The sequence below is a fragment of the Aotus nancymaae genome, unplaced genomic scaffold, assembly GCF_030222135.1.
Source record: "Aotus nancymaae isolate 86718 unplaced genomic scaffold, 86718_ANA_hifiasm-v0.15.2.pri h1tg000131l, whole genome shotgun sequence".
Taxonomy (NCBI): domain Eukaryota; kingdom Metazoa; phylum Chordata; class Mammalia; order Primates; family Aotidae; genus Aotus; species Aotus nancymaae.
Window position 1 is genome coordinate 8,873,598 of NW_026988546.1, and position 144,179 is coordinate 9,017,776.

The window sequence follows — 144,179 nt, forward strand, 5'->3', positions numbered from 1 at the left end:
ACATCGGGGAGGTATCCTTCTGGGACAAAGATAGCAGAAGAAACTGGCAGTAACACTTACTGTTCTGCAGCCGCTGCAGGTGATCCCCCGGCAAGCAGGGCCTGGAGTGGACCTCAGCAGTCCTACAGCAGAGAGACCTGAATGTTAGAAGGAAAACTAAGAAACAGAAAGAAATAACTTCATCATCAACAAACTGGACGTCCACTCAGAGACCCAATCTGAAAGCCAACAACTACAAAGACGACAGGTAGATAAATGCACAAAAATGGGAAGAAACCAGGGCAAAAAGGATGAAAACGTCCAAAACCAGAATGCCTCTCCTCCTACAAGGGATCACAACTCCTCACCAGCAATGGAACAAGGCTGGATGGAGAATGAATGTGATGAATTGACAGAAACAGGCTTCAGAAGGTGGGTAATAAGAAACTTCGCTGAGCTAAAAGAACATGTTCTAACCCAATGCAAAGAAACTAAGAACCTTGAAAAAAGATCTGAAGAAATGCTAACTAGAATAAACTTAGAGAGGAATATAAGTGAATTGATGGAGCTGAAAAACACAACACAAGAACTTTGCAAAGCATACACAAGTTTCAACAGCCGAATTGACCAAGCAGAAGAAAGGATATCAGAGGTCGAAGACCAACTCAATGAAATAAAACGAGAAGGCAAGATTAGAGAAAAAAGGGTAAAAAGGAATGAACAAAGTCTCCAAGAAATATGGGACTATGTGAAAAGACCTAATCTATGTTTGATAGGTGTACCTGAATGTGACAGAGAGAATGAATCCAAGCTGGAAAATACTCTTCAGGGTATTATCCAGGAAACCTTCCCCAACGTAGCAAGGCAGGCCAATATCCAAGTCCAGGAAATACAGAGAACACCATAAAGATATTCCTCAAGAAGAGCAGCCCCAAGGCAGATAATCATCAGATTCACCAGGGTTGAAATGAAGGAGAAAATGCTAAGGGCAGCCAGAGAGAAAGGTCGAGTTACCCACAAAGGGAAGCCCATCAGACTCACAGTAGATCTCTCAGCAGAAACCCTACAAGCCAGAAGAGTGGGGTCCAATATTCAACATCCTTAAAATAAATAACTTTCAACCCAGAATTTCATATCCAGCCAAACTAAGCTTCATAAGTGAAGGGAAAATAAAATTTTTTGTGAACAAGCAAGTACTCAGAGATTTCTTCATTACCAGGCCTGCTTTACAATAGCTCCTGAAAGAAGCACTAAACATAGAAAGGAACAACCAGTACCAGCTGCTCCAAAAACATACCAAATGATAAAGAGCATCGACACAATGAAGAAACTGCATCAAAAAATGGTCAAAACAGCCAGCTAGCATCAAAATAGTAGGATCAAATTCAAACATAACAATATTAACGCTAAATGTAAATGTGCTAAATGCCCCAATCAAAAGACACAGACTGGCAAATTGGATAAAAAGCCAAAACCCATCGGTATGCTGTGTCCAGGAAACCCATCTCACATGCAAGGATACACAAAGGCTCAAAATAAAGGGATGAAGGAAGATTTACCAAGCAAATGGAGAGCAAAAAAAAGCAGGAGTTGCAATTCTCATCTCTCATAAAATAGACTTTAAACCAACAAAGATCAAAAGAGACAAAGAAAGACATTACATGATGGTAAAAGGATCAATGCAACAAGAAAAGCTAACGATCCTAAATATATATGCACCCAATACAGGAGCACCCAGATACATAAAGCAAGTTCTTAATGACTTACAAAGAGACTTAGACTCCCACACAATAATAGTGGGAGACTTTAACACCCCATTGTCAATATTAGACAGATCAACAAGACAGAAAATTAACAAGGATATCCAGGACTTGAACTCAAGCCTGGACCAAGGAAATCTAATAGGCATTTACAGAACTCTCCACCCCAAATCCACAGAATATACATTCCTCTCAGCACCACATCACACCTACTCTATAATTGACCACATAATTGAAAGTAAATCACTCCTCAGCAAATGCAAAAGAACGGAAATCATAACAAATAGTCTCTCAGACCACAGTGCAATCAAGTTAGAACTCAGAATTCAGAAACGAACTCAGAACTGCACAGCTTCATGAAAACTGAACAACTGGCTATTGAATGTTGACTGGATAAACAATGAAATGAAAGCAGAAATAAAGATGTTCTTCGAAACCAATGAGAATGAAGACACAACATACCAGAATCTCTGGGACACATTTAAAGCGGTCTCTAGGGGAAAATATATAGCAATAAATGCCCACATGAGAAGCAAGAAAAGATCTAAAATCAACACCTTATCATCAAAATTGAAAGAGCTAGAGGAGCAAGATCAAAAAAACTCAAAACCTAGCAGAAGATAAGAAATAACTAAGATCAGAGCAGAACTGAAGGAGATAGAGGCACAAAAACCCCTTCAAAAAAATCGATAAATCCAGGAGCTGGTTTTTCGAAAAGATCAACCAAATAGACAGACTACTAGCCAGATTAATAAAAAAGAAAAGAGAGAATCATCAAATAGATGCAATAAAAAACAGTAAAGGGGTTATCACCAAAGATTCCACAGAAATACAAACCATCATCAGAGATTATTACAAACAACTCTATGCACATAAACTAGTAAACCTGGAAGAAACGGATAAATGCCTGGACACTTGCATCCTCCCAAGCCTAAACCAGGAAGATGTCAAAACCCTGAATAGACCAATAACAAGGGCAGAAGTTGAGGCAGCAATTCAGAGCCTACCACCCAAAAAAAGCCCAGGTCCAGATGGCTTCACAGCCGAATTCTACCAGACATACAAAGAGGAGCTGGTATCATTCCTTTTGAAACCATTTCAAACAATCCAAAAAGAGGGAATCCATCCCAAATCATTTTATGAGACCAACATCATCCTGATACCAAAACGGCAGAGACTCAGCAAGAAAAGAAAACTTCAGGCCAATATCATGATAAACATAGATGCAAAAATCTTCAATAAAATACTGGCAAACTGATTGCAACAACACATCAAAAAGCTTATCCACCATGATCAAGTAGGCTTCATCCCAGGGATGCAAGGTTGGTTCAACATACACAAGTCTGTAAACGTAATTCACCACATAAACAGAACCAAAGACAAAAACCACATGATTATCTCCATTGATGCGGAGAAGGCCTTTGACAAAATTCAACAGCCCATTATGCTAAAAACCCTCAATAAACTAGGTATTGATGGAACGTATCTCAAAATAATAAAAGCTATTTATGACAAACCAACAGCCAATATCATACTGAAGGCCTTTGACAAAATTCAACAGCCCTTTATGCTAAAAACCCTCAATAAACTAGGTATTGATGGAACGTATCTCAAAATAATAAAAGCTATTTATGACAAACCAACAGCCAATATCATACTGAATGAGCAAAAACTAGAAGCATTCCCTTTGAAATCTGGCACTAGACAAGGATGCCCTGTCTCACCACTCCTATTCAATATAATATTGGAAGTTCTAGCCAGAGCAATCAGGCAAGAAAAAGAAATAAAGGGAATTCAAATAGGAAAGGAGGAAGTCAAATTGTCTCTATTTGCAGATGACATGATTGTATATTTAGAAGACCCCATCGTCTCAGCTGAAAATCTCCTGAAACTAATAAGCAACTTCGGCAAAGTCTCAGATACAAAATCAATGTGCAAAAATCACAAGCATTCCTATACACCAATAACAGACTTAGAACCAAATCAAGAACGAACTGCCATTCACAGTTGCTACAAAGAGAATAAAATACCTAGGAATACAACTAACAAGGAACGTAAAGGACCTCTTCAAGGAGAACTACAAGCCACTGCTCAATGAAATCAGAGAGGGCACAAACAGATGGAGAAACATTCCATGCTCATGGTTAGGAAGAATCAATATTGTGAAAATGGCCATACTGCCCAAAGTAATTTACAGATTCAATGCTATTTCCATCAAGCTACCAAAGACCTTCTTCACAGAACTGGAAAAAACCACCTTAAACTTCATATGGAACCAAAAGAGAGCCTGCATAGCCAAGTCAATTCTAAGCAAAAAGAACAAAGCTGGAGACATCACACTACCAGACTCCAAACTATACTACAAGACTACAGTAATCAAAACAGCCTGGTACTGCTACCAAAACAGAGATATAGACCTATGGAACAGAACAGAGGCCTCAGAGGCAACACCACACGTCTACAACCATCTGATTTTTGACAAACCTGACAAAAACAAGTAATGGGGAAAGGATTCCCTGTTCAATAAATGGTGTTGGGAAAACTGGCTAGCCATGTGCAGAAAGCAGAAACTGGACCCCTTCCTGACACCTTACACTAAAATTAACCCCAGATGGATTAAAGACTTAAACATAAGACCTAACACTATAAAAACCCTAGAAGAAAATCTAGGCAAAACCATTCAGGACATAGGCATAGGCAAAGACTTTCTGATGAAAACACCAAAAGCACTGGCAACAAAAGCCAAAATAGACAAATGGGACCTAATCAAACTCCACGGCTTCTGCACAGCAAAAGAAACAGTCATTAGAGTGAATTGGCAACCAACAGAATGAGCAAAAATTTTTGCAATCTACCCATCTGACAAAGGGCTGATATCCAGAATCTACAAAGAACTAAAACAGATTTACAAGAAAAAAACAAACAAGCCCATTCAAAAGTGGGTGAAGGATATGAACAGACACTTTACAAAAGAAGACATACATGAGGCTAACAAACATATGAAAAAATGCTTATCATCACTGGTCATTAGAGAAATGCAAATCAAAACTACCATCTCACTCCAGTTAGAATGGCGATCATTAAAAAATTTGGAGACAATGGATGCTGGAGAGGATGTGGAGAAATAGGAACACTTTTACACTGTTGGTGGGAGTGTAAATTAGTTCAACCATTGTGGAAGACAGTGTGGCGATTCTTCAAGGACCTAGAAATAGAAATTCCATTTGACCCAGCAATCCCATTACTGGGTATATATCCAAAGGATTATAAATCGTTCTACTATAAGGACACAGGCACACAAATGTTCATTGCAGCACTGTTTACAATAGCAAAGACCTGGAACCAACCAAAATGCCCATCGATGATAGACTGGACAGGGAAAATGTGGCACATATACATCATGGAATACTATGCAGCCATAAAAAATGATGAGTTCATGTCCTTTATAGGGACATGAATGAACTTGGAAACCATCATTCTCAGCAAACTGACACAAGAACAGAAAATCAAACACTGCATGTTCTCACTCATAAGTGGGTGTTGAACAATGAGAACATATGGACACAGGGAGGGTAGAATCACACACTGGGGTCTGTTGGGGGGAAATAGGGGAGGGACAGTGGGGGGTGGGAAGGTGGGGAGAGAGAGCATGGGGAGAAATGCCAGATATAGGTAATGGGGAGGAAGGCAGCAAATCACACTGCCACGTGTGTACATATGCAACAATCTTGCATATTCTTCACATGTACCCCAAAACCTAAAATGCAATAAAAAAAAATGCTGACCAGCTGATATTTTGGCTGAGAACAAGTGATATATAAAATAGGTGGCTCATGCCTGTAATTCCAGCACTTTGGGAGGCTGAGGAGGGCAGATCACAAGGTCAGGAGTTAGAGACCAGCCTGACCAACATGGTGAAACCCTGTCTGTACTGAAATTCAAAAAATTAGCGGGGCATGGGTGGTCATGTCTGTAGTCCCAGCTACATGGGAGGTTGAGGCAGGGGAGTAGCTTGAACTCGGGAAGTGGAGGTTAGTGTAAGCCAACATTGCACCACTGCACTCCAGCCTGGCAGCAGAGCAAGACTCTGTCTCAAAACAAAACACAAAAACCAGAGAGAGATCCAAGATGGCTGATCACTAGCAGCTCGGGCTCCTAGCTCCCAGTGAAAGCGCAGAGAACGAGAAGATGCCACACTTTCAGACGAATATTTGTTGCTCATGGACCAGGAGATTCCCAGCAGAGGAGCCCCACGTGTTGCCAGGGCGACTCTTGTGGCTGGCGCGGCAGTTTTGCTGGTGCCTTAGCGCGCCAGTTTTTGGTGCAGAGTCCAGAGATTCCCGGGCAGAAAAGCACCATCAATCTTAACACCGCTATTTTGGCCGGCGCAGTGGACTGCTCAGATTTCGGCGCTGGGAATCAACAAGTTGGACGTCTGCTCAGAGACCTAGTTAGAAAGTCGGTAATTACAAAGACAACAGATGGATAAATATATAATGAAGGGAAGAAATCAGCGTAAAAAGGCAGAGAATACTCAAAATCAGAATGCCTCTCCCTCTACAGGGGATCGCAATTCCTCATCAGTAACGGAACAAGGCTTAATAGATTATGAGTGTGTTCCAATAACAGAAGCAGGCTTCAAAACGTGGGTGATAAGAAACTTCTGTGAATTAAAAGAACTTGTTCTAACCCAATGCAAAGAAACTAAGAACCTTGAAAAAAGGTTTGACGAAATGTTAATGAGAATGAACAATTTAGAGAGGAATATAAGTGAATTGATGGAGCTGAAAAACACAACACGAGAACTTCGCGAAGCATGCACAAGTTTAAACAGTCGAATTGATCAAGTAGAAGAAAGGACATCAGAAGTCGAGAACCAGCTCAGTGAAATGAAACAAGAAGACAAGATTGGAGAAAAAAGGATGAAAAGGAATGAGCAAAGCCTCCAGGAAATATGGGCCTATGTGAAAAGACCTAATTTACGTTTGATAGGTGTACCTGAATGTGATGAAGAGAATGAATCCAAGTTGGAAAATACTCTTCAGGATATCATTCAGGAAAATTTTCCCAACCTGGCAAGGCAGGGTAATATTCAACTCCAGGTAATACAGAGAACACGACAAAGATATTCTTCAAGAAGACCAACCCCAAGGCACATAATTGCCAGATTTATTAGGGTTGAAATGAAGGAGAAAATACTAAGGGCAGCTAGAGAGAAAGGTCAGGTTACCCATAAAGGGAAACCTATCAGACTTACAGCAGATCTCTCAGCAGAAACCCTACAAGCCAGAAAAGAGTGGGGACCAATATTTAACATCCTTAAAGAAAAGAACTTTCAACCCAGAATTTCCTATCCAGCCAAACTAAGCTTTATAATCAAAGGAAAAATTAAATCCTTTGCAAACAAACAAGTACTTAGAGAGTTCACCACCACCAGGCCTGCTTTACAAGAGCTTCTGAAAGAAGCACTTATACATATAAAGGAACAACCAATATCAGCCTTTCCAAAAATATATCAAAAAGAGAAGAACATTAACACAACGAAAAATTTACACTAACTAATGGGCAAAACAGCCAGCTAGCATCAACTGCCAGTATTAAACTTATATGTATTCTAATTGGATAAAAAGCCAAAACCCATTGGTATGCTGCATCCAGACCCATCTCACACAAAGACTCAAAACAAAGAGAAGGAGGAAGATTTATCAACCAATCAGAGAGTAAAAATAAACAAATAAAAAGCAGGAGATGCAATTCTCGCCTCTGATAAAGTAGACTTTAAAGTAACAAAGAGCAAAAGAGGCAAAGAAGGACATTACATAATGGCAAAAGGATCAATGTAACAAGAAGAGCTAACGATTTTATAGATCAACGAGACAGAAAATTAACAAGGACATCCAGGACTTGAACTCAGACCCGGAACAAGTAAACTTAGTAAACATTTATAGAACTCTCCACTTCAAATACATAAAACATACATTACCACCTCACACCTATTCCAAAAGTGACTACATAATTGGAAGTAAATCACTCCTCAGTAATTGCATAGCATTTCATAGGTTTAAATGAAATATTGGTTGACTGCTCGTTTGTTATTTTCTTCCCTTATTCCTTCCTGTTTACATCAAGTATAATTATTGGTATAAAAGAGGTTTTCAATACCCATTACTAAACTGCATTCTAGCCTGAGCAAGAAAGCAATACTCCCATTCTCTCTCTCTCTCTCTTTCTCTTCCTTTTTCCTCCTCTTCTTTATTCTTTTTCTTTCTTTCTTTCAAAAAAAAGAAAAAAAAAAAACCATAGAGGACTTCTGGTGTCCGTTTGAACATATGGAGAGCTTGGGAAGTTGCCACTCCCATTAGTAAAACAAACACAGAAAGATGGATAAACTGAAAACCCATAACTTTTAATAGATACCTAAGAGAATTGGGGGTCACAGGGCAAGCCACTGCCTGGAAATCTGGAGAGACAGATTAGCATATAGAATTGCAGTCAAGATCAGCTTACTGAGAGCAGAAGCTACTGGGACTAGTAACTAGTAGTTTGACTTTTGTGGTAATTTTGATGAACTACTTGACCTAAATGTGGCATATACACAATGGAATACTATGCAGCCATAAAAAGTATGAGTTCATGTCCTATGCAGGGATATGGATAAAGCTGGAACAATCATTCTCAGCAAACTGATATATGAACAAAAAAAACAAACACTGTATGTTCTCACTCATAAGTGGGTGTTGAGCAATGAGAACACATGGATACAGGGAGGGGAACATCACACACCAGGGCCTGTCATGGGGTAGGGGGCTAGGGAGGGATAGTAGGAGGTGGGGGGATAGAGGAGGGATAGCACTAGGAGAAATACCTAATGTAGATGATGGGGTGATGGATGCAGCAAACCACCATGGCATGTGTATACCTATAACAAACCTGCACGTTCTGCTCATGTACCCCAGAACTTAAAGTATAATAAAATAGATAAACTCTTGGAGGGTTAGTTTTAGGGACACTCCCAAAATTTAATGAGCTTTACCTACAGAAAATCCACCAGGTTCTTATGGTGAAGATATGAGAAAAATTCCCTCAGGTCCCCAGCAGAAGGAAAAGAAAAGCAAGTATTTCTTTCCTTTCTTTCCATTTCAATATGGAAAAGTAACCATATTGAAATACATTAAGAGCATTTTCTATCACAAAGATTAACCATGTAAGGGAAACTGCTAGGCAGAATCTTACCTGACCTGGAAAAGGGAAATTTGATAACTCGTGTCTACTCTGTCTTTGTCTCATATGAAGGAAGAAATAAAGCTAAAAATGTTTTAAATGTTGAACTCCAGACACTTAAGCCCACTAAAACACTAAAATTTAATGATAAGATTATGGAACCTTTCCCCTCCCCAACACCTCGCAAAAATATTAATAAGTTTCCAGTATAATAACAGTGAATTACAATCGAGATGCAAGACACAGACTCTAATTAGGAAGTTTCTAGGGAAACCCAAAGGCAAGAGGGGAGAAAACACAAAACAAGGAACTAGAAGAAATTGAAGCCTCCGGAACCTCCAGCTGTGAAAATACTAAACACAGCCTAGTTCCTAGCCAGATTAACCTGAAACCTTATACAAAAAGCCTGGTTACCTGAGATCCTATGACTCAAGATACCAGGTCTGGCTTTCCACAACAAAACATTCACAATGTCTGCTAAAAGAAAAGAGAAAGCATAATCTGACCAGACAAAGCAACCATTAGAGCTAGACTCAGATATAACACAGGTCTTCAAATTAGTAGGCATGGAATTTAAAATAACTATGCTTAATATATTAAGGGCTTTAATGGAAAAGTAAGCAATATGCAGGGACAGAGAGATAATGTAAGCAGAGAGAAGAGAACTTTAAGAAAAAATCAAAAGGAAATTATAGAAATCAAGAACACTATAACAGAAATGAAAGTTGCTTTTGATGGACTCATCAGTAGATTGGATTCAGCCAGGGAAGCAATCATTGAGCTTGAAGCTGGGTCAATAGAAAATTCCTACACTGAAAAGCAAAGGAAAAAAATAATAAAAATTCAAAAGAACAGAATATTAATGAATTGTGAGAAAATTTCAAAGGGTGTGAGATACCTTTTGATATCCCATACCAATTTTGGCATGTCAAAAGGATAAAAAAGACAGAACAATTACTTGAAATAAATAATGGAGTAGAATTTTCCAAATTTAATAATGGACACCAAACCACATGTATAGTAGCTTAGAGAACACCAAAGAGTATAAATATTAAAGTCTACTCTGAGGTATAGCATATCTACAGCTCAGGAAACTGAAAACAGAAAATCTTGAAATAAACCAGAGAATACAAACGTCTTACTTATAGAGGAGCCAAGATTTTAAAAAATGCAACTGTTTTTTCATCAGCAAACATAAAAGCAAGCAGTGAGATACTTAAAGTGTTAATAGAAAAAATCCACCAACCTATAATAATTTGGTATCCAGAAAAGTTATCCTGCAAGAGTGAAGAAAAAATAAAAATTTTCTTAGGTTAAAAACAGCTGACGAAATTCATTTTCATTAGATATGCCTTTCAAGAACTGTTAAAAGAAGTTTTTCAGAGAGAAGGAAAATAAGGTCAGAAACTTGAATCTACATAAATTAGTTAATGGAATCCGTGTCAGAAAAGGAATCCATGAAAACAAGATCTTTTATTTTTCTTATTATTAATTGATCTAAAAGATAATGGTTTGTTCAAAGTAATAATAGTAACAATGTACCAAGTGATTATAGTATGAGGATAAATGTAATGAATGGTAGCAATATGATCAGGGAACGAGGGAGCATTGGAAATACAAAGTTATAAGGTATCTGCAGTAGCTGCAAGTCAGTATGTTATTTGAAACTGGTCTTAAATTAGTTGTAAATGTATATTGCAAATTCTAGGGCAACCACAAAATGTTTTGAAAAATAAATATAATTTACATGGTAAGAAGAGAGAGAAAGAAAAATTATGAAATGCTGCCACCAAAGAAGAGCCAGGCATGGTGGCACATGCCTATAGTCCCAGCTACCGGGGAGGCTGAGGTGGGAGGATCATTCAAGCTCAGGAATGCGAGGCACAGGGGAGCTATAATTGCCCACTGCACTTCAGCCTGGGCAACAGAGTGAGACCTTGTCTCAAAACAAAGCAAAACAAAATGAACGGAAACAAAAACTGAGAAGGCTGGATAAGAGCAGAAGATTAAAGAAACAAGGAACAATGCAACAAGTAGAAAACGTAACAAACACGGTAGATATTCATTCTACTATGTCAATAGTCACTTAAATGTGATTGGTCTAAATATGCCAATTAAAAGAGAGACTGTCAGAGTGGATTAGAAAACACGACATAACTATAACGATGAAAAGGTCAGTTCTCCAGGAAGACTTAACAACCTTATTGTGTATGAACCTAACAGCAAAGCATCCAAGTACTTGAGGCAAAAACTAATACGATTTCGAAGAGATGTGGACAAATCCACAATTACGGTTGAAGACTGACACCTATCTATCAGTAATTTATAGATACAGCAGGTAGAAAATAAACCATTCTACAACTGGGTTTAATTTATATTTGTGAAATACTTTAACATCAACAGAATGCCCCTTTGTCTCAAGCTCAAACTGATATTCACAAAGAAAGACCACATTCTGGGCTTGAATATATATTTTAACAAGTTTCAAATGAATAGAAACAGTAAAAAGTATACTCTCAGATCACAATGAAATTAGACTAGAAATCAGTAACAGAAAATAGCTTGAAACCCCTCAAATATATGGATATTAAACAACATGCTTATAAATCACACATAGTTTAAAGAAGTCTCAAGAATGATTTGAAAATATATGAAACAAACTGCAAATGAAAATGTAACTTACCAAATTTGTGAGATGCAACAAAAGTACTGCTTAGGGGGAAATTTATGGTATTAAATGCATATATTAGAAAGAAGATCTAAAATTGATAATTTGTACTTCCGTCTTAAGAACTAAGAGGAAGGACAATTTTAATTACTTTATTTAGAATCAAATCTCTGACCTATGTCACAGTTTTTTCTTCCTGAAGAAATTCTTTTAATGTTTCTTATAGAGCAGATCTGATGACAATAAACTCCCCCGGGTTGTGTTATATAACTGGGCTTCATTTCTCCTTCACTTTTGAAGTGTACAGAATTCTAGATTGACGAATGTTTTAGTTTTTCCTGTTAGCCCTTAAAATATTTCACTTATTGTCTTCATTCTTGTATGTTTTCTGATGAGAAATCTGCTATAATTGTTGTTCTTATTCTGAAAGCAATTTGTCTTTTTTTTGTCTTTGACTGCCTTTAAGGTTTTATTTTTGTCTTTGACTTTCAGCATTTTGCATATGAGATGCTTACATGTGTTCGTTGCCTATTTGGGCATTAATCCTACTTGCTATTCTCTGCCTTTCCTGGCTCTGTCATTTGATGTCTGTCTATAATTCAGGAACATTCTCAGCCATTGTATCTTCAAATATTTCTTCTTTCCCATTTTCTCCATCTTCTAATTCTAGAACTCCAGCGACACGTTGGTTAGACCATCTGCTGTTGCTCAACAGATGTTGGAAAGTGTGTTCTGTTTTTTCCTTTGTCCCCTCACTCTTTTTTCTTTATGCTTTTTTGTTTAGATAATTTCTATTGATCTGTGTTCAAGTTCACCAATTCTTTCCTTGGTTGTATTTAGTCTGGTTATAAAACTGTCAACGACAATCTTGATCTCTGTTACTTTGATTTAATGTCTAGAATTGCATTTGAATCTTTCTTAGAGTTTTTATCTCTCTGCTCAAGATACCTATCTGGTCTTGCATGCTGTTTAAGTTTTCCATTATAGTTTTTAACATATTAATTTTTAGTTATTTTAAGGTGATTCTGTGATAGCTTCAACATAGGAGTCATATCTGGGTTTGTTTGTAATGATTCCTTTGTCTCTCAGACCATTCTCTCTCTCTCTTTCCAACATTATTAAGATATAATTCATATACCATGCAATTCACCTACTTAACACATACAATTTAATGGCTTTTGATATGTTTATGAAGTTGTTCAACTATCACCACAATTTTAGAATGTTTTAATCACTGCCCCCAAATACCTATATATTTTAGGCATTACCCTCCAAATCTTCAATCCCTCTCAACCCTAGATAACAACTAATAAACTTTCTGTTTCTATATATTTACCTATCTTCTATATTTCATATAACTAGAATTATACAATAGATATTACCTTGTAACTGGGTCCTTTCCTTCAGCATGGTATCAGGGTTCATCCATGTTGTAGCATGGATTCCACATAACATTCCACTATATGGGTATACCACGTTTTATTTATACGTTAATCAGTTGATGGGCATTGGGATTGGTTCCAATTTTGGGATATTATGAATAATGCTGCTATGAACATTTGTGTACAAATTTTGATGGTAACATATGTTTTTATTTCTCTTGTCATAGAATTACTGGGTTGATGGTACCTCTATGTTTAAACTTTGGAGAAACTCAAACTGTTTTCCATAGTGACTACACCAATTTACACTCCTACCAGCAGCGTATGAAAGTCCTAATTTCTCCACATTTCACCAATACTTTTCACTTCCTGTAATTGGATTATAGCACATTCTAGTGGATGTGAAGTAGTATCTCACTATGGTTTTGATTTACATTTCTCTGATGGCTAATGATATTAAGCATTTCTCATGTGTTTATTGGCCATTTGTATATCTTGTTGGGAGAAATACCAGTGTAGTTAGCTTGCCTGTTTTTTAATTGTCATTTTTAAAATAACTGAGCTGTCAGTGTTCTTTATATGGTCTAAATACAAGTCCCTTATCAGATACGTAATTTGCAAATATTTTCTTCAATTTTGTCAGTTATCTTTTTTTTGATATCAATGTCCTTTGATGCACAAATGTTTTTAATTTTGATAATGTCCAATTTATCTGTATTTTGTTACTTATGCTTTGCTGTGTTATCTAAGGAAATATTGCCTAACCCATGACAATGAAGATTTGTTCCTATTTCTTCCTAAGAGTTTTTTACTTTTAGCACTTAAATTTAGGTCTCTGATCCCCTCTGAATTAATTTTTCTTTTTTTTTTTTTTTTTCTGAGACAGAGTCTTGCTCTGTTACCCAGGCTGGAGTGCAGTGGCACGATCTTGACTCACTGTAACCTCTGCCTCCCGAGTTCAAGCAATTCTCCTGTCTCAGCCTCTCCAGTAGCTGGGATTACAGGCGTCCAAAGCCACAACCAGCTAATTTTCGTATTTTTAGTAGAGATGGGGTTTCGCCTTGTTGGCCAGGCTGGTCTCAAACTCCTGACCTCATTATCTGCCCTCCTTGGTTTTCCAAAGTGCTGGGATTACAGGTCTGAGCCACTGTGCCTGGAGTTAATTTTCGTATATTTTTTGATAGAGGGAGGGAGGAAGGGATTGGGGCTTAGGTCAAATGTCACAAACTCTTGCTGTTCTTACTGAATTTTAAAATATTTTCTTTAATACATGTTTTATAATTTTCTCTATCCCTTTAGGACACATTACTTGGACTTTAAATGGTTGGATATCTTAAATGGTTTTCATCAGTTATACTTGTTCTACTGAAGAGTGAGTCATGGAGCTCCTCACACTGTGTTATTCTGGAAGTGGAACTCGGACTCGTTTTATTTTTACTGTTTTGGGGGGTGTATTCTGTAGTATTTTGTTGAAAGCTTAACATGATACATAGGACAGTACATAGTAAGATGTATGTATATTTTTGGTTGGAGACGAGTCCTTTCCTTTCTGCTGGTCCTTCAATGTAAGGGTGTGTTTATCCAGTCTCCTTGGACATTGTCTTTGCCAGGGAAATTGCCATAATCTGTATTGTTTCAGTTATGACAGGTGTAAGAGATAATACATATCCAACTAATTCTATGCCTTTGAGTACTGTTTTAAATATAGGGATGATCACTGTCTAAATATTAATGAGCAAGGACCATGCATATTAAACTCCTGTCTAATCCAGGATGATACTGATAGCCAAATTGTTGAATATGGTGGCAGAGGTCACAACAGGAGCCTCTGCACAGTAATTAGTCAGATAGAAATATAGTAGGTGAAAAGTGGTCTTCCCATGTTTAGTTGAGATGCCATGTAACTAAGAAATGTAGAGCCTATGGGGAAATTAAAAAACAGGATCCTTGAAAGAAAAAAATGAGAGAGAGAGAGAACTGGATAGCCTGCTAAGTGAGTCCAGAGGGTCTTGTATAGACAGATTTGGCTGTGACAGAGTTCCTGTGGTTCTAAACATCTTAAATATCTGACACTGCCATTCTTAGGAATTTCAGTAACTATTCTTTGTTCAAATAATATGAATCTTAAGAGCTTTTGAGATGGAGAATGTATTTGTCAGAATAGGCTAGCTCTTTTGCTGTCTTTACAAATCAACCTCTAAACTCAGTGATTTAAGACAAAGTTTTTTTTGTTTTCTTCCTTGCTCATATAACACTATGAAGGTCAGGCAACTCTCCCAGGTAGGATTTTTCTCTATGGTGACTCAGAGACCCATGCCTATTCCATTTCATAGCTCTCCTATCTTGATATTTAGTCTTCAAGGTTGCCTTCAGAGGCAAAGTGAGAGATGAATAAGCCCCATTCATTTTTAAAATCCTTGGATTAAAAGTAACTTTCTGTGTGTGCACAAGCAACCAAAATCCAGAAGTGCAGCTCCAATCTAATGTCAAGGAAAATGTGAAATCCATGGACACTGATAGTCTGCCATAGACATTTCATCTGCCCCTCAATGAAATGCCCTTGATCAGCTGTTTCTCTTGACCCTGAGTCTATCTAGTCCTGTGAGTGGCCCTCTCACTACTGCTGTCATTGGTCCCACAGCTCCTAACTTGTTGCTCTGTCCTATGTATAATTCTAAGTCAATTTGATAAACCACGTGTTGATCTAAAGAGAATTTAGACATACTCAGGTTAGAATGAGAAAGGGCACAAAATAAGTTTTTAATAGATTGTCTGCAATGCGGTAGGTCCTATGCTAGACACTTTACTAAAGTTATCTTTTGTTAATTGTTTGAATTCTATTTGTTTGTCTAGGCTGGATTTAACTATGACTAAAACAAACAAAACAAAATCCTTAATTGCATTTTGCCTCAGTTTTCCCAATGTAATTAATTAGCAATGTAAAGAAAGAAGCATTATTATTATAGTGCTGTGACCTCCTAAATTAAAAGGGTATTTTCTTCATATCTTTTTCTCATTTTTCTTTTCCTTTTTATTCTGAGTTCTTAAATTAAGCTGACAACATAAAAATGACATTATCTGAGAAAAATTTATATTAATTCTAACCCAGGTTTCTTTTTGCTCTTTCATTAAGATTGGTCTTAAATTATTCCCCCAGTTATCAAAGCTTTGATTCTCCACCACTCTTAGAGCTCTGGAAAGGAAGAATATAATTTCAATCTACATGTTCAAGGATAACCTTAAAATAAATAATGTATGACACAGATCCAAGATTACTGGAGGAATTTATCACAATAAGTGGATCAGATTCTTGGATTTATGCATTTTAAAGAGTTAAATTTAGTACCTTAAAATTGGACATATTTCCAACAATTAAAACTTTATATTCTTTCTTATTTCACTTTGGCTTACAATGTAAGATCCTGAACCTATTTTCTAAAAAGTAGAAGAAGAACACTTTAGCTTTAGAAATATATTATTTCTAATAATATTAATAGTATATAAAACAGTAAAATGTTACTAACAAGAAATGAAGTATTGAAATATTCTACAACATGAATGAACTGGAAAACATGCTAACTGAAAGAAGCTCATCATAAAAGACCACATTGTCCTCTATACATTTCATTTATGTGAAATACATGGAATAGGCAAATAAATAGAAACAGAAGGGAGATTAGTGGTTACTGGGGGCTGAGGGTGAAGTGGGAATGAGGAGTGACTGCAAATAGGCAATTTCTTACTGGGAAAGATGAAGACATTCTAAAATTAGATTATGGTGATGGCCAAACAACTCTGTAAGTATACTAAAAATCATTGACTTCTATACTTTGATCAGGATAATTTTATGGCATATTAATTATATCTTAATAAAGGTGCTTTGGAGAAAACCTTGAACCAATCATCTGTTATAAAACAATTTGGAAACATAAAATTACATAATTATGTAGAAAAGAACATTTATAATATATATACCTGTGCATATTTCACATGGAATTAATTTTATCCTGTTTAAGAAAATATCATTTTCCCTTTGCATGATGGTATAAGGTTGCAAACACAAGGCGCCTCTGTAAAATTTCAAAATTAATTCCAATTTTTATGTAAAAAATAAAAATATTTGCCTCCATCCTATACACAAAAACTTAGATGTATGTTTATATGAATAGTACAAGGAATGAGAAACATACTTAAAAGTGTTTCCAGTGATGACATATAGGTGGTAGGATTACCCTTTGTTTTCTTTCTTTGCATATTTTTCAGTTTTCTATCTGGAGGTCATGTTAATTAATTTATAATAAATAAATGTTTTTTTTTTAAATGAAGCAGGAAAAGATAGCTGCCTAATACCTCAATAATGGAAAAACTCATTTTTTCACTTAATTAGTACACTACTTGCACAGATTCACTTTCACTTTTAAAATGTTTCATTTTCTGGTTTGAACTCTGATGCAATTGCTTTCTGCCTATTGGTCTGCTAGTGAAAGCAGATTAAGCATTTCTGCTATCAAATTTTAAAACTTCAGTGTTTAAAATAAAGTGGTGCAATAGAAGTTTTGCTAGACCTTCCCAGAATTTTATTACTGTATAATGTACAATATTCGAAAGCTGAAATAGACCAACTTGTATTTGTCTCCCATGGTTGTTAAGTAGGACCATTATTCCTATACCTGTTTTTTGTCAATGTTCCTTTTGTCCTAAGGAAATTCTACCATCTGAGTCTTCCTTGAAGCAAATATACACCTTCCCAGAATCATCTTTTATTCCCTTCTTTTGTCCATCTCCCTGATTTGCCATAATAGGGCATTCTGCCAAATGTCAGACAGTCAAAACCTTATGAAAATGATGACTAGTGGGGATTCTTAGACGTCTTTCCAGGTATTCACTGGGTGAATGAATAAGAACTTGAACACATTTGGAGTCTGCTACTGGGATGAGTGAGTGTCACTTCAGCTCTTTTTCTTTCAGACTCTGGAGAAATCAGGTTTGTGAAGATTCCATAGAACAGTGGTTTCCAAAGGGACATTTGGCAACCTCTGTGTATATATTTTTTATTATCCCAACCTGCGTGAGGTGTGATTGGCCTTTTACTCAACCACTGTGTTCATAGTGCTGTCTTTACTGCCACAACAAAATACCACAGACTGGATGGCTTAAAAACAGACATTCTCTCATAGTTCTGAAAGCTGGAAGTCCAGATCAAGCTGCAAGCAGGGTTGGCTTCTGATGAGGTCTCCTCTCCTGGCTTGCATGTGGCCACCTTCTTGCTGTGGCCTCATTTAGCTGCTTCTCTGTGCACGCTCAAAGAAAGATTTCTCTGGTATTGAAGCTGCATTGTTGTCTGGGGAAATACCTAAGGTTTATTGCCTCATGCCAAGAAAATTAAGGACACAGACACACACAAGGAGTGAATTTAAGAGCAGAGGTTTAATAGGTGCAAGAAAGAGAAAGGAGAATAGCTCTTTCTTGTGAAAGAGTGGGTCACCTGAGTGGATCTTCTGGCCCATGGTGGAATGCTCCAGATTTTATAGACAGGCTTGAGGAGGTGGTGTCTGATTTACATAGGAGCCACAGATTGATCGGGCCAAGTGTGACATTTACTTAGTGCATGGGGAAGCTGGCCACCCCACCCTCATCTAATTATGCAAATAGGCTTACCACTTGGCCCAGGGCGGTGTTATCTGCTCCCTACTGCAAATGTGGTTGGAAAGGAAAAGGAAAGATGGAGCCACCATTTTGAACATGAGTAGTCCCAGGTGGCCTTCACCTTTGCAAACTTCTAGCCTGCCTTTCTATGTTGGCAGCTCGATTTTATAGGCTGCTCCATGTTGGCAAAGAAAATGATTTTGGGGCTGCTTTTCATTAAAAGGAAAATTTTACCAAGGACTTCCTTACTCTCACTATCTGCCTAAATAATTTCTTCTTGACTCCTATATCATTACTTCGTTTTTCTTTGTTTTTAGAGGCAGGGTCTTGCTCTGTTGCCCAGGCTGGAACTCACTGTCACCTTGAACCCCTGAAGGCTGAAGTGATACTCATGTCTTAGCCTCCCAAGTATCTAGGGCTAGAGGTGCATGCCACCATGCCTGACTAATGTTTTAAGTTTTTGTACAGATGGGGGTTTCGTTGTGTTGCTCAAGCTGGTCTTGAACTCCTGGCCTCAAGAGATCCTTCCACCCTGGCTTCACAAAGTGCTTGGATGAATTGCCCTCTTATAGGTTCTATCTCCAAATATAGTCACATGGGGATTTGGACAACATATGAATATTAGAGGGACAGGATTTAGTCCATAGACAGTGCTTAGGCCAAAAAGCCCTGCCATAAGGAGATTCAGATTTGTCTCAATTTCCTCATCAACAAAATGAGGGCAATCCTGATGCTTATTGCGGTGGATGATTGTGGAAAGCAAATGAGCTGACAAGCATCAAGCACTTAGAACAGAGCTTGGGACAGGGTGAGAACTCTCTAAGTGTTGGACATTGTCACTTTGTTACTTTTGACATTTTTGTTACTTAGCTGTTGTGTCATTTGGGTATCCTGATATGTTCTAATTCTTAAGTGCTTACCCCATACCACATATGTATAATAATTAAACAGAACTTGAAGAACCTGGCCGAGCAGAACATGAGGAGAAGGCTATGCAGCCATTTATGTAGAAACTGTGGCAGCACCTTCAGCAGGCCTGGGACAATGGCCTCTGCCTGTCTGCCTGGACCACTTCTGACTATTTCGTAGTGATGTAATACGAATGATTGTTTCCTCTTGCAGACAAGGTGGCACTCTGGTTACACCAAGGTGTCTCCCTGCATTTCACTCTCTTTCTCACTGATCAGATTGTCTTTCCTTTGGGCCATATGACCTGAACTTGCTGGGCTCATTGGAGCCTCTTACCAGTACTTCCTTTGGAAAGTCAGTGGAGAGGAGTTTACAAGTCCATTACATCTTTCCTGATAAAGAAGGAACTAGTAATATACCCAGAGATAAGGATAAATCAGAATTTCTTTCTCTAAATTAAGACTCAAGTCATTGCACGTAAGAAATATGCAGAGCACTTTTATAACTGAGGGACAGAAGAGGAGAACCTTTTCATTCATGCAGCTTCTAGCATATGCAGTGTAATATGCAACCTTAGAATTATTTTAACTCTATCTAAACAAATGGATGAGGAGATTCAATTGAAATTACAATAGTTTAAAATGTATTTTTTAAATAAAATAGATCTATTCCTATAAGTCACAGCATTTTGGTTTCTAAAATCCCCCAAATTCTATACTAAATGATTTCACTCTTTGGTCCCCAGTTTTGTTTGTGAAATGTTTTACTGTGTCCTAATTGCATTTGAAGGCAGGATTTTAACAAATGAATTTTAAGGTTTTTTTTTCCTCTTTCAAGAGTAACTATACTTAAATGCACTGATAGAGTTCTGCATGAAATAGAGCCTGGAGCTAGGTAGCAAACCCTTTTGCAGAGGGAAGGATATTTTTGACATATAACTTCCTTGGTACGAATTACTTGTGTAGGTAACTCTCAGTTTAAATGAGCATAAACTGCCTAAATTAATGAGGCGAATGAGCTTATGGATATTGCTGTAGTCATTGTCAGTGTAAACTATTCATTGGGATCTAGGTGCTTAGATGAAACTATCTTAGTTAAGGCTATTCAGCATCAAATAATATGAAACTAGTAAGTCATTGTTCTACTGTATATACATTTATTTTTAAAATAATTTGAGATGGGGTCTTGCTATGTTGCCCAGACTGGTCCAGAACCCCTGGGCTCAAAAGATCCTCCTTCCTCAGCCTCCCAAACTGCTTAGATTACAGACATAAGCCACCACGCTCAGCCAGTTCTACATTTTTGATAGATAAAAATCCCAACTACCTATGATGAAGTATCATGAAATGGAAATTTTACCTGTGGCCAGCAGGTGGCAGTGTTCAAACCAATTTAATTCAGCTCAGTAAGGAATAGCTAAATTTTTACTGAGCACCTACCTTACAGAATTGTGCTAGGTGTAAGGGATGCCACACTAAACAAACACCCAACCACTTATTGCCCTATGTAGTTTATTTGTTGTTCTTGTACTATGTGTAAGACTAGAAAACCTGTGAATAATCCCTCAAAATGCTTACAATATGGCCGTGTTTTATACTGATGGGTAGTGGAGAGGATGTCACATGAGAATCACAAACTATAATACAAAACTAAGATTAAAGGTTCCTTAGAGTCACAGAGACATGTGGCTTATAGGCAGTAAAAATCTGTTTCAATAAGGATCATACGGAAGCAATTGTTCTTTAGGTCATCTCTCAGTTTAATGTCCTGGGCCTAGGATGATGGGCCACAATCCCTTATGTGTAATCCTTTGGGTCAGATATGTTTAGAACTCAGAATTTGGGGGATTTTAGAAAAATACACAATGCATATGTTGTGCATTACCTAACACCCACTTGTGGAACCTGGAAACCTGTAAATAAATCAAACACATTCATATTTATGCCATAAAATATATGAGGACCCACTCTATAGTTTATATGGCCTCATGTTGATCAGATCTGCTTTGCCAAAAGCTTTGGGTTTTCAGAGACTTTGGATATTAGGGTGGCAGATGAGGTATTGTAGACTTATACTATCCTGTGAAAGAAGAATCTACCCTAAAATCTCCAAAAAAGATGTCAGAACTTTCTTTGATAATCCATGGACGTAAGCCACCATGCTCAGATGTCCATGGATTACCAAAGATATATGGATTAACAGTCTGTAGAGCATGAATTTTAGAGCGTGGATTTTCTAGAACATGGATTTGCAGTCTGTAGAAGCCATGGGAGTTTGATTTCTACATTTGTTTAAAAATTTGTTCAGCATTGTTGGGTGCTGAGCAATGCCATGCTTGTGTTTTTAAACTAAAGCAGACTAGAATTAATTTTGTTTTGGGAATGTTTAAATAATTTCATTAGATATTTTGAGCTAATTAAGAATATCGCAACATTAGGATTAGCAATTTTGACTATAGAAAAAAGAATGTTTTGCTCATGATCACTTACAAATGTGACTTGAGATTTGTGCTGAGTTTCAGTCTACCTACTGATAATAAAAACAAGTTAACTAAAAAGTTGAGTAAAAAGAATTGAATCAAAACAGGCAAAACCGTCTATGGCTTATGGTCATCTAGCTGTTGCTTACCAAGTCTTATTTAACTTGTGAAAACCAAGGGTAGAATTTATCATAACATCTTGGAATGTTATTGATCTTAGTGGACTCTAGATTTTAACAGATTGCTTTTTTAATTTTGTAATTTAGGAAACAAACTTAGAACATTTTCACTGCAATCTCTAACTGAATAGAGACTCTAAAAGAAATATGATTCCCAGGAAACCAGAAGAATCTCCAAATGAAGTTATGACTGAAATAAACAGAGTAAGAGGGAAAAAAGGAAAGGATAACCAATGAGGTTACAGAGCTTTTCACATAGAAGAACCTTACCAGTGTTCTTAGCCAGGCACGTTACTCCTTCTGATGCCTGATTTTACAAATTGTCTTTGTTGGTTTTTTTTATTGTTGAGTGTTTTCCTTGTTCTCAAAAGTATTTCAAGCATTGTATACAAACACATACAAAAAATGTGAGGAGCACAGAAAGGGAATTAAGGAAGGCAGGGTGAAAGCTGGCACATCACCGTTTGTACTTAGCCTCTGATCTTACCAGGTACCAAAGTGAAGAGAGAAGCACTCTCAGTTACATGAGAATATTACCTCACTGAGGCTAGAGAGCACATTCTAATCACTGTATCCACCCGGGGCACAGCATGGTATGTCCTGGAGCAGGCAAGTGATATATGCTTGATATTACAAATATTTGTCAAACGAATCAAGATTGATAGAGTCTTTAAGAAGAAAAATGACAGCAGTGCTCTATAGAAATTCAACTCGTATTTAGCACTCAGACATTTCCTCCTGGCTTTCATAAGCGGATGCTGTTTGTAGGAGCCAGTGTCCCCAGTAACATCATTAAGAATAAGGGGGTAAATTGTATGTGAACTTTTCTTCATTTGCTCATCATTATTAAACTGATTTGATTGTTGAAAAACCATTTTTTGACTCAATTTCTTCCACAACATATGGATTCTAAAAACTGTCTAGGAAAGGGAGAGTGTAATTAAACACATATGAAAAATTGTCATGTGAATAATGTAAGTCTCCTTGCAGAGTGTTGTTGTTAACACCTGAGGGAACATGTAGTTCATAGTAGGCACGTGGTAAATATTTGTTGAAGGAACTAATGGAGAGGGCATCAGGTAGATGAAAGAGAAAGGCCTTCTAATCAGGGAGAAGAAGCAAAGATTTGAGGAGCTACTGGTGGTCCAGGAGGAAGGGTGATGTGTTATGTATTGATGTGGGAGTACTGGGAACACCTGGTGAGAAATCAATCTGGTGAAATAGATTTAAGTCAGATTTGCAGTGCTAGCAAAGGGAGTTTTATTTTATTGTTTTTTGCTTTTAAATTTTGTTTCATTATTTGTTTTTTAGTTTCTTTGTCAGAAATGTGACCTCCAGTTAAAGTGATTGACACACATCATCTTACCGAGTACCCCCAATCATCCTCTGAAGTAATGTTCCCATTTTTCATATTAAAAAACAGAAACCTGCTGGGCAAGGTGGCTCACACCTATAATCCCTTTGGGAGGCCAAAGTTGGCAGATCACCTGAGGTCAGGAGTTGGAGACCAGTCTGGCCAACATGGTGAAGCCCTGTCTTTACTAAAACCCCCCAAAAATTAGCTGGATGTGGTAGTACGTGCCTGTAGTGTCAGCTACTTGGGAGGCTAAGGTGGGAGAATCAGCCTGAACCTGGGAGAGGGAGGTTGCAGTGAGCTGAGATGGTGCTTCTGCACTACAGTCTGGGCAACAGAGCAAGACACCATCTCAAGAAAAAACAAACAAATAAACAGAAACTCAGAGAGTTGAGCCATTGGCTCAATATCACTCATTAGTGAAAGGAAACTTCAACTTTTCTCAATTAAGCAAAATCCCATTCTAAGACTGGCAAAGAGGGAGAGTAGAGTGTCTAGATGGGGAGCAGACCTGGTACTAGCAGGTCCTATTATTTTTCCCCAGGCTCATCTTCTCTTGGATGATCACTTTGCAGTCCCCACTCAGCCACATTCCCTCCTCATTTAGACTTGGGAGCACAGGGAGGACAAGCTGAAAGTCTTAAACAAAGTGAAGGGGTAACATTGAGGAAATAAACATAAAGTCGTTACCCATAAATTATTGTGAGTTGCCTTTAGTAGTGGGACCCCATGGAGATCCCTCCTTGCTTACCTCTTGCCCTTCTTCGTGTCACTGAGAAGATCCTTTACTCCTACCACCATGAAGAACTTCAGGTGGTAAAATTCCTGCCCAAGAGAGTGGATGCCCAAAGAGACACTGGTTGTTTCATATTCTGCTTACTAAAGACTGATGTGTATTCAAGGTACTGGAGCACTCATCATGGTGCCTGCCACATGGTAGAGGCTCATGCATGTTAGCTACTATTAGGCACCTCAGTTTACATTTTTGACAATCAACTTCTCCCACAGGATTGATGTTGAGACACCATGTATATTCTTGTGGCCTTAGTGACTCATTGTATTAGTCTGTTCTCACACTGCTGTAAAGAACTACCTGAGACGGGGTAATTTATGAAGAAAAAAGGTTTGGTTGACTCACAGTTCAGCATGTTTAACAGAAAACATGACTGTGAGGCCTCAGGAAACTTACGATCATGACGGAAGGTGAGGAGGAAGCAAGCATCTTCTTCACAAGGTGGCAGGAAAAATGGGAAGTGCTACACAAACTATCAGATCTCATGAGAACACACAATTATGAGAGCAGCAAGGGGAAAAGCCATCCCCATAATCCAGTCACCTCCCACCATGTCCCTCCTCCAGTTTGACAAGAGATTTGGGTGGGGACACAAATCCAAAGCACATCACTCAGTGTGATAACCTTATCATTGTAAAGATATTAATATTCCCATAAGGGATAGGTACATAGACTAGCAATGGAGCTGCTTTATTATAGGATTATTAGGAGTTGAGGTTGGAGCTCAGCCAGGCCTGTCTCCCCTCATTTCCTGGACTTTCATTAGAAGAAGAGAAAGGGAAGAGAGAACCTGTGTCTCAATTTGTAAATTTGTAAAGAACACCACAGCTGCTTAACAGCCTTCCTTCCCAGTGCATGGACATTTTCTTAGGCTGCTAACATAACTTGGGGAAGCAACACTGAATGGCTATTAAAATTCCTTAGGAATCATGGAAAATTAGAAGACTTTCAAGTGACAGGCAAATGTCCAATTTTCTGAAGAAGAAAGACACGTTTTGCCCCCTTGATGGTAAGCTCCATTTCATTTCTTCATTAGCAGAAGTCTAATAAGTATTTTTTAAAAGATGATTTGCAAACATCTGTACAGGAAACATGCACCCTGCTAAAATCCAGCACTCCAGAGCTTAACAAGGACCAAGCTGGGCCAGATTAGCACTGTTTCTTTTGAGGGTAGATTGTCAGTTGGATTGCTTAGGAGGTCATGTATTTGCATCTCAGCCAAGACTCCTAACACAAATTGATTTCTATTTTATTTCAGTGCCTGTTCTGTGCCAAGCCCTATGCTAAGCATTGAGAATTATCAAGCCAAAATGGCTCAGTTTTATGATAGCAAAAGTATTCTGTGATATTTTTCTCAATAGATGCACACATATGAATGACTGGAAATTCTGATGTCAATTAAATTAATGACTGATTTAATATATTGAAAAAGCATACCTACTTCCTGATGCAATGCTCCCCAGGAGAGTGGTCTTTCATGGCATTTATCTGGACTCTGCCCTGTCCTACAATCCCACTAGCAACATTTTTATGATGATGCTTACGTATTTTTGGATAAACCAAAAATGGTAAGAAAATGTTATTCATTGATGAAACTAGTTCAGAAAGATGATCCTTTTCTCTGACAAAGACAAAAATTGTGATAAATAGTGACAACAAAGTCTTATACTCTTTTCTACTAATTAAAAAAAAATCTGCTTTTGTGTATGTGTGTGTGTTAAAGATTTAATATTAATGAATGGAATTTTAACCATAAACCATTGAAATATAAGTAAAATAAATAAAATCTTCCTATCCAACAGATTTCCCCTTCATTCCAGACAACAACACTGTCACCTACAACCACAACTGTACAACCACAGCAACCACAACCACACTGGTCCAGATGGGGGGGGCACGTGGGAGAGCAGTAAAACGTGTACAGGATGACCAGAACTCGTTATTAAACCCCCGTGTATTTTGTTCTAAGAAATCTCTTCTTTTTCCCACTAGCTCATGAACTCCTCAAAGTCAAGGCCTATATGTCGTAATCTTAATATCTGATAAAAATGCCTGGACCCTCAAACGTTCACAATAAGCGCTTCCTGAAGATGTATTCTCCTCCCCTGCAGAAAATTTACTTTGCTCTAATATTGCTCTAATTATAGAATAGCATCTGTATTTAGTTTATATTGCTACTGTAACAAATTGCCCCAAAATTAGTGGTTTAAAGCAACACAGATTTGCTATCCTACAGTTCCAGAAGTCATAAATTCCACAGGGATCTCACTGAGCTCAAATTTGTGGACAGGGCTGCGTTCCTTCCTGAAGGCTCAAGGGGAAAATGTTCAAGGGGCTTGTGGTCTCCTTCCTCCGTCTTCAAACCAGCAACTGTCTGCCCCTTTTGCTGTGGTCATAGTTCTCTCTCTGGCCACTCTGTCAGGACAGGTTCCCTGCTTTCCATGTAAGGTTTCATGTAATAAAATTGGGACCACTTTTGTAATCCAGAACATTTCTGTGTAAAGTAACATATTCACGGATTAGGATTAGGGCATGAATAAACATCATTGTGAGGCCATTATTACTTTTGGCATAGCATCCAGATAAGAACTGTGGTTGTATTAAACTGTTAAAATATACCCAGAATATTTTACTATGGCTCACTTCAATCGAGCACTTGAAAATTGTAGGAAAGAACCACAGCAGAGAGGAGAAGGTTTGGAGTTGTACCAATCTAAAGGGCTTTTAAAGGAATAGAGTGTTTAGCTTAGAAAAAAGAAGACTTCGATATAGGGTTGGGTGAGGACTGTGATTGATGAGGCATGAGATGAGGGCTGTCTTCAAAATATCAGAATGTTCTGTCACACAACAGAGGATTGAAACTTGTGCTGCACAATCTCAGAGGACAGAATAGAATAAGTAACTGCAAACTCCTAGGATGCAACTTTTGGCAGAAAATCAGGCAGAGCTGTTATGGCAGTTACTGATGTCCTTAAATGCCACAGGCTAGAAATGTCATAGCTTGATGGTGTGGGAAGTCTTATAAAAAATATTTAAGCATCAGATGAGGGATCAGCTCAGATGAACCCTCAACTTAAATCCTCATAGTTAGTGATTGTGTAACATTCTATATGGCTTATATGGCTTAGAATCCTATTCATGATTTTTCTTTTTTTTGAAAGACTTTTGCTTTTGTTGCCTAAGTGCAGTGGTGCAGTCTCGGCTCACTGCAGCCTCCACCTCCAGTGTTCAAATGTTTCCCCAGTCTCAGCCTCCTGAGTAGCTGAGATTACAGGGGTCTGCCACCATGCCTGGCTTTTTTTTTTTTTTTTAAGTACTTTTAGTTAAGATAGGGTTTCACCACATTGGCCAGTCTGGTCTCAAACTCCTGAACTCCACTCACCTCGGCCTCCCAAAGTACTGGGATTACAGGCATGAGCCACCGACCCAGCCTTATTCATAGCTTTTGAATTCCTTCGATTGCCTATAGCTACAGCCTACCAGGGACCTTCATCTTTATTGAGGATCTTTTTCTCCTCACAGTATCTATTGTAAAGATCTATCCCATGCCACACAAAAGAAGGGGTGAAGGAAGCTGGTAGAGTTGAGATACCTCCTTGGAAGATTAAGTGGTCCAGATTATTGTTGAGAATATAAAAACAATTACCAAAGGAAAGGTGCAAGATTTTAAATGGACACAAATACTTAGAAAAATGCTCTGCTTTGGTGTATCAGACATAAAAGCAAAACAAACAAATAAGCTGTAAAGAGTCAAGACTTGAAGAAAGTGTAGATTCATTGCTATTAGGTGGTCTGTAGAGTATTAAGTATGATTCATATTTTAAGGAAGTTAGATAATTTAAAATGAAGGAAAAAGAATTAGATCAGATTCTTTCATCTTTATTCAGGAAGTAATATATTTTTGAGACTTTCTGCATCAGTCCACTCTGGGGATAATTATTTGGAATAACTTGCATAAGACTCAGGAGGCTGCTGCAGAAAGTGTTGTTTTTATGTCACCAGTGTATGCTGCATAAAAGCTCTTCCTTATACTTTCAAGAATTATGTTACCATGAACATTCTTGACCTTTTAAGTATACATCTGAATGTTTAGATTATAAACCTGTTGTACTGTGTTATGTTAGAGTATTTGACCAAAACCTTATTTTCTACCACAAAAAAAAAAAATGTCCAAAAAGAATTAAGTTAATTACAACTTCAATTGTATTCAAGATTGGTCTTTGTGGTTCTTTATATCTGTGATTTGTATATCTTCAAAGAGAGTCCTAAGTGTCTTTGGAATTGTAATGGACATTCTAGACTAACAGGAGCTTGTTCAGACACTTGAGATTTGGGACTAGTCCTTTCAATGACTTCATAGCCATTCCATCTTCTTTCTACTTCTGTGGATTACCCAAACACAATAATGATAATCTGAGCCAGCTCCTGATACTTCTCACTATAGTCAGTGGAAGGTCAGCTATTTTTTGATCCCCAGGGGAGAACGACAGCTCCTCAATCACTTTCTTAAAATAGCCAGCAATTCTCAGCTGCTGGGCTGGAGTCCCTCCAGAGGAGAGCAAAGGGAATAGAAATCTACCAGCAAGGCGTGAGCGACAAGCCACCAAAACATGAGCTAGGACAGCCTTCTCAATTCTCTAGACTCAAAATTATTATTATTATTTTGCTGTTGTTTCTGAGAAACTAGGTGTCTTACCATTTTAAAATTTTGTATTTAATTTAAAGGAAACCAGTGAATTGAAAATGAGACTAAATATTGCCATCTTCTTTGGGGCTCTCTTTGGTGCTTTGGGGGTTTTACTCTTTTTGGTGGCTTTTGGATCGGATTATTGGCTTCTTGCAACTGAAGTGGGGAGATGTTCAGGTGAACAGAATGTGAGTCTTTTCTTCAAAATAGTGATGCACATGGTAGTTATGAAGATAGACTTTTGTATCCTCTTGAAATCAGAGAATAGTAGTGGAGTGTCTATTTCCTCATAGAAGAGATATGTAGAAAGCTACTAAGCATCGTTATTTGGGATAAAATACATGTCTTTAAAAATTTACTGGATGTAATGATTTTGATTATATTTCTTGTATTGATGGTAAGTTACTTCATTTTGTTCTGTGCAGATAGAGAACGTCACTTTTCACCATGAAGGGTTCTTCTGGAGGTGTTGGTTTAATGGGATTGTGGAAGAGAATGACTCCAATATGTGGAAATTCTGGTATAGTAAGTACAATTTAGCTTTGTTTTCTCTCTTGTCTCTAAAATAAAAATGAATAGTTTCTTACATAGCATATATCACTTCTAAAGGACTGGATTGTGAGTTATAAAATCTCAATTAGATGTCTTTAAAAGGTTCATGTAGAGATTCCTTTTCAGTAAGTAGACATGGCTATAGGAATAATTATTTTATCTTTTAGCTTAAAACAGGAGTCCAAATATTTATGGCAAAACTGAATTATCCACTGTTTCTCTGCTCCTATTTAGAATACACTAACTCTAACAAATAGAATAGATATTGTCTATAGCATTTTTTCAAGTGTCTGTGAATACTGTGTTGCAAATAAATGAGATTTTTTGCTATCAGCCCTTGAAATCTCAAATGTAAAAATCCATAAATAGAGATGTATTATTTCATATTCATAGCTTCATAGCTTCAAAGTTAACAGTATCTTTTTTTAAGTAATGAAACTTAATTACCAGCAATGGCAGATGAAAGCTTATATTATTTGGGCTTTAACCAAGTTTGTCGGCACTGTCAAGAAATGCCTTGCTTTTGATGTTTGTGTTCTCATTGAAACTTTAAAGTTCTTTTTTAAAGTAACATAACTTTAAAAAACTATAATGCATTCCTTCAACTGTATTTTTATATTGAATTAATCTTTGAAAATCAATTTATTGAAAATAGCTAGCACTTATTTCATTGTAGTCAACAACGAAAGAACTGCTTATTAGCCTAAAGCTTATTGAAAATAGAAATTATTAGTCTTCTTATCAAAAATCAAAGTGTGGTATTTACACAATAGTCAGTATTATGGAATATTTAATAAAAACAGAAGGTCCCTGAAGACTTAAACAAGCTGGTGTTTAAGTTGGCTTATATAAGGAACAAAGTAGTGATGAAGGAGCCTTTTGAGGCAAGTACCTGATAGACTATCTTACAGTGGGTTTTGGGGCAGGAGAATAAGCATACAACTTGTCAGTGGAAATGATTTAGACTTTGGTAAAGGGAAGTAAGTCAAACTGTGCAAGAGGAAGATTTTGCCAAAGACTTAGAGAAAGAAAGAATATTTCAATATTTCAGTCCACCTTAAAGTGTACATATAAAATTTTTAAGTTTTCAGACAACATAAAAGTTCCATCTTGTGATGTTTTCAAATACTAAAAGTTATTTGAATTATTATCACTTGTATGACCTATCATTTGCATTCTTTCCCTAAAATAAAATGGATATAGAAGAAATTTTTTTATTAATTTGAACTTATCAAGGTTAAACTTAAGTGTATTAGATTTTTAAAACAATTATTTTTAATCCCTACTGTGTGCTAGACACTGTTAGGCATCAGAGAGTATGTGAAAATATATAGAATGTGGTATTTTAAATTGTAAGGTGATATAAAGGGCATTTTCATTTATTCCATTGAATTATGTCATGTAGCTAGATGTTCTGGATCAATCCACCTTCCAAGTCTCATGTGCATCTTGATATGAGTTTCCTAGAAGGCTTTCCTCCTCAGAGCAAATCTCCGAATTTGTTGATGGAACCAGTAGTTCTATTTTGCTTGTGTAACCTTTGTGCTCTGTATTTCTGTTCCATTAGGGATGAGTCATCACTGAGCTTTTCAATAACGAGTGCCATTGTTTTGCTATCCTTCCTAGCCAATCAGCCACCATCCAAGAACTGCACACACGCTTACCTGTCTCCGTACCCCTTCATGAGAGGCGAGCACAACTCGACCTCCTATGACTCTGCAGTTAGTAAGTACCCTCTGTTCTCAGCCTATCAGTGGAAGGGTATTATCTTTCTGAAGGATGCCCATTTCAAAATTGTTGTGTGTAATTAAAAAACAATTTAAGACCTGTAATTTCAATATTTTTTAATATCTATGTTAGATTAAAAATGTTATTTTCAATGTGCCATTTATGATTCTAAAGAACATAACTTTGATCTAAAAACGAAGTCATTAAAATTTACTAGCTGCCTATAAAAGTATTTTTAAATATGTTTTCCCGCATGAAGATGATAATATTTATTAAGAAGAACTGTTTCTTAAGGTTTTAATGGATCTAAAATGAGTCCTACAATTGAAAATATTGTAATATACAGTGTACTTCTAAAAGTTTTTGTCATCATGACACATGAGAGTATAATATGTAAATACATATAATATGTATACAATATAAATATATACTTATGCTACTATATTCATACAAAACGACTGGACTCTGTGTGTATAATATTCCATAGGATGGGAGACAGAGAGATATCATTAACTTAAAATCACATTAAAAGCATGAAATTTGTAATAACTTGCTAAGGGTTGGTACAGACTATCAATGTCATATATAGAACAAAAAAGTGTTTTTTCAAAAAGAATAGCTATTAATGTTCTGAATAAATTAATACTAGGGTTCTCCAGAAAAAAAGAGAAACAATAGAACACATACATAAATATATACTATACACACAAACATGTATATACATATACATGTACACAAACACACACATACAGTGAGAGAGAGAGTGATTGTGAGGCCTGGTAAGTCTGAAATCTACAGAGCAATTGGCAGGCTGGAGATTCAGGTCAGAGTTGCTGTTGCAGTCTCCAGTCTGAAGCCTGGAAACTCTAGTAGAATTTTTCTGCTGCAGTCTTGTACACATACACACACACATGTAGATAGAGTGAGAGAGTGATTGTAAGGCCTGCTAAGTCTGAAATCTACGGGGCAATTGACAGGTTGCAGATTCAGGTCAGACCTGTTGTTGCAGGCTCCAGTTTGAAGGCTGGAAACTCCAGTAGAATTTTTCTGCTGCAGTCTGAAAGCTGACTTTCTTCTTCCTCAAGAAACCTGTTTTTTGCTCATTAGGTCTTCAGCTGATTGGGTGAGGCCTGCCTACAGTATAGGGTAGGGGGCAATCTGCTCTACTCAAAGTCAAGGGATTATAAATGCTAATTACATCTAAAAATACCTTCACAGCAATATTAAACTGGCATTTCACCCAACAACTTGGCACCATAGTCCAACCTAGTGGATATGTAACAATAACCATCACAGAACTCAACATATCTTGACATGTAACTATTTTTCATCTTTCTGTTAAATATGTAATTCCATACATTATAATTTTGTTTTAGTCTCGTCAAATAATGTAGCATTTCCTTGTATCACACCATTAATAGGACACTTATGAAGAGGGTATGCAGTCTGTATAGGGAAAGAGGTGAGCTGACCCACAGCTGTGCTTGTCCACCAGGGTTTTTGGGTTTGAAGGACTGGGGCCATTTTCCTTGAAAACATGTGTGGTATGGATGCTCCTTCCCATTAAAAACTGCAGGAGGTACCTCACTCACATTTGTCAAAACCGTTGCATCGTGTCAAATGGACTTAGAAGTATACAAGCCTACCCATCACTAGTCAGAGAAGAGATGGATGGCATAGGAGAAACTCTTTTGTTTTACAGAAAAGTTACAAAATGATCCGCCTTCCCTAACGTTCTTACTTTTATAAATTGAGCTGAAAAGTAATACAAGGTTGATTTCCAGAACATTAGGTATTAGCATAAATATTAGTATTGTTGTTATTCACATAATGAGTCCTGTGATAAGATAGGTATTGTAGGCACCATATATTTTTGAATGATCACATATTTGAAAAGCTTGCACTTCAGGGAGAGAGTGGAGAACTTAAAAAACAAAGTAACATAATCTGTGCATAATAATTATGATGGAGATGGATTGTAAATACATGTCAGAAAAATTATACCGCAATTACACTTAGAATTATTATGTAGCACTGCATTTAATTAGTGTGTCACTTTTTCGATCCAGTGACAAAACCAAATCCAATTTTTTAAAATTATCAGATTCCTCTTTGGCACACATATTGGAACTCATTTGCTTTCAGAAACCTTGTCAATCACTTTAGGTAAAAATGATTGAGGTTTCCAAAAATGTATTCTATAACAGAAACAGTGTACACAAGTTTCATTCATCCTTATAATAATGTATAAGGAAATTTGATACTATGTTTGTTAAATTTTTTGTTGTTGTTCTTGTTATTGTTTGTTTGTTTGTTTCCTGTATCTAAGAGAAAGGCATAGATTTCATTGGAAGTTTTGTACCTGACTTCTCAGTATGGTTTCCTAGTTAATGAGACTACGTATCCTTCACTGTGCTTTAGAGCCACTATTAAGTTTCATGTAGCTTCACAATTACCTGGAATTAGATCCTTGCCAAGTCACCTTTGATAAATTGAAAGTGTCATTTATAAAGTCTGATGTATTGTGGCCTGACAAATTATTGGTGAAATGGCTTTGTAGTCTCCTGAGTTTTTACAATTGCAGTTAGCCAATATTGAATTCAGTGAAAATAATATAGTGGTGTATGATTTTTCTGGAGTAACTATTGTAAAATTATAGTATACTACCAATGAAATTATTGTCTTTTATAATAAGGAGATTGGGAATTAGAGAAATCATGTGACTCTGTCTTAATACAGCTGCTTATTGGCAGAATTAGTGCAAAGAACCAAGTCCCTGGCTTTTATTTTATCTATAATCACTACAACGAATGAAAAGGCTAATTGTAGTGCTTACTATTAAAAAATATGTATTTATTTGTATCTTAACAAAAGAACAAATTAAACTTACATTCGCTCTTTCTACCTTTATATTCTACCCTGACTTGTGTGTATAATCAGGTTTAACTCAGTGTTTTCTTTCATTTAAAATAATCTTGGATACATGTTCTGAAACTCAATTACCCTCAAATCTAGTTATGTGAATGATTGCCCAAGCCTAGTGAGGGTGGTTTAATTCGCAGAGTTGCTTTTGAGATAGGCGTACTTTTAGGTCCATTAAACAATTTGTTACCTTTGGAGACTTGTCAGAGTCTAGATTTTCTGGTTTATGTTTATATTCAGTCACAGTTCACTTGTTTGGTATCATTTGGCAAATGATGTACTGGACATAAATGAATTTTCAAGATAATTCAACACCAAGTGAATTAATTTTTCACTTTCTCAGTGTCCCCATAGCCTTTGATGACCCCTCTATCAGAGTGCTCATTATGCTTAACTGGAATTGTTTGTTTACCTCAGTTCCTTCATTATTTATTTGAACTCTCCAAAGCATATTTCCTGGTAATTACTAGATGCTTAAAAATATGTCTAGAATGACTTTATGCAAAATTACAGTTACTATTTTCAGCCATAAACTAGTTTGAGTTTATTTTTCCAAGTGGAAATGTTTAGCAACTCAATTGCATACTTTTAGTTTCTTCTTAAGCAGAATGCAACGAACACTATTTCATCTTTTCTTGATAAGTTGGAGCAAATTTACACTTACAGGGGTGAGCTACCTGACCTTCTTTAAGGTACTCCAGCTCAATATCTGTCCCCTTGCCCCAGGACCTCTGTATTTGCCTTAACCTGCCCCAAATGCTGTTGCTGTCTTCCTTCCTCCTCCTCTGTTCCTTTTTCTAGCAGAGCAGGTTTATCTGTCCAGCATTTTCCCAAGGAAGACTTCCTTACCTGCCCCCTACCCCACTAGTACATGCACTGGGCCAGGCTCTCTTTTATAAAACGCAGCCTTTAATTGGATAATTCATAGCAAGGTTTCAATTACTTACTCATGTAATTATCTTGTTCATGTACTTTCTTTCCAGTTCAATTCTAAGCTCCATGAGAGTGGGGATCTTGTATGTTTGGCTCACCATTGTATCTACTGTAGACAAAAATCTGAATGCGTATTTTGGGGAGACTTCATTATTACACTATACTGTGGTATTAATAGTGATGCCCTAAGTCACTATTGATGTGCAGAACTTCTTTAGCCATTTACTAAATGGACCTACACAGCTCTTTAAACATTTTTTTTGACCAGGCATGGTGGCTCACGCCTGTAATCCCAGCACTTTGGAAGGCTGAGGTGGGCAGATCACTTGAGGTCAGTTAGAGACCAGCCTGGCCAACATGGTAAAGTCTATCTCTACTAAAAAAAAAAAATACAAAAATAGAATTAGCTGGGTGTGGTGGTACACACCTGCAATCTCAGCTACTTGGGAGGCTGAAGCATGAGAATTGCTTGAACTCAGGAGGCAGAGGTTGCAATGAGCTGAGATCTTGCTACTGCACTCCAGCCTGGGCAACAGAGCAAGCTCCATCTCAAAAACAATTTTTTTTACATGCTTTTTGTAATTTTTGAACTTCCACATTGTTTCTGCCTGCCAGCTGTTTTTTGCTTTTATTGTCAATGTTTATTTATCTAGTACTATTTGCTGGTCTTTTCTTCTTTTACCCTTATGAAAGTGTAAGCTGAAGTGAACAATGTGAGGCTATAAGCAGGGAGGCAGTGAGACAAGATGTTAATTGGCAATGCATTAGGCTGAAAGTAACACAACAAACTGTAGCTCAAAATGTTGTTTTTTCCTACAAAAAGAGGGTTGGAAGCAGCTTCCACAATGATGCTGCCAGGAAGCCAGGCTCTGTCAACTTTTTCTTCTACCACCCTTGGAGGTCGACAGTCACCTTCATGCTCTTTCATCCTCTGAAAAGTGGAGTGCTCCTAGAATTTAACAGTCAGTTTCTGCCAATATTTTATTCATCAGAACAATGCCACAGATCCCTCTGGTTGGAACACATTGTTTTGGACTGTCTAACAGCATAGGAAGGAAATGGAGAAAGCCTGGGAGTGAATGAAAATCAAAATCATTCGGTGAATCAATATCATCAGGGGTTGAACAAAGGTGGGACAGTAAAAATGAAAAGGAAATAAAGGATATAATTGATATGTGAGGAGTTAACATGTAAAATTAGCAGCCAACCAAAAAAGAGCTGGAGGGATCAAAGATGATGAAGAAGTTTCCCTTTTAAATAAGTGTAATTCAGTTTAAATAACATACAGTTAAAAAGTAATGTGGATACATACCTTTAAACTGTAAGTATTATTTTAGTGGGTTTTTAATCCCTTTATATGCATATTATATTCTGTTTTAATCATCATAAGCACAAACGTCTATCTTGCTTTTCTATTTCTATGTTAGCACACATTTCCCCATGTATTTACTTAGTGATGTCTCAAATTTTAAATGTTAGTTGCCACTTCTACATCAAAAATAATTCTATGTATGTAGCATTTTTTTATAATTTGTATTTACTCTTTGGGTTATATTTCCAGAAGTGTGAATAGTGAATCAAAACATAGGAATAGATTTTCTTTGATGTTGTTATTGTGGCATAGTATAAAATTGCTCACCAACTGGTAGGAAACTGTGAATGATTTTCAACTAAGATAATTTGGTAAGGTGGACAGAAATCTGAGAGTTAAGAGGAGGGGGAATGTTTTGAAGCAGAGCATGGTGATTTACTTTGGTTTGGACATATTCAGTTCAAGTTGATGGTGGAATACCAGTTTGTAATAATTCAGCAAGTAGCTTGATGTGCAAAACTGGTTTTCCTGAAAGTCATTAATTATCACAGCTGATATTGATGAGAAATTGCAGAGGTGATTTTGATATCAAATATAATCCTTAAGGAAAACAATCATAGGAAAGAAGACAGTAAAATATATATTATTCTTAAGGGAAGAAGGGAAGAAGAAAGCCCACAAACGAGGGAGAGAACTAAGCATTAAGAAACAAGTCAGTGAGCAGTCGGTGCATTTGGGAAGGAGGCAGTAGTCTTCAATCAAATGCAGAATGAATGGGCATGAGAAGCAGGCAGGAAGGAATTGGATTATAAGCCAATGATGCAAAAGTTCTCGTGGCCCAGTAGCTCCCTCCTCACCAAGGGTTCAGCTACAGACACCCATTAAGGCTCCTTGTTCCAGACACCTACTTCTATCCTAAATCTACCTAAGACTTCCAGATCATCTGCTGTGTATCCCATCCTGGTTCACTGCCCATTGTCTTAGATTGGACCTGAGGACTCTGTCCTCTTTACCCTGCAATGTCCTTCCTCCCTCAGGGATCCCATTCCGTTTTCCTGCACATTTTGTCTCCTGAGAGCCAAACCTTCCTCAGGCTTCCTCCTCCCTGCTTCTCTTCTTGCAGCAAGAGAGATCAGACAGCAGTGACTTCACAAAGGAGTGGAAACAGAATGATAGGAATGTGAAAGCACACTCTAGGATGCTTGGGGAGTGAGCAGTGCGGAAGTAGAGACCTTTTCAATCGGCCAACACTGTGGCTTGGAATACCAACAGAGCACAGCATGGCAGAGGGTACAGAGTCCTTAGAACAACAGCCACATCCACACACAACAACTTTCTTTACCATACAAGGCAAAATAAAAGACAAATATGAATGTCCTTACATTTGACATTTTGAAACAGCCCAGGAAAAATTAAGGTTTGAGTCTAGAGTTTCTATAAATATAAATACTTAAATAATTTAGGAGGCACATAAACGTGTTGTAGGAATCTGATCTCATTGGGATACCCCCACCTCAGTCCCCACCCTGGTTTGCAGATTGATTACTCTGGTGTAGCTGGGTCTTATTTATCAATGTTTTGGGTGTTCGTATATGGTGATTCTGGACATTGTCCTAAATATAGCAAATCACTCCAAATACTTCCTCTCTGTTTTAGTTAGCTAGAAAAATCTATGCACTGCAAAATTTAATGGAAAATGCAATTTAGTCTCTTTTTTCCCGTAAATGTCAAGTACTTAGATATTTGGAAATGCCTAACATCAACTTAATTTCCTGCTATTCGTTCAGACATTTGGGATCACACAGCCATGACCACAGACACAGTATTATATTACAGGAGTGGCTGCAGTTCCTGAACAACAGCTGACTTTCATCTGGGACCTTAGCCCAGGCTCCATTGCATACAGGTTTGGAGCCACTCCCACGGTGGCTCACTGGGCTTCCGCATGCTCTAGCTCTTGAGGGTAGAGTTGGCTTGAAATTCCTAGGGCACAACTTCAAGGCTGTACCTAAAAATCACTTTTTTTCAGAGGGTGCCATTTTGTGTTCCGTACAATTTATTTGTGGGCTTCTCAGAATTGGTTGGATATCCCTGCAATAATGGGAGGAAATTACTTTCTGAAAACAAGACCTATGATTATCCCAGCAGCATGGCCTGGATTCCCTTTGCAAAGGACAGGCTTCCACTTCCACAGAGGCTTCAAGTGATTCCTGAAAATGCCCACCACACTCAGAAGCAGAAATGTTCTCTCATGCTTGGAACTCCTGATGCAGACAGCAGGATTTCAGCCTTGGCACTATGGACATTGTGGGCCAGATAATTCTTTGTTGTGGGACTGTCCTGTGTATTGTGGGATATTTAATAGCACCCATTGACTCTACCCACTAGATCCCAGTTATGATAACTAAAAATACCTCCAGACATTGCCAGGCATCCTAGGTGTGGGTGGGCACAAAATCACCCTCTAATGAGAATCACTGGGGCTGTCTAGACATTTAGTCCCGAAACCTCCAACTCAGGCCCAGGATCTTCTTTGAAATTATCCTCACGCTGTTTACACTGTGTACCCAGCTCCAGGTCTGGGCCCGAATATACACAAGAATAGCTTCCTTCTACTGCCTTCTTTGATGCCAAGTCTTCAAATCCCAAAGAGCAAGGAGCTGCCTGGGCCTCTCTTATCTTGCAACGTCATTGCTTCTGCCTGAAATTTTGGACCTTTTCTTAGGAGAGAGCATCAACTAGAACCAGGGAAAAGCAATTATTGAGTGTCTGCTGTATACTGAGCACTGTCTGGATGCTTCAGAATCATCCCTAAATTCTTGCCCTCATGGGGCTTTCATTATAGTGGGCAGGCTAAAAATAAACAGAACAAGTCAGTAAAGCACTTGGAAGAAAGTAAAAGATGAGAGGTATGTGTGTGTGGAAGGGACTTCAGCACTAAGTAGGATGACCAGGGAGGAGTCACGAACAGGTGAGGTTTGTTTGGAGGTAGACATCCCTGGGTCGAATGTGGGTTCTGTCATCCCACGAGCTGTGTTGGAAACTTCTCTAGTCCTTCTTTTGGGGACTAGATAGATGCTGCAGAGTATTTAGCACAGGGACTGGCTCGTGGTAAATGTTCTGTGGGGGTTACAAGCTGGGCTTCTGGTCCGTGTTCATCACCTGGTGCCATCACTTTGGGTAAGAGCACTTGGGCAGGCTTCTTAATCGCCACAAACTGGTTTGTAAAAGGGAGATAAGAATAGTTTCAACCTCACACAGTTGTTTTCAAAATGAAAAGACATCATAATACCAATGCTTGGCAGAGTCGTTGCCACGTAGTTGGTATTCAGTAAATGTCAGCTATTCTTACGATGATATACCAATTTAGAGCACCAAAAATAAGACATCATTAGGGCACACAAATTCATCATAGCTTCTCCCTAGTGAAATGCTTTATGTTCTTTGAAGGGTGTGTTTGTGTGTGTGTGTGTGTGTGTGTGTGTGACCACACAAAGCATTTGGCAGACTTTCCAGCAAAGAGTTAGTGCTTCATAGACATGTGTTCATTATTATCATTATCACTGTCATCCTAGTACATGGTAGTTAATATTATGCTATCTGTGCTGACCAAGATATGCCACTCTTTAGCTGGTAATAGTGATTAAAATTTATTCAACAAATATTTTTTTAACACATGCTATATGCCAAACCCCTTTTTTAGGTTCTGGGGAACAGTAGTCAAAAAAGAAAAAGAAAAAAAAGATAAAAGTCCCTGCCCTCAGGGGGCTGACATTTGGGTGAGGGGAGTCAGATGAAGCAATGTAACTTGGCCGATTACACAGTAGTTAGAAGATGACAAGTGCTCTGGAGAAACCTAAGACATGGACAGGGATGGACACTCAGCGGATGGATATAAATAAGAACTCTGAATGTGGCCAGAGGAAAGCACGTCTCTGAGAAATTGACATTGGAGTGGAAACCAGAAGAAAGCGAGGGAGTGAGCTATGTGATGAGAAGAAGAATGTTCAAGGCAGAGGGAACATCAGATGCAAAGGCTTAGAGGCCAGGGCATACTTGATGGGTGACAACAGAAGGGAAGGTGGATGGCTGGCAAAGAGCAAGTGAGGGGAGCATAGAAGACACGGTCAGAGAGGCAACTGGGGAGGCTGGGCTATTGGAAAGATACTGTTTCATTCTCTGAATGAGATGAGAGGGGAAGCTAAGGAATGCTTCCCATCTGACATGTTATAAAATAACCTCTCCAGCTTGTTGTATCATTAGCAGCCTATGCAAAAGCAAGGGAGCAATCAGAGAGTCCAGTTAGGAGATTTGATGTATTCCAGATGAGTAGGACCAGGATATAAGGAGGCAAAAATGTGTTTCATTCTAACAGAGTCATATTCAAATTATTTAACTGCTATAAGAGAATCTGTCAAATAGACATCACCTGGAAAAAAAATAAAATAAAACACCAAAAAACTGTGTATGTATGGGCTGCTGTGTACTTTAAAATATCAGTCTTGGATTTTTTTGTTCTTCTTGTTAATTTTAGATTTTTTAAAAAACCATTTTATTTTAGAAATTTTCACATTTTCACAGAAGAGTATAAGGAACCCAAGGAACCCGTATGTTACCATCACACAAATTCATTAATTATCAACATATTTATACATCTATATAAATCTATGTAAATAATCCAGACTGAATTATTTTAAAGCAAATTCCAAGCATTATGTACTTTCTACCATAAATATGTCCATATGTATCTTTACAGATTTTACACTATCTGAGGTTTTATTATTATTATTTTTTGAGACAGAGACTTGCTCCATAGCCCAGGATGGAGTGCAATGGCGCAATTTTGGCTCACTGCAACCTCAGCCTCTTGGGTTCAAGCAATTCTCCTGCCTCAGTCTCCCAACTAGCTGGGATTACAGGCACATGGCACCACACCTGGCTAATTTTTTTTTTTTTTCGTATTTTTAGTAGAGACTGGGTTTCATCATATTCGCCAGCCTGGTCTCAAATTCCTGACCTCAGGTGATCCATCTACCTTGGCCTCCTAAAGTGCTAAGATTATGGGTGTGAGCCACCGCTCCCGGCCATTTTGAAATAATGCAGATTTACGGGTGGTTGCAAAGATAGTACAGACGTCCCCGTGCCCACTCTCCCAGTTTCCTTCATTGGTTACATGGCTGTAATGCAATATCGAAACCAGGAAACTGACATTGATACCATGCGTTTGTATTGTTCTGTGTCATTTATCACATGTGTAGATTCATGTGGTGTGAACACTACCCCTAAAATGATGTAGAACTATTTCATCCACACAAAGATATCCCTCATGTTACCTTTCATAGTCACTTCTCTGGCCATTTCTAACCAGCAACCACTAATCTGTTATCCATGTCTTTCATTTTGTCATTTGAGGATGTTATAGAGATGGAATCAAACAGTGTGTGACCTTTTGAAACTGGCTTTTTTCTAAGCGTATACCCTTGAGATCCATCCAAGTTGTGGCATGCATCAATAGTTATTTCTTTTTATTGCTGAGTAGTTTGTTTAACCATTCACCTGTTGTAGGGCATTTTGGTTATTTCCAGATGGGGGCTATTACAAAGATTGTGTACTGCTTCTGTATGGATGTAAATTTTCATTTACCCAGGATAAATGCCCGGAAGTACAACTGCTGAGTCATATGGTAAGTAAATGTATAGGTTTTTAAAAAACTGCCAAAGTATTTTCCAGAGTAACTGTACCATTTTACATTCCCACTGACAATACATGAGAGATTTAGGTTCTCTGTATCTTCACCAAGTTTTCTAATCATCACTAGTTTTTCACTTTATTTTCTTAAATTTAAATTTTTGTGTTTTTTTTGTCCCCAGATTTTTTACTTTAGCCATTCTTATAGCTATGTAGTAATATCTCAATTTGGTTTTAACTTAACGTTTCCATAATGTCTAGTGATGTAAAACCTTTTTTCATGTTCTTAGCTGCCATCTAGATATCATCAATAAATTTAGTTAGATATCATCATCAGTAAAATTTAGTATCTTTTGCTCATTTTCTCATTGGATTAGTTGACTTTTTACACAGAGTTTTGAGAGTGCTTTATGTATGATAGATATGAATCCTTTTCAGATATGGTGTTTTACAATTTTCTCTCATTATATAGCATGGCTTTTCATCAGGAACTTTTGCAGAATAAAGGTGGTGAATGTTGATAAAATTTAATTTAATTATTATTTTTTAAAATAGTGCATGCGTTCAGTGTCATGTTTAAGGGCTGTTCACCATTCCTTAGGTCTTAAAGATTTATCTCCCATATTTTCTTCTAAAAGTTTTATGAATTTCAGTTAAATCTCCAATAAGTTCTGAGCTAATTTTTGTATAAGGTGTTAGTCTCATTCTTTTTTGAAGATGTATGTCCACTTGTTCCAACACCGTTTGTTAAAAACTGTCCTTCCTACATTGAGTTGCTTTTGCATTTTTGTCAAAAAATAGTTGATCCTACTCATATGGGACTAATCTCTGGATTCTGGATTCTGTTTCATTGATCTATGTCTCTATTCTTCTGCTAGTACCACATTAACTTAATTATTTATCTATCTAATAAATGCTGAAATTGGATAGAGTGATTCCTCCTATTTTCTTCTGTTTTAAAAAATTGTTTTATCTAGTCTAGATTATTTGTTTTATCTAGTCTAGATTATTTGACTTTCTCTATAAATTTGAGTATAATCTTGTCTATATAGCTACAAAAAATCTTGCTGAGACTTGCTGAATTGTAGTAAACTGACTTGGGGAGAATTGGTATCCTCATTATGTTCAATCTTCTAATCCATGGACATGGTTTATCCTTCTGTTTATTTAGGTCTTCCTTGATTTTTTTCATCAGCATTTTTCAGGTTTTAGCACACAAGTACTATGTGTTTTGTTACATTTACAGCTAATGAATTCATTTTTGGAGCAATTGTAAATGATATTGTATTCTAAATTTTATTCTCCATGTGTTCATTGCTAGTATATAGAAATGAAATTCCGTTTTTTAAAAGAATAAGACTATTTTAACAGCAGTTTTATATTTACAGAAAATTTGAGTTGCAAGTATAGAGCATTCCCATCCCACCACCTGAACAGTTTCTCCTATTATTAACATGTTGCTTTGCCTTGGTACATTTGCTGTAATTGGTGAGCCAACATTGATCCATTATTATTGTCTAAAGTCAATAGTTCACATGAGGGGTCACTCTTTGTGTAAGCATTGAATGAGTTTTAACAACTGTATAATGGCATGTATCTACCATAGTATCATACAGAGTAGTTTCATTACCCTAAAAATCCTCTTTATACTGTTTATTTATCACTTTCTGCCCCCAAACCATGGCAACCACTGATCTTTTTGCCATCTTCATAGTTTTACCTTTTCCAGAATGTCATATAGTTAAAATCACACTGTATGTAGCCTTTTCAGATTGGCTTCTTTCACTTAGTAATATGTATTTAAGGTTCCTCCATGTCTTTTCGTGGCATGATAGCTCATTTCTTTATTGTGACAAATAATGTTTCATTTATGGGTGTATCATTGTTTATGCATTCGTCTATTGAAGCACATCTTGGTTGCCTGTGAGCTTTGGCAATTATTAATAAAGTCACTATAAACATTTGTATGCAGGTTTTTATGTGAACATAAGTTTTCACCTCTGGGATAAATACCAAGGAGTGCAACTTCTGGATCATATGGTAAGAGCATGCTTAAAGAAGCTGCCAAGCAGTCTTCCAAAGTGACCATAACATTTTGCATTCTCACCAGTAATGAATGAGAGTTACTGTTGTTTTATATCCTTGTCAGCATTTGGTGTTGTCAGTGCTTTTGGACTTAGCCATTTGAATAGGTGTGTAGTAGCATCTCATTGTTTTAATCTGCAATTCTCTAGTGACATATGATGTTGAACATCTTTTCTCATGCTTATTTGCTATCTGTATTTCTTCTTTTGTAGGCTTCTGTTCAAATTCTCCCAGTTTCAAATTGGATTGTTTGGTTTTTTATTCCTGAATTTTAAGGTATCTTTGCATATTTTCAATACCATTCCTTTATTGGATACATGTTTTACAAAAAAATTCTCCTAGTTTTTGGCTTTTCTTTACATTTTCTTAACAGTGTCTCACAGAGCAGAAATTTTCAATTTTAATAAAATCCAACTTGTCTTTGTTTTTCTTTCTTGGGTGATACTTTTCGTATTGTATCTAAAAAGTCATTACCCAATCCAAGATCACCTAGATTTTCCCTTATTTTCAAGGAGTTTTATGGTTTAGCATTTTACATTTAGATCTATGATTTAGTTTGAGTCAAATTTTGTGAAAGGTATAAGACCTGTGTCTAGGTTCATTAGATCACATATGAATTTTTAATTGCTTCAGCACCATTTATTGGAAAAGTTTTCTCCACTGAATTCCCTTTGCCTCTTTGTAAGATTAGTTGAATATATTTGTGTAGGTCTCTTTCTGGGCTCTCTTTTCTGTTCCATTGGTCTATTTATTCTTTCACCAATACTAAAGTTCCCTTGTTATTCTAGCTTGATAGTAAATTTTGAAGTTGGATTGTGTCAGCCTTCTGACTTTATTTTTCTATTGTGATAGATTTTTAAATATTTAGCTTGTTTTCTTGCAAATATGCTGAATTTACTTACCAGTTGTAGGAAATTTCTGGAGATTTTTGGAGATTTCCTACATAGACAATCATGTCGTTTGCAAATAGGGATAATTTTATTTCTTCCTTCTTATTTGAATGTCTTTTATTTCATTTTTTTTCTTCTTTTGCCTTATTGCACAGACTATGACTTCCAGTACTATTTTTCTGTCATTGATTTCTAGTTCATTCCACTGTGGGCAAAGAACACAATCCATATAATTTCAATTCTTTTAAAATGGTTGAGATTTATTTTACAGCCTGAGATATGATCAGTATTGGTATATGTTCCTTGGTACTTGAAAATATTGCATATTATGTTGTTTTATTGTGTTCTATAAATGTTGATTAGTTAGATCCTGTTGATTGATGGTGTTGTCTAGTTTTTCTACATATTTTCTAATTTTTTGTGTAATTGTTCTATCAACTAGTAATAGAGAGGTGTCAAAGTCTCTAATTAAAATTGTGCATTTGTCTATTTCCCTTTTCAGTTCCATCAGTTTTTGCTTCACGTATTTTACAACTCTTTTTTTTAATACGTACACATTCAGGGCTGCTATGTCTTCTTAGTAGATTGAACTTTTTATCAATATATAATATTTTTAGTAGTTTTCTCTGTGGTGAAGTCTACTTGTTCTTGTATGAACGTAGTAACTCCCACATTCTTTTGATTAATATCTGAATGATATAACACTTTTCATTCCTTACCTTCAACTTACCAATATCACTAAATTTGAAGCAAGTGTCTTATAGACAATGTATAGCTGAGTGATTTTTTTAAAAATAAAAATCCAGTCTGGGAAGCTGTGCTTTTAGTTCACGCATATAGACCATTTATATTTAGCATTATTGTTGATATGTGATGGCTTAGTTCTGTCATATTGATTTTTGTCTTCTGTATATCTCTGTTTTATTTTCCTGCCTTCCTAGGGGTTACTTGAAATATTTTTAGAATTCTATTTTGATTTATCTATAGTGGTTTTGAGTATAACTCCTTGTATAACTTCTATAATAATTGGTTTATCTATTACATCATAAATACATGTCATTATGGTCTATCAATGTTGACATTTACCAATGCAAGTGAAGTACAAAACATTACCTTCTTTACGTTCCTTTACGCTCCAGCAAATGTAATTCTCATGTATTTCTTTCACATATGTTGAAAACTGCATGCAAGAGTAACTACATGTTACTCTTTCTGCTTCAATCATCAAATATCATTTATAAAAGTTAAGAGGAGGAATGTATATTGTATTTACCCATATTTTCACTCTTTCTATCGTTGTTGCTTCTTTTCTGGTGTTTTCTATTATTTCGTTTTTGTTTAGAAAACTCCTTTTATCTTTTTAGTAATTATGTTGGTGACAAATCTTAGTTTCCATTCCTCTGAGAATGTCTTGATTTCTCTTGCATTCCTGAATTATATTTTTTGCTAGGTATAAAATTTGGGGTTAACATTTTTTTTTCACTTTAAATGTTATGCCACTTTTTCCTGACCTCCATGGTTTCTGATAAAATATCCACTGTCATTCAAGTTGTTTTTCCCTCTACGTAAGCTCTTGCTCCTCCATCCTGCTTTGAGGATTTTTCTTTGCCCTTAGTTTTCAGAAGTTTAATTATCACATGGTTTGATGTGTATTTCTTTGAGTTTATCCTGTTTGGACTTTGCTTAGCTCCCTCAATACTTTCGATTTATGTCTTCCGATGACTTTGGAAATTTTCAGTCATTATTTCTTTGAATACTTTTTCAACCCTGTCCTATTTCTTCTGCTTTTCTGAGACTTAGGAGACATGACTGTTAGACCTTTTGTTATAATTCTACAGATCTGTCAGTTCTTTTTTATTTTTTAAGTCTATTTTCCTTCTGCTTTTTAGATTGTATAATTTTCATTACTCAATCTTGAAGTTAACTTACTGTTTTCTGTCCCCTTCATTCTGCTGTAAAACACATATGCTAAGTGTTTCATTTTAGTATTTATATCTTCCATTTCTAAAATTTCCATTTGGTTCTTCATACTTTGTATTTTATTTTTTAAATTTGATTCAAGTGTTTTGACATTTGCCATTGAAGCCATTTTTTGTATCATGGCTATTTCAAAATCTTCATCAGATAATTTCATCATCTCTGACATCTCAGCATTCCTGTCTAATGATTATTCTTTTTCACTGAAATGGTGATTTTTCAGGTTCTTGGTATTACTAACAATTTTTTATTGAAGCCTGAACTTTCTGACTATTATAAGACTACGGATCTTATTTAAATCTTTTGTTTTATTTAAATATTTTGGCTTCCTTTGATACCACTCCTGTGAAGGAAGGAGTAGACATTGCCTTATTAATTCCAGGTACCCCCACCAAGCCTCTTCTGTCATCTGTGGTAGAGAGAGGCTCCCTGTTCCTGCTGAGTGCTAGTAAGGGTTCTGGCATCCCATGATGCTTCCTCTGATACCAACCTAGCTGGACAAGTCCTCATTACAGCTCTAATCATAGCCTCCGCTGACAAAGGAGTTGGCGGGGCATTATGCAGTGAGGGTGGAGAGGGTCCTGAGCCTCCACTAGGCCTCCTATGACACCACTCTAGTTGGAGGGGCTGCCTCATTCTACCTCTTCGGAGTGGAAGTCTTAGCACCCTATAGGGTCTCCACTGTCACGGTGGAGGGTGGCCTCATTGCCACCCCGTCGGGATGAAAGTCCAGGCTTCTTATTCAGCTCTGATATTACTTGGACTTGTGAGGGGTGGAGAGGATATGGTTGAGACCCCTTGTTACAAACTATGGAGGGGAGAGTGTGCACTCTCCTTTCAGTTTTTGCTTGTGGTGGTCGGAGGGCAGTGTTTTGTAGTGTTTGGTCAAAGTAGAGGGGTAATTTTCTAAAAGACTTTTGCCTTGGCATGCTATCCTTTACCTGGTTCGTTGAATGGGCATTTTGTTTGTGTTTTAATCCATGCCCATTGTTGATTCTGGCTTGCTTGCTTTTCCATCATGAATACATGGGCAATAAGAAAACCCAGGGAATTCACCAGGCACAGTGCTGTTCCTTGGGTCCCAAAGTCCCTCGCCGGCCTGTCTTCTGCTGTCCTCCTTCTAGAGACTCTTTATGCTTGTTTTATACATAATGTCCAGAGTTATTAGTTGTATTTACTAGGAGGAATAGAGACAAGTGTGTTACTTCATCTTCCTGGAAGCCGAGGTTAACTTTATCTGGTCAGATTCTGAAGGAACAGCTGACTGGATTAACTGATGGGCTGGGTGTGTGGTGTAAGGGAAAGAGTAGTCATTGATGATGCTTTTTTATCCTGAGCAACTGGAGGGATGGAGTTGCTATTAGTAGAGACAGAGAAGGAAGACTGAGGTTGAGCTGATTTTTAAGAGAATGAATTGCAATTTTTGAACATGTTACACTTAAGGTACATAGTGGAGTTATTTTGTAGGCTTTTGGATTGCAGAGTCTGGAGTTAAAGGTGGAGGTCTGGGCAGGAGCTGCGCATTTGAGGGTCATAACATGGAGGTTATAAAGCTGTAGGACAGGACAAAACCACCCGAGAGTGAGTACAGAGAGAAGGGAGATCAATCCAAGGACTGAGCCCTAGGATGCTCCATTGTTACTAGGTCAGGGATAAGAGTAGCGGCCAGCAAAGGAGACTAGGGATGGGCAGCTTGGGAGGCAGGAATCGTGATGAGCATGTTTCTCAGGGCAGGGAATGTTAAGATGGACCAAAGACTGCTGAGAAGTAGAAGAAGGCACAACTGAAGTCTGATCCTTGGATTTAATAAGTTGTCCAGAATAATGGAGAAAAATGTTTGACCTAAGGTTTTGCCTTCTGGGATTTTTACTTATGAAGCTCACTGTCAAATTTTATATCATTCATAAAAGGTAAATGTTAGTAGTGCTGAACTCCAGTGCTGGGATGAGGAATTTGACCCAGTGAAATTGTCAACAATTAAAATCATAAACTGCTCAAAGGCACATAGTAATTTCATTAAAGCTATGTATTTATTTCTTGTTTCTTCTGTCTACTTATTGAAACATGCTAACATATTGGCTGGGCACAGTGGCTCATGCCTGTAATCCCAACACTTTTGGAGGTTGAGGCAGCTGGATTACCCCTGATGTCAGGAGTTTGAGACTAGCCTGGCCAACATGGCGAAACCCCATCTCTACTAAAAATACAAAAATAAGCTGGGTGTGGTGGCTGGTGCCTGTAATCCCAGCCACACAGTAGACTGAGGCAGGAGAATCCCTTAAGAGGCAGGAGAATCGCTTGAACCCAGGAGGAAGAGATTACAGTTAGCCAAGATCTCACCATTGCACTCCAGCCTGGGTGACAAGAGCAAAACTCCGTCAAAACAAAAACAAAAAACAAAACAAAAACCTATTAACATATTTATAATTTATAAAATAGAAAAATAATTTTTATTTGCTATTTTATAAAAAATTATTAATACCAAAATAAATGACTTTATTCAATTTTTATTGCATATTAAATGGAATGATGGAAACATGTGGGGTTCATGTTATATGCAATCATACTTTACTTTTTATATATTATCCCCTTGAATCTTTATATACTACTTCACAGTACATGAAGATTCACCTGAAAGCCAAGGATTTCATCTGAAGTCAGGGAAACAAAGAATTTAGATCTCTCACCCAAAGATCAGTGAACTGCCTCTATTTCTATAACTTTCTTTGTAATCAACTTTAGTACCATTTACAAAATATTTATGTTTTGTGTTCCTCATGAGCAATCGTCACTTTAAAACGTGATCTATTTGTTAATTAGGGAAGATTTGGTAAGTTCTGTTATTTTACTTTTTAGTTTTGGTATACAGCATCAATATCAGGTTTTTGTTTCTTTGTTTTGTTTTCTATTTAGAAACAAGTTTGGCGGTATGGGGATAAAATTACACTGACTTTTTTTTTTTTTTTTTTTGAGATAGAGTTTTGCTGTTGTTGCCCAGGCTGGAATGCAATGGAGCTGTCCTGGCTCACCACAACCTCTGCCTCCCAGGTTCAAGTGATTCTCCTGGCTCAGCCTCCTGAGTAACTGGGATTACAGGCATGCACCACCACACCTGGCTAGTTTTGTATTTTTAGTAGAGATAGGGTTTCTCCATTTTGATCAGGCTGGTCTTGACCTCCCAACCTTAGATCATCTGCTCACCTCGGACTCCCAAAGTGCTGGGATTACAGGCACGAGCCACTACGCCCTGCCCACAGTGACTTTTAAATGTAAATATTTTTAAATATAACTGATTTCTATCAGATGCTTTTCCTATTACATAAATTCATTGCTTCAAGTCTGTATATAGCCAAGGCCAAGGCTGTTATTTACACCAACAAACCATAGATTTAATATTGTTAAGAAAAGTGAAATGTCTTACGGAAAGCAAAGTGTTAACTTGTTTCCAGAGCAACAGCTGTTGTTATGCACTATGGAGGGTATTTGCTGTAACAGCTTGCTATGTTGAGTAGCTAGAGAGGAAGTCTTCCAAAGATATATCCTATCACTGCAAATAAATAAGGAAAATGAAACCCCCTCCTAAACCACGTACAGAGTAACTATGGGAGCACTATGTTTGATTTTTGCAATGATTTCCTGTGTAAAATGGGCAATTTTAGAAGGCTGTTTTTTTCAAGTAGAAACTTGAAAGTTCAATGTATGCAGTTCATTCTCAAAAAGAAATATTGACAATCTGCATGCTGGGACTCTAAGTAGATGAGTCGGAAGTGACTTCTGATGCTGTTGATTCTCTTTTTATGGAGAAGCAAACTGAAAACGAAAGAGGCTGGTTAAGTGACTTGCTTCTAAAGAAGACACAGCAAATAGTTGTCAGGTCAGCGAGGACAACTCAAGGCTGCCAGCAGACATTTCCACCACATTCCTTTAGCTCCATCCCTAGAAGAGCCAAGCCCATAAAAGATGCCCAGGGAGGCACCGCACTCAGTGAATGCTGACGTTAAACACCATTTGTTGGGTGCAGAGGTGTGCTCTTGTAGTTTCAGTTAGGAGGCTGTGGTGGGAGGATCTCTTCAGCACAGGAGTTTGAGGCTATAGTGAGCTGTGATCATGTCTGTGAACAGCCCTGCACTCTAGCCTAAGCAACATAGTGAGAAGCTGTCTCTAAAAAAACAAACCAAAAAAACCCAGTGATCACGTTTCTTGATAAGTAAAGAAAACGCGACTCTCTGCCTGTGAATAAATAAACTGCACACATTCGTTCCGGGATAATGAGGTATGCTTGTCCTGCCAGAGATGCTAGCTATGTCTAAGCTCTCTTGTCTGACTCAACGAGACACTCATCTTACCCTGGCCGTGCTAGCATGCCCTGCGTATGTGATTCACACCCCAAACTACGCAGGTCTTGATTCTGAACTGGCCAAGTATGTTTCCAAGGCATCTGCTGGCAGGTATAGGCCACTACTTGGAGGCACAATCCTCTCAGCCTATCAGCTGATAGCTACTCTTCTCTCTGTATCTTTATTTTCTTCCTAGAACCTTTTTGGACCTCTCCCTTTTTATTCAAATTTCTCTAAAATCTCCCTTGATCACGTCAATTTCACCACTAGGTAGACTAGTTTCCAGAAAGTATTGTCAGAGTTTTCCATGCCTTTGTCCCATCGTATTTTACCGTTTAAGAAAAAAGCATCAGGAAAATATAAGGCTCTATAAGAAAGAAAAGAGAGTATGTGTTTTTCTACTTTTTTTTTTGGTCTATTTTTCTTACTGAAAACACTCCCATGCGAAACCAGACTGCGAACATTTTGTCAGTGGTTTTGACATTGATGGATTGAAGCTCCACGTGGACAAACAACCAATATTAAGTTAATCAGTGGTTTTTTTTTTTAATATTGTTGTAGGAAAGGTATCCAGATCCAGACCCCAAGAGAGGGTTCTTGGATCTTGCGCAAGAAAAACTTCAGGGTGAGTCCATAGAGTAAAGTGAAAGCAAGTTTATCAAGAAAGTTGAGGAATAAAAGAAGGACTACTCCATAGACAGGGTTGCAGATGTCCATTTTTATGGTTATTTCTTGATTATATGCTAAATAAGGGGTGGATTATTCATACCTCCCCTTTTTAGACCATATAGCGTAACTTCCTGGCATTGTCATGGCATTTGTAAACTGTCATGGCACTGTTGGGAGTGTAGCAGTGAGGATGACCAGAGGTTACTTTCTTTGTCAATTTGGTTTTGGTGGGTTTTAGCCGGCTTCTTTACTGCAAACTGTTTTATCCGCAAGGTCTTTATGACCTGTATCTTGTGCCGACCTTCTGTTTTACCCTGGACTTAGAATGCCTTAATCATCTAGGAATGCAGCCCAGTAGGTTTCAGACTCATTTTACCCAGCTAGAGAAGGAGTTGCTCTGGTTCAAATGCCTCTAACAATATCATTTGTATAAAAAGTTTATGTAACTTGGGCCAAAATGTTCCACTGAAAAATGAGCACATTATAAAAGGACTATTATTACGTATTCCTTACATTCTCCCTCCAGCTACTTCCCTAACGCCAAAGCTTTTCGCTGTTCTGCACCTGCAAGCTGAGCTCCTCCAAGCACCACTCCACATCCCTCCTCAGTCCCCTTTCTTCTTGCTGCCTGCTCTGCTGCTTGCATTTTCAGGCCAGTCTCACTCTCGCCTTTAAGAATCACCTCCCTCAAAGAGCCTTTATGCAATATACCAAGATTGCAGCAAGCACCCTTCTCTATTCTTGCATAATAAACCATCCATAGACTTTCCTTGCACTTGGCATAGCTGATAGCCATCTAATTGTGTATTTCTTTCCTCTTGGACTACTTGATGGTACATATTGTACTTTTTCATGGTATATCACCAATAAGTGCTCACTTAGCCTAGCACAGTACCTGATACAAGGTAGATTTTCAATCAGTGCCCAAGTGTGTGAAGGGAAGAGTGGAACTCAATTTAGTTGTTAACCACTCCTTTTGCTGGGTGTCTTATAATACAAATAGAGGGGAAAATACCAAATTATTTTAGTACTATGAAATTTCTGAACTAGCTTTTCTGATACAGAAATTGTAGAAACTACTTTTCATTCAGATCCCTAAGAGAAAGATTCCAAGATGTATAATAACAATATAATAAAAGACTGTAAGTTTCCCTGGGGAAATATGATTTCTTGGATGTTAGATGCTTGTAGAGGCAAATCACCGAAAAATTATGAAAATGAAAACTCGGGGTTCTTAGAATATTTAGAATATTTACAACTAAGTAAATAAGCCTTTGCTATAATTATTTTCTACTGTGTGTACAAAAGCCAAAGCAAGCAGATTCCAGTTTAATGGTTAAAAAAGTGTAATAAGGTGGTCCTAAAATGTTCCTATCATGGTTTAGTCTGAAAGATCACACGTCTTTTCAGGTATAAATCAAATTTTTTTTTTAATCAATGAATGAGGAAATTTGTCTCTTCTGGCAGTTTTAGAGTTGGGCAGGAACATTTACAGAAGTCCCTAATGTTCTTGATTCATTTGAAGCACTGGAATTAGGACAGATGGAGAGGAAGGTTACATAAAACTCAGTTCTCTTACTTAGTACTCAGGTGTTAACATATCCCTTGATGCCTCAGCTTTTCTTTTTCCAAGGCCTGCTTCTCTTTCATAGGGATTACATGATAAAGACTCTGCGAAGGTTGTGACAAAGAGGTCAAGATCCTGGATTCATTTTCATTTTGAATGAGTTTCCAACATTCTGTTTGATGGCCATTGAATATCTCATTAACCCTGGGATTACAGGGGGGACTGAGTGGTAAATTATGGATTCTCTACTTACTCATATTTTATTGAGTACCTATTACATGCCAGGCATAAAGCTTCCACTGGGTTTAGAGAGATGAATGAGCAAGACTGAGTTACAGACACTCACAATCAGGAAATGGAGGGGCATGTGTACAGGGAATGGCAGTACAGTGCTCAGTCCAGTGATTGGTGTTTGGTTAGCACTGACCTTCATCCCAATCATCCTAACTATAAAATAGGTATTATCATCACATTTTGGGGAAGGAAACTGAGGCATGAAGAAGCCAAGTAATTTGGCCAAGGTTGCACACTCGGTGAAAGGTATTTCAACTCTTGAATGTACCTCTATTCCGACTGATTCTACCCTCTCCTGCCTTTAGTGGAGGTAAGGAAGTAACTCTCCAGGATGTCCCTTTAAGGAGAGAAAGATGCTTTCTCAGATGAAAGAGGAAACGTGTTTTCATCAGCTTGGGCTACTGTAACAAAATTACCACAGTCTGGCAGCTTAAACAAGACATTTATTTCTCATCACTCTAGAGGCGTGAAGTCCAAGATCAGGGTGTCAGCATGGCTTGGTTTGAGGTGGGCTCTCTTCAGGGTTACAGATGACTGTCTTTGTATTTTGTACCCTTGTGGCAGAAAGAGAATGAGCTCTCTCTTCCTCTTCTCATAAAGTCACTAATCCCATCATGGGGGACCCTACTCTCATGACCTCATCTAAATGTATTTACTTCCCCAAGTCTCCATCTTCAAATTCTCTCACACTTTAGGGGTTAGGGACTCAACATATGAATTTGGGTGAGTGAGTACATTCAGTTCATGTTAAGTAGGAAGGCTATTTATTCTAGTTAGAAGAAACAGTATTGCAAAGAAAGGCCTTGAGGGATGGTAATAACCTTTTCCCTTAGAAGACTTCAGTGCATTTTCAAAATCTCTAGGGAATGTCCTAGGAGGAGTCAGAATGGGAAGCTTTGAACCTAGAAGATACAGAGGGATAAGTGCCATCCAACTTTGAAAAACACAACAAACGTAACACTAATGATAGTGGACTCTCCAGACAGCCCTGAATTAAAATCTTGACTCTATCCTTTACTGGCTGTTTAATTTGTGGAATGTGCCTTAACCTCTCTGAGCCTCATCTGTAAAATGTAACCTAGAGATTGCTGGGAAGACAGAGGAAAAAACATGTGTGAGAGCTAAGCCATTGCCTGACATGCAGAACCTTCCCATTAAAAGTAACCGCTCAGAGGGACCAGGAGTCTTACCTTTCTTAATATGGCTGCGTATCACAGTGTCTCAGTGGACTTTATTTTTTAAAATTTATTATTTTAAAAAATTGTTTATTTTTGAGAGACAAGGGTGGCGGTGGAGGATGTCTTGCTATGTCGCCCAGGCTGGATTTGAACTCCTGGGCTCAAGCTGTGTAACAGGGATTACACAGTGTGCCACTGCACCCAGCTTTACTGGGCTTTAGAAAAGACTGATGCCTGTGCCCGCCCTTAGAGATCCTCATTCAGCTGGTCTGGTTTGGAATCCTAGCATGGGTGTTATGTTTTGGCTCTCCAAGTTGTTCTAAAGTGTGGCAGCAATGGGGGCCACTGACCTGCCTCCCCTCCCTACTGAGGGAGTCGCAGGCAGGGAGGACCTTGGAGCTGGAGATTAGGCCGGGTTGCTCACCTGATCCCCGGGGATGGGCACTGAGTGGCTTTGTACACAGGACCTCACTTCCTCAGCTCTGTGACTTTGAAAATGCTGGCGGCGGCTGTTTTCAAGTTGCATTGGACTATTACTCCCGTTACTGCAGCCACCACCCATAGGACCAGTAGTACAACAAAACCACCCTTCCCAGCACCAAGTAAGCCTCCCTCCTAATCCCCAAGCTCCTTAGAAGGAGCGAGTGAGATAATCAACATGAGTGTGCTCTCAACCCTTTGTGAAGAAACCCACGCTTCTCCTGCTTCAAGGACTTTCCCAAGGTCACTGCCAGAGTGGAAGGTGGAATCCCTCCCACTTTGGCCCAGTGTGCTTCCTCCTTGAAGCATCTCCTGAGTTGGGCAATGTTTAAGGGAAGGAGGTAAATAAACTCCATCTGATCTCAGAGTTTTCAGCATCCAGAAAATAAATCAATGGGCCACGCTGAGCACTGGACTTTGTTTGGCATGTTCACTATGGTGGGGTTCACATGCAGAGATACTGTACAGCCTGTCCTTCTGCTTTGGTGCAGGCACTACTGTATTTTTAGACCTGCCTGACACTGCCAAGACAAGCAGAGTATGGAGATGAAGGCCAGGCTTGCTGGCCTGCTCAACAGAAGCACATTGCTTAAAGCGAGGCGACATATGCTGGCGGCCCTCATTTGCTGCGAGGGAGGTGGGGGGGAGTGGCGTGTTTTGTTTTGGCCTCATTTAGAACATTTTATAGCACTTCACACTGCGTGTGCTTGAGGATGTGTCGAAACACAGGATTAGCTTTATGAACTAGCTTTGTGGGTGTCTGAGGCAATATAGCAAGTTTTGAAAAATGAATAACACTTAAGTTTATCTTTAAGCTGCAAATAAAATATTTACATTTGTGTATGTACAACAAAATCACTTATCAAAACACTGCAAATTTGGAATTGTGATCGTTTGGGTTGACTTTTCTCTCTATACCCTCTATGAAAGAAGGTTTGTTCTGCAAATTATATTATGCAAAATCAAGAGGAAATTTTTAAATATCTTAACAGAACCAACTGGTTTTGCTTGCAAATGAAAACCCATAGAGACAGTCTTGATTCTTCCTGGTTTCGCACCACCTGTAACAACAGGAACACCAAAGCTTATGTCATCTCCCTCCCCACTGCTCAGCTCTGGGTCAGTCTTTTATGAGCTCCCACTTGGGTTTGTTACAATAGTTACCTTAACTAGCTTTCCTTGTTCTATTCTTTATCCTGGCAGTTCATTCTCTGTATATTTACAACAGGGATGCTCTGATACCAGTTGGATTCATATCTCTTATTAATGGTCTTGAGTGACCCCTGACACGCATGTGATAGGGGATCAGCTCTTTGGAAGGAAAAACAAAGCCTCAACTACTTTTCCAGGTTCCGCATTTTATCTTCCCCTCATCCACCTGGTTGCAGCTGCAGGGAGCAGCTTCCTACCCAACATTCCATGAAATTCTTTCCCACTATGATTGGGATAGCCTTGCTCCTGCTTTCTGCCCCATGCACTGCAGGCAAACACTGAGACCCAGTACCATATGCCTTTTCTCATGACTACTCAGCCCTGAAATCATGGCCTTTCCATGCCATTAGACACCATAATATTCAAGTATACCTACTAGGGCACTTAGCACACAGCATTAAACTTATTTGCTTTTCCTTCTGGGGAAAAGAACTTGCGAGGGCAAGTATTATGTCTTACTCTGGCAGTTTTCAGTGCCATGCACGTAGAAAGCCCTTGGCATATGTTTGCTAAATTAAGTGGCTTCTGGTTGTCGGCACTGTGCCCATTCGCCAAGCAAGCCTGGCAAGGCCCCTCTTAGAAGCCCCTGATGAGACACCAGTTTGAGTTGTTGCATGGATGTGAATGGCTTGGAATGGAACTTACTCTAAAATCAGCCACAGTTAAAACGTCAGGCTGCTTTTGCCCATCGTCTAAATTAATGAGGTTTTAGTGCATTTTTTTTTTTTTTACCATATTTCTACTGGAAAAAGAAATACTATGGGGCTTTACTTTTCTAACTTTTTCCATTGAATTCAGAACAGATACCCTTTCTGCCACTAGCTTCTTGCCTATGATAATCTTCACACATGCACAAAAAAGCACATAGATGCACATAAGCACACTCATACAGATGTACACACACGTTAGTGTGCATAATTAATAGTCCACTTTACTTCATGGCCTTCAGTGTCCTGTAGTTTTTGGTATTTTTTAAGTTTCCTTCCTGAAGGATTTTTAACAGATGTTTCCCTGTACTGCCTACTCACATGACTTTGAATTTGACCTTTCAGGTATACCCAAGACATGAATGAGCTCCTTTGACCCATGCTTGAATCTGAAATTTGAATTTGTGATACAGTTAATACTCTTTCTATTATATATTTTTAGGGATAAAATTGAGACATCAGGAACATAGTTTTGTATTCTGTATACAATCTATTTAACAAACTAATCTCTAATAATTCAATGACTGTTTTATTATTTTATATATTTATTGAATTTTTTTTTTTTTGAGATGGAGTCTTCCTCTGTCGCCTAGGCTGGAGTGCAGTGGTGCTATCTTGGCTCACTGAAACCTTCATCTCCCGGGTTCAAGCTATTCTCCTGTCTCAGCCTCCCGAGTAGCTGGGACTATAGGTGTGAGCCACCGTGCCTGGCTAATTTTTGTATTTTTAATAGAGACAGGGTTTCACCATGCTGCCCAGGTTTTCTCAAACTTCTGTCCTCAAATGATCCTTCTGCCTCTGCCTCCCAAAGTGCTGGGATTACAGGTGTGAGCCACCATGCCCAGCCTGTTTTATTTATAAATAAACAACAGAATACTTCTCAAATAATTACTAGAAAATACTATGTTTAAAGGGAAATGCTAGAAAAATATGAAATGATATAATTATACAGAATATGTTGATATCATATTTCGGTACACTTTGGGCTGATGATTTTCAGTCTAGATCTACTAGAATAAGGTTATGAAATAAGTTGCTAGAAAATGTAATTCTATAAAAGTTTAATCTGTTTGGGAAAATAAACTGAATCCTCCAGAACTGTTTATGCAACATCTGTTGTTGGACTGATTGGCTGCCATCCTTATTTCAGCACCTGCCCAGGGAGTGCTTTGTAGGTCAATTTACCAATTGATTGAAAAATCAACAGAACTTACTCTCTTTTAAACTAGCCTTTAATTCTTTAATCCTTTCACAGATTCACATGGTGCTTTCCTTTAATTATCCACACTGTGATTGTATAGATTACATGTAAATGTATTTAGATTGTAAATCTTGCTTCGTGTTCTAATAGGCACTAATAGAGGTTCAATATTATTTAAGTTAAACATTGAATTGTATTTAATGATGCAAATGGATTTTTAGAGATGCTTCTAGTAGTCACAATCTAAAACCTTCAAGGACAAGGCTGTGTAGTTTTACAAGCTCATATAAAGAACAAGAAAACCAACTCAGTTTTCTCTGAGAAACATTCAAGATCTAAGAGATTGAAATGACATAAATCACTAATCAAACAAAAATATCTTTCAGAAATTGTATAGGTATATAAAATTTTATATATAGACCTATAAAAATATATAAAATGATATATATGTGTATATATACACACACACTCATATACACATTGATAGCCTCTAAGGACTGTCTTTCAGTTTTCAGTGTTAACATATGCATGTGTGTGCATATGTATATGTTCTAATATATATTTATTTAGAATTTAAAGCCTATCTTCACCCTAGATCTGTGAGATTGGATGATATTTGTTAGTATCAGCCACATTGTTGACAAGACCATTTTATTACAAGGTGTCATAATTAATAATAATCATAGCAAATATATTTGATTGCCTACTGCATGCAACCACTTTTCATATATTATCTCAATTAATCCTGACTATAAACCTGTGAAAAGAATATTGCTTTCCATATTAGAAAACTGAAGTCTATCATAGTCACACAGTTATAAGCAGAGGAGCCCCATATCATGTTTCAGTTCCCAAATGCAGGGACTTAATTCACTCTATGTTGAAGATATTCTGACTGGCTCCATTTTATTTTAGAGAGTGCGTGTACTCTATGCAATTCTACAAGACAATTCTTTATTATGACTGAAGATTTTAATTCTGCAATTGAAGATTTTAATTCTGCAATTGAAGTGTGGTGTATATGAAAACTATGTAATATAATTAGCTAGAAAATAGGAAGTTCCAAGAAATTCTGTAATATGCTTGACGTTATGCACTTTTAAATGTTAGAAACATAGGCAGGAAACAAAGCACATGGTGACGGCACTCAGGCATCTGACTTGGAGTCTATTTCAATGTGATCAAAGCTCTCCAGGCAGCCAAGGCCCTCCCTTCCTTTAAATACCGATCTGTTGTTCCTGCCTTGTACAGGGGATTCAGAATCAAAAGCTGGCTCCTTTGCTAGAGCAAATGAAATGCCAGGGACTCTCGGTGGTCAGGAATGACAGCAGCTCTGGGACACATTTGTTCCCCACTTCTGTCTTGCTCTCTGTTTCTTCCTCTTCCTCATTGCGTGTCTCCTCCCTTTCTTACATCCCCTCCGCTGCCCACTGCCTTGAGGCTCCTGCTGCTTCCTCTGCCCTCTGTGTGACTTGGTTCAGGATTCCTGAGCCCCTGGCTTTCCTGGCTCGTCTGGACTGGGCTACCAGTGCCTCCTGTGAGTGTCTGCTCTGCTGCTCATCACCTCACTTTCTCAGTTTTCCAATTCCTGGGGGATCACAGGGATGATTCCAACTCATCTTTTCAAACTATTCTTCAGAAGGTGTGGGTCAGAGGTCACCGTGCATTGGCTTTCTGTCAGGTGTCTGCTCCTATTTACTGCTGTTTTAGGTTTATAGGAGTAGAGTCACATGGCCACTGCCTTTTTAGGAGGTAAATGGACAAAGAATGTGCCCATGAGAGATGGTATGAGAACTTCATGGAACTTTCTGTATCATTAGTCTACTTTTCCCAAACACGACTACTGCACTCTAAGCTATCATTTCAAGAATGTCCCAACCTCAATAACACATCAAAAACAGTGCACAGCCATCCAGTTGTCCCTCAGCATCCACAGATAACTTTTTCCTCGACCCATCCTCTGAGGATATCAAAATCTGTGAACACAAAAGTCCCTGGTATAAAATGGCATAGTATTTGTATATAACCTATGCACATCCTCCTGTATACTTTAAATCATCTCTAAATTACTTCTAGTATCTACTATAATGTGAGTACTAGGTAAATTGTTGTTATACTGTATTGTTTTAAAATTTGTATTATTTTTATTGTTATATTGACATTTTTCATTTTTTTTTTCTAAATTTTTTTTTCTTTTTTCTTTTTTTTGAGATGTAGTCTCACTCTGTTGCCAAGCTGGAGTACAGTTGTGTGATCTCAGCTTACTGCAACCTCTGACTCCCTGGTTCAAGCAATTCTCCTGCCTCAGCCTCCCAAGTAGCTGGGATTACAGTCACATGCCACCAGGCCCAGCTAATTTTTCTATTTTTAGTAGAGATGGGGTTTCACCATGTTGGCCAGAGTGGTCTCAATCTCCTGACCTCGTGATCTGCCCACCTCGGCTCCTAAATATTTTGATTCATGGTTGGTTGAATCACAGATGCAAAACCCAGACACAGAGGGCTGACCATACAAGCTAAGGAAAAGAATACGTGTTCCTATTGCTGAACACAAGCCCACCTGCTGTGCAGCGATAATGCAGTCTTGACAATAACAGCAATACAAGCCACCGCGAAATTAATGCCATCTACTGGCCAGAGATGGTGGCTCATGCCTATAATCCCTGCACTTTTGGTGGAGGAGGCGAGAGTGTTGTTTGAACCCAGGAACTTGAGGGTACAGTGAGCTATGATTGTACCACTGCACTCCAGCCTGTATGACAGAGCAAGACTTTGTCTCAAAAAGAAAAAAAAAAATATGCCACACACTTCACATACATTGTAAATCATTCTTCTAATAGTTCTAAAGGATGGATACAAACATCCCTATTTTACAGAAGAAGAGACTTCCAGGACCTTCAGTAACTGGTCCAAAGTTACCTTGCAAGAAAGTGGTAAATACTCAGGTCATTCTGATTCCAACACCTATGTTTTTCTACTGCATTATGCTGATTTCTAAAATTTTAACAAACAAATATAGAAACTAAGAAACTAAGTGAGAAAAGAAACTAAGAAGAGAAATAGAGTCTACTTTATTTACATGGATAGGAACCATTTCTGCTGCTCTGCCTCCATTTCTGAAGTTTCGCATGCACTCTGGTGTCATTTCTTTTTAGCCTGAAGAACTTTCTTTAGCGTTTCTTGTAAGACAGATCTGCTGATAACACATTCTATGCTTTCCTTCTTCACAAATGGCTTTATTTTACCCTTATTTCTATAAGATATTTTGACTACATGCAGAATTTTAGTTGAAGCTCTTTTCTTTCAGCACCTTAAAAATATTTTTCCACTGTCTTTTGGCCTCCAGCATTCTTGATGAGAAAGTTAGAGCCTTGGGATTATTTCCCCATATGTTTTATGTCATGATTTTTTTCCTCTGGCTGTTTTCAAGACTTTTTTTTTGTTTGGGGTTTTTGGTAATTTTATTATTATATGTCTTGACTAATTTATTGAAGTTTATTCTCCTTGGTGTTTGCTGAGTGTCCTGTATCTGTAAATTTGTGTTTCATCACATTTGGAAAGTTTTCAGGCATTATATTTATTAATATTTTTCTTTACCAATATCTTGGGCCTCTGCTTTAGGACTCCAGTGACACGAATGTGAGAACTTCTGATATTGTTCCACTAGCCTTTGAAACTCCATTTATTTTGTTTTCAATCTTTTTCCTTTCTGTTCCTCATATTGAAGAATTTTTATTGCTTTATTTTCAAGTTCACTTATTCTGTCCTCTCTCATCTCTATTTTGTTATTGTGTCCATCATGTGGATTTTAATTTCAGATATTGTATTTTATAATTCTAAAAAATTATTTTATAGACTTTATATTTTCTTTTTATTTATTTTAAGAATATTCATCTCAGTTTATAGAAAATGGTTCTAACAACTACTTTCAGGTCTGATAATTCACATATCAAAATCATCTTTGGGTTGGCCACCTCTTTGATAATTGATCAGATTTTCATGATTGTTGGTCTATCAAATAATTTCAGGTTGTATCCTAGACACTTTGAATTTTATGTTGTTAGATTTTGCATGCTGTTAAAATAATCTTGATAATCCCTCCCTCCCTCAATTCCTCCCTTCCCCCTTCCTCCCTTTCTCCCTTTCTTCCTTCCTTCCTTTTCTTTCTTTCTCTCTCTCTCTTTCTTTCTCTCTCTCTCCCTCTTTCTCTCTCTCTCCCTCTTTCTTTATTTCTTTCCTTTGGTTTTTAGCAGGCAATCAACCAACTCAGTGTGTTCCTTTCTTCTGTGAAGTTCAGTTTTCAAAGTCTGTGTGATGCTCTTTGTGCCATGCATCCTGGGGCACACACCTCTCAGGACTTGCTCTGGAACCTGGATGGTCTTCAAACTGTAATTTGCTTCTCAAAGACTTTGCTGTACTTCTTGGTTCATTTCCTGTGCATGTGCAGCTTGAGGGTGTGCTTGGTACTTGTGTAGGTTCAAACACAGAATTTTAGGGTCTTTTCTTCAGCTCTTTTCTCTGTGAGATTTTCTTTACACACTCTGCCTCTTCAGATGCCTTTTCCCATTTTCTCTGGCCAGAAATGTTCAATTCTCAGAGTTCTGGTCTCCTGTGCTGTGTCTCAGTTCCATGCAGCTGTGACACATAACAAGCCACAAGAGAAAAGGGAAAAAAAACCATAACCATGATTCCTCCTTCCCCTTTGCACAATGAGGGTTTCTTTTTGTGGTTCCTCTATCTAGAGAGTTGGGTCATCATTTGGGATCTTAAGTGCTCACACCTCCACTGGGGCAGCAGTACAGACCTATATTTAAAGCTGACTTGGAGGCAGAACTAAGGGAATAAAAAGAGAAAAAATAAACATGGGGATTTACTCTGGCTTTCAGGGGCCTCTTCTAGATTTCTAGGAAATGAATTCAGCTAAACATTTTTGCTATTCGTGCCTTTTACACAGTTCCCAATTGGCTTGCCTTCAGGCAGGAATATCAGATAACTCTTTGCAACTTGATCTTTTGTTGAGACTTGACTTTCCTTCTCACTCCACTTGCTATAATTTACTTTTGGTCCTTATATGGTTGCTTGTCACACTTCCCTAGTTTTAGTTGTGATCAGCCATAGGATGGACTTCTTATTCTCTCAGCTGCTGCTTCTTATTAATGATTATACCCCAGCACTTGGCACAGAAGCTGTCCTATGAAAGACAACCTCAACCTATTTCTAAATGAAGTTAGTGAAAATGTAAAATGTGAGACTCACCAATTGCCTAATTATCTGAGGTGGGACAAGGACAGCAAATATTTGGCCCACACTCTGCAACTCTTGATTTCCATACTCGAAGTTGACATCAGTATCTCTTCACTGCCCTCTTCCCTTCTGAGCCTGAATACAACCTCAGAATACTTCCTAACACTGCAGCCCTGGAGGCCATGCCAAGTGGCCAGCACTGATATGGGAAATGAAAGCCTATCATGTATTTCTGTCTTCAGGACTTGGTTATTCATAAACAAATCTGAGCCTTCCTTTTCCATTTAACTGAGATGACTCCTCTTTTCAAATTTCCATCTTCCCATCTTCTTTCCTCTAAGATTCCAGTTGATTGATAGATTTCTTCTTTGCCAGGAAGACCTGTTGAGGAAAAGCATTTTTTGCCTTCTTGTCAAATTTTGTATTTTCTTTACAGATTATAACTTGACTAATATGTTTCACTGACCATTCCACCATCTATACCAACAACAATTTATTTTAGTGTTTTAGCCTTTTGGAAATGATGAATTTGGTTAAGATTGGTAATTATCCAACTCAAAAATGATTGTTAGAATTTATTTTTGTTTGATTACCATATGTTACCAAACCCACAGTCTATTTCTCACCAGCTGTATCCATTAAATTAGCCTTGCTTGTCCTTGATGGAAAGACTCATTTTGAATCTTTCTAAGTAAAAATATTAATAGAAAGTGGTAGGCCTTAAATAAATCTGATTTATAATCTCAGATTTGCTTGGAAAACAAAACTGAACAAACTTCTTTTATGGTTCTGCTTGTCATTTCTTATTGCCTTAAACTATTTTCCATAGACGGCTTGGGGGTGACTGTCAATTTCTCAGAGATCATTATGGTACAAATATATCCTAGCAGAATATGTGAGGCAGTGTTTGTAAATAATGTGAATGTCTTTACATGTGTTTGGACATTTGATGTGAAATACCTCTATGCTACCCAACTGGGTGCTTATATGGAGGACCTCTTTAGGAGCCAGAACCTTAGTTCTGTTTCCATTTCAATGGAAGGTTTTGATGGAAAAACGAGCCCCCATAGTATATGATGCATGTGTGTGGTATAAACATTGAGCAGGAGGAGTTGATTGAGGGTCACCAGCATGGACATCACTCATTCCAAGGTCATCTGATAAGATCTCCTGTTTGTCCAGACCCGTCCCTGGCATTCTATCTAGCAGTGCCACGGCTTAAATAAGAAAAACAAAGATGAAGGCAACAGACTCTGTGACAATCTGCTGTGTCCACAATCTAAGTGTATTTTTCTTTCTTTTCTCTTTTCCTCCTGGGGTCTCCAGTTTACCGTGGTTTCTGGGCAGTCCTGATGCTCCTGGGGGTAGTTGCTGTGGTCACCGCAAGCTTTTTGATCATCTGTGCAGCCCCCTTTGCCAGCCATTTTCTCTACAAAGCCGGGGGAGGCTCATATATTGCTGCAGGTACGTACAGTGCAATGGGTATGATTTTCAGCCACGGTTTTTCTTCATGTCTTTCTGTTTTTGTTTTCTGTATCAGGTGTCAGCCTTCTAGTAACAGTAATACAATAATATTTGTATACAATACTTCTTGAACATGAATAATATTTGTATACAATACTTCTTGAACACTATGTGTCAGACACTTTCCAGGGACTTTCCATTTCCCACATGCTGACGCATTTAACCATCATGATTGTCTCTGCTCAGTGTAAGCCCATTATTATATAGAGGAGAATACTGAGGCTTAGAGGAGAAAAATCTGTCACTGACTTACTCCAAGGTGTGCAAGAGATTATTAACCTTTTACCCTATTAGTTTTCTATCTGTAAATGGGGATCATAACACATGTCTCTGTAACATAATAGGATATGATATAGGTAGTTATTTTCTGAGCTTCTCAAAAGATAAGTCTGTGATGATATTTACAATAAACATAAATGCATAATTTATTTAACATAGGTACAAAAATATTTTTCTACATCACCACCATTCATTTTCTTAATTGTAGTTCATGTGGGTGTGGTGGCTCACACCTGTAATCCCTGCACTTTGGGAGGACAAGGCAGGTGGATCACTTGAGGTTGGGAGTTTTAGACCAGCTTGGCCAATATGGTGAAAACCTGTTTCCACTAAAAATACAAAATTAGAAGGGCATGTTGGCACATGCCTATAATCCCAGATACTAAGGAGGCTGAGGCGAGAGAATCGCTTGATCTCAGGAGGCAGAGGTTGCAGTGAGCCAAGATCATGCCATTGAATCCAGCCTGGATGACAGAGTGAGACTGTCTCAAAAAAAAAATTAGTTAATTAATTGTGGCTCATGTGAGTTATCTGAATATATTATTTTCTGTGTGAAGCTTGCATTTATTTTAGTCAGGTTTCTAACTAATTTAATTCCTGCTAAAATGATCACAGTACAAATAGAAAAGTAATCGAAGAGGTAAGTCTTGTGAATTTTAAGCCCTTTTCATTTAATTAGGAAGTAAAAGCCAGATCATTAACTTGGAAACATAAGCACAAGGCTATTATTTGTAAAGGTAATTCTAAAAAAGTAGATAAACTTCGTAGGACTGAGACCAAACTGTACATACTATGCCATATTGTAACATCAAATCGGAGTGACAGAGTGCTCCTAGATGACACTGTAGTGACAGTTGAAAGAAAGGAACAGAATGGAAAGTGTTATTGTCCTTCTAATCATTAGAACCAGAGCTCGTGACGCTGCCCTGTGTGACTTCATCAATGCTCAGGTAGCACAGTACTTTCTGCATAAGATGGTGCTTATTTCTACAGAGTGATCAGATATAGAGCCTGTGTTTTGTAGGGGCGAAGAGGAACAGAAGGTTCACTGAAAAATCCACTTGCAAAAGCCAGATTAATTGAAGAAAAGGCATACACATTTATTTAACATGTATACATGGGAGCTTTCAGATTGAGAACCCAAAAAGAAACAAGGGGATAGGCCGGGCGCGGTGGCTCAAGCCTGTAATCCCAGCACTTTGGGAGGCCGAGACGGGTGGATCACGAGGTCAAGAGATCGAGACCATCCTGGTCAACATAGTGAAACCCCGTCTCTACTAATACAAAAAATTAGCTGGGCACGGTGGCGTGTGCCTGTAATCCCAGCTACTCAGGAGGCTGAGGCAGGAGAATTGCCTGAACCCAGGAGGCGGAGGTTGCGGTGAGCCGAGATCGCGCCATTGCACTCCAGCCTGGGTATCAAGAGCGAAACTCCGTCTCAAAAAAAAAAAAAAAAAAAAAAAAAAAAAAAAAGAAACAAGGGGATATGCTTAGGTTCAACAAAGGATGAGCAGCTGTGTAGAAATATGACTGGGCAAAATGGGTAGGATCTAATGCTAATAGACTAAGTGGGGAACCCAGCGAGGGCTGTCAGTCTAGCTTCTTGGTCTCTCTGAGCCACATGCTTTCCTTCTGGGTGTGGGGCAGGACCCTTTCTGGAATAGAGGTCTTATGACCTATTGGTAAACAAGGTAGGTCAGGTCATTCCTTTGTGGCCAGTGTTTACGAAGAAAGGTGGAGGGAAAGTTAGAATAATGTGTTCAGCTTTCATGGCTGGCTTTGGGGAAAGGAGTCATGATTTCTGTGATTCACCTTTGTGAAGAGGGGTACCTTTGTGGTTTCTATGGCCAGCCGTGGGAGAGAACAGGACTAGGAGACAGGAGGGCAGGAGAAAGGTCAGAGAAAAGCTTTTGCTTCTGAGGCTGCTGCTGGGGCTTCATTTTGCAGTTTAGTTTCCTGAGCACCACATTTTAAAGAGCTCAAAAAAAAAACACCTCACTCTTTTTGAGAAGAAGAATCCTGTTTAAATCAATCTTTCTTTTGTCTTTTATTTCAACTGTTTTCTTTCACGGGATTTACACATTAGGGCTCTTCATTATAAAAGCCTTTTTTATTGAGATGTAATCCACATACAACCTACCATTTTGATGTGTGTAATTCATAATAGGATTCTAGTACATTCACAGAGTTGTGCAAGAATCACCAGTATCTGATTTCAGAAATCACTCCACAGAGAAACCTCATTCTCTCCTCTCCTCCTCTCCTGGCCAGCTCCAAGAAACCTCTAATATACTTTTTATCTCTCTGGGTTTGCCTATTCTGCATATTTCCTTTGAGTGAAATCACACAATAGGTGGACTTTTGTTTCTGGCTTTTTTCACTTAGATCTCATAACTTGTCCCTCTGATCGAATTAATTCATAATTCCACAGGACCAAATCCAGTATCCTTATATTCCCTAAAACTGAGCATCTTCTTGGCCAAATATGTTTTTCTCACCCAAACTACATTTTACCCTTTCCAGAAGTTCTAATGAGGGTACATATTTTTCTATGGTCTTCCGAGAAATAGCTGTGCTCTGTTTACATGTGTAAGTATTTGTATTTTCTTTTTCCTCGCTCTTCTTTTGTAACCTCAGTTTGTCAATACAGGGAACATGTAATAACCATAGTTTAGTAATAATGTATTATGGGCATTGTGATTGTTTTAAGTTCAGAACTGCTTTGATCCTGGTTTTGGTCCTATTGAATTGTCTGTGTGTGTGTGTGTGTGTGTGTGTGTGTGTGTGTGTGTGTTTGGTATCTTTGAAAAAAATTGTTGGTCATTTTTCATTTTGCAATTTGTGCAAGAAAGCAATATAAATGAAGAATTATGTTTGGCTGAGAACTGTGTAGGAAGATAAAGCATTTAATATACTCATATATGCACACACCTGTAACTGGTGGCTTTTCTTTTTCTTTTTTCTTTTGTTATTTTTAATTGACACATAATAATTGTACATATTGGATCTTTTAAAATGAACCTTGTTTTGCATATGGTAAGGGGCCAAGCATTTCCTTGCTCAGGACTTCATGCAAAAGCCCTGAGGAGTTCTGAGGTGTCCAAGGTATTGTGGGAGTCCATTCTCAAAGTTACGAAACTAGATGATTCAGAGGCCACTTACTTTACATTTGACTTTTATTATAATTTCCTTCAAGGAACAATTCTACATTGTTTGTGTATGACCATTTGTTTACCAAGAGCAGGGAGAGCTACCCTATCAGGTGGGATGGAATATGGCTGTTCACTTGCTCCTGAGGTTCCCATGCCGGCCCTGGACCAGCACACTGAGCTCTGCCTGCAACTAGGAGCAGGTGCGGCCTGGGCTCAGGCTTGCAGCGGCTGCTTTATTGATGCCACAAACAGAATTGGACACTCTTTTTTGGGGGCAGATGGTTTTAGGGAAGAGCAGAGCTAATTTTTCCATGGCCATTGCTGGGCGTGTGCACATAGGAAGACTCTTTGGCATCAGCAGCTCTGTGTTTGGACATTCCATGCATGGCACAGGGATGCTGACATCAGGGCTGTGGGGTAGGAGGGGTGGAGCCCATGGCATTCCCCTTGCTGGGTCAATAGGCTCAGAGCAAGGCTCAGAAGGCTTGGAAGGTGGATATTCCTTCTCCCTACACTTGAGCAGACAGTTTCTCAGGCAGGCAAGGCCACCTACTTCCAGGAGAGTCAGTTCTGGACAAAGCGTAGTCATTGTCAGGACATTGACCCTGAGCCTGTTTCAGCAAGTGATGACACAGCTCTGCAGGACCTAAACTGCTGCCATTTGTTTTAGTGTGGACTCATAGAGAACTCTGAGATACAAAGGGGTTGTCACTCATCTCCTCTTGCTCCTGTAGCGTTGGATATGATAGAAAAGATGCAGGAAGTGTTAGGATGGGTAGGCACGGTATTCTAAACACTGGCTTATACGAAGAAAATTACCACAGAGCAGAATAGTCATAATCCCTGAGCAACATCAACACAGCAACTTCTGTACATGAGCAGGAAGGACATCTAAGTCTGTGAAATGAGTAAGGATGTGGCCTGGACACTCAGGACACTGGCATTGGGAGATCAGCCATAAAATTCAGTATCTAACCAGCACATCAAGATAGAAACATTCTTCTGCCATAATTGAAGTAGCCTTTTCCTAAGTGGCAAACTGGGTGTGTACGGAATTTTGCTGCAGGAAGTAGAAACAGAGTCTATTTGGGTGGAGGAGACTGTGCTCTGAACCTCGGCTAAATCCCTTGTTAGACTCTCAGGTTGGTGAGACTACCTAGACATCTTAAGAGTCTAAGGATTCAAGCAGTTCCTATTCCAGGTCCACGATGTGCTCATGGAAGCAAAGGGTACCTTAGTCCCACACCACAGAGGCCAGGTTGTGTTTCTATTCCTGCATGTGCCTGCTTCCTCTGCCCCATTCTGGGAGCGCAGGGTGAGCGCTTCGCCCCGGACAGTTGCGTCATGAGTTATTGCCACTCAGCAGGGATGTGAGCAGGGCTGGTTAGGATGAATCATGTGAACCCTCTGCCTTGTGTGGCAAAAAGGCCGAAGCACAGCCATCTGCAGCTCACCCGTCCCTCCTATTCTGAAGGCAGTACTTTCTATAAGTGTAGGGATGGAAACAATCTAGTGTAGGAAAGATCAGCATAAAGGGAATAGAAAATTCCCATCTCTAGCAGGTTAGACTGACTTAGAAGGAAGTGGGATTTGTGATTTGTTTTCCTTTATTCTTCACAAAAGATTAAGCGATATGGCAATAGTCGATTAGTAAACCACATTTATTTGCACCTGAAATAAGAGATAATGATGGATACATAATACAATAGATATTTTCTCCTTAATCCTAGATCAAACAGCTCACAGAAACCAAGGAACATAGTTTAGGTGTTCATTTTCCTTTGGCTGAAACTGAACACATGGCTTGCAGAGGCTCCTCATGTTTTCCTCCAGGTAAAGGAGGATGTGGCAGCCATCAGAGCACAAGAGCAAGATGGCTTAGGAAGAACTGCTGATGGCCTAGAGGCAGGCTGTCTACACCTGCAGGCACACACAGCCCTTCCGTCCACACCCACAGGCACAGGCAGCCCTTCCGTCCACACACCAGGCACAGGCAGCCCTTACGTCTACACCTGCAGGCACATGCAGCCCTTCCGTCCACACCCGCAGGCACACGCAGCCCTGCCGTCCACACTTGCTATCTCCACGTCCATCCAGTGAGAGATCTGGGCTATAAACAGCTGCCCACTATGGACAAACCCAAGGGACTCCCTGGGAGGGGCTGGCCAAGGAGTGGCTACAGTGGCTTTTCTAAAGCTTCTCTGACTTTTCCTGGTATGTGACAAGTAGGCTTTCCGGAGAAAATAAAAAACACAGCTTCCCAAGTTCAGAACTTAACATACTCAGAGCTCCGGTGTGTGGGAGGTAGGTGGTGGGAAAAAGAAGTAGTTAATGGAAACTATTTGTTACTGATATGCCAGTCAGATGCACCTCTTGTAGTAGAATTGGGGTCTTCAGTTTTGATGATCAAAAGACCCAGGCACACTAGATCTGTCTTCTAAGCAGGAGCGTAGACTAGTAACCCTCATATTTCTAAAAGTACCTGCTTTGTAGACTCGCTTTGTGCCTGCTGTTGTCACAGTTGGGATTTGTCTAAATAAAATCTGTCATCTAGATACTGATCCTATTATAATGTGGGAATACCTTCCTTCAAATTTTAATGTGGGTTTTCCAACGTCCTTGGTCTGATATTTTACATAAATGTCAAATGCTAGCATTAGTGAGCCTTGCTTAATATTATATAGAAAACAGATGTGAAGACTTTTATTTACAAACATATTTTAATGTAATCACTTTTCTTTCTCTGATTCTTCCTTGCGAGTTTATTTTCCCCCATTGCTCTTCTGTAGAAATGTGTGTAACTGGCTACTAGAATCCATTTTAAATGGGGCACTAATAAGGGAGAAAATGAGGAAATCAAATCCCAAACCCTGCTCCTTGAGTCTGGAACATCTTAGTCAGATGAAGGCCGTGATTGGGAATGAGAATGTGAAGAGAGGAGACACAGAGCCATTTCTCTGGAGAGAGCCATTGCTTCCCTGCAAGGGTCCACTCGACCTGGATTGTTGGGCGTGTCCTCGTTGGAGATATTCTGGGTCACAGTCTAACTCCTGCTCGGATAAATTGCCAGCTCTGGAGTACCTTTGGGGGAGGTTTTCTGAACAACCTTAAACTTTAGTTGAATAAATGCTTCCCCATACTCCTATCATTCCTCTTTAAAAAATGTGCTGTTCTTCTAAGAAGTAAAGTAACAGGCCTGGCAAATGAACGCTTTTACTTATATGACATATTATAATGAAGCATAATTAATCTTTATCCTGAAAGAGGGTTTTCAGATGTGCAAAGTGATGAGATTATATATATGCTATCAATAGTGTCTCTGAACCAAGTGTGGTGGTAGACCTGCAGTCCCAGCTACTTGGGAGGCTGATGCAGGGGGACTGCTTGAGTCCAGGAGTTCGAGGCTGCAGTGAGCTATGACCAAACCACTGTACTCTAGTCTGACAGAGGGAGACCCTGTCTTTAAAAAAAAACAAACACAAAACCCATACTGTCTCTGGTCTCGAATTAGGTTTTGTCACAGTGGAAAGGCAGACCGAGTTTCCATAAGTTTTATTCTTCTTTTTCAAAATATGTGTCTCATTACTATCTACTATTTACTCAGTACTAAGGGATTCAATGTCTTTCCAACTATTTCCTTTCATTGTAAACCATCCTATCTCCCAAATAGTCACTTTTCTCAGAACTAACTAGTAGTGAGTGGCCAAAAAATATTGTTTTGTTTTTTTTCCACTAAATTTTATATATTTTTTCTGAGCCTTTTGTTTTCTTTACATTTTCATGTATGGAAAGAGAAGCCTAATGTGCTTGATCTAGGCTAAGAATCTGTCCTGGAAAGAATTTTTACTTCCTAGAAGCAAAGCACCGGTGGGCAGAGGCAGGCCGTTGGCTTGACTGGACACTTGAAGAAATTGTCCTCAGTGCCAACGAGCTTGAGCCTGGATTCACCTTCTGTTCTTGGCAAAATGATTTGTCATGGGACTGTGGAGTGACTGGTGCCACCTGGTGGAGAGTTCCAGAAAGACACCAGGAGACGCATGGGAGGTCATCATTCCCTTATGCCTCTGAAATCTCGGGACTGGAAGACATTGCAGCACTTTTATTGTTTTGCCTCTTGGCCTGTCCTGAAACGGCCCAGTCACACGAGAATCTCTGATGCTTTAGAAGATTTCAGAGAGTAACATTTGCTAACCATTAGCGGGAGCTCATGCCAAAGCTTAATAATAATAATGATAATAACAAAATTAGCCATTGCTTATTAGGTGTTTGTCATGTTCCAGGCACTGTCTGTGTTCAGTGCTTTTCCTCCGTTAAGTCCTCGTGACTACTTTCTGAGGGAGGCACTTGAATCCTCTCTATTTTACCAAGGAAGAAACAGAGCAGTACAAAAGTTGCTCAAGGTTACTCAATGAAGTGGACATCTTTATTACTCAATAAAGTGAAAAGTGTGAACCTTTGAGGCAGGATTTGAACCAGGGTAGCCAGAATCCAGGAGCGTACCCTCAACCGCATCCTACTTTCTGAAACTCAATTCTTGTGAATAAATACTGCCTTGGCATTAGATGAAATTCTGCTTTTCGGATTAAACTCCTAATTACTTGTAGAAATAGATAAACCCCTATGATCATTCTCTGTCAATAATTGTTTCTCAGTAGAGTACAGATCATGGGTACGTAGGATGTTTAATGATAAAAATTATTATGCCAATCTAAGAAAGTCATAAATGTTTGAGAAACTCAACCAGCATTATATATATTGTTGACTAAATCAAATTCTAAGTCCAAAAAATGAAAGAGAAGAGGGAATTAATGTATTTGGAAAGTAGAATGATGAAGTGTGTGCAGAGTGTTTGGAAATCAGAAAGGTATAATCATGATATTGTAATGACAGAAGGAATTAAGGCTGTCTCAGAAAATTGGAGGAAAAAATGGAAAACAAGTCTGAGAAAATGAAGAATGGAGATAATGTGGACGATTATACATTAGTTGTTCTATAATCTGAAGCATAATTTTATTAGTTTTTATTTTTATTAAAAGCATAATTTTATTGAGAAAACAATAGCATACTAATGTACAGAAGAGCAAACTAATTTTTACAAAAACAATTTTAAATCATCTTATGTAACTTCAGCTTTTCTCAGAAAAACTGTGTAAACATTTTAATGAATGCAATAATATTTATGAGATTACTTTGAAATTACATTACAGGATTATGACAAAAATTACTCTTTAGTAATGCAGAAGTGGCAAATTTCCCTTTTCCCAGTATGTAATGTGGAGAAAGTTAAAAGTACATTGTGGACTCCGGAATGTATCTGTGATAGGCAGTTACCCAGCACAAATCCTCATATTTCATCCTTTAGCAAGACATAGAGGGCTTCATGGAAGTTGAGAAAGCCCTCAAATATTGTAATTTCTAAGGTTCCTCGTTGTTAAAGTTAATACATATGAAAACAAGTTTACAAATATTGTAGCATTTTTAGCATTTATATTTATTAATGCTCTATGCTTTTACAATTCATACATAAATGAATGACTATATAACAATTTATAGATATCATGCAAAGGCTAATTGGGAGTCTTTTATGAATGCAGGGCTGAAGCCAAATTGTCCTAATGGACCCTGACGGCATTCATAGCATGAGGGAGCGTTGAGATTCCATCCTAAGAGGTTAATCAGCTGCCTGCTTTCACACAGCCAGCTTCTTAAGGGTCTAGCTCTTACTCCTTGGTTGTAATTTTTGACCTCCTAAATTAAAGCCTATAGATGCTCCTTAAATATTTCAGGGGCAAGTCTCTTTCCAAAGGAATCCCAGAAGTAATGCTGCAAGGATGGGTTATGTTCTGTTGCCTAGATTGAGGACCAGTTCATAGGTGTTGCTTTTATAATTAAGCTTCATGACATTTATGTATATGTCATTTTTTAAATTTCAAATAATACGTAATAAAAGGTTTTTTTTAAAAGAATGGAAAAATGGAAAACAACCAGTCACAAAACGAACCCTGTGCTCTAGGCTCTTAGAAAGCTGAATGGTTCAGTGAGCACTGTGGAATTACCGTTAAAAGTTTTGCTGAGGAATTGATGTTTGAGGAAGACAGGGCAGTGTTCTATTAAGGGTAGTGTTCTATTAAGAGCCATGTTCTCAGTTGGATTCAGCAGGGCTTCCTGGGGGTGGAGGAAAAGGGAGGAAGCTTCAGCAGGTGCACTTCAGGTGCCTGTCATAGAATAAGACCCAGTGCCATTTTATCAGTTTGGTGTAAGATTGTGCTCCATACAAAAATTTCATTACCATATTTTTCCTAAACCATTTGTCTAAGGAAATGTTATCCATCATTTCAAAGCTTCATGTATGAGTTAGAACATCACAAAACAATATATTCACAGTAGCTTAATTCATAATAGTCAGAACAACCCAAATGTTTATCAGTGGATAAACAGATAAACAAATTGTGGTACACTCATACAATGGAATACTGCTCAGCAATAAAAAGGAGTGAACTGTGGACACATTTTAAGAACATGAATGCATTCTCAGGCATTATGTTGAGTAAATACATTCCCAAACTAAAGAACTGCATACTGTTATGATTCCACTTATAATGACATTCTAAGGACAAAATTAAGCTATGGTGATAGATGCTTTGGGTAGGAGAGTGTAGAGGCACAAAGAACCTTTCTGAGTGATGAACACATTCTATTTTGTATTGGTTGTGGTTACATTGATGTTTACATCTTTCGAAACCTATCAAAGCATACACTTGAAATCTGCACATTTTACTTTATATAAAGTATATGTCAATTAAAAGAATGAGAAAGAGAGGAGAGAGATCCAAGATGGCCGAGTAGCAACCCCTCAGGATTGCAGCTCCCAGTGAAAGCACAGAGAGTGAGTGGATGCCACACTCCCAGATGAATTTTTGTTGCCCACGGACCAGAAGATTCCCAGTGGAGGAGCCCCATGGGTAACGAGCGCGACTCTTTTGGCCGGTGCGGCTGTTTTGCTGGTGCTCCGATGCAGCGGTTCTCAGTGCAGAGTATACGGGACTGGGTGCCCTTTTAGTTGGCGTTTGGAGCTCCAGGAAGGCAGAGTCACCCATTCAGCTGATTGAAAAGGGGACTGAAACAGGGAGCCAGACCAAGAGATTCCTGGGCAAAAAAGCACCACGAATCTCAATGACGCTGTTTCAGCCGGCGCAGTGGGTCACCGCAAGGGAAATTACACAGATTCCAGCACCCTTTCAACACCTGGGAGAGAATCGACCATTCAACTAAAAAATAAAAGGCTCTGAAACAGGGAGCCAGGTGATCAGGCTCAGCTGGTCCCACCCCCACAAAAAAAAAAAACAGCAATTGGAAACGCTGAGGATTGAGAGTTTTACAGCAAGCACAGCTGAACCTGGGAAGGTCCAGCTCTGTGGGGGAGGGGCGTCCACTGAACGAATACTAAGAAACAGAAAAACCTTCATCACCAACAAGCTGGACGTCCACTCAGAGACCCAATCTGAAAGTCAGCAATTACAAAGATGACAGGTGGATAAATCCACAAAGATGGGAAGAAACCAGCGCAAAAAGGCTGAAAACACCCGAAATCAGAATCCCTCTCCTCCTACAGGGGATCGCAGCTCTTCACCAGCAAGGGAACAAGGCCTGATGGAGAATGAGTGTGATGAAATGACAGAATCAGGCTTCAGAAGGTGGATAATGAGAAACTTCTGTGAGCTAAAAGAACATGTCCTAACCCAATGCAAAGAAACTAAGAACCTTGAAAAAAGGTTTGACGAAATGCTAACGAGAATAGACAATTTAGAGAGGAATATAAGTGAATTAGTGGAGCCAAAAAACACAATACGAAAACTTCATAAAGTATGCACAAGTTTTAGCAGTCGAATTGATCAAGCAGAAGAAAGGATATCAGAGGGCGAAGATCAACTCAATGAAATAAAACGAGAAGACAAGATTAGAGAAAAAAGGGTAAAAGGAGTGAGCAAAGTCTCCAAAAAATATGGGACTATGTGAAAAGACCTAATCTACGTTTGATAGGTGTACCTGAGTGTGATGAAGAGAAGGAATCCAAGCTGGAAAATATTCTTCAGGATATTATCCAGGAAAATTTTCCCAACCTAGCAAGACAGGACAATACTCAACTCCAGGTAATACAGAGAACACCACAAAGATATTCCTCAAGAAGAGCAACCCCAAGGCACATAATCGTTAGATTCGCCAGGGTTGAAATGAAGGAGAAAATACTAAGGGCAGCCAGAGAGAAAGGTCAGGTTACCCACAAAGGGAAGCCTATCAGACTCACAGCAGATCTCTCAGCAGAAACCCTACAAGCCAGAAGAGAGTGGAGGCCAATATTTAACATCCTTAAAGAAAATAATTTTCAACCCAGAATTTCATATCCAGCCAAACTAAGCTTCATAAATGAAGGAAAAATAAAATTTTTTGTGACCAAGCAAGTTCTCAGAGATTTCATCACCACCAGGCCTGCTTTACAAGAGCTTCTAAAAGAAGCACTACACATAGAAAGAAACAACCAGTATCAGCCATTCCAAAAACATACCAAAAGGTGAAGAGTATCTCCATAATGAAGAATCTACATCAACTACTGGGCAAAATAGCCAGCTAGCATTAAATGGCAGTATTAAACTCACATATATCAATATTAATCCTAAATTTAAATGGACTAAATGCCCCAATCAAAAGACATAGGCAAATTGGATAAAAAGCCAAAACCCATCGGTATGCTGCATCCAGACCCATCTCACATGCAAGGATACACAAGGACTCAAAACAAAGGGATGGAGGAAGATTCACCAATCAAATGGAGAGCAAAAAATAATAATAAAAAAAGCAGGAGTTGCAATTCTTGTCTCTAATAAAATAGACTTTAAAGCAACAAAGACCAAAAGAGACAAAGAAGGACATTACATAATGGTAAAAGGATCAATGCAACAAGAAGAGCTAATGATCCTAAATATATAGGCACCCAATACAGGAGCACCCAGATACATAAGGCAAGTTCTTAATGACTTACAAAGAGACTTAGACTCCCCCACAATAATAGTGGGAGACTTTAACACCACATCGTCAATAATAGGCAGATCAACGAGATAGAAAATTAACAAAGATATCCAGGACTTGAACTCAGACCTGGAATAAGTAAACTTAATAAACATTTACAGAACTCTCCACCCCAAATCCACAAAACATACATTCTTCTCAGTATCACATCACACCTGTTCTAAAAGTGACCACATAATTGGAAGTAAATCACTCCTCAGCAATTGCATAGCATTTCATAGGTTTAAATGAAATATTGGTTGGCTGCTTGTTTGTAATTTTCCTCCCTTATTCCTTCCTGTCTCCATTGTTAAGCACAATCTTTGGCATAAAAGAGGTTTTTAATACCTATTTTTAGACTGCATTCTAGCCTGGGCAATAGAGCAAGATTCTCATTCTCTCTCCCTCTTTCTCTTCCTTTCATTCTTTTTTTCTTTCTTTCTTTCTTTCTTTCTTTCTTCTTTTCTTTCCTTTTCTTTCTTTCTTTTTTCTCTTTCAAAAAAAAAAAAAGAAATTAAGGGCTTAACTGTTTAAATCAAATATTAACCCCCAAGTTAGAGAATTTGGTGAATAATATACATGTAAATGCAAATATATCATCACTTCGACCTGACACTGCTTTCAGGTATCTGAAACTTCTATATGCATCACTTTTGTATGCATCACTCTCACAAATTCATCAGCTCTCCAATGTTCAGCAAAGTCAATACCTGGCTAGATTCTGCAAATACAAAAAAAAAAAAAAAAAAAGAATGAGAAAGAGAAACAATGAAACTGGAATATTTTTACCAATTAGAAAAACCTTCAGACTATAGCAGTTTAATTTAATATCTTCAACCACTAGGTATAAGCTGATTTAAGAAATGTTTATATGAAGATGATTTATGTATTTTTGCAAAAGCCGTTTGTGGGGATATTGTCAGTCATGCTATTCACTGTCCCTATGCAGATCTGTAGGAGGCATTCCCTGTATCTCCCTTGATGAATTGCTATATTTCCTCTTCAAAAATGATAGTAAATACATAGCTTATCAACTTTCTTTTTTGTTCTTCTTTCTGGATATGTCTGCTCTAAATTCACTCTTTCATGAATACTGCTGTCCTTAGCACACTTAACCCGGCCCCAGATTTTTTCCTTGATTCTATAGTTAGCACAAACATGTCCCGCTGCCTTCCAGACAGCTCCACCTAGAGAAGTAACCTAGTCCCCCACTGCTTCCTGGGAACATTTTCCCTGTTGCAGAATGTTTGGGAATGTCTTCAGCCTAACCTGTGAGACTCCTGCTCTCAGGGTTCAGCCTGAGTTATTCCACAGGCTCAACATTTGATCTTGGTAGACAGATGAGTGCTGCAAACCTCATTTCCATCCTCTGCTGAAAATAGCCACAGTGAGGTAGCTGATGCTATCATCCCTAACATTTTATGATGTTTACTTTCTAATTCTATATAGATACCCTTGCTAAATATCGCCCTACCTTTTAGAGGTGTGCAGCTTTTATGTAGAAAAATGACGATTTCGTTTACTGATTCTAGTTTACTTTTCACCTTAACTTCGTAGTGCATGTTTTGACTATGCTGTTCTATGGCCTTTCTTAGGCCCATGGAAAATGGAAATGAGTTGCCACTGCATTTTTGTGGAAGCATGACTAAAAGCGGCCTTGAATCATCTTGAATTTATGATTCTTCCCCAAGCAACCTATAAATGTTCATGATTCAAGTTGTGAAAACCCATTTAAAGGCAGTTGAGTTACACCTAAGCAGTTAAAGATCAAGTCTATCGTTTTCAAGTAACTCCAAAACACTCTCTTTACAAGAGTGAAACTCCATCTCAAAAAAAAAGAAAAAAAAAAGAAAAAAATATTACATGTAACAGTATATGTACTTCTAGAAAAGAATAAAGTAGTTTGATAATTTGCCTATCTTTTAAAGGAAAAAATGTTTTCATTTACATAAGTTCAAAGTCTCTTCCAATAAAATACTTACTAATTTTGAAGGAGAAAATAGTAACTTCATACTACAGAAACCCAATAAATATTGCCTTATTCAAGTAATCAAAGTTAGTTTCATCAGTGACATGACAAATTGATGTCACACGTCACCTGATGGGATGCAGTGAGAATAGCATGAGAGAAAAATAAAGCAGTTTGATAGTTTGCCTATATTTTTATGGAAAAAACATTTTCACTTCTGGGGTTAAATTTTTTTCTTTCTGTGGATGTGTTTTTAAATCTGGTTCTTATGGTATAGTGGAAAGATCTTTAGAGTATGCCTCCATTTCTCATTCTTGCGTTTGTGAAACAGCGAGGATATACAATTTTATGTCTCAGTTTTTGACTTGGTCTTGGGGAATCTCTGTTTTGTTTCCACACTGTGATTTTTTCCATATTGTTATCATTAGCAATTGCATTCTCAATGGCCATTTGTCACTATATGTGCCCTTTGTTTCAGAAAGAGAAAATATGCTTTCCAAATTGAATTTATGGCATTCAAAGGGCAAAGTTTTTATTTTTGTAAGGGAATCCATGCAAAATTATAAGTTTCAATCATTGTTTCACATAGTGCCAATGACAAGAGAGTCAACGTGTTCTTGGTGTGACTCAATTATCTTTCTGCAGTTTCATTATGGTCGCAAATCTCCGTGAGCTTTGGGGCCATGTTTTGATTCTGCCTCCAGTGAAATATTTTTTTACATTTTCTGGACTTCAAAATATACGTATTATAAAATTTAATTGGAAATAAATTTGTGCTTTCCAAATGTATGACCAAATTTAAGTGTAATTTTATTTTAGAACAATTTATTAAATTCCTAATATTGCAGATTTTTCTATTCTTGCTAAAGTCACTGTGGCAAGTAGGTTTGTAACTCATTGTTATTCAAGCCAGTTATTGTTTATGTTTTTAAAAGTCCTAAGATATCAAAATATAGATGTTGTAAGTCATTTTACCTAGAGATTCCATTCAAGTTTTTCTAACTATTCCATTAATGTCTTTTATAGCAAAATAACCAAATTCTGAATCACACTCTATATTTAGTTGTTGTTTGAATCTCCATTAAACCAGAGTAAGTCCATTTTTATCCTTCATAACCTTGATACTTTTGGAAAGTACAGGCCTGTGGTTTAGTAGAAAGGTCTTGAAGTTGAGTTTGATTTTTCTTTTTCATGATTGAATTCAGGCTCTGTATTTTTGGCTCTAAGATTATAGCATTGATGCTGTGTTATTCTCACTGTATCCCATTAGGTGATGTGTGACATCAATTTGTCATGTCACTGGTGATGTTAACTTTGATTACTTGAATAAGGCAATATTTGCTGGGTTTCTGTAGTATGAAGTTAGTATTTTCTCCTTCAAAATTAATAAGTATTTTACTGGAGGAGGCTTTGGACTTACGTAAATATACTCTGCTTCATTCAATTTCATCCACTAGTTTTGGCATTCATTTTTGTTTCCTCTCTGAATTAATTATTTTTAAATGAATGTCAAATGGTGATTTCTAATTCTATCATCCTTCTACCCTTATAAGGTAGTTATCTATTGTAAAGAAAAGCTTCTCTTCTCCATTATTTATTTCTTTGCTCATTTATTTACATCACTGTGGTTTCCTATTTTATTCAATGAGAAATAATATACCGCTATCATTATACATTTGGTGATCAGATTGTCTCAGTTTGAGCTATGGAAAGCCCCATCAAGCTAGCTTTTAAAACACCCCTGTCATTCTTTGAGCACATCTTTACTTTCTGGCATAACAAGATTTTCCAGGTTTATCTTATATTTTATGCCCCAGCCTGGATTCAACAATTTATTTGAGAAGCCTTGTTTCATGGTGTTTAGGAGTCAAAATCTGGACACTTGGTATGCTCCATGTGACTGGGTTATTGGTGCTGTCAGATGATCTCAAGGAATAGACCCACAAAATATATCTAGGTATATACACACATATGTATTTTAAAACATGCACACACACTGTGCATGTTTTAAATATTACTTCTATATTTATTTCTGTATTATCTCTCTAAGAAAAAACATAAAGTCACACTGATATATCAAATTCTAATCAAATTCTAATCACTGTAGAGCTTATTCTAGCTTTCCTCCTTTGCAAATTTGTAACTCTATCTCCTGACAGTGAGATACGTGGCTCCCATTGGCCTTAACCCATTCATTTATTTGATCAGTTTACCTGAATACAGTATCCTTCTCGTTTCCTCTGTTGACCACATGTCTCATGGAGGCTGCCATATTAAATTCTTGCTTCCATATCCACTAAACCATTGGCCTTTGGTGTAAATTCCTTCTCATTGTCTGTCTGTCTGTGTGTGTCTCTCTCTGTGTGTCTACATACACACACACACACACACACACACACACACACACACACACAGGCTTACCTCATGGGTGAGATATAATCATAAACTGACCTGATACAAATTAAATGGACAGTATCTTCAATTAGTGAACAAGTTAAAGATTATAGTGATAAAAATGACTATTCTTTATTCTTGGAATTCCTCTTCAAATAATGGCAATATTTAAATATAAATTAATTCTTTCTTATTAAAAATCATCTACCTGATTACCTGCAATACATTTTCCTAATACTCAAAAATCAGTGATGAATTTTTCAATGTTTGAAAACATATATTTAAGGCTACTGCTTTTTCACAAAGGCAATTTCCTTTTTCCATTAAAATATCTGAAAGCACAAGAGATTCACATGATGCAACGAAGATAAAAACCGTATCAACAAATAATACAAAGTTTTGCAAGGTGTTTGCATAAGGCAAATGATATTATGCAAATGCCTAAGCCAAAACTTTACATCAACAGAGAACATTGTCTATATATTTGCTGGAAAATGTATTGAAATGCACAGAGTTGCTAGACAACACATGGAATTGCCATATTGTTGTCAAAATCTGAGGTACGGCGTTGTAAGTAGTTTGCTCGCAGGCTATGGCTTTACTATTTCTCTGTGATTAGTTGTTTCTCAGTGGCTACATTGCTCTACTGTGTGAGCCAATATTTGCATTTACATTACAGACCACAGTGTGAAGGATGCTTCTTATTAGTGAAGCATTTATTCGATTCTTCATTGCTCTGTAGCTTGTATCACGATTACAAGGAAGTTTAAGCTCTAATACTAACACACCACAATGTATTTATGAGCCTTTTTCTTTTGTATTTACTTTTCAAGATTCTTTATGAAATTGATGGCCCAGGAGAGAGAGAGAATGTTAAATGCTGTAGGACCACAATTAACGTGAGAGATGTAATTGATGACTGGGCTCTTAAAAGCTACTCTCTGCCAACATGCCTCAGTCTCTGCTCCTAACTTGCATTTACCTTTCAGACATTCCAGCAGTTAGACTATGGAGACTTTATACCTAACAGTTCAGCTCATTAATTCAACGAGTGTAATAGATCCTTGGCATGTTTGGATTGAAATTTTGGACAAATAGCAAGTGCTCTCAAGTAGATTTTGCTTTAGGGCAAATTTGAATCCATCAGGCTGTGTGTGTGGTTTGTATGTGGAGCCTGTTGCTTTCTGGTGAGTCTGCTCAGCGGACCCTAGAGCCTGCTGCTTAGTGCAGTGGCATTGTTCCCTTCTGGTAATTACAGTAACAGTTACATGGAAAGGACATGCTTAGTGGTATTCTCAAGTTTCAGGATTCACAGAGTTTTTGTGTCACTTATTAAGGTCAAGGGTCCAACACTGTAATACTTTATCTAATTCCAACAATGTTTGAAACTGGGTACAGTTACATTATAATTGTTGCTAAATTGGAATGTTGCCTTCTAGTTAGTGGTTAGGCATTTGTTCTTTCTTTACTTTCCCTCCCTCCTTCCTTTCCTTCCTTCCTTCCCTTCCTCTCTTTCTTTTTTTCATTTGTTTAATATGGCTGTTGATCTCTAATCCATGATTTTATATTCTACAGAATCTTTTATCATCAATCCTCCTTCCTCATTTATTCAAGACAATGTTTTCTTTATGCTGCACTAAATCTTTAGTGTATATATCTATTTAGGTTCTGAAGAATCATATATATTCTTTTGTGTTTGTTCAGTGTTTTCATCTCTGTTCTGTCTGGTGCTTACTTTGGTTTCTATTTTTATAACCATATTTAATTGCAGCATTAGTTAGCTGGGTTATAATAGTGTAACAAGAGTCAGAAAGATCTGGGTTGAAAATCAGCTCTGAAAGTCACTGGCTGTGCCTGTGTATATCTAAAACCAGGCAATAAGAGTACCTATTTCAACAGCTTATTCTATGTATTGGAAGACATAATATAGTGTAGTGCTCATCCTAAACCAAGTGTACAATAAATAAAGAGTTAGAATATAAATTCTACAACTGCTAAGATTTTCACTAATGTTCACAAGCACTTATTACAGTTCCTGGCACACAGGAAGCACTCAATAAATACCTGTCAGTGGTCGCTGTTCTTAGGCTACTATAGCCCTCCCCTCAATGCTTTGAAGATGAAAGATAAAAGAAATATCTATAAAGTACATAATAAAAGGTCTGACATAGAGTATTTGATTTTGCTAGAAATATATTTGCAGAAGCAATCATTGTCATCCAGTCAATGATTGCTTTAGATAGTGTTCTTGAGAAAACATCTTCAAAAGACTAACAATCTTTTGTTTCATCCTTCCCAGGCATCCTATTTTCATTGGTGGTGATCCTGTATGTCATCTGGGTCCAGGCAGTGGCTGATATGGAAAGCTACCGAAACATGAAAATGAAGGACTGCCTGGATTTCACCCCTTCCGTTCTGTATGGCTGGTCGTTTTTCCTGGCCCCAGCTGGGATATTTTTTTCTTTGCTAGCTGGATTACTATTTCTAGTTGTTGGACGGCATATTCAGATACATCACTAAATCAACTGTTGTCACAAGTATTTTCTTGAGAGATTTTAAGACAGAGAATACTTTCTTTTCCATTTTGTTTCAGTGATCCCAGCATAAAATTAGTTGATATCACTTTTTAGTTGCTTGAAAAATTCATCATTTTACTAATGACGTTTTTCAATAAGAAGGTCCTAGAATCTCTCCAGACACCAACAAGTCTTCATCTTGTCTGAGTGCTGTCAAGGACCTAGTTCTTTAGGGAACAGGTAAACAGATCTTCCTTTCATTGAACATGTTAGAGTTCATGCAGGTTGCAAAGACCTGATAATAGTTTAATACCATGACATAGGGCAAATCTAGATAGATTTGGCTTAAAGCCTCCTTGGCATTGACTTCTGCTAATTTTAAAAAAGTCCTTGGAGAATAATTAAGAATGAGCAAGGTTGTCAGATAATTTTTTTTCATTTCTTCTCCACACACATAATATCAGCATACACATTCACTAGCTCTTGTGAGCAAATGAATTTAAAAATAGACAGCAGTTGTTCTGATTAGTGGGAGCCATGCACTCACCAATTAAAATAGGCCACAACAACAAGACTGAGAGCATATACTTATCTTGTTTCTCACCAACAGTGGTTTGCTTACCTAGTTTTATTCACTTAATTGTGCATGCTTACCTGAACTTTAAACTAATTTAAAAGTAGCAAATCTGCATATCAAATTATATATAATGTAGATTGAATTTTTATGAACATAAAGTGAGTTAATTGTATGATGTAATATTGTTTAGAATATGTAAAAACCAAGCACTTCAGCTTGGCCCATAATTCTATTTGATATTTTTAAATTCCCATTTAAAAATTATATTGCTAACATGTTCAGCATGTGAAAATTTATTGGTAAAATATGATTTTAATATTCTTTAGCTACAAACTCTCAACATACTTCCATATGAGGATTATAATAGCCTTGCTTCATTAAAGACCATAAAATATTAACTTTCCCCAAGATGTTATGGGTTCCAGTTCTTCTGATCATTTGATTCCTTTAATTATTGTCCCTCAATTTCTTCATCTTTACAATAGGTGTATTAACATTTACAGATTGACTATTTCCTTTAACCTCCTAGAAGAAAGTTTTTGTGGGGAAAGATAATTCTGTATTATTCAGTAGCATAGACATTTTGCATACCAAAGATGTTCATTTGGCACTAACGTTGATTGAAATCAAATCCATCTGAGATGCCTAGCCCTTATTTGCATTCTGGAAGCCTCCATCCCAGGGGAGCTCGGTAGGGTGTGCAAGCTTTGTTGGAGGTGCAGTGTTTCATTCTTCAGCTGTTGTGAGGACAGAGAGGCATGACCCACAGGCAAAGGAGTCACCACCTGGAAGATGCTCTGGGATAGAGGAACTGCTGCTTGTCATCAGCTCTTCCCATGCTGCAGGAGAGATGATCCCAGTCTTCTCTGTACATCTTGTGCTTTTCCATTGAGACTTGTTCCAATGGGAAGGAGCTGTGGAAAAATTGCAAAGGTGTGAATCATGAGGGCATTTTCATAACAGGACTTGCCAATAATAATAATAAAGCTCCAGGGGTCTAACTGGTTACTCAAGTCATTTCAATGATATTATAAATGTTTTTGTGGTACTTTCCTTTCTTTCACTGTTTCATTTTTATATTGCTTCATTTACTTCTTTGCTTTTGGCTTGGTTATTAGAAAAATAATTATGAGGTCTGTTATGCATATTGACTGTGATATTAAGTTATGGCATGCCATTAAGTTTTCCAGACGATGCTGGATGTATCTGATTAGTTCATGTCATCTGTAAATACAATTCTTTTTTGTAGAACTTTGGAATGGAGCCTTTTTCTGGTGTACTGTATGCCATTTAAGTTTCACATACAAGCTGCTTTCAGCAAAGGCTTGAATATTTATACATTTCAGATGGTTATCCTCACTTTATAGTGCACTTATGTGGCTACCATATATTTTTCATATGACAATTGGCTGAGTAGCTGATATGTATGACACTTTTACACAGATTCGCACTTTGGAAGTATTTTATAGTTGTAATGCATCAATCAAATAAATTTCAAGCACATTTCTTGATCAATTTACCGGCAGTCCTCCAAAGGAATGAAGGTGAGTTGTGATTGCTATGTCAACGAGTGAAATATACTTAAAAATAGCAGTGATATATAGTACATTATTGTAGCAACCTTATATCTGATTTGGGATATTGTGTTGCCAAATTTTCATGTTATGTTTATTTCTCTATTGGTTGTATTTGTTAATTTTTAGAAGCCTTTAAACTGTGTTAGAATCTTTTTGAAAAGAGTTGATTTTGCATTATAAAATTTCAATGTAACAAATAAGATATCTTTTCAGTTATACTTTTAGAAAGAGTGAATAGAAAGGGCAGTGAGTTAGCTTTTGGACTTGGTTAAAGCTATCATTTCTCCATATTGTATTTGTTCAGCTGGTTTAATTCACTTAGGTGGATAATTGCACATACACTGGAACTGGCTGGAGAGACTATACGGAGAAGTTTAAGAATCGTGTGCAGTTTTGGGGTTGATGGTAGGGCTTTCTATAAAAGGTACTATCAAGTGTGTTGTTAGTGGTCATTTGGTCATTTTTATTACTAATCTATAAAACATATTTATTAAATTTGAAGATTAAATGGAATTGTAAAGAAATATCTTGGAGGAAGTGTCAGTGTTGGTAATTATTCATCTATCTATTAATTTATCTATCATCAATATATATGGGTGCATGTGTGTGTATATTTGTGTGTATGTAAGTATTCATGTATATTATAAGTTTGGGTAGAAAGAGATAAATTGGATGGCATAAATCAACATATTTGAGCTAAGCAAATTTTAAAAATCTGTTTTCTTTGGGGAACAGCAATCTATTATTGTTATGTTTCCCTGAGTGCCACTTTAACTGTTTCACTCAATGGATGGTGGTTTATTCAGTTTAACACATAATTTGATTTTTATTTTCTTAAAAGTAACCACATTGGACTTACAAAGAGACTTAGAATGTCAGAGGTGTTAGGCAAATATGAGATACCAGTAAAATTAGCTGGATATAAGTCTGAAGGTGGGTGGAATTGTGAGAAAGACCAGTGACAATGGGGTTACATTGAAGAAAATATAAGATGAGCTAAATCAAAACCAGATTTTATTTTTGTCTGACTCCACCAGAAATTGAAACTCATAAATGAGATAAAATAGAAAACCAAATTTTTATTGATTGTCTGAAGGAGTTAAATACATGGAGACATTTCCTTGGTGATGATCAAGGGTAGATGGAGAAATTCCAATAAGAATGTAGGCTGACAATACCTTAGATATGTTAAAAACCAGAGAAGATGGGGAAATAGTATCTTTCGTATTATAATAAGCATAAAGTAAGCAAAGGGAAAATTAATGTGGTTAGCAGGGAAGATAGGAAAGAAAGAAAAAAGATAGAAAGAAAAGGAAAGAAAGAAAGAGAAAGAAAGGAAGAAGAAAGAAAGAAAGAATGAAAGAAAGAAAGAGAAAGAAAAGAGAAAGAAGAAAAGAAGGAAGGAGGGAGGGAGGGAGGGAGGGAGGGAAGGCAGGCATCAAGTTACAGATTACTTTCTGAACTAACTCTCCAGAGCAAGCATTAGGGGCTTCACCTTCAGATCAGTGAGACAACCTGGACTAGCCTGTGAGAGTGGCATGTGTCCTGTGAGAGTGGGATATATCAGAGACAAGAAGTCTGGAATGACAATGGAGATGCATTAAGACACCCACTCAGCCTTTTGAAAGATCATGTCCCCAACCATAGGGTTTGGCTATGACTGAAAAATTGAAGGGGCAATTGGACCATTGGACTTTATAAATGATCCACTTACAGATGTAAGGAATCATATGATATATCTAATAATTCTATTTAATTTTATCTATCTATATTTAAATTAGGCTGTTAAATTGATCTCTATATAGATACTCTCTGTATCTATACATTATCTATATAAGTAACTAAATTAGAATGATTTGGATTCTTCAGATGATGATGGTTTTCCTAGTTCACTCAAATGACAAGATAGTTTACCTTGGGTTTATGAAATAAGCATGGTTGAAATAGTTGGTATCCTGCATGGAATCTGAGTATTACACAGATAATTTAGGGAAGGAGAGGGCTCACTGGGATAAAGTAAGTGCACATGCAGCTAAGATTTTTATATTCTTCTGGGTGTCTAGGAATTATAGTGACATAATTCACTGAAAAGGATGGTTCTCCCTTTATATGGCAATTCCTTTTTTTCTTTTCTTAGCATTTTTCCCATCAACTCTAAAGAGACTGCCCTGTTATAAAATTTACCAGTGCTTGTACATAGTATTGATGTTAAAAACTACCTAAATGAATAGATATTTAAACAACATAGAATACAAAAGAGTGATGTGTAAAAGAATAATGCTTATTGCCTCCTATTTTGGTCTAGCATGTATAAAGGTACTGTAAGAAATATTGATATGTTGTTTTCATACCCCAAAAATACAAAGGAAGTTGTTCTCAAAAAAATTTTGTGGGTATATGTAAATATCTGAAAGATATGTGAAATAGAGAGTTGAATTAACCTATCTGTGTGTACCTATAACCACATACCTAGGCATATATATATATGGTATGCATGTGCATATATATATATGGATTCAAATAAAACTATATACATATGTTTGTGTGTATGTATATAGAAGTCTATATATATATACAAGCCTATATATGTCTGATTACACATGTGTGCTCACATATATATACATCATGTATGTGTATGTATAAAAATATTTTATATGCTATAGTGTATACATGAATGCATACAAGAAATGCTTACATTATATTATATGTGCATATACACATATCAAAATATCTGTTTCAGGCATTCCCAAGCTCTTAAGTTTTGCTGGAAAGGAGAGCATGCTTTATCTTTCTGCTATTGCATGCTTGTTCTAGTGGTGAGTGAGGGGTTGGGGCAAACAATAAGTGCTACCATGGCCTTCTCTTCCTTGAATGCAGAGCTTATGTGGTGGTGCATATGCAATGAACTAGTTATGTTTTCCCTATAAATGCCAATGGCAATAATTGTGTTTTTGAACATCTTCTGTACACCACCTGGCAATCGATTGCTGTCAATAAGTATTTATTTAATAGTCATAGGCTGGGCGCGGTGGCTCACACCTATAATCCCAGCACTTTGGGAAGCTGAGGCGGGTGGATCACGAGGTCAAGAGATCGAGACCATCCTGGCCAACACGGTGAAACCTTGTCTCTACTAAAAATACTAAAATTAGCCGGGCATTTGGCACGCGCCTGTAGTCCCAGCTCCTCGGGAGGCTGAGGTGGAAGAATCGCTTGAACCCGGGAGGCGGAGGTTGCAGTGAGCCGAGATTGCGCCACTGCACTCCAGCCTGGCAACAGAGCAAGACTCCATCTCAAAAAAAAAAAATAGTTATAAACCTTTTTGGGCAAAATAATTTCTAAAGCCCCATGCCTTGGTTGGTTCATTCTTTCAATCCCCTTATACTGATTGGTTCCCTGTCAACTCCTTATTTGGGTCCCCTGAAGGGAGGCTCCTAGGGTGTTGTGGGGAAGGTGATGAGCCTGTATTTGGAGAGCTGATTTCCAAGTCTGGATTATAAACTTGCAATTTACCAAATCATTCTACTTCACTTTGACTCAGTTTCTTCATCTGAAACGTTCACTAGGTTATTCAACAAACAGTAATTTCATACATGCTATTTGTCGCAAATGGCACTAGATGTTAGATACATATTACTGAACAAAACAGACATGGTCTTTTTATTCCTCAAACTAAGATTCAAGCAAGGGATATAGACAACAGACAAGTAAAAAAAATAACTTTGGCTTTATCAATTGTGATAAATCCTCTAGGGAAAAATGCGTAACAGACATAATGAGAGATGAAACCATGCTTGTTGGATAGTAAGAGAAATTCTTTCTAAGGCAAGAATTCTGACAATTCTGATCACAAGAGATAAAAAGGGGCTAACTGGGTGAAAAGTGGAAACAAAAGGATTTCAGGGAAGGAAGCAAGTGGAAGAAAAGGCCTGAAAACAGAAAAGAACTTGACATGTTCTGCAAGGCAGCTTGTGTGGCTGGGTATTGAAAAGGGGTGCTTTGTGATGAAGTTAGAGAAGCAAGAAGGGCCCAATCATTCAAAGCCCTTGGGTCACTATGGTATATTCTGAGGGCAAAGTTGAAAGGACTTGCTGTGAGTTAGAGGTTGAGGATAGGGAAGAACCAAGAATGACTTCAGATTTCTAGGTTAAGCAAATGGCTGGATGGAGAAGGCAGGAGGAGGAGAACAGGTTTGAGGGGAGAGGAATTCATGGTTCATGTTCATGGTGTCATGTTTGAGATGCCTGTGACATGTCCACATTTCAACCCTGGTAAAGAGTTGAATTTTTCAAGGTCCTACAGTGACCACAGGATGCTGTAGAAGCTGACCCCTTACTTCTCCAAACTTATTTTCTACTCTTTCCCACACTCACTCTGTGCCTCAGACATGCCAGGGTACACTCCAGACTCCACGTTCTTGAACATAATGTATAGTCTGCATTATGTTGTCATAACTGAAATCTTTAAAATTAAGTAGACTGTGACCTGCACAATTTCACATAGTGGTTAATATAGTTTGGGTATTTGTCCCCACATCTCATGTTAATTACAATCCCCAATGTTGGATGTGGGGCTTTGTGGGAGGCATTTGGGTCATCAGCGTCATGGCTTAGATCTGTCCCTCATGGCTTGGATCTATCCTTGCCATAGTGAGTGCATTCTCACGAAATGTAATTGATGGAGTGGCACTTCCTCCCCCACTCTCTCTTGCTCCCAATCAGCCATGTGACATATCTACTCCCTCTTTGCCTTCTGTCATGAGTAAAATTTCCCTGAGTCCTCTCCAGAAGCTGAGCAGATGCCAGTGCTATGCTTCCTTTATAGTTTGCAGAAACGTGAGACAATTAAGCCTCTCTTCCCATATAAATTACACAGTATCAGGTATTTCTTTATAGCAGGGCAAGAATGGCCGATTACAGTGCTCCCTACTCAGTCTCTCATCTCCTTTAGGTCTTTGTTGAAAAGTTACCTTCTCAGGAAAACATCCCCCACCACCCTATTTAAAAAGGCAATGCTTAAGATAAATGTTTGAGGAGATGGATGTCCCTATTACCCTGATATGATAATTGCACATTGTATACAGGCATCAAAACATGACATATACCCCCAAACTATGTGCAACTAGTATATGTCAACAAATTTTAAAAAACAGTTATATTTGGCAGTTAGCTCAGAGGAGCAATATGAGCCTGGAGATGTACATTGGTGAGTCACCCCATATAAAACCATAGCAAAGATTAGACCTCAGAGGAAGTGAGCTAGAGAGACTGATCCTCTGTGTACTGGAGAACCCAACAGGGAAGGATAAGTGGAAGACTGAGCCTGTGGAGAGGCCAGAAATAGACAATGAAGAATTAATGGGAAATGTGATGTCAAGAAAACTCAGAAGGAGTATGTTTTGAAGAGATTGAGTTTTTATCTTTACCAGTGGTGCTGAGAAGATCCGTAGGACAGGGAAAAAAGGTGACCTTTGGAGATGCAAGCGTGGAAGTGGTTGGTGATGGTGACTACAGAAGTTTTGGTGTTGTGGTGGCACTGGAAGCCAGATGTGATTGATTTGAAGAGTTAATGGGAGGTGAGAGAGTGGAAAAAGCTGTTGTGCAGCTTCTAATACAGACTGTTTTTGAAGCGGAGCAGAGCGATGGAAATGGGTAGAAAAAATGTGTGATCAAAAGAAAGCATTCTGAAAACCTGGGAAAACAAGGGCAAGTGTGTGTACTTTGAATATTATTTTGTACAAAGGAGTTGATTGTGTGGAGAGGATCATGAAAAAAGTGGAGCGTGGAGCCTGCCAACATATATGTGGAGGGACAGTGGTACCTGCCTCACCTCAAAGTAAATACCCAAGATGTAGAAAGCACTCAGTACATTCAGTTTGACAAAAAAAAAAAAAAAAAAAAAAAAAAAAAAAAGAAGCAGAAGAAGCAGTAAAACCAACCAACCAAACATAATTCCCATTGTTCATTTATTACGTATTACTTCCAGCATCAGGTGTTGGGGTTTACCTTTTACTATTACAGGTCAAATACAATAGTCTTCACTGCTTATACTCAAACCACAGAAATAAGTTCCTCGAGAGTCAACACAGTTGAAAGATAGGTCTTTTAACACTGTGAGCAGGAATAGAAAATGACAGTGTCTCAGTCTGTCAGGATGTTAGCGTATATATGGAAGGTTCCATCTTGCTAGTGAGGTTAAATTTTCCCTTGACTTGATTCTCAAGATAAGTATTTTGAGAAGGAAATTTCTTATTTCTTTTTGATGGCATTTGGTTTTTAATACCTTAGAAAAAATGTGAAGTGTATTTGAATAGCATGTTTTCAACACTAGATTACAGAGTTCTCTCCTTCTCAAACAGTTCCATTCACTGAAAGAAAATAGCACATAATGCATCCTCAAGGAGGTATGCTTAGATCAACTTTTAAATGAGATATGCAAACCCATTCAAATGAGACCTTAGAAAGAAGGTGAAGCAATGTCACTCAATAACACGTTCTCAACATTAGTTTAGTTTTGTTCCGATCTAGAAGAATCCCAGTGACTGTCCCAATGCCATCCACTGGCTTAATGGAAATACTCAGCTTCCTGTCTAAGGACAATCAAAAGGCATATAATAATACTGCACTAGAACATCAGACTTGTTAATAGATTCCACATCATTGAAGTTGTCCTTTTTTGAGCAAGAAAAATGTCTTAAGAATAAAGGACATTGCAGCTTATGAAAGAGGGGTGATGAAATAAAATATTCAGAAAGAGGGTTTTAAAAGTTGACTCAATTTGGATTCTAAACAATTCTTGTATTTAATTTTTTATTAACAAAAATGGGGTATCTGATTCTTAAGAGGTGATGTGGGAGATATACCTGGCTCAATTGACTGCATCACAATAAGTGACTATGTCTTATGCTGATAGATACTGTAGTTTTTGACTGATCTTCGGCATCTTCACCAGTTTGTAATATTTAATACTTTTACCTGTCCTCAGTGATTGTTTGTGGATAGCAACATTTTGATCTGGTTCGGATTTGTGTCCCTGCCCAAATCTCATGTCAAATCGTAATCTCCAGTGTTGGAGGAGGAGTCTGGTGGGAGGTGTTTGGATCATGGGAGTGGACTTCCTCTTTGCTATTCTCATGATAGTGAGTGCTCACAAGATTTGGTTGTTTAAAAGTGTGTAGCATCTTCCCCTTCTCTGTCTTCCTTCTGATCTGGCCATGTAAGATGTACCTGCTTCCCTGTGGCCTTCCGCCATGATTGAAAGTTTCCTGAGGCTTCCCTGGCCATGCTTCCTTCACAGCATGAGGAACCATGAGCCAATTAATCCTCTTTTCTTTATCAATTTCCCAATCTCAAGTGTTTCTTTATAGTAGTGTGAGAAGGGACAAATACAAACATATTCCAAATTGCTTTCATAGCATTGTTGCCTCATAACATTGTTGTTTTAATTATGAAATGTTGAGCCTCAAAAGCAAAAATTTCAGTACCTATCAAGCTTTTAGAAAAGCACATGGTATCTAAGGTCTGTTACTGCCTATTGGAAGACACAATAGGACAGCAAAAGAAGACGGTAAAGAAATATTTTAATTTTCCAAGCTGTTTTCTTTACAAAAGTAATGTATATTCATTAGACAATTCAAAAAGTACAAAGGAACAGAAAGGAAGAAACAACTTTTACCCATAATTCCACTCTCAGAGTCAAGTGGTGTTAATAGTTCTAATAGGTAACAAGAAGGGGGTAATACAGAGTAGTTTCCTAAACTTAGTTTCTTACTTAATTGTATCATTTTAACATTTTTTTTTTTTTGTATCTTTAAATATTTCCAGTATCATCAAGACTCTGAATCACAGCCAAGCCAGCACAGCTCAGACTCATGCTGACACGGTTTTGAGTCTTCGGCCTTAGGCAGCCCATTGGTTTTTCTGAGCCACTTTGCTGTTTTCCAGGTGATGTTATTTAAAAACAGAGGAATAATAGTGATTATCCAACCAAAGTTATTGTGAGTGAAATAATTGTGGACAATTGAAATCCTATAAGAAAAATAAAACAACCACTTTAAAATTCCACTAAATGAAAGTCAAGACAAGATTCACAATGGCAATGATGGTTATATTTGAGCATTTCTACATGCCAGTAGCTGTTCTTACTTTGTCTGGTGGTGTCACGCCCACTGGAGAGTTGAGGGAATTGAAACTAAAAGGGTAGGTAACTAGCCCAAGGCCACACTCCCAAAAAGCACTGGAGGTGGATTTCCAGGTGTTTGAGTCTCCATGTTCTCTCCAAGATACCAACTGGTTTCTTCCTAACAGCAGAGAAAATATGTTTTGAACACTTTTGAATGAAAACAGAACAACTGCTTGAGGCTACATGTTGAGTTAGTTGCATGAATGAACAACTAAATTGCATAAAGTCAGCCACTTTTAAATTCTCCACTGGCCACTCACTGTGATTTAGTGCTTGGGCTTGAAGTATTAAATGGGACCATGGGTATGTCATGGTGCCATGACTCACAGCATTTATGAGGGCATCCAGGTATGTGGTAGGGAGAAAACGTCTGCATCTGAAGCCTACCTGGATGCCCTCAGGCAAATTATTGAGCTTTTCACTTTCCTCCAAGCAAAATAACTGGGCAAAGCCCCAGTGCAGCTTGCAGTCTTTTAACACAGTTGCAAGCTACATGTCAGTAGCTTTTCTTACTTTGTCTGGTGGTGTCAGTTCCACCAGACTGGCTTTTAACAAAGTTCCCAATCAGTGTTCGTTAGAGTGGCAGTGGGGGCTATTTTGGTTAAGAGAGAGGTTCCTGGAGAGAGGGAGAGATGGCTAGGGCTGGGATCCAACTTCCACCATTGGCAGTGTGGTGTTCAGCAATTGTGTAAACTTCCTGTGCCTCAGTCTCTTCATCAATGAAGCAGGGACACTGAAAACATTCATGCAACCAACGTGTTTTCAAAAGTATCTGACACAAAGTAAGTGCTCAGTAAATGTTATCAACTATTGTTATTTTATTATTCTAGTTTTCAATCACCATACCATGTTTTTAGAGTTTCCGACCCAAGATTTCTGACTTACTATTCAAAAGTCACTGGAGACAGTTTCTTCAGTACTGATTATTATTATTTTTTCATCCTTACACTCATCGTAGGGACATCTTACATCTCACTGCCTCTGCATGTCTGAGATTGCCCAGGAGTGTGATCAGAGCTGGGAAAACTTGAGGGAGGGGTTGGCAATAGTAATATCATGTCCCTTTAGGAGGAAACAGATCATCAAAGAAGATAAATCATCTCAGAAATTACTTGGATGTGTTTCCAAATGTGGTTGGTTGGCCAACCGAAAAAAAAAAAAAATCCATATTGAGTTAGTGGTCTTTTAAAATGAGGAATACATTTTAATTCACATAAAAAGGAAAACACAGCAAGACAATGAAGAACTGCTCCCCTGCACCTCAGCTTTACTTGCTCTTGTGTTGTGTGGCTTCCCTTTGAAACGGGTCGCTCTCATCACAACACGTAGCATGCTGCCAGCCACCACATGGCTATTTGGCAGCTATTTTTAGCACAGATCATGTTACTATGCTGCAGCGCCAGGCACCATGTTCCAACTGGTGTACCACTGATCTAAACAGAAATCAACTCAGGTCTTCTTCTCTGAAATTAAACGTGAAGCCATGATCTCTATGATCTGCCTGCTCTTTTCGTTCTATATTATTTCTTTTTGGAAATGTCTTGCTCAAAATGCAGAGGAAATTCAGTTGGGTTGTCGGTCTGATATACTATACTATCAGATATGTTAGCTTTTTCTTCCTTCTACATTTGCTTAAGAGCTTATAAACTACAGTGAATAAAAAGTGCTAAATGGAGTGAAATGACCTGTCAAGGGTAGATGCAGCATTTGCGAACAACTTCAGAAACATTCACAGCTTCAAGGCCCTCCAGTCTGGGTTTCTGTGCTGTCTCGAGGCTTCCTTTTCCTTTGCTGTCTTCTCCTTTCTTTCACTCCTTTCAAATCAAACTACTTCGTGCATCGCTGATCTTGGAAGATTGTTTCTTGAAAAGAAACCATTTTGCCCCTGCCTAAGGAGCCTATGACAAGACGTGAAAGTGTGGTTGAGTGCTTAGTGTTAGGAAAGCAGCTGTTTTTCTCCTCTTCCTTGCCCTCCGCCAGACTGGAATTTCACAGAATATTCAAGAAAAACAAACGAGCAACCTCCACAAAGATTTGACTAATAAGTACACTGGATAAAAGTGACTTGTGGCTTAGGCTAGGTGTGGTGGCTTAAGCCTGTAATCCCAGCACTTTGGGAGGCCAAGGTGAGCAGATCTCCTGAAGTGAGGAGTTTGAGACCAGCCTCACCAACATGGCAAAACACCTTTTCTACCAAAAATACAAAAATTCACTGGGTGGGGTGGCATACACCAGTAATCCCAGCTGCTCAGGAGGCTGAGGCAGAAGAATCACATGAACCTGGGAGGCGAAGGTTGCAGTGAGCCAAGATCCTGCCACTACACTTCAGCCTGGGGACAGAGTAAGACTCCAGCTCAAAATTAAATAAATAAATAAATAAATAAATAAATAAAAGTGACTTGTGGCTTTACATGTAGAGCAATAAAAATGTTTCAGAATGTGGCTTGGTTTGGAGACATGGCTCTCTGTAGTTATTAACCAGGGAAGAGAAAACATCCCCACCCAATGAGTGCTCAAAAAGTGTGAACTGTGTCTCAGGAGATCACATGTAATAGAGTAAACCCCTGTCATAGCAAACTGATAGAATTGCTAACACGTAAGGGAGAGTGGGCATGGAGACACTGCTTCTACTCACGACTGATATGTGTCAAGACCTTAGGAAAAATATTACTTATGTTTTTCTGTCTGCGTAATTGAAACAGTGAAATAGAGGCCTTGAAGAGCAAGGCAGCCAGCTCAAGTTTCAGGTTGCCGCATGACATCTTTGCAAAAGTCCTCAGGTAATTGGTCTTAGTGTTGACACCTCTTCTCCTTCTGGTAGGAGATAACCTGTTGGTCAAGGTTTACATGGCAGTTAACGTTTCCCAGTGATGGTCAAGGTGAGGGAAGTGTCTCTGATGGTCTGCCTAAGATTTCTGGAGCCCTGGGCTTTTCTCCTGACTTTTTTTTTTTTTGAGACGGAGTTTCGCTCTTGATACCCAGGCTGGAGTGCAATGGCGCGATCTCGGCTCATCGCAACCTCCGCCTCCTGGGTTCAGGCAATTCTCCTGCCTCAGCCTCCTGAGTAGCTGGGATTACAGGCACGCGCCACCATGCCCAGCTAATTTTTTTGTATTAGTAGAGACGGGGTTTCACCATGTTGACCAGGATGGTCTCGATCTCTTGACCTCGTGATCCACCCGCCTCGGCCTCCCAAAGTGCTGGGATTACAGGCGTGAGCCTCTCCTGACTTTTCTAGTCGAACCTTCTCTGTCCAAGTCTCCACACTAGGCTGCACCCCAATAGGAGCTCAGTAGTTGTCGTCTGCATGGAGTGAGTGGGTCATGCTGCTGTGAAGTTTCTGCCCAGGGCAAGTTCACTTTTATTGACGACTTAGAAGAAACTGGAGAATGAAAAATGAAGGAGTAAAATCTAAAATGACTGTAAGGCTAAACATTTAACCTGAAATTGCCTGAGATTTGATTTCCAGGAAATAAGGGGTATGAAGAGCAGCCTGTGAATATGTATATTAAGCAAATATTCTGTGGCCTATTTATGGTTATTTAGAAAAATAAAAGTTGTTCATTTAAATAGTTGTAACAGAGCAGAAGTTAGCAATATTCTGGGTTCCATCTTTCTCTTTTAATGCTCCTGATGAACAAGTTATTTCTTCAGTTCTCAGCATGAGAAGTTTAAGTAGAAGGCTGAGGTTGTGGGGTAGCTGGCATTCCCAACCAGGTAGCACTGGTCCCTTTATCTACACTGAATGTTACTAGAGTAAGCATTTTTAATTTTCTTAGAGCACTCCACTGAAATACACTTAAGAAAAGGTGCTCATCAGCACCTTTTTGCATCATGTATTTCGACAGTAATGGGCAATATATGGGCAGAAGGCTTAGGGGACAGTAATGTCACAGATCTGACTTCTGTTATGCTTTCTAGGGGATAGGTTCTTAGTTTATGCCACAGGATTTGTATGCTAATTGCATCAGGGTGGAACATCTGACTGGAGGACAGTCAATCCGTAGCCCATCCAATGACTTACAAGTTATGACCTATAGCCACTGGCCAAAGAAAAGCGGGCTGGGCATCAGGTTCTTCTCCCTCTCCCACCTTTCTTTCTCTTTTCTCCCCCATCTCTACCCTGACAGAAATTTATACTGGGGACATATCAGAAGGTGTTAGAAGTGGAGACAGAAGCCTGAAGGATGCTCCAAAAGTCACCATGGGAAGAGTAGAGCCAGTGATGAGCTATGCATGGGCACAGGCTTAGGTGACAGAGACCATGAGAAAGTGTACGAGCTTCTGCTAGCAGGTCAGAAAGCCACCCACACAGAGAGTATAGAGGAGTCCGTTGGATAGCAGAGGGCTCTTGAGAGGTCCAGAGGTTTTTTTTTTTTTTTTTTTGCTGTTGGAGCTGCCCTGCCTCCAGTGCCAGGATCCAGGTAGCCTGGGGCTTTATGATTCCTGTTCTTGGCTTTTTGTGAGGCTTTCCCTTCTTGCATTATGTATTTTGCTTGACCACTCTCCTCCCCCAATTAAACTGGATTGAAGGTTTCCCCATATTTGGAAACCAAGGATCCAAACTAAAACAGAAAAGGAAAATTTAGGAGCTGTTTTCCCACAACAGGTTACCATCCATATTACCGGTAAGAGTGATAATTGAAGGGCAAAGGGAAGTGTGTTCATATTACTTGTATGCCATTAAGGGAATGGAGAAAGCTGTGTCTGTTGAGATGTTAGTGTTTACCCAGTTCTGTCTAAGAGTTTATGTCTTCTGCAATCTATGTGAGTTGTAATCTGTTGGCCATTCCTTGTTGTGGTCATAGAGATGTCTTATGGCTTTCGCTGTTTTCATGTGTCTAAATCTTTACCTATTATTTTCAGAACCACAATACTCAGACTTAATGAACTATCAATTGTGACAACCACTTCATATAAATGAGTATGCTTTCTCAATGGATGGGAGACTCTACACTCAAGTGTAGGGTTGCTGGCATCAGGCACCGATGGCTGTGTGAACTCATGGGGATTTCAGCACTTGGGTTTTAAGGGTTCTGTGTATAGATATGGTCAAGGTCATGATACTAGCTCTAATTATGAATTTTATGGGCTAACCTGGGAAGTAAGCTTTATTTACAAAACTGGGACTTTGAAAAAATGAATTCCAAGTGCTTTTTTTTTGGGCTCTGGATTTATTTATGTATCTGTTTTTAATTTTTGTAGGTACACAGTAGATATATATATATGAGGTACATGAGATGTTCTGATGGTGACATGCAATGTGAAAAGAGCACATCATGGAGAATGGGGTATCCATCCCCTCAAGCATTTTATCCTTTGAGTTACAAACAACCCAGTTACACTGTTTGTTATTAAAAAATACACAATTAAGTTATTACTTATTATAGTTACCCTATTGTGCTATCATATAGTAGGTCTTATTCATCTTTTATAACTACTTTTTTCATATCCGCTAACCATCCTCACCTCCACCCTTCCACTATCCTCCCCAGCCTCTGGTAACCATCCTTCTACTCTCTATGTCCATGAGCTCAACTGATTTGATATTTAAATCCCACAAATAAGTGATAATGTGTGATGTTTCTCTTTCTGTGCCTAGCTTATTTCACTTAACTTAATGATCTCCTCCAGTTCCATCGATGTTATTCCAAATGACTGGATCTTATTCTTTTTCGTGGCTGAATAGTACTCCTTTGTGTATATGTACCACATTTTCTTTATATGCTCATCTGTTGATGGACACTTAGATTGGTTCTAAATCTTAGCTATTGTGAACAGTGCTGCAACAAACATAAAAGTGCAGATGTCTCTTCAATACACTGATTTCCTTTCTTTTCGGTATACATCCAGCAGTGGGATTGCTGGATCATATGGTAGCTTAATTTTTAGTTTTTTGAGCAATCTCCAAACTGTTCTCCATAATGGTGGTACTAATTTGCATTCCCACCGACAGTGCACAAGGGTTCCATTTTCTCCACATCCTTGCCAGGATTTTTTATATATTCTACATTTTAACAAACTAACAAATGAAAATTTGAAACATAAATAAGGTCTAGCCTGCATACACAACCATGTCTGTTAACATGCAGTCATCTTAAAAGAAGAAGAGTGATGGGCTGGGCTTGGTGGCTCATGCCTGTAATCCCAGCACTTTGGGAGGCTGAGGTGGGCAGATCACCTAAGGTCAGGAGTTTGAGCCTAGCCTGGCCAACATGGTGAAACCCACTCTCTACTAAAAATACAAAAATTAGCTGAGTGTGGTGGTGAATGCTTGTAGTCCCAGCTACTCAGGAGGCTGAGGCATGAGAATCGCTCAAACCTGGGAGATGGAGTTTGCAGTGAGCTGAAATCGTGCCACTGCACTCCAACTTGTGCAGCAGAACTAGACTCTGTCCCCCCTCAAAAAAATAAAAGAAAGAAAAGAAAAAAAGAGTGATGAAGGATGTTAAACATAGAGCTTCTGGGTGTTGGGATATGCTTCTTAATGTGGATCTCCACCATGACTTATTGCAAATGTGGGGCACCCAACCACCAACTGATTGCAAAGAAGAGCTAGGGATAGTTAACTTGTGGCAATATTCCTCCTTTTCATAGGACACAACCCACAGTTTTGTATGTATTATGTAAAGATGAATTGTGTATGCCAAGTAGAGAAAACTTGAGAAAACAATGGGAAACGTTGACATATTTCATATTGCCATGCTCTGATATACCCATACCTGGCATGATAGAGTGACAGATGGATATACACTCTTGATGGGTACAGTGGTCATGTATTTCACTGGATTTTATCTGCCTATATCCTTTATTCTGCTATGCCATTTTGTTAGAATTCAAATATATTCCAGGGATGTATTTCTGGACTATAAATTAACCATTTTATTTAAGTAATTCTCCTCAATATTCCTCTAAATTCTTCCCCTTGAAATTACATCCTACTTTTAGTATTGTTGTAGTTGTTTTGTTCATTTCTACTGGGATTGTAAATCAACACATACATCACAGTCATTTCACAATTCTGATCGAAAAAAGGCCTCACTCAACTTAATAAGGTGTAATGCCTTGAGTATCATTCTTTGAAGGCCTTTGAAGTATTTCCTTCTAGCCTTTATTCTTAAAGAATGAAGGTACTGGGGGTAGGATGTCTGAGCCAGAGGCAGAATCCTATGCATCTGTGCTCAAGTCCAGCACTTAAATAAAAGCCAGAAGAAGTTGGAACTATTGCAAGCACATTTATAATATCATTTGAGGGACAGCTGGGGTCAGTGCTAAATTTTAAATTATCAGATGCAGGGAGACAACTCTTGCATAACAATAAGCACAGCCTGTCACATTGAGCAGAAAATAACCACACTTTCACCTTGGAAAATATATTCTAAATAGGACAGTAATTGTTTTTAGAAAGCTATTCAGTGACTTACTTTCTCCCCCCACCACACACGCAGTCAAGAATTGCCCAGGAATAAGGTAAACTTTTTATTATAATTTATACAATGTGGTAATTTTTTGAATAGTTTAGAATTTTTATAGCCTGATAACAGATCTTCCAAATTGCACACAGCCATCCTGCACTGGCAGGGAGACAGGCTTGGATGACCTGCCGGGTCTTTCTCATCTCTAATGTCTGTGAGTCTTTGAAATACATCCCGGAGCTTAATTATGACAGCAGTCTTTATTATTCTGAGCCCCTAATGGCACACTTCATGGGAACAATACAAAAAGAAAAAGAGTCAGTGCCTTTGCAGTGGTTTACACAAAAATTGGAACATGCTATGATTTCAGGGAGGAGGTCCCCTTTCTCAGGCAGGTGGGAGGTTGGAGGAGGAGTGGTGGGTTAGGGAGAAGAGGGTTGCTGGCAGGGGCTTACTGAGCTAATTCTCAGTTATTTGTTCACAGTCTGGTATAAATCAGTCATAGATAGACTTTTTGCAGGAATAACAACCATGTTAATTTGGAGTCTTTGCATCAATTTAGACGACTTAGATATCATCCCCCTCCCATCACCAGATCCAATTTCAGCTCTGATTTCTCCACGGAATTGTGCATGGGGACTAGGAAATCAGGTCAAGCATCATGCTTATTTTTTAAACTTTTAATTTTGAAATAAATTTATATGTATAGAAGAGCTGCAAAGAGAATGGATTGCTCCCACACACACCCTGATTTATTTCCTCCAACCTTAAAATCCCAGGAAACCATAGTTCAACTCTCAAAACTAAGTTAACCTTGGTACAATACCATTAACTAAACTACACACCTCGCTAGGAATTCACTAGTCCTTCCTCCAGTATCCTTTCTCTGTTCCAGGATTGAGTCCAGGATCCCACCATACATTTAGTTGCAATGTCTCCTCTCATCTGTGACAATGCCTCAGTTTTTCCTTGTCTTTCATGACCTTGAAACATTTGAAAAGTGCTGGTCGAGGACCTTGTCTAGTGTGTCTCATTTAGATTTGTCTGATGTTTTGATAGATTGGAGCCATAAATTTTGGGAAAGAATACCACAGAGGCGATGTGCCCTTCCCAGCACATTGTATCAGAGGACACATAATATTAACATATCCTGTTCCTGGTGATGGCATAATTGATCTATTGATTAAGGTGGGGTCTGCTAAGTCAATAACTCATCCCATTTGTGTAAATGGAACCTGGGTCAGCCATGGAACCCAGATAACCTTATGTTAATTATCAGTTTAGCAAATATATAAGTTAAATACTATATATGTATCTTGAGCAAGGATTCAGTGCTTCCAATCATTGGGTGGACTTGCATTTCGTTTTCCCTGCTCTGTGATGTGTGACCAGAAAGGTACATAGGTCTAAATATATCTCTGGTAATATCATGGCTGCCTATAGCCAATCCTACTTTGCCGTGGCCCGAATTCTAAGGCTGAAGAATTATCCATTGATGAGCTTCATGTACAACAGTCTCTATAAAGAAAAAACCCTCATCCATTTACCATTTTAGGACTTGTCTATTTTTTTCTGCATATGTAACATTTTCCTTTTTTTTTTTCTCTTAGCTTCTCTTGGAGTCCTCTGCTGTAAACAGAAATCTAGAGGATGGGGGGGATGGAAGTGAAGTGGAATGTAAAAACATCTGCCAGTGCCCAAAGTCTCCAACGCACTTTCAGATGCACTGTCTCATTCCAACAGACATAAGTGAGCCTTGGGAACTGTGCAGACCAGTGAAAGTGTTATCTCTACAAATAGAAAAACAAAACAAAACTGATGCTCAACAGCTTTCAATGACTTGCCAAGGTCATATAACTATGACAGTGCAGAGTTGATTGTAGGATCCAGGGTCTCTGAATACTTAGTCTATTGGTCAGGCTCACTACTCATTTCACACCAGCCAAACAGGCTCAGGGCTCCTGCAGGTCTAGAGCAGTCCAACATATAAGCAGGTGACTTGAACTCTCAATTTTTTACCAAGCTGTTACAAAAGCCAAGCATCCTTCATCAATCACTCAGGGCTTTCCACTTGCCTGTTGTTATCTTAGGAATAAAATATTCCTGGGGTCTATTTCTAATTTAATGCCAAGATGCAAATTGTGCCTCACCTGTTTCACCTGACGTGTTACTTATGCCCAAATAACACCTTCTAGATAAGCACCTATTGTGCCTGTTTCCGCCTTTGGAAATTAAGGATAATAATGGTAATCAGCTGCACTCAAAGCAATTGTGGGGGGTGGGGTGGAAAATACTCAGTGATTGTAACAGCTCACAGGAAAGCTAAGATCAGGGAGAAGTGCTGTAGAAATGCTAAATGCAGTAGGAAGAATTATGACATCTCTGCAGAGTCACCACCAGAGGCCAGGATAACACAAATGCTTGGCAAATGGTAACTTCATTCAACAAATATATATTGGCTACATATAACATTGGAATCCAAAGCTAGAAGGGGTTTTAAATAACAATAATCATGACCCAATTTTGAAAATCGGCATTTTTTATAGTAGTTTTAGGTTCACAGCAATATTAAGTAGAAAGTACAGAAATTTCTCACGTGCCCCTGCCCACACACAGGCACAGCCTCCCCTGTTAACATCATCCTCCACCACAATGGTGCATTTGTTACAATTTAGGAACCTTCATAACACATCATAATCCCTCAAAGTCATAATCCCTGAAAGTCCCAATTACTGGGAATTTCAATACTTCACTTCGATTTTTTACTCTTGGTGCTATACAGACTTGGTGTTAGGTCTGGACAAATGTATCCACCATTATAGTACATACGTAATGGTTTCCCTGCCCTAAAAATCCTCTGTGTATCATCTGCTTATCCCACCCAACCCCTGAAAACCACAGATCTTTTCACCATTTGCATAGCTTTGTGCTTTTCAGAATTTTCTATAGTCAGAATCATACAGTATGTAGTCTTTTCAGATTGGGTTATTTCACTTAGTAATATGGATTGAAGCTTCTTCTATTTCTTGTCCTGGCTTGATAGCTCATGACTTTTTAGCACTGAATAATGTTCCGTAGTTTGGATGCACCACAGTTTATCTATTTGCCTAGTGAAGGATATGTTGGTTGTTTCTAAGTTTTGCCAATTATGAATAAAGCTGCAATAAACATCCACGTGCAGTTTTGTGAGGACACATTTTTTTTTAACTTCTTTGGGTAAATACAAAGAGCGTAATTGTTGGATCATATGGTGAGAATATGTTACCATTTTGCATTCCCACCGGCAATGAAGGAGAATGCCTGTTGTTCCACATCCTCATCAGCATTTGATGCTGTCTGTTTTTTGGATTTTGACCATTCTAATAGATATATAATGGTATCTAATTTTGCTGAAATGTTTTAAGTGCCAGATACGAGACTAAGCACTTTAAACAATGCTCTCATTGAATCCTTGTAAGAATGCTATGAAGTCAGTGCTATGATTTTGTTTTCCCATTTTCCAGATTAGTAAAGGGAAGTTTAAAGAGGCTACATAACTTGCCCAGGTTTCCATAAACAGCTAGCACAAAGCCACGTGTCCAGAGGCGTTCTCAGTGCTGGTTGACTTGTCCACTTTCTGTTTTACAAACGAGGAACTTGATTCTAGATCTGTTAAAGGACCCGCTGAGATTCCCACACAAAGCAGGATGCGGGAAGAGAGCTTTGTCTCAGTCAGCTGTGTGCCCCACAGACAACTTCTCAGCCTTCAGTCATGTCAGGGTTGGCCGTTAATAGAAAGTGTTCCGTCCTTGGCCTTACACTAGGAATCCTGATGGCTATTCCAGCTTCTCCAATCCAGAGGTTATTTTTGAATGCATTTAATGCTCTAATTAGAGACAGGACCTCTCTTGAGTGCAACACAAAAAACTCAGCATTGCCTCAAGATCGTTTGTTATATGTTGCCCGCCCTGTGCCTGAACACCAGCTGCAGATGAGAGCTCCGTGGTATTATGGTACCTCCCTCCAACCTTAATTGTTTTCTTAGGTAGTTTCCATTCCCAGTACTCTGGTACCCTGTGGTGTTTCTAATTTTTTCATATGTCATAGAGAATTCTTAGAACATTAGTTCCAACCCAATTCAATTTGAAAAACAAATGTTAGACCTAAGAAGGTGAAGTTTGTGTTTTTTTTTTTTCCAATTTAGGGAGCTGTAATCCCTAAAATGTCAAGAATTGTAAAGTTGTTCATTAAGATAAATAAGAAAAACATCATTTATTTTTAACTTAAACTAGAGAGAAGAAAAGCACAAAGTATTGACTAGATTCCATTGATAGACTGATGAATGATTTGCTGTTGTTAATAGCGTGGATATTCTTTCAGAAATTAAATATGAGAACTCTTGAAACTGACAACAGACTTGAGGGTGTAGGGGGCCAGTGAGAGCCTTGTAGGATCTCAGTGTGTGTCGATGCTGTGGAGGGTTCAGGGGACCTGGGGGTTGTTGTGCTGCTACTCTGATGGTGCCAAGGTTCCTGCGTGAAATGTGGTTAGTAAAGTAATGGTGGATACCAGAGCAGAAGAGCAAGATGAGCTGCTGCACGACCGCTTGGTCCGTTTCACATTGACAGAGTAGAGCAGAATGGGGCTGATGGGCCTGAGTGCCTCAAGTGGCTTTGGGTCTAGCTGCACTCTCCTGCTTTCCCCAGACCCAACCTCTCAGGCTGGTTTTGTTCTCTCTGCTCTGGGAAGGAGACTTCCAGGCAAGTTACCAGTTTAGGGAGGCAGAAATGGCTTCTGAGAGTTCCTCACCTTTAGGACTAGCTACATAATTCATGGGGCTTAGGACAAAATGTAAACATGGAACCCTTGTTGAAAAATTACTGGGAATTTCAAGATGGTGGCAGCAAAGCAGTAAAAAAGGACAGGGCCCTTCTAAGTGCCAGGCCCTGTGTGCCTGCTCAAGTCAATCCCCACTCCAGAAGCTAGCCCTGCTCCAGCATCAGTGGATGACTGTTTACAAATTCATGAAGCCTTATTCCCTTTTACTTGATAAACCTAATTATCTAATGCTGCATGGAAGTAGGTTTTGAAAGTCTTAAATTTTGGCCGGGCACGGTGGCTCACGCCTATAATCCCAGCACTTTGGGAGGGCAAGGCAGGTGGATCATGAGGTCAAGATATCGAGACCATCCTGGTCAACATGGTGAAACCCCGTCTCTACTAAAAATACAAAAATTAGCTGGGCATAGTGGTGCTCACCTGTAGTCCCAGCTACTTGGGAGGTTGATGCAGGAGAATTGCTTGAACCCAGGAGGCGGAGGTTGCAGTGAGCCAAGATTGTGCCATTGCACTCCAGCCTGGGTAACAAGAGCAAAACTCCGTCTCAAAAAAAAAGAAAGTCTTAAATTTCAAAATAGGAAACTGTGAAGCTTCATTATTACTTTTGAGGGATAGCTATAGTGTTAACTTAAGGTCTAACTTAGTTGATTCTAGTTGTGATTTTGTTTTTCCTATCTTCACTGCTTGGTTCAGTGCACTATTGAGATGGTTACATATTGTTCCTCTTCTCAAGAGCTCCTATCCTTACCATATGTGAAGCATGTAACTAAATAAATATAATGCTATGTGGTGTGTATAGAATGCATGCATAAAATGGTACAGGTGTCAAGAGAGGAAGGGCTGAAAATTCAGCTGCAGGTGGTCAGGGAAGGCTCTTCAGAGGGCTCCAGGATGGAAGGGCATAGGCACTGCCTCCATCTATCAACTCCGTCTCTTGGTAATTCGCAGTGTGCATTGGCTATTTTCCTAATGGGGCACCCCTTTCATTTGCCAGTAGTAACAACCTGAAGAATCCAAATCCTGAAAACATTTTGGGCAAATGTCCAAGTGGACAACAGGGCCTGGATGACCATTTTAAAAGTAGAAATTGGTTCAGACGTGTGTTCTGGGACTCTGAGGGAACTGGTGGAATGGCCTGTGGTGAAATGAACGTAGAAGGTTTGAGTCCTTAAAGTCTCACGGATGTTTAGGCTGAGAGACCAAGAGACCTCAACCAAGCCATTGACAGAGGAAGGGTGGCAAGAGAATGAATTTGAGATACACTGAAGCTGTGAAAAATAAAGGAATGAGAGATAAGTCAAGGATGGTTAAAGAACTACCATCTTTGCCAAGGTAGTACAGAGTCCTGTGTTTCATCTGAGTGAATAACATGTGATTGTTATTAGTAATACCCTACATAGCATCAAGTCATAGCAGTAATTGTGCCTGTGTGTTTATGCTGTTGTGTGTTTATGTTGTGTGTTTATGTTTCTGATAAAGAGGATCTCAACTGATTTTTCTCTGTCTTGCTGCCTCCTGCGTGGGCACTATTTGACCAGGATTATTCTTTTTGCCTTTGTAATTGTGTTTTTTCACATGGCATAAACAGTGTGCCAACTGCATGCCATTTTTTTCTGACTAATGAGGATCACTACATCAAGGTAATCTAAGTGGCCACTGATATTTCCTGTACTGATTGAAATGCTTGGAAAAGAAGGAGATAGAGCAATTTGCACACCTGGATTAACACTGATTTCCTATGTCGTTGCTTTTAGTGGCTTCACATCATACCCATTGTGAATGTCTAAACCATTTATTTTTAATTGACAAATAATAATTATATATATTTATGGGGTATAACATGATGTTTTGCTGTATATATACACAAAAATAATTCCTCTACATTAGTGGAATTATTAAATCAAGGTGCTAAAAAATCTCAACTTTAGATCCCAGAGCCTATCCTAAATTTTCAAAATGTATCTTTTTTGTTTGTTTGGAGCATAAAAACAAGAATGTAGGCATTACATATGACCAACATTATAGATGACATGACTTTGTAGGTAAAAATTGAAACACCACAAAACTCAAATGCAACATAGCTCTAGTTCCTAGTGAAACTAGTCCTCTGTGAGAAGAGTGCAGAAATATGTGTTTGTTACCCACCTGATGAATTGCCAAGTCAGCGTGCAACTTCTGAAGTCAGAAGCCCAGCAATTCTACAAGGGAAACATAGAAGGTTGGAGGATCCCTGATTGATTTTCTGGCAGCCAACCCAGGAGAATGTCATAAGGTTATAATAGGCAAAATACACATTCTTGGGGTTGCTGCAAACTTCGGGAAAGACTGTAGAATTGTTTTGAGAAAAATCAGTAACAAAGCATGGGATTTGCATCTGTTCTTAGTGAGAAGTAGCTCCGAGTACCTCACTGGGAGAAGGAACCAACATCCCCCAAATCCTAAAAATAGAGGCTGCAACTTTTACAGCTGCCACTAGAGGGCGCATTTCATCTATAGAGAAACCTTTCCATCGAAAACCGAAGAACTTTCCAAAAGGCTTTTGAGCACATCTCAAAGGATGGAGGCGTAGGGGAGGGGTGAGGGAGTGGGAGATGGAGGGGCAAAAGGGAGCATGAGATAGAGTTATTGACTTGCTTAACTCTGGGGAACGGTGTGTGTCTAAGTGTGAAGTCGCCATAGCTTGTGGATGCTGTATTCTCCTGATTGTTGTAACCTGGGTACCTGCAGCACATATTCTAGAAATAAAGTAAAGACTAAGTCTTCCCATATAACTCTTCTACAGAGGAATCTAGCCTTGATGAATGCACCACTGTTCTCCAAAGGGCCCCTTCACCTAAAATGGGGCAGGAACCAACGTAAACACCGGTGTCGGTGGGTCAGGGAAGTGATCCTGAGGCTTAGGGGCTGGAGAGAGTGTGAGTTGCGTCAGGCTATTTCAATATCATAAAGAGGCTGCAATACAGAGCCGAGGAATTAAAACAAAAGTGAGAAAGGCCTATTAAAAAAGAACATTTGACAGACAATGTATTTCACAGAAAGCAAAATATTCCCAGAAAGCAGAGAATTCCCTGCGTTAGTAGGAGTTGGAACTCGAAGAAAAGTTCTGATTTTAGGCATTCTCTGTTGGTAATCTTTCAATTTTTATAACATTTTCTAGATCTGCCACTGCATGAACTACATAACTGACAAATCTTCAATTCACATTATATTTAAGTGGTTTCCCCATCGCTTCTCACAGTTAAAAATACATTACATAAATTACTATCCTGCCTAGTGAAATATGCAGCGACTCTGTTGTCTGCCGTTTATTTCTAAAACATTTTGGCACTTTCCGTGGAAGTCGTCTTCTTCTCAGTGATGCCAGGGGGCTTTTTTTTCCAATGTTACTTTGTTACTAAGTTCAGGATCACAGCGATCCCTGGGGAAACAAATAGTGGCGTCAAGAGCGGCCTGTGGTGGAGGAACTAACAGCTGCAGGTGGAGGCGGATCTGGGAGCTGGAGTGGAAAAAGGGCACTGAGGCGATGTCTGTTTCCCCTGCACGTGACAGTCTCACAGAGCTCTTCTGATCTGGGGCCAGGCTGGGAATCCGGCCCAGCTCCGAGGGGCACCAGGGTCTGGGTATGAATCGTGAGGCAGCGTTCTAGTCTCCATGTGATATACCAACTGTGCAGAAGTCTCCCCTGCAGAAGCACAGGGGACAACCAATGGCCGATGGCCCTGCAGACCCTCAGCATGGCCCTGTGAGCCTCCTGCAGGGGACCCGGGCCTGAGCAGTTCTTTCTTCCCAGCAGGTGTCACTGTGGAGTCATTAAAACAGGGAGAAGAAAAGAACTGTGCTTTAGCAAGCCGAGCCCCAGGTTCCACACAGGTTTCACAGCAATGACACACAGCAGCTTTAACAACTCTCTCCACCACTGAGTCCAACGCCATGAGCATGCAGTGTCTGCTGTCTTTGAACTAAGTTCACCAGATCTTCCGGCTTTTAAAATGGGAGCTAAAGCAGAGCAATGATCTTTATGGACGTTAAAAATATAGAGGTCGCACGGCGGGGAGCTGTAATCCCAGCACTTTGGGAGGCCAAGGTGGGCGGATCACGAGGTCAGGAGATCGAGACCATCCTGGCCTACATGGTGAAACCCCGTCTCCACTAAAAATACAAAAAATTAGGTGGGCATGGTGGCACATACCTGTAATCCCAGCTACTGGGGAGGCTGAGGCAGGAAAATCGCTTGAACCTGGAAGGTGGAGGTTGCAGTGAGCCAAGATTGTGCCACTGCACTCCAGCCTGGGTGACAGTGAGACTCAATCTAAAAAAAAAAAAAATTGATGTCTCCATTTCAAGATGGCAATAGCTACTACAATTTGTGTTCTATTTTCTTACTGTTTGGACAGGTAGTTTTGTTTGTCTGGTTTTTAATTGTGGGAGGTAACGATGTCATGGAAAGAATGCAGAATTCAAAAATTTGGATTCAGATTCTTGCTTCGACAGCCCTATGTGTATGTTATTCTGGACAATTTACATAATTTAGAGCTCTGAGACTCCGTTCCATGACAGGGTAATTGCGAAGGTTAAATAAAACATATTCAGGAAAGTATCTAGTATGGTTAGTTACATCTGAATCCAGATGCTTCACTGAAATACTGTTTAGATGTCATTATCATTCTAATATTGTAATTTCATTTTGAATAAATTCTGCTCATATAGTATTACCCATATATAAAGTATAACCTCTAGGAAGATAATTCACTTGTCTCCTTTGGGCTCAGTCTCATACTGCCCTCCTCCACTGCCCCCAGCCCCACGCAATGACTACTGGTTGTCTCTGCTCAGATGTCCTGCTAGAACTCAAACGCAGAATTATTATCGGTATGTTCCCACCTCCCTCTCTGCATTCTTTATTCCGATTGACGTTGTTGTCCCCTTTTCCCAAGCCCTGAATTGTTGGATCACCTCAATTTCTCCTTCATCCTATCTTCCATATCTAAACAGATCGTTGAACTTGCAGTGCCATTTCCAATGTAGCACTGTCTCCTGTGTCTGCCGGCTGCCCCAGCATAGCTCCTTGTCAGGATTACTAGCCCAGATTCCTACCTCACTGGCTTCTGGGGAGCTTTCCCCAGCTCCCAATTCCAGGACTTCACCTAGATCCACAGGGTCAGAATTGTAGCGGGGCCCAGGATGGCATGGCGCTACCACAGACTTGGATTTTGTTGGGAATCTCTGTCATATACATCTCAGATCTCAAGTTCGATTGACCTTCTAAACCAAAGGGCACATCACTGCCAGAAATCTCCTCTTAAAACCACCTTTTAATTTTGTCCTTTCCTTGCTGCACATCTTGACAATTTCCTACTTCCTGGAGGATGGACTTAACCTCAGAGTAAGATGTTGTCACTCCATTCTCGGTGCCCTGAAGGCAGGGACAGTGTGCACCTTGCTCATCACAGAGCCAAGTGCTTGGCCTGTAGTAGACCTGACAATAGTCCCTTTGGGTGGTTGCCTGGATCACAGCCATTGCCCCTTCCAGGGATGGTCCTGACATACACGGAGGGGCCACTGCCACTGCCCCTTGGCCTGTTGACACAGCGTGCTTTTGATACAATGTATACAGACAGTTACAGAAAATGTGAAATCTGAAATAGAGAGACCTTGAGATCAGATGTCATGGACATGTAGTCACATGAACATGAATGGCAGGCCCCATGCTGAGGTCTCCTGTTGCCATGGCTCCCGGATACGTGTCACGGTTGGTGCATCCTGAGCCTTGGCTGCTGGGTCCACCCTGTCAGGAGATACCATGACATCTCCAGTAAGTCGTTTCTTTTTCTCCCCTTTTATTCAAGTCACCTAGAGTCAGTCTCTCTTACCAGCAAACGACAGAGCATAATCTGAGAGATTGTTGGGGATTTCATCTGCACATGATACATTTCCAATCTTCCTAATTCGTGTTATTCTCCACAATTCTCTGTCATAATTTCTTCTCTAAAACCAGGTGACTCTCCTAATAAATTTCACTCTTGTCTATATGGAATTTCTTCTCTCTGTGACCCAAGTCTCTCAAAGCCCTTACTGTTTCAGTCTCTGCATGAAACTTCTTCAGCCATCAATGACATCTCACTCCTTCCAGCCCTTATGCCACTGCTGGGATGGACCAGTCACTGGACCTGCATTATAATGGGCTTATATTGCCCTTTACCTCTACACTAGTGTAAAACGCATATTCCCATTTAGTTCCAAGGCACTTGGAAGCACAGACCAAGACTTACATTTGTTTTTTAATGTTTTTCTCATAGGTGCTTAATGCCTAAATGTTTCTATTACTGCGTTTCTTTCTAAATCCTTACTGTTTAAAAGTTTCTCTCCTACTATGCCATGTCTTATAAATATTGATTTGAATGAATGGATGAAATGCATACCTGCTTATATTTCCAATTAAAGGCAATTTGGGATTATAGTATTTGTTTTTTCAAAAATGTTTCCAATTACCCATTCCCTTGTCAGTTCCCATGTAGCATGGAAATGCAACATTCCCTTGGTAGAATGTCTGCTTTGTAATTACCCCTGTCAGGGTGATTAATGGATAGCAGTTTATGACCAGGAACCTCCATGGTGACCTGGTGGTCAGCAGAGGCCACCTTGTCTCAGATATTTCTGCCCCTGCATAACGTTTTTTAAAAATATGGCTTTGGAAAAGGACTAAGGTTGCAACATGGGCACATTTGCCTGCAGATTCCCAGAGCCTGTCGATAGCTAATTGCATCCAGGCGTGAGGACTGATTTGCTCACCAGTCCCTCCTGACTGGGAGCTGGGATGGTCACTCCAGGCTGGAGCCAGGCCAGTGCCTTGGGCCAAATGTGTTTTCTTCCTCTTGGCTGGCTGTCTTCTGCCTGCGCCTGTTTTGCCCTCTGCTGACATCTTTGGCTGGGGATCTCTTTGCTGGCCTTGCAGGGCCAAAGGTGTCTGGGGGGTCAGGAGGCAATAGGAAGCAGGGTTTCCCTACCCCTCCTGCATTGGCTCAGCGCCTAGTCACTGAGATTAAAGCGATGTCTGCCCTAACCATTCCATTCTTCATGCTACTGTTGTGAATATCCTTGTTTATCTTTATCTGAGACTCCCGGATTACTCCTGGCTACAACTGCTCTGCTCACCTGGTGGAAAGCAGTGCTTCCTTCTCGAGGAGAAAATCAGCAATGGTGAGCCACAGGTGCAAAGAAAGCCCATGTGCTGGGAGCAAGGAAACGAGGCTTTGACATGTGTCCTTCACAGACTGTGCCCCCTAGGAAGGCCAGAGGGCTGCCTTCTGTCATCGTTCCTGTTCTCCCCTTACAGGCAATGGCCCAGGTCCTCGGAAGCTACCAGCCTACTAGTACTAGTGCAGAAGTATTAGTGTACCAGGGCACATGCGCCAAATGAGGCCTGGGCAGGGCTGAGCGTATTTAATGGATTTTCTCACTTAACCCTCACAGCAACGGCATGAGGCAGGTACTTCTATTAATCCCACTTTAAAGAGGTGGAAACCGAGGCACAGAGAAGTTAAATAACTTGTCTAAAGTCACATCACTCCTATTCTCATAAGTACTCTTATAAGAATAATGAGCACTTCTATAAATGCTCTTACTAATTAACTACTCGTTGCAGCTATATGTCAGCTATATAAACAATCAATATATATACAGGTTAATGGTACCCTTAGCAGGAAGTTAGATAAGAGCCTTCTACTTGATCACTCAGTAACTATTTTGGGGCACCTATTAACACGTAGACCTGCTCTACAGGCTAAAAGAAATGCCAAAAAGTAAGTGCAGTTAGGAGAAAAGATCCTTTCTCTGCCTGTGCCTTTATCTCCCTAGGTGTGGGTGTCCCTGCAGCTGTAGACAGACCTGGGAGGTAGGCACTGTTCTAGGCATTTTGTGGGCAGCACAGCCTAGTGGGTAGGAGAACAGTCCCCAGATAGTCCATGTATGTAATTAAATAACTCCATTGGCCAGGCACGGTGGTTCACGCCTGTAATCCCATTACTTTGGGAAGCCAAGGTGGGTGGATCACCTGAAGTCAGGAGTTCGAGACCAGCCTGGCCAACATGGTGAAACCCTGTATCTACCAAAAATACAAAAATTAGCCGGTGGTGGTGGTGCATGCCTGTAAATCCCAGCTACTCGGGAGGCTGAGGCAGGAGAATTGCTTGAAGCCTGGAGGTGGAGATTGCAGTGAGCCTAGATTATGTCTGGGTGACAGAGCAAGACTCCATCTCAAAGTAAATAAATAAATAACCCCACTGCTCACTGGCAGCGGACATTGGATATCCATTTAATTTTTCTGTATCTCAGAACCACTCACCTGTAAAGTGGGTGTTACTATAGTTCCTAATTCTTCAGGATTACCATAAGGATTAGAAAAAATGATACATGTTCACTCCACTGTTTAGAATAGTACTGGACACATTGTAAGCAATCAATAAACTGCAGTGATGATTGCCCTTATCTTTTGCATCTCTTTGTGTATCTACAATTGCCTCATCATTCGGAGAAAGGCACTTCTTTCTGGAAACCTCCTATGACACCTGATCTCCTCCCAGTACCTTCCCATGGGGCAGGTTGGCTGTCTTCTGTTGCTTTCTGTAAAGCTGCATTTGTTCTCTTTAGAGTTCAAGCTCCGGTCACGTATATGTATTTAGGACCTCCTATGTGCCAAGCACACGGGGCATGGCAGTGGAAATGACAGGCACCGCTGGCCCTACCAGAACGTACCATCCAGTGACAGCGGTGTTCAGTTATTCAACAACTACTCTTGTTTACACATACATATTGAAAATCAGGAATTGTAAGGAGATGTTTAGGACACTAAACGTGAATGCTCTCAGAATTAGGGTTACCGAGACGCTAACAGTGAAGCTGAGACCTGAAGAATAAGCAGGAGCTGACCGGTTGCATTGAGTGGGGAGTTAGGCAAAGGGACTAGAAGACACTGAAGCCCTGAATTAGAATGGCATGGACAGGGAGGAGGTCACAATCTCACCTGCATTTCTTCCCCCTGGGCAGAGGCTGGTCCTATCTGGGGTATGAATGTGAAGGCAGGCAGTAGGGTGAGAGCTGGGTGAGGCCTGCCTGTTGGCTGGGCTTAGCTGCTGCTTTCACAGGCTGACTTTTCCCTGAGCATTTGAGAGAACAGAGTTACCTGGATCCTCACAGCCATGGTATGAGTCACACCCATTTTAAAATGGAGGAAACTGAGAGATGAAACAAATTACTCTGGTAACCAAGTTAGCAATTTAATGAGAGTCCAGTGGAAGTCTCTCTGCATGAGTATATGATCAGAGATGGAGACTTCCCTGAAATCTATGAAGCAAAATCAATTCTCTTCTTTTGGATAAGAGAAATGGTAATTAGGGGAAAATTGAAAAGTATCCAGTGATTTTTCAGCTCCTTTAAATCACCTTAAGTGATTTTCTCGATTCAGAAACAAAACGTGTAATTAACAAGGAGGGTTACCACTGCCCCAAACCAAACATATTTGGTATGTTTATTTATGTTCCACCCCACCCACCCCCAAGCAAAATAAATCAGAACACCAAAAGCTAAGACAAATCTTTGGAGAAAATATCTCAAACTTTTTGTAAATGAGTGGTAACACTGGTCAGAGTTGTCATTCTTGAAATTCAAGCCAGAAAATCAAAGCAGACTGGTGCCCCATTTTATGGGAATGCTCTGATTTTCTTCATTTCCTAGCCATATAAACAAAGTCTTATTGTGTGAGTGCTACTCTTTCGGAATTTAGATACAGAATATCAACTTGATTTTCAGAATGCAGCTACTACATTGTATCATTATCAACAATAATGATGGTTTCCTTCAAGTACTAAAGAAATATATTTACATGTATCCAAGGACCGAGCTTTTCAAAAAGAGAAGTAGACATCTCATATACTGGTTTTCTATCTTTCTATGTCACAGAAGTGACTGAAGAGGGAAATATATAAATTAGAGAGCATGAAGTGTTTCACTGAGAAAAGCCTTTAATCAGAGAAGACAAAATGGATTGCTAATATTGCTGGACTTATAAAGTGGAATTGTGAATGCTTTGGTTATTAAAGTTGTTACTACTTCAAAAACCAACATTTTTGGTAGGATTTGATGCCTATTTACAGCAACACACATGACATGGATAAAAACTACTATGGTAAATATGTGTGTCTCTGTGGGTGAAGAGAAAGTGATATGCTCATGAAACTTTGCCACAAGATAGATTTAAAAAGCAATGTTTTTATATATTAGGTTGAAGTAAAAGCAATTGCAGGTTTTGCTATTGAAAGTAATGACAAAAGCCGCAATAACTTTTGCACCAACTTATATAGCATTTTATTTAACTTAAAGTCATCAATCATTTTCCCTGCAACTTAGCAGACAAATAAACTTTATTGTAGATGTTTTCAAATACTGTATTGAAGACTAAAGAACAAGAAAGTAACCCCCGCTCCCCACCATGTGCTCATCCTCCAGATTCAACAGGTTATCCACATTCTTCCAGGCTCCTTTCACTATTCTCAACCCCACTGTTTTCTGGAATACTTTAAAGCAAATCCCTGATACTACATTTCACCAGTGGCTACTCTCCATTTCAAAGGTAGAGCCCTTCCACCATTGTAAGAATTAATCTTTATACCATTATTGGCAAAATGAACAATAATCTCAAAAGTAACTTTCAGTCATGGTTTGTTTGAATCAAGATCCATAAAAGATCCTACACTGAGTACATTTCTCTGGTCTCCCAGGGAGTCTTGAAATCAATAGTGACCCCCTCGTCCCTGACTTTCTACTTACTACCGTCCTTTCATTCTTTTTGCTTTCTTACCATCAGTTTGTTGAAGTCAGCGTGTTACTTGTCCTGAAAATTTGCACATCCTGGATTTGGCTGGTGGGATTCCCCCAGAGTCATTTAGAGTGCAAACTTATGATACATGTGAGACTGTGTTAGATTCTAATCATAAGCAGGAAAACTTCCTAGGAAGTTCTTTTTACTTTAACAAATCTCTCCCAGGAAAGACCACCTGGTGGCAGTGTTAGGCACAACATTTCCTTGGGTGAGTCTCCTCAGTGCCATGGACCTTGCCCCTCCCCTGAGTCTCTGTATTTTCTCGGTGCCGGCCGGCCGCAGCTGCGCCTGCGCACGCGGAGGACCGGCTTCCAGCCCGCTGGCCTCTTCGCCTGCCTGCCTGGGGGCCGCTCCCTGGGTCCACTCGGGACCTGGAGTGGTCGTAACTGACGGCTTTGCCTGACTTGCTGCAGAAATCACCGGCTCTGCTTCAGATTCTTTGGTTCAAAAGTATAGGACAGTTTTTTGAGGATTAAAAACTGAGGGTTTTCCATTTGAGTTAAAATAAGCAGTAAGATTTGCGGCATGTTACAGACAGCAGTCAATTCGATAGAAATTGATGGCAACCCGGCTGGGCCCGGTGGCTCACGCCTGTAATCCCAGCACTTTGGGAGCCCGAGGCGGTTGGATCACGAGGTCAAGAGATCGAGACCATCCTGGTCAACATGGTGAAACCCCGTCTCTACTAAAAATACAAAAATTAGTTGGGCATGGTGGCGCGTGCCTGTAATCCCAGCTACTCAGGAGGCTGAGGCAGGAGAATTGCTTGAACCCAGGAGGCGGAGGTTGAGGTGAGCTGAAATCGTGCCACTGCACTCCAGCCTGGGTAACAAGAGCGAAACTCCGTCTCAAAAAAAGAAAGAAAGAAAGAAAGAAATTGATGTCAGCCCGAGTAGTTTATTTCTGCCACGGCCCCCTTTCCTGCTTTCCCCACAAAAGGTAACCACCAACTCTGTTACTTTGACCTTCAATCTCTAAGACAGTTTCAGTGCTCATTTTTTAATCCAAATCTCAGGCAACTCTCGGAACAGTCATCTACATCTTTCCAACAATGCCTCCTTGGAGATCAGGAACAGTGACTGGCGCAGCACAGGGACAATGTTTGCTTGGAAGTGTAGTCCACATTAAGTCTGTTTCAGCATATTGCTAAATTTTCATTTGTACAATGCCAACAACAATCACTAAGTAATAAGGATTAAACGAGTAAATTGGTGTACCTGTCATATAGTCGTTGTTCAATTAGTATTAACATAAAAGCAAGGAAACTCAACTTAATTAGATTGGGTCTTCAGAACTGGAATTCGGTGAATTTCTGGCCATTTTAAAATTTGAGTCATCACACTGAATGAGAAGCCTGGCTTTGGAATGATGGAGTAGGGCCACACGTGCACTTTTGCAAAATTAATGAGGATAAATTAATTCACTGGTAGGTGACTAGTGCACACTCCAGCTGTAAACTGGATATCTGAAATTTGTTAGTTAAAATTAAGTAAGAGTTATTTTACCTGGCGTATTTCCTTCCTTATAATTTAAAATTAAACCTTCAGCCAAGGCAAGTAACTTTAATTTGAATGAATTTCAAACTCTACTCTTGCGAATCAATTTCTCTCTGTGTCTTTCTGCCTGTATAGTCATTGTTCATTAACGCATCTTTGCTGATGAGGTCAGTTTGCTAAAACAATTTATTTTCTTAACAATTTTGAGTATATTATTTAGTGCATTTAAACAGCTTTTAGGGAAATTACTGACAAGCATATTTAAATTCAGAGCCAGGTCACTGTAAAGAAGAAAAAGATAAAGAAGATAAACACCCTCATTCAACATCCAAAAGCCATAATTGTGGTCATGAATAATCACGTGTTCCTCTAATAGATTATTAGACTGAAAGCCAATATATTTTGTACAAAGTCATCTTAAACATTTCCAGAAGTAAAAATTTTAAAAAAATCAATCATATGGTTCTTTCTGTCACATTTTGGGTATGAACTAATTTATTTGATGATATATCAATGATGAGAAGAAAACAGGAATATTTAAAAAATTAATGATATAGTGCCATGAGTACTTTGCCAACCACTTAAAAAAAAAGAAGCCAAAATATTAACGGTATAAAATATGTTTATATACATTCAGAATTTTAATGAGATTCTCTTGATATGTGGTGAGTTAAATGCCAAATTTATCTTCACTTAAGCAGATCATACAGGTGTTGAGAATGTGGGTAACATGTATAAAGGCAAATCTAAAACACACCTTCCCCAGCTGAATAGGTGAAATCATTAGAGATTATTTAGTGTGTGTCCCGAGAAAAACAAAGTTAAGAAATTTTATGGTTAGCTGAGAAATGCTATGGTGATTTTTCCATAGACACCCCCCCTCCCCATTTAGGCTCTTGCTAGATGATTCTCATTTCTACACTGTAATTTCCAGCTTATCCTAAATATAGACTCTGGATTTGAGCCATCCTAATTAAACTGTGAAGTTCTTTTGTAGTGAGCTCTGATGCTTTGGAAATCAATTTCAAGGCTTATACAAGCAGTGTGTGTCACCTTTTTGGTTTTCTTCCCATTTATAAATTTATTTGGAAAAGGTAAATTTCAAATACTATTTTAGTAGCACATTTGTCCTTTTTTTTTTGGTCCAGGCTGTTGAAAAATAATAATAATTTTAAACTTTCTTCTGTTTTATAGAGATTAATTGTTTTTCTTTCAAAAGTTTCCCACCTTAAAATACCTATTCCCTTTCCACACAAAGTCTTTATAGTATAAATAAAGAAAGTGAGATTAAATGGTTTTGCCTAAGGCTATCTGGAGAAACAAGTATGGGATCCTTTTTTTTGCTACACAAAATTCATGTTTTTTTCTTGACACACAGCTGTTAGGGATAATGGGATTTTCACTAAGGGAATAGAAAGTGAGAATCAAACACAAACATTTCAGTACAAGACACCCTACAGGATAAGGCTAAAAGCTGATGTGAGGAATCTTGAGTGTCGGCTTAGGTGTGACTGCGTCTTGACAGTGCTCCTCCAGAGCTGGCCCAGCCTACTGTGACTGCACCAAGGAGCTGCATGGAGTCTGAGAGCTCACCTTCTGCATCAAGGTGCACACCTTTCCTGTCCTGCTATCTGCCCTTGGAGAGCAGCAGGCTGCCTTCCTTGGGCTGGGATTATTGGAGATCAAAGTTTTCTCTGATTGCAACTTTGAGCGGGGACTAAGACAATAAAAACTCCATAGGAAGGTTGCAAACTATTTTTTCACAAAACCTAAATTTCTATATCTTTTGAAGGTTCAGTTTGAGAGCAACTTTACAAGGACTCTGGTTTGCCTTTTGGCTTCAAATTCCAGAACGTGATTTTACTAGAAGTCTTCATGATTGTTTGAGGTGGTAGTTAGTGGTGGCTTTCCTTTAAGTTGTCTTGCAAAGGGAGAAACACCTGAAATAGTCAGTGTGTTTATTCCAAGTCTTAGGAGGTCAAGGAGCAAAAATCAAGCACCCTATGAGCTACAGTTGTACTCAGTGTTTTGCAACCCTGGCTACACATTAGAATACTCCTATGGGGCTTTTGAAATAGATGGTAAGTACCTGGGACTCACACACAGACCAACGATATCAGTTTCTTTGGGTTAGGCCAAATGTATGAGTATGTTTTAAAACCTCCCCAGGTGATTCTAATTTGCAGTCTGTGTTGTAGATCAGGGTACTGGTTCCAAACATTGATGCCCATAGCCATGGGGAGCTCTATAGCTCTCCAGGTATGTCACAAAAGCCTAAACATTACTTTTAATATGCTTTATTTGAGACAAAGTATTTATTACTTTAGATGCAATTTTGATGGATGATCCAACAGGAAGGAGGCAATAAGAGGAAAATAAATGAAGAACTCAACAGAATGATTCTCCATTCTAAAAAGACAGGGATTATGATTTAGAGGGTTAAGTTTCCTCTATGTGAGTCTAAGTTATGAAAAAAATATATACAAGAAAATTTGGTTTAAAAATACAGAAGTTGCCGGGCATGGTGGCTCACGCCTATAATCTCAGCACTTTGGGAGGCCGAGGTGGGTGGATCATGAGGTTGAGAGATTGAGACCATCCTGGCCAACACAGTGAAACCCCATCTCTACTAAAATATAAAAATTAGAATATAAAAATTAGCTGGGCATGGTGGCGCACGTTTGTAGTCCCAACTACTCGGGAGGCTGAGGCAGGAGAATTGCTTGATCCCGGGAGGCGGAGGTTGCAGTAAGCCAAGATCGAGCCACTGCACTCCAGCCTGGTGCCTGGTGATAGAACAAGACTCTGTTTAAAATATATATATATATATATATATATATATAATGACAAAGGTGCTATGCAACATTCTTTTTTGGTTGATCTGGTACAAAGACAAAAATGTTATATTTTGCTACTAGATATAGGCCATTATAATACTGCCAAATTATCATAATTTTGCCTAAGAAATGGTCCAGTCTTGAGCTATGATTTAGCATATTGATACACTTTAAGAAGAAGGAATGTTTTCCAGTTTTCATTGTCAGTGTAAAGCAGTGGTTCTCAAACTTACCCACAACAGAATCATCTGGAACTTGTTAAAACCCAGATTTCTGGGGCTCATACCCTGAGTCTCTGATTTAGTAGATCTGGGTGGGACCCAAGAATTGCATTTTTAACAATTTGCGAATGATGCTGATACTGCTGGTCTGTTGGTCACACTTTGAGAAGCACCGGTCGAAAGCATTAGAATAGCCATTCATAGGTTCATTTTACGCAGCATATGTCTTGGCTCAGGTTCTCTAGAAACAGAACCTAAGGCAAAAGCTTTTATGTGAATGCTTTATTGGAGTATGCAAGCCCTGGGAAGCAAGTGTGAGGGAAAAGAAACATGAAGTCCGGGTGGAGGGCAAACAGATCTGATAGTGTGTTATGGTGCTGTGGAGCTGGCCTGGAGAGAGAAAGGCAAAAAAGGATTTACCTACCCCCTCTCTCAGATGTTCCCTCCACTTCTGTGTTGTGTCTCCTTCCTGTACAGTTAGCCACTGGAGAAGCCAATCTCCATAGATATAATCTTGCCAGAGGGCAGTTGGCATGTGCATGGGCTCCTAGGTCTACAGGCTTAGCAGCAAGATTCTGCAAAGCACCAGCCTCTGGGAGGGTAGCTTTTTCCAGAAAGGAAAACAAGAGCCCCCACTCAGAGTAGCATATAAACGGACCCTGGTAAATGATCAGTGCTTCTCAAATTGTTTACTGTGAAAAACATGGTTTTAAAATTGCCACTGATTCATAGATCCCTGTCCCACTGTGTCCTCTTGTGCCTGACAGCATGCAGTGCCACATGTGACTCAGTACCTTGACTCAGCAACACCCAGATCAGCCTAAATCTTGTTCAAGCAGAGGAGTCCACTGCTCACATGTCATGGCAACATCAAGTTGCAGTAAAGATTTGCAAATACTGACTCTCAACTGTTTTTCTGCCCCTTTATCTTTGTGAACTGATAATAATTTGCAAACCAGGTTGTCTGCAGACCACTCTTTGGAGAGTGCAAGTGTATTAGCTCGTTTTCACACTGCTAATAAAGACATACCCAAGACTGAGCAATTTACAAAAGAGGTTTAATGGACTTACAGTTCCACATGGCTGGGAAAGACTCACAATCATGGTGAAAGGGAAGTCATGTCTCACGTGGAGAGCAGCAGGCAAAGAGAGAGGGCTGTGCAGGGCAACTCCACCTTATAAAACCATCAGATTGGCTGGGTGAGATAGTTTATGCCTGTAATCCCACATTTTGGGAGGCCCAGGCAGATGGATCACATGATGTCAGGAGTTTGAGACCAGCCTGGTCAACATGGTAAAATCCAGTCTCTACTAAAAATACAAAAATTATTCAGGCTTGGTGGTGGATGCCTGTTATCCCAGCTACTCAGAAAGCTGAGGCAGGGGAATCACTTGAACCCAGGAGGCAGAGGTTGCGGTGAGCCAAGATTGCCCCATTGCACTCCATCTTGGGCAACAAGAGTGAGACTCTGTCTCAAACAGACAAACAAACAAAAAATCAGATCTTGTGACACTTATTCACTATTATGAAAACGGAATGGGAAAGACCTGCCTACATGATGCAATTACGTTCCATTAGGTCCTTCCCAAAACATGTGGGAAGATGAGATTTGGGTGAAGACACAGTCTGACTATATCATTCCACCCCTGACCCCTCCCAAATCTCACGTCCTCACCTTTCAAAACCAATCATGCCTTCCCAACAATCTCCCAAAGTCTTAACAACTCATTTCAGCATTAACTCAAAAGTCCACAGTCCAAAGTCTCATGAACAACAAGGCAAGTTGCTTCTGCCTATGAACCTATAAAATCAAAAGCAAGATAGTTACTTTCTGGATCCAATGGGGGTACAGGCCTTAGGTAAATACAGCTGTTCCAAATGGAATAAATTGGCCAAAACAAAGGGGCTACAGGTCACATACAAGTCTGAAATCTGGCAGGGCAGTCAAATCTTAAATTTCCAAAATGATCTTCTTTGACTCCATGTCTCACATCCACCTCATGCTGATGTAAGAGGCAGCTTCCCATGGTCCTGGACAGCTCCACTCCTGTGGCTTTGTAGGGTACAGCATCCTTCCAGGCTGCTTTTGTGAAACTGGCATTGAATGTCTGCAACTTTTCCAAGCATGTGGTGCAAGCTGTCAGTGGATCCAACATTCTGGGGTCTAATGTGCTCCTCAGAGCTCCACTAGGTGGTGCCCCAGGAGGGACTCTGTGTGGAGGATCCAATCCCACATTTCCCTTATGCATTGCCCTAGCAGAGTTCCTCCATGAAAGCCCCACTCCTGCAGTAAACTTCTGCCTGGACATCCAGGTGTTTTTATACATCCTCTGAAATCTAGGCAGAGGTTCCTAAACCCCAATTCTTGACTTCTGTGAACTGGCAGGCTCAACACCATGTGGAAGCTGCCAAGACTTGAGGCTTATAGCCTTTGAAGCCATGGCCTGAGTTCTATGTTGGCACATTTCAGCTTCAGCTGGAGCAGCTGGGATGCAGAGCACCAAGTACCTAGGCTGCACACAGCATGAGGACCCTGGGCCTGGCCCATGAAACCACATTTTCCTCTTAAGCCTCCCAGAGTGTGATGGGAGGGGCTACCACAAAGGTCTTTGACATGCCCTGGAGACATTTTTTCCCATTTTCTTGGTGATTAACTTTCAGCTCCTCATTACTTATGCAAATTTCTGCAGTCAGCCTAATTTCTCCTTAAGAAATGGGATTTTCTTTTCTATCATATTGTCAGGCTGCAAATTTTCTGAACTTTTATGTTCTGCTTCCCTTATAGAACTGAATGCCTATAACAGGACCCAAGTCACCTCTTGAATGTTCTGTTGCTTAGAAATTTCTAAAACTGAATGCTTTTAACAGCACCCAAGTCACCTCTTGAATGTTTTGTTGATTATAAATTTCTTCCACCAGATACCCTAAACAATCTTTCTCAAGTTCAAAGTTCCACAAATCTCTAGGGCAGGGGCAAAATGTCACCAGTCTCTTTGCTCCAGTTCCCAACAAGTTCCTCATTTCACAGTGAAACCACCTCAGACTTTAGTGTCCGTATCACTATCAGCATTTTGGGCAAAGCTATTCAACAAGTCTCTAAGAAGTTCCAAGCTTTCCTGTATTCTCCTGTCTTCTTCTGAGCCCTCCAAACTGTTCCAACAACTACCTATTACCCGGTTCCAAAGTCACTTCCATATTTTTGGGTATCTTCACAGTAGCACCCACTTTCAGACCAATTTACTGTATTAGTCTGTTTTCATGCTGCTAATAAAGACATACCTGAGACTGGGCAATTTACAAATGAAAGAGGTTTAATGGACTTACAGTTTCATGTGACTGGGGAAGTCTCACAATCATGGTGAAAGGCAAGGAGGAGCAAGTCATGTCTTACATGGATAGCAGTAGGCAGAGAGAGCGAGAGCTTGTGCGGGGTAATTCCTCCTTATAAAACCATCAGACATCATGACACTTATTCACTATCATGAGAAAGACCTGCCCCCATGATTCAATTACTTCCCACCAGGTCCTTCCCACCACACATGGGAATTCAAGATGAGATTTTGGTGGGGACACAGCCAAAGCATAACAGCAAGTATAGATTATTTTTTATCAAATTCTCCAGTCATGACTTTGTCTCTTCTTTTATTATAAATATATCTCATAAGAAGCAGAAATGTCAATTTGTCAGAGGCTTAGCAAATTCAGAAGAGTGCATAATGTGGAGCTATTAAAGATATGTTTTCTAAAGTTGAAAACTCTAGGACATGTAAGTAGTATATGTTCCAGTAGAGTTGGATATTGCTTATTGTGTTATTTTTAAAATGAAACAAAACAAAACAAAAACAAAATAAAACAAAAAACGATCTCCTTTCTAACTCTAATGGAAGCCAAAAAATAGGTCAGCACAGAGAATACAGCAGAAACTGTGTCTTGGGTGTCAGGCACACTTGGGATACGAATTCTGTTTCTGTTCTTTGCTGACTTCCTTGTGAAGATACATTAATCCCTATGAATCTCAGGTTTTTCTTCAGTAAAAATAAGGACAAAACAACTACTTTATAGATCACTCTTAAAAAGTGATTAATTTTATAGCAATAAATGACCAGAAGTGAGGAAAGATTTAAAATCGACACCCTATCATCAAAATTGAAAGAGCTAGAGGAGCAAGATAAAAAAACTCAAAAGTTAGCAAAAGACAAGAAATATCTAAGATCAAAGCAGAACTGCAGGAGATAGAGACACAAAAAATCCTGCAAAGAATCAATAAATCCAGGAGCTGGTTTATTGAAAAGATCAACAAAATAGACCAGTAGCCAGATTAATAAAAAAGAAAAGAGAGAAGAATCAAATAGATGCAATAAAAAAAGATAAAGGGGATATCAGCACCGATTCCACAGAAATACAGACTACCATCAGAGATTACTACAAACAACTGTGTGCACATAAACCAGTAAACTTGGAAGAAATAGATAAATTCCTGGACACTTGCAACCTCCCAAGCCTAAACCAGGAAGAAGTTGAAACCCTGAATAGACCAATAACAAGGACTGAAGTTGAGGCATCAATTAATAGCCTACCAACCAAAAAAAAAAGTCCAGGTCCAGATGGGTTCACAGCCAAATTCTACCAGACATACAAAGAGGAGCTGGTACCACTCCTATACACCAATAACAGACAAACAGAGAGCCAAATCAAGATCAAACTCCCATTCACAATTGCTACAAGGAGAATAAAATACCTAGGAATACAACTAACAAAGGAGGTAAAAGACCTCTTCAAGGAGAACTACGAACCACTGCTCAAGGAAATAAGAGAAGACACAAACAGATGGAAAAATATTCCATACTGATGGTTACGAAGAATCAATATCATGAAAATGGCCATACTGCCCAAAGTAATTTACAGATTCAACACTATCCCCATCAAGCTACCAATGACCTTCTTCACAGAACTGGAAAAAAAATCACCTTAAACTTCATATGGAACCAAAAGAGAGCCCTCATAGCCAAGACAATCCTAAGCAAAAAGAACAAAGCTGGAGGCATCACGCTACCTGACTTCAAACTATACTACAAGTCTACAGTAATCAAAACAGCCTGGTACTGCTACCAAAACAGAGATATAGACCAATGGAACAGAACAGAGGCCTTGGAGGCAATGCCACACATTTACAACCATCTGATCTTTGAAAAACTTGACAAAAACAAGCAATGGGGAAAGGATTCCCTGTTTAATAAATGGTGTTGGGAAAACTGGCTAGCCATGTGCAGAAAGCAGAAACTGGACCCCTTCCTGACACCTTACACTAAAATTAACTCCAGATGGATTAAAGACTTAAACATAAGACCTAACACCGTAAAAACCCTAGAAGAAAACCTAGGCAAAACCATTCAGGACATAGGCATAGGCAAGGACTTCATGACCAAAACACCAAAAGCATTGGCAACAAAAGCCAAAATAGACAAATGGGATCTAACTAAACTCTGGAGCTTCTATAGAGCAAAAGAAACAATCATTAGAGTGAACTGGCAAACAATAAAATAGGAAAAAATTTTTGCAATCTACCCATCTGACAAAGGGCCAATAGCCAGAATCTACAAAGAACCAAAACAGATTTATAAGAAAAAAACAAACCTACTCAAAAGTGGGCAAAGGATATGAACAGACACTTTGCAAAAGAAGACATATATGAAGTCAACAAGCATATGAAAAAAATGCTCATCATCACTGGTCATTAGAGAAATGCAAATCAAAACCACATTGAGATACCACCTCACACCAGTTAGAATAGTGATCATTAAAAAATCTGAAGAAAGACAAGAGATGCTGGAGAGAATGTGGAGAAATAGAAACACTTTAACACTGTTGGTGGGAGTGTAAATTAGTTCAGCCATTGTGGAAGACACTGTGGCGATTCCTCAAGGATCTAGAAATAGAAATGCCATTTGACCCAGCAATCCCATTACGGTGTATATACCCAAAGGATTATAAATCATTCTATTATAAAGACACATGCACATTTATGATCATTGTGGCACTGTTTACAATAGCAAAGACTTGGAACCAACCCAAATGCCCATTGATGATAGACTGGACAGGGAACATATGGCACAAATACCATGGAATACTATGCAGCCATAAAAATCAATGAGTTTGTGTCCTTTGTGGGGACATGGATGAATCTGGAAACCATCATTCTCAGCAAACTGACACAAGAACAGAGTCAAACATTGCATGCTCTCGCTCATAGGTGGGTGTTGAACAATGAGAACACATGAACACAGGGAGGGAAACATCACACACTGGGGTCTGTTTAGGAGTCTGGGGTGCAGTAGGAGGGTGGGGAGGTTGGGGAGAGATAACATTAGGAGAAATACCTAATGTAGGTGACTGGGGGAAGGAGGCAGCAAACCATCTTGCCATGTATATACCTATGCAACAATCCTGCATGATCTGCACGTGTACACCAGAACCTAAAGTACAATTTTAAAAAGTGATGAATACAAAGATATCATATAGTAAACCCATGTCATCTCCTCATTGCCCACAAATGTTAGTTCCTGTCCCCTTGCCCCTGTATGATCTGAATGAACCTCCTATTAATGTTTTAGTATTAAGATAATTATCTTTACTATGGTTTGGGATTAAAGGGAGAACAGAGGTCCAAAAAGTTGGCATTGGCTTTTGGCCATTTTTCTGCAAAGACCAAATATAGTTCATAAAGGAGAGACTGAAACAGGGAGAGAACAAGCACTGCTTTTGACAGGCTCTAGAGACAATGACAATGTGGATTGGTATTCAAGATCTGCTGAAAGAAGTGCTCTGGTGAGGCACGTTAGCTTTGAATTGGGACCCTTGAAAGGTACAAATGAAGAGAAATGCCTTTGTGAGGATTGTGCCTCAATCACTGAAATTGGACTGAATTCCAGAGTGTGAGTGTCTCCAGGTACCTGTAAAAGCAAACGTCAAACATCTATGAAGGCCTATACATGATATTTTATTTTGAGGCAAGGTCTTGCTCTGTGGCCCAAGCTGGAGTGCAGTGACACACTCATGGCTCACTGGAGCCTCAACTTCCCAGGCTCCCATGATCTTTCCACCTCAGCTTCCTGAGGATTCCAGAATACAGACATGCACCACCATAACCAGCTAATTTTTTTCACTTTTTTTGTAGAGACAGGATCTCACTCTGTTGCCCAGGCTGGTCTCAAACTCCTGGACTCAAGCAGTTCTCCCATCTCAGCTTCCCAAAGTGCTGGAATTACAGGTATAAGCCACCATGCCTAGCTAGACTGACTGACTTACCTGCAAGTCTCAATCAGATAAACATTATTTTATTATAAACAGAAAAAGTATGATATTTATCATTTTACTGTAAACAGCAAAAATATGGTAAGTTTATCTGATTGAGACTTGGTGATATAAGACAGTCTGAACATAAAACAACAGAAAACAAAAAACTAGCCTATTCAAGGGTTCTGGATATTGGAATTGTCAGTGACAGATGTATATTTTAAAGCTTAAAAATATAACGAATGAAATTTAAAAGTCAGTGGATGATTTTAAGGGTAGAATAGGCACGGCTAAAGAGAGAAGAAAAAAATTAGATGATAACTCACAGAGAATTATGCAGATTGAAGCACAGAAGGATAAAAAGTTAGAAAGGGAATAAAACGTATAGAATTTATACTGTGTTTTAGGACATGTTTAACTGGAATCCCACAAGAAAGGGAGGACAAGATAGGACAGAAACAAAATTTAAAGGGATAGTGGCTGACAGTTTTTTACAGATTCAAAAGTGATCTAATACAGAATGTGTGATTTTATTGTTAGTTTAAGCATGCATATACCATCAAAATTTTCTATATTTAGGCCAATTAAGCAACATTATCAGTTAGCTTGGGTTAGATTAGGTGTATTGGTTATCTACTGTTTTGTAACAATTTTATCCCTAAATATCCTGCCTAACAATACAAATATTTGTTTTTTCTCTCTCTCTCTCTCTTTTTTTTTAGCAGGTCAACAGTCAGGAAATACATTTTAGCTAGGTGGCTGTAGCTCAAGGGTTTTCACAAAGCTACAGTCAAGATATTGGCCAGAGCTGCAGGTATTTTAAGACTTTAATGAGGGAAGATTCACTTTCAGGATCACTCGTGGGGCTGTTTAGAGGCCTCAGGTTCTCTTTGTCTTTTACCAAAGACACAAGTTACTTGCCACGTGGGCTTCTTCATAGGGCACCTCACAACATGGCTGCAGGTTTCTTCAAAGCAAGTGACTGAGACAGTGAAAGAGGATGCCCAAGACAGTACAAATTGTCTTCTTGAAAATGTGTTTTCAAATGTGACATCCCATGAATAAATCATTTAATCTGGCCCACACTCAGAGAGAAAGAATTACACAAGGATATGATTACCAAGAGCTGGAAGTATTGGATGACACATCTTACAAGTTGCCTAACACAGTATTCCCTTTGGCCCTTAATCAGTCCTGTCCATTTCACATGCAAAATACATGTATACCTTCTACGTGCCCATAAATGTCTCATCCCATTATGATCTCAGCTCAAACTTCAGAATGTTGTTACTTGAATCAGATCCAGCTATGGATGAGGTGAGTTAGGTGTATTTCTTTATAATTCCTTACATATAGCTTCTCCTTATCCGTAAATTTGTGAAACTAAGGAGAGAAGTTATCTATCCCTGCACATTTCCAACATAAGACCAGGATAGAAAAATTTCTATGTTCTTGTTCAAAAAAGCAAAAAATTTAAACCATGAAGAACTCACTGGTCCACAGCAATTTTGAAATCTAGTTGTAAAAAATATTTGAATCTCCTTGATTAGGTCTCAAGGCTTGGATAAAATTCTCCATGGCTCTTGATTTCACACTGTAAGTCATCTTTCCTTTTCATGAAATGTAGCACTTGTTTGCAGCTGAGTGGTTTTGTCAGCCTGCTTCCTGCCAGTAGAATTTTGGGGTCTGCTTGCTTTTTTTTTTTTATTTCTAATTTGTGCTCTCTCTGACTGCTTCAATCTAAACTGGTCATTTTTCTCCTAATATAATTATCTCAAAAATTTTGTGAGTCTCCTTAGAGTTTCCTTGTGGTTCATCCATTAGATAATAGCCGTAATTCCAAATCCCGTTTAGATAAGCCCTTAGGCTTTTTAGAGGCCCCGTTATTCACTGGAGAGGATCTGTGAGGCACACCCTAAATGTGTCTAAAGGACCTTTGTGTGATTGAATAGTACTCTGGAATATCAACTTTGGACTTTTTGATATCTGCAAAGATTTTCTAATTCCACTCTGGGTTTCACCTATAGAACGTTTTGTCAAATGTTCCTTGATTTGACCTTCACTATGAAGTCATTTCTTAACTTAAACATTATCTGTCTTTTTGAGGAGTTGAGAATTTTCATATCCAGAAAGTCCTGGTTCCTTTGTGATTAACAGTTCTTCCCACAATTTAACTCCCTCCTTTGCATTTTGCCATAAGCAGCAAAAAGTAACCACATGGTTTCTTGACAATTTGGTTAGAAATCTTCTTAGTTCATTTGACACATGCTCTACTTTCCATGTTACTGTTGGTGATGTTGCAGACCTATTTATCACCATTTAACAATAATTTTAATTCCTTCAGTTTTCAGTAACATGTTTGCCATTTCCTGGTAAATCCTCACTGGCTGTGCCCTCAATATCCACAGTTGTGTTAATAATCTGTTTATAAAAATGGTTGCTTCTCTAATATATGCCTAAAAATCTTTCTATTGATTATCTATCTGGTTCCAAAGCTACTCCCAAATTTTAAGGCATTTGTTATGGTAGCACCCCATTTCCAGATAGCAAAATATATGTTATTTAGCTATTGCTCCATAATAACTTACCTCAAAATTTAGTGTCTTTTTTTTTTTTTTTTGAGACAGAGTCTTGTTCTGTCACCAGGCACCATGCTGGAGTGCAGTGTCGGGATCTTGGCTCACTGCAACCTCCACCTCCCGGGTTCAAGCAATTATCCTGCCTCAGCCTCCCGAGTAGTTGGGACTATAGGCATGCACCACGACGCCCAGCTAAGTTTTGTATTTTTAGTAGAGACAGGGTTTCACCATGTTGGCCATGATGGTCTCAATCTCTTGACCTCGTGATCCACCTGCCTCGGCCTCCCAAAGTGCTGGGATTACAGGCATGAGCCACAATTTAGTGTCTTAAAACAACAAACATTTATTGTGTTACAGTGTCTGTGGGTCAAGAATGTGGAAGTGGCTAAGCAGAATGATTCTAGCTCAGAATCCCATGAGTCTGCTAATCAAGCTGTGTTCTGGAGTTACAATCATCTGAAGGCCCAGCTGGGGCTAAAAATTGCATTTTGTAGCTCACTTCGTGCCTGGCTCAGAAGATCCATTTCCAAACTCACTTACACTGGCAGGCCTCAGTTCCTTACCATGTGAATCTCTGCATGAGCTGCTTGGACCTTCTCAGGATATAGCAACTACTGACAAAAGAGGTTTAGGGGGAAACAGAGAACTAGATGATAAAAGAAGTTGGCCAACATGAAAGCCCCAGTCTTTTTGTAACTGAATTTCACAATTGCTAACCCATCAACTTTGTGGCATTCTATTTGCAAGAAACAAGTTTCTAATTTCTGATGGTGAAGGATTACACAAGGGCACGAATGCCAGGAGATAGAGATAATGAAGTCTATCTGCCTACCACACTGGAGTATGCTATAGTCAAAATTACCCTGTATTAGTACATTCTTGTGTTGCTATAAAGAAATACCAGAAGCTGAGTAATTTATAAAGAAAAAAGGTTGAATTGATTCACGGTTCTGCAGACTTCATAGGAAGCTTGGAGCTGGCATCTGCTTCTGATGGGGCCTCAGGAAGTTTACAATCATGGAGGAAGGTAGTGGTGAACCAGCATATCACATGGCAAGAGCAGGAGAAAAAGAGTGAGAAGGGAGAGGTCTCAGACTCTTTTAAACAACCAGATATCACATGAATAACTGAGGGAGAGCTCATGTATCTCCAAGGGGATGGCTCTAAGCCATTCATGAGGGACCTGCCCCATGAGCCAATACCTCCCCACCTCCAACATTGGGAATCACATTTTAACATGAGATTTGGAGGGGACACACATCTAAACCATTTCAGACCCCAATGTCATTGAGATTGCCTTTGACCCTTTGTTAAGTGTGCTTTATTTCATGACTCAAGCTGTCATAGTTACCTCTGTCAGGCACACTGACAGTCTTTTGGTAGAGGGAAAAGAGATCTCAGAAATACATCAAGTCACTTCCATGCACATTTGACTGGACATAGGTTACATGGCTTAAGGCTGACATCAACAGTGCAGGAAGTATACTTCCACTGCAAAGTGAGGCATCAGAGGCAGGGTAGTAAGTTTTAAATAATAGTGCATTCAGGCCATGTGCGGTGGCTCACACCTGTAATCCTAGCACTTTGGGAAGCTGAGGTGGGTGGATCACCTGAGGTCAGTAGTTCGAGACCAGTCTAACTAATAAAGTAAAACCCTGTCTCTACAAAAACAAACAAACAAACAAAAAGCCGGGCGTGGTGGCACATGCCTGTAATCCGAGTTACTTGGGAGGCTGAGACAAGAGAATCACTTGAACCCAGGAGGCAGAGATTGCAGTGAGCCAAGATCCCACCATTGCACTCCAGCCTGGGTAACAAAAGCAAAACTTTGTCTCAAATAATAGTAATAATAATGCATTATTTCACAGCAAGCCTTAAAAGTTTCACATATGTACATATATACATATATACACACACACATATATATATTGCCATTATGCAATTAAGCTAGAAAATAAAATGATAATGCAAATTCCCTGTATGTTTGGATTTTAGGAAAATAAATAGTTCTGGATAACCCATATAGCAAAGAAAAATAATTATAAAGTTAAAAAATGAAATTACTATATATACCAAAACTTGTGAAATACAACTAAAATCACACTTAGACATTTATAGCATTGGGCACCTATATTTGAGAAGAAGGTTTAAAAATTCATGAACTAAACATTCAAGCCAATATTTGAAAAAAAACTTAAACCCAAATTAATTGGAGGAAAGAAAATAATAAAAAGCTGAAAATATTTTTTAAAATAGAAAACAAATAAAAGGATAATTAATAATTAAAATAGTAATAACTGATAATAATTCATTGAGGCAGGACTTGTCTAACCTTAATGTCACCTGTTGAAACAGATCTGGAAAAGCAGCTGAAGGCACAGACAGCAATAACAGGAATGGAAAAGGAGACCTCAGTAAAAATTTATAGTCATTAAAAATATCAACACTATCATCAACACATTTGTTTCAATGCATTTGAATAGTTTATGAAATTGTTAAAATTGTGAGAAAGTGTAAATTCTCAGGCTGACTAAAGCAGAAATATAAAACCTTAATAATCTGTTCACTTAAAAAAATTGAAAAGTCATTATAAACCTTCCCTCAAATATAATTCCAGGTCCAGATGTCTTACCAGTGGGTTTACCAAGCAACTAAAGAATAAATATTATCAGTCTTTCACAAATCTTTGAAATTCTTGAGAATAGGGAGAAAAGGAGGACAGATTCCATAGCTAGTTTTAAAATGCCATTGTAACCTTGATGTCAAAATTTGCTAAGGTCACTATGAGAAAGGAAGTGTTACAGGATATTTTACTCATGCACATAGATATAAAACCTCTAAATAAAATAATATCAAATCTAATCTTAAAAATTATAAAAAAGATAATCCACTATGACACATATAGGTGTATTCCAGGAATGCAAAGTGGATTCAACATTTCAAAATCAAGCAATGTAATTTATCATATTAACAGAATAAAGGAGAAGATAATTATAAGATTGTTTGCATAGATGTGAAATTTCTAAATAAAATTTAATATGCATTTATAATTTTACAAAAAGTTCTCAACAAACTGGAAATAGAAAATAAAAGTTCTTAACTTGTAAGGGATCTATAGAAAGCTTACAGCACACATCACGCTTAAGAGTAAAATGTGAAAGCTTTCCCTTTGAGATCAGAAAATGGCAAAAGTTTTCCTGTCACTATTTTACTCAATATCATACTTGATACACTTGATCAAAGTAGAATAAGAAAAATAAGTAAGAAACTTAATAATTGGAAAATAATAAATACAAAAGCCACTATGAGATAATCAAATAGGATTACATATGAAGAAACTTTAGAAGAATATACAGATAAATTGTTGTAATCAATAAGTCTAGCAAGTCAGCTGAGCAGCATACATCTCAGTTCAGGCTCTTATAAAAGAATACCATAGACTGAGTGGCTTAAATAATAGTCATTTATTTTTCACAGTTCTGGAGGCTGGAAGTTCAAGATCAAGTTGCTGGCAGATTTGGTTCTAGGTGGGAGCCTACTTTCCAACTTGTGAACAGCCGCCTTCTCACTGTGTCTCACCTGACCTTTCCTTCTTTCTCGCTCTCTTCCACTCCTAAAGATACTGACTTCATCAGGAGGAGCTCACCTTAATGATCTCATGTAAACTTAATTACTTCCCAAAGAGTAAACCTCCAAACACCATCAAATTAGATGTTACAGTTTCAATATTCGAATTTTGAGTCATTCAGTTCATAAGAGTATACAAATATATAAATATGCAAAGTATATATATAATACACAAAATATGTATAAATAATTTGCATTTTTACTTACCAACAAAAAATCATTAGAAAATTAAAACTAAATAGATACCATTTATAATATATAATACCCAAAAGTACACCATACAAAAGATGCCCAAAACTTCTTCCCAGAAAACTATAAAAGACCTAAATGAATGAAGGGACATATCAAGTTTATGATGAGAAGACCCAATTTGAGCAATATGCAAACTGTTTCCAAACTGATTTACAGTTTCAGTGCAATTTTAATCAAAATTCAACTTTGATTTTCCTGGTACTTTGTTTCATTTTAGCACTGCTGTGAAATGCAAAAGTCTACGAATGGCTGAGACAGTATTGAGAAAAGAATAGCAAGGTAGTAGAACTTACTAAGCATCAGACAAAAAAAAAAGTAAGACAAGGTGTCATCATTTCAAAGACAGGCAATCATACAACTGAAATAGAATAAAGTGATGATTTTAAATTTAAGAGATTCTGTTCAAAATTATTCAGCAAGTGATTAAAATAAATGTCACAGAGTTGGAACATACATTTGTAACACAGGTACACCCCAAAAATTCATATCAAAAAGTAATGAGGAACTCTTATATATCAGTAAGAGAAAGACAAGCAATCTAATTAAAAAAAATAAGTAGGCGACTTGTAAAAGTGCCTCTCAAAAGCGGCCGATAAATGTATTAAAACATACTTAACCTTGTTCATGACCGAGGTATCCACCCACACATACACACACATAATAAGATCTACTATGCATGTAACCTCCAGAATGGCCGAAATTTAGAAAGGCCAATGATGTGGTCAAGGAAAATAAGCAATATTAACTTTTATGAACTTCTAATGATGGTAAATCTTGGTAGAATAACTTTGGAAAATGGTTTGGAATTAGCTGCTGAAGTTGAAGATAATCCAAATTTGTGATCCAGAAATTAATTTCACACCTAGAAATGTGCACTAAGGCATATCTATACATCATCTATATTTATCATTCATAGCTCTCTCTCTCTCTTTACATATATATACACACACACACATGAAATATATATATATATACATACACACATATATATATGAGAATGTATTTTACAGCATTATTATGTCAAGCAGGGAAAAATCCCAAATCACCATTATCAATAGTATGGATGAATAAATTGGATATATTTATACAGTGGCATAATATATAGCACTGACAGTGAATATATTCACAACTAGAGACAAAAAACATGGGAGAGTCTCACAAACATAATGTTGAGCAGAAAAAGTTTCAAAACAGGTGTACCTAAGCTACAGTGTCGAATATGCATGCTCATGTGGCACAAGTACAAAGAAACAAAGAAGTGATTTTGATGGACGTCAGGACAGTGCTCATCTCGGATGAGGACAGAGAGGGGCTTCTGAGGGAATGCAATGCTCTACCGTTTGGTGAGGTTTGTACTATATTTATTTACATATATTAAACTGAACCTTTTTATTTTTTACACTCCAAAGCAGGGAGGCGGCTACATATTCCTTCTTCTAAACCTGTTACTCTGCACATTAAGAAAAAATGGAAACCAGTTAGAAGACAAGCTGGTAGAGTCATGGCTGTAATATTGGAGTCACATTCCACTTTGATTGTATCTTGGGCCCTTAAATTTTCCTGTGGCTGTTTTTGCTGTATCATCAACCCCAACCAAGATCATCATCACCAATGGCATTATTTTTCAAATACTTGGAAGATAAATCAAAGGGCTTTGCCAATATTTAAAATAATTTTTTTCTAGTATTTCATCACCAATTTAGAACATCATTGGGTTATTATAAAGTGGATATTTGTACTTAGCCACCTAGTAATAATATGTGACTAGAAACTAGTGTCTTCAAATTCTGGATGGATAACTTGATATTCCATTTTTAGATTTGAAGGCCTAATCTTGAATTGTTAATTTAAGGTCTGCATATATATATATATATATTTTTTTTTTGATGAAGTCTTGCTCTATCACCTAGGCTGGAATTCAGTGACACCACAATCTTGGCTTACTTCAACCTCTGTCTCCTGGGTTCAAGTGATTCTCCTGCCTCAGCCCCCTGAGTAGCTGGGACCACAGGTACCTGTCACCACTCCCAGTTAATTTTTGTATTTTTGGTAGATACAGGGTTTCACCATGTTGACCAGGCTGGTCTTGAACTCCTGACCTCAGATAATTCATCTGCCTCGGCCTCTCAAAGTGTTGGGATTACAGGAGTAAGCCATTGTACCTGGCGTAAGGTCTGCATATAGTCTTATAAACCATGAGTGAGATTATTACTCTGTACAATAAAGAAATGTGAGCTTTGGAGAGGTGAATAAATAATTTGCCCCCACTGAATAACTGTTTGGTATTGAATGGTCTTTACGTTTGTTAAAACAAAAAAAAAAAGATTCCACTAGATCATCAGTCAAATAAACACCGTACTCTTGGTACATAGAAAGCTGGATGCTATGGAAAAGAGGAAAAGAAGATTATTCCCATTCTTTTGAGGAGTCCGTAATCTAGTCAAGGATAACAAGTACAGATCTAGCTAAATTACAGTGTAAAACAGAATACTTTTAAAGCCCTATTTGAAAATAGTCTGTGTTCAACCATATAGATGGAGAAGCTTAGCAAATGCCCATGGAGAAGGTGGTTGGTGAGCTCAAAGTTGAAAAGTGGGCAGAAAAATGCTGTAGCATGGCCTTTTATGGTCTCTGAACTCCTCTTAGGGCTAGACTTTTTAAATTTCACCTTTTTTTTTAAATGATAGCCTTCATAGGACACCTCCATTTACATAGTGCAAATAAATGAAGTTAGTTTGTAGGGATGAGTTACTGCTACTAATGTCATGAAACTGATTTAATCCAATATTTCAAATAACTATTTGCAACTCCCTGACAGACACTGCCATGCTCTAACACCTCTGTTTTGGTGATGACACTCTAACAGATTAAAATGATATCACATTAATGTGATAGGAGATGACAAGGTTGAGAATGTAATACTCTAGTCCCTCAATCTGTGGATAAAAAATGGATGCTGATAGAACTTCCAAGAGGTAGACATGCAAACTTCCTAGGTCCCCACATCTAGAGGGAATATTTTAGGCAGTCTAGAGTTGGGATACCTTCAACTAGTCATCCTAAAATTCCACTGCAGGGAGAGGTGTCCACTCACTGGTCCACCTGCTGAGCTACTGTGGTAGGAAAGGGCTAGGCCCACAGGGGAGTTGCAGGAGTGCGGAGGGAAGGGTCTACTCAAGTGTATTCCTTCCCAGGGAAATTCAAAGGGGATAATTTGTGCCTGAACAATGGAAAGAGTTTTGAATTTGGAGTCAACATCTTGAGTACTAGTTCTTATTTCTCCATAATCTCTGATTACTTTACTTTTCTAGATCTCTGCTTTCTCATCTATAAAATAACAGGTTGGATTAGAATAAATCAGTCATTTCCATTTCAATTGAGTAAGAAGCCAGGCAGGTGAAGAAACTATAAAACAGGCCCAGTATCAATGAGAGGGGGTGCTTGAGCCTGAGGCAAACTGGAGCCATGCAAGTCCCAATTAAAAGAGTTAAAATTTGTTTTTAACACTATGCTGGGTTTTAGTAAGTGGACATATAGTTTGTAAATGCCTACTTTAAATCAACTGTGAAGTTTCTTTTCACTTGGCAATGTAAATTCAAATATTCCACAAGGCATTTGATAATTACATGACATCTCTACTTCACTTTAGTTACATAAGTATGGTATATTAATTATGATTACATTCTGCTACAAGTAAAATAAATCCCTCAAAGGGTAGTGAGTTAAATAAAAAACAGAAAGTTATTTCCCACTCTTATAAGAGTTCAGAGATAAGCAGTTCAGGGCAGGTCAGCAGCTCCACTCCACAATGCCCTTGGGGGCCCAGACATTTTCAGGCCATTCCAGAGGTATGACCCTTGTCCCCAAAGTCTTTGTTCCAGGCTTTGAGATGGAAGAAGAGATGAAGAAGTAAGAACAAAGGGCTGTTTCTTAAAGAAGACCAGAAACTATCTCACTACGCTTCCTTTTCCATCTCATTGATGAAAACTTAGTGACCTAACTTCAAAGGAGGCTGGGAAATGCAGCCTTCACACTAAGCACTATGTACTGTTATGCACTGAATTGTGTCCTCCCCAGCACAATTCATATGTTGAAGCCCCAACCCCCAATGTGATAGCAATTTGGAGATAAGGCCTTTGGGGAAGTAACTGTGGTTAAATGGGGTCATAAGATTGGAATCTTTATACAATATAATTGTTGTTTTTAAAGGGAGAGAGGCTGGGCACAGTGGCTCAAGACTGTAGTGTCACTTACTAGTGCGGCTGAGGTGGGAGGGTTGCTTCAGCCCAGGAGTTTGAGGTTACAGTGAGCAATGATTGTACAACTGCACTCCAGAGTGAGACCCTGTCTTTTAAAACAACAGCAGCAGCAGCAGCAATAACAACAACAAACTAAATTAAAAAAAGAAGACAAGAAAAGGCTTTGTGGGGACAGAGTGAGAATGTACCTATGAGCCAGGAAGGGAGTCTTCAGTAGAAACATGGTGGCACCTTGATCACGACTTGTAGTCTTGAGAACTGTGAGAAAATAAATGCCTCTTGTGTAAACTATTCAAACAGTGGTGTTTTTTTTAAATGGTAGCCCAAGCTGCCATAAAATACAGGCAGCTAACAATGCTATTAAGTTGGAAGAAGAAAAGCAGATATGACGGGACAGTAAGCAGTCCCTGCCATTGCTGGCTTTAGCTTGCCATCAGTGCTGAGCCTCACAATTACACAAAAAAGCTTCTGCTAGATTCTGGAAAAACATCATGATTATAAATATCTGAAATGCATTTCTCTATGGAAGTTTGTAAATTCTCTCTCTCAGTTGAACAGAGATCACTAAAAGAAAACCCTGTGAATCATGAAGAATAGATTCTGATTGATCTTTACTGTTAAAAATCTGTAAGTATTCACACATGAGAGTGATGTATTAAGTGTTTTTATGGCAGGTTTGTAATCTACATTTGTGTGGTAGGTACTCATTAAGACAGCCCCAGTGACCCCTGGCTTTGTGCACTGGTGGGATTCCTTCCCCTTGTCTGTCCTCTGTATTTAATGTTATTGGAAGGAATTGGTGATGCATTCTCAATGGATGCAGCAACGGTAGTAGGGCGCCACTTCTGAAGTGAGGTTATCAGTAACAGTGGCTTCTGTCATGGGTTCTCACTGTCTCTCTCATTCTCCTTCCATCTTCTCCATTGCTCTGGGAAAAACAGGTGTCATGTCCCATGTCGTGAGAAGGCCACGTGGGGAGGCCCATGTGCGTGGTCTTGGGTGCAGGTCTTAGGTGTCTTTCCAATAGGCAAAAGAGTGAGCTCAGAAGCAGATCCTCTCCTAGGCAAGCCTTGAGATGACTGCAGCCCTGGCCAAAACTGCAGCTGTGGTCTCATGAGGGTCTCCAAGCTAAGCCACTCCTGGAGTTCTGATTTACAGAAAACATATAATAAAAAGTACTCATGTTTTCAGCCACTAAATTTTGTGTTAATGTGCGATGCAGCAATAGACAACATATAATCTACTTATAGTTTGCGTTCAACATAAAAAGCTGTATCAATGAAGCCCAATGTGGGCTAGGAGGTTTCATTAATTTCATTATTAATCATTATTATGTTTGTTTTGATCACATTACTATGTTATGCGATGGTACTAAACAGGTGAGATATGGCTTTTGCCCTCAAGAAAATTTAAATACAGAAGCTAAACCAAAATTAATAGTATGTGTTTTATCATCTTAATAGTTTACATTGGATTATGATAAATCAAACTCCTCATACTTTAAAGAAACTTCAAGTTGCCTCTCTTGCAAGTAACAGAAGCCCTGGGGATAGGCAGTTTAGGCCTGGTGTGGAGGCTCAGTGATGACGTTGGAACCCCAAGTGACCCTTAGATCCTGACTCTTCTATCCATAGCCCACAGATTTCCTTCTCTCAGTTGTTAGTATCTTGTCTACCTCTGCACATTTGTCTGGGATCCAGACAGGAAGAAGGGGAAAAGGTAGGCCAAAGGCACACGGCAGCTACCATGGGCTATCACGCTTTTGCAGACACAGATTTACAGAGGTGAAATAATACCTGGTACTAATGCTAACAGAATACTCAGCGAGTTAGGGGATTTAAGAGTTACATTAAAAATGGTACTTATTGTAAAATATCATGAGTTTGCTTCAAGATAATCTCTTGTTTTTCTCATTAATGATGCTACAAAGGTGAACAAATATATTGTGTCTATTCAAACATAAATTTTCTTTTCAGTTGAGTAAGTTTGAATGACTGAAAGACAGGAGAGGCTCAAAATTAAATATAAGTGATGTTAATAAATGCATGATCTACAGAAACACTAAAACATATTGGACCGAAAAAGCTTCTGTCTTTGAAAAGTTTGTGCAAATTCACCCAAACTAAAAGTCAATTTGTACATTTTTTCTTTGGTGGGAAAGAAGGGATGTAGAGTAAGGCTAACAATTTTATTTTAACATAGCTATCTTTTCCTCACCTGCTGCATGCCTCAGAACAAAAAGGAAAGATACTTGAGAGAAAGATACATGAAGTTCCGACGCAAAGAAGTGTAACTTATGAATGGGTCATTCTGGATGTCTGCCCATCACCTGAGTTTCCTTATGTGCACTTTACCCACTTTGACAATTAAAAAGTAATATTTATTTATGTTAGCTCTTTTGGATTTATTTACTTATGGTATGGACTAATTATTTTCTTTTAAAAATTGTCATCACCAAATGTTAATTCAGGTTATTTAGCGTGTTCAGGTTGTTTTTACATATTCAATTAAGCTGATGTCTTAATTGACCTTTTCAAGAGTCATACACTTATATTCTTCTTCTGCATCTCCAAAAGATAGTGTCAGGTGGAGGGAGGACAGAAAAGAAACAGCTATTTGCGCCTCTTCCAGATAAGTGAAACAGTTGGGTTTCTGTCTCCCTAAGGTCATATGTATTCTAAACCCAATGGAGGGAAAACTTTGAATGCATTCTATAGCTAATGTTGAACATTTCCCACTGTAGAATAAGTAAACATTTTACAAACTTGAATTGCAATAGATTCAGGGGCCAATTTTACAAAAATCCCTCTACTGAGATCATGCCTGTGTGGTACTGAAAATATTAGAATCAAGTGGATTTTCTCAATAAAAGAAAATTGAAATTGGTCTTTTGATGTCTTGTAGACAACCTGATTATTTAATACAGTTTTTCTTTCCATCTGAAAACAAATTGTCAACCAATTATCTTGGTATCTTTTGGACTCAGCATCAATCTGAGTATTACAGTGAATTTTATTTCAGTGTCTTCAGTAATATCCGCATTTCAGCACAGAGAAGACTTTGGAGCCATTGCTGGTGAGCCTCATGCATTGATAAGGCCAAGGTGTAGGGCCAGGCCACACGGGAGAATGGAGAATGGTGTAAGCATACATATACCACCCAAATCACTGAAACACGTTTCTTCACTTCCATGAGCTTTGATCCCTTCTTTAGTAAAAAACATGGCAGGTTATGAGTCAGCAAG

General features: G+C 38.7%; 1 protein-coding gene across 1 annotated transcript; it reads left to right on the forward strand.

Annotated features, from left to right (window-relative positions):
- The first annotated feature begins 28,937 nt into the window (after window positions 1-28,937).
- Window positions 28,938-86,757, forward strand: TMEM182 (transmembrane protein 182). Its single transcript, XM_012471498.3, has 5 exons — window positions 28,938-29,245; window positions 29,483-29,582; window positions 31,236-31,334; window positions 65,359-65,496; window positions 84,713-86,757. Exons 1-5 carry the CDS (start codon window positions 29,114-29,116, stop codon window positions 84,931-84,933), a joined length of 690 nt encoding a protein of 229 aa, XP_012326921.1. The 5' UTR covers window positions 28,938-29,113; the 3' UTR covers window positions 84,934-86,757.
- Window positions 86,758-144,179: the final 57,422 nt, after the last annotated feature.

Coding starts and splice junctions, on each gene's coding strand:
- TMEM182 (XM_012471498.3), top strand. CDS start 29,114: ATGAGACTAAATATTGCCATCTTCTTTGGGGCTCTCTTTGGTGCTTTG. Junction 29,246..29,482: donor GATGTTCAGGTGAACAGAAT/GTGAGTCTTTTC, acceptor TGTTCTGTGCAG/ATAGAGAACGTCACTTTTCA. Junction 29,583..31,235: donor TATGTGGAAATTCTGGTATA/GTAAGTACAATT, acceptor TATCCTTCCTAG/CCAATCAGCCACCATCCAAG.